The sequence below is a fragment of the Gobius niger genome, assembly GCF_951799975.1.
Source record: "Gobius niger genome assembly, chromosome: 12".
In the NCBI taxonomy this organism is placed as follows: Eukaryota; Metazoa; Chordata; class Actinopteri; order Gobiiformes; family Gobiidae; genus Gobius; species Gobius niger.
In genome coordinates this window covers 19,578,525-19,702,238 of record NC_136863.1, presented here as the reverse complement: position 1 = coordinate 19,702,238, position 123,714 = coordinate 19,578,525, and the positions used below count along the sequence as shown (strand labels likewise).

General features: G+C 41.6%; 11 protein-coding genes across 13 annotated transcripts; 6 read left to right on the top strand and 5 right to left on the bottom strand.

Annotated features, from left to right (window-relative positions):
* Positions 1-1,579: 1,579 nt before the first annotated feature.
* pdf (peptide deformylase, mitochondrial) lies at positions 1,580-3,384 on the bottom strand. Of its 2 annotated transcripts, none has more exons than XM_079567854.1 (3): positions 3,347-3,384; positions 2,125-2,734; positions 1,580-1,881 (listed from the first exon to the last, which is right to left on the bottom strand). In XM_079567854.1, exons 2-3 carry the CDS (start codon positions 2,690-2,692, stop codon positions 1,724-1,726), a joined length of 726 nt encoding a protein of 241 aa, XP_079423980.1. In that variant the 5' UTR covers positions 2,693-2,734; positions 3,347-3,384; the 3' UTR covers positions 1,580-1,723. The 2 variants fall into 2 exon arrangements, with proteins under 2 accessions (XP_079423980.1, XP_079423981.1); XM_079567855.1 differs by lacking the exon at positions 3,347-3,384 and adding an exon at positions 3,101-3,291.
* Positions 3,385-13,272: 9,888 nt separating this feature from the next.
* On the top strand, positions 13,273-19,072 carry tat (tyrosine aminotransferase; the record flags this gene model as incomplete). 2 transcript variants are annotated; one of them, XM_079567754.1, is made up of 11 exons in its annotated part: positions 13,273-13,555; positions 14,484-14,588; positions 14,659-14,726; positions 14,963-15,121; positions 15,202-15,340; positions 15,443-15,495; positions 17,673-17,825; positions 17,922-18,050; positions 18,211-18,294; positions 18,378-18,476; positions 18,550-19,072. In XM_079567754.1, the coding sequence occupies 11 exons, from the start codon at positions 13,273-13,275 to the stop codon at positions 18,688-18,690; spliced, it is 1,413 nt and encodes a 470-aa protein (XP_079423880.1). In that variant the 3' UTR covers positions 18,691-19,072. The 2 variants fall into 2 exon arrangements, with proteins under 2 accessions (XP_079423880.1, XP_079423881.1); XM_079567755.1 differs by having other exon boundaries at positions 13,278-13,555; positions 14,487-14,588.
* A 4,606-nt stretch (positions 19,073-23,678) lies between these two features.
* Positions 23,679-28,954, top strand: LOC306971452 (aldo-keto reductase family 1 member B7). Its single transcript, XM_079567731.1, has 10 exons — positions 23,679-23,982; positions 25,395-25,571; positions 25,642-25,758; positions 25,827-25,907; positions 26,498-26,614; positions 26,738-26,850; positions 27,157-27,244; positions 27,316-27,399; positions 27,679-27,761; positions 28,822-28,954. Exons 1-10 carry the CDS (start codon positions 23,902-23,904, stop codon positions 28,853-28,855), a joined length of 975 nt encoding a protein of 324 aa, XP_079423857.1. The 5' UTR covers positions 23,679-23,901; the 3' UTR covers positions 28,856-28,954.
* Positions 28,955-29,048: 94 nt separating this feature from the next.
* On the bottom strand, positions 29,049-32,855 carry klhl36 (kelch-like family member 36). The gene is made up of 9 exons (XM_079568161.1): positions 32,699-32,855; positions 32,298-32,382; positions 32,012-32,206; positions 31,813-31,935; positions 31,523-31,744; positions 31,093-31,398; positions 30,782-31,009; positions 29,949-30,106; positions 29,049-29,855 (listed from the first exon to the last, which is right to left on the bottom strand). Exons 2-9 carry the CDS (start codon positions 32,355-32,357, stop codon positions 29,294-29,296), a joined length of 1,854 nt encoding a protein of 617 aa, XP_079424287.1. The 5' UTR covers positions 32,358-32,382; positions 32,699-32,855; the 3' UTR covers positions 29,049-29,293.
* Positions 32,856-38,043: 5,188 nt separating this feature from the next.
* Positions 38,044-44,152, top strand: cotl1 (coactosin-like F-actin binding protein 1). The gene is made up of 4 exons (XM_079567377.1): positions 38,044-38,404; positions 39,027-39,109; positions 41,890-42,047; positions 42,432-44,152. The coding sequence occupies exons 1-4, from the start codon at positions 38,328-38,330 to the stop codon at positions 42,540-42,542; spliced, it is 429 nt and encodes a 142-aa protein (XP_079423503.1). The 5' UTR covers positions 38,044-38,327; the 3' UTR covers positions 42,543-44,152.
* Positions 44,153-50,796: 6,644 nt separating this feature from the next.
* meak7 (MTOR associated protein, eak-7 homolog) lies at positions 50,797-57,709 on the top strand. The gene is made up of 9 exons (XM_079568537.1): positions 50,797-50,841; positions 52,012-52,180; positions 52,297-52,560; positions 52,776-52,920; positions 52,992-53,200; positions 55,759-55,945; positions 56,143-56,261; positions 56,563-56,742; positions 57,423-57,709. Exons 2-9 carry the CDS (start codon positions 52,016-52,018, stop codon positions 57,546-57,548), a joined length of 1,395 nt encoding a protein of 464 aa, XP_079424663.1. The 5' UTR covers positions 50,797-50,841; positions 52,012-52,015; the 3' UTR covers positions 57,549-57,709.
* Positions 57,710-61,386: 3,677 nt separating this feature from the next.
* On the top strand, positions 61,387-74,457 carry plcg2 (phospholipase C, gamma 2). Its single transcript, XM_079568536.1, has 32 exons — positions 61,387-61,593; positions 61,658-61,807; positions 61,880-61,973; positions 62,090-62,137; positions 62,235-62,319; positions 62,436-62,516; positions 62,600-62,643; positions 62,814-62,886; positions 63,868-63,969; positions 64,049-64,167; positions 64,388-64,473; positions 64,672-64,789; positions 65,062-65,230; positions 65,313-65,408; positions 66,024-66,110; positions 66,392-66,561; positions 66,757-66,957; positions 67,033-67,155; positions 69,137-69,317; positions 69,390-69,458; positions 69,538-69,647; positions 69,800-69,896; positions 69,979-70,051; positions 70,128-70,300; positions 70,535-70,637; positions 70,835-71,038; positions 71,113-71,252; positions 72,310-72,418; positions 72,682-72,849; positions 72,954-73,042; positions 73,247-73,407; positions 74,108-74,457. The coding sequence occupies exons 1-32, from the start codon at positions 61,410-61,412 to the stop codon at positions 74,148-74,150; spliced, it is 3,750 nt and encodes a 1,249-aa protein (XP_079424662.1). The 5' UTR covers positions 61,387-61,409; the 3' UTR covers positions 74,151-74,457.
* A 1,693-nt stretch (positions 74,458-76,150) lies between these two features.
* Positions 76,151-103,678, bottom strand: cmip (c-Maf inducing protein). The gene is made up of 21 exons (XM_079568224.1): positions 102,848-103,678; positions 93,334-93,459; positions 92,129-92,179; positions 91,804-91,965; positions 91,600-91,641; positions 91,093-91,155; positions 90,774-90,854; positions 89,957-90,060; positions 89,774-89,878; positions 88,508-88,948; positions 85,090-85,155; positions 82,712-82,738; positions 82,585-82,633; positions 82,353-82,460; positions 81,968-82,084; positions 81,463-81,603; positions 80,486-80,533; positions 80,249-80,395; positions 79,989-80,094; positions 78,953-79,023; positions 76,151-78,116 (listed from the first exon to the last, which is right to left on the bottom strand). The coding sequence occupies exons 1-21, from the start codon at positions 103,172-103,174 to the stop codon at positions 78,063-78,065; spliced, it is 2,436 nt and encodes an 811-aa protein (XP_079424350.1). The 5' UTR covers positions 103,175-103,678; the 3' UTR covers positions 76,151-78,062.
* Positions 103,679-109,188: 5,510 nt separating this feature from the next.
* Positions 109,189-117,361, bottom strand: gan (gigaxonin). Its single transcript, XM_079568222.1, has 13 exons — positions 117,214-117,361; positions 116,527-116,723; positions 116,294-116,408; positions 115,780-116,130; positions 115,622-115,690; positions 114,531-114,682; positions 114,324-114,445; positions 114,137-114,249; positions 113,599-113,748; positions 113,341-113,477; positions 111,740-111,874; positions 111,396-111,505; positions 109,189-111,312 (listed from the first exon to the last, which is right to left on the bottom strand). Exons 2-13 carry the CDS (start codon positions 116,694-116,696, stop codon positions 111,134-111,136), a joined length of 1,803 nt encoding a protein of 600 aa, XP_079424348.1. The 5' UTR covers positions 116,697-116,723; positions 117,214-117,361; the 3' UTR covers positions 109,189-111,133.
* acd (ACD shelterin complex subunit and telomerase recruitment factor) lies at positions 117,197-120,042 on the top strand. Its single transcript, XM_079568223.1, has 3 exons — positions 117,197-117,310; positions 117,892-119,067; positions 119,380-120,042. Exons 2-3 carry the CDS (start codon positions 117,976-117,978, stop codon positions 119,950-119,952), a joined length of 1,665 nt encoding a protein of 554 aa, XP_079424349.1. The 5' UTR covers positions 117,197-117,310; positions 117,892-117,975; the 3' UTR covers positions 119,953-120,042.
* A 685-nt stretch (positions 120,043-120,727) lies between these two features.
* Positions 120,728-122,200, bottom strand: foxl1 (forkhead box L1). Its single transcript, XM_079567539.1, has one exon. It carries the CDS (start codon positions 121,728-121,730, stop codon positions 121,011-121,013), a length of 720 nt encoding a protein of 239 aa, XP_079423665.1. The 5' UTR covers positions 121,731-122,200; the 3' UTR covers positions 120,728-121,010.
* Between the last annotated feature and the right edge of the window lie 1,514 nt (positions 122,201-123,714).

Here is a 123,714-nt window from a genome sequence, read left to right as displayed (position 1 = left end):
TGTTGTATTTAAATGCTGTTCTCAACACTGCCATCATAGTAAAGCAACACTGTTTGCTATTGTAAACCTTTTTGGCAGTGTTTTACACTTCTAATCTATGTGCACCATGATAGCATTTTGGAAAAGGGACATTGTTTGTGATTTCAGTTAAGCTGTTTTATGCAATCCAACAGTTCTAATATATGTAAAACATATATGCACACCTTTAGTGAAATGTCCTTGAATTGATGTGAATAGAAGCACAAGTTGCACTTAATTGTCGATTTATAATGAGTACTGTTGCCTTGAATTTGTTATACTGTTATAGAATTGTTTGCCAAATTTTGCATTCACATTTTTATTAAAATATTTCTCACATATGCTGTGTTATAGTCCTTCCATAAGAAACATAATTATGACAATACCCCCCCTTTATTTTATTTAAAGGGGGGGTATTGTGCAAAATCGACTTTTTCAATCTTTGCATCATGTTATGTCATTCCCTCATTAAAAACATGCCTTTTTGAGTAATCTGTAAAAACTCTGATGGCGGCCATTTTAGGGATAGGTTTGCCTGAGTCCTCCTAGGAACGCCCCCACCTCCTGGAGACGCCTCCGAGCTTTCGTCACCAGCCGAGTAACCAACCACTGCTCCTCAGCAGAGCCCCCTGCCCACTGATGCCACAGACGTGTGGAGGGGGCGTGTCGGAAAGGGTCAGAGGTTCTTAAAGAGACAGAGGCCTATTTCAAGACATTCGCTACAGCCATTTTGAGAGAGCAATTTTATACAAGGCAGTTATTCTAATTTACTGCATTTACAGACCAACAGAAGGTTTCGTCATCATTGTAGTGTGTTATAGACTGGTGCTATGTGATTGAAAAAAGCATAATACCCCCTCTTTAAGTCCATGTCAGACTAGGAGATGAATGCTATTCCAAACCCTTTCTTTTTTACGTTCTCTACATACATACCGATAGTTCTTTGTGTCTATGAATAAATACTCTGAGAATTCTAATGTTATAGTAAATAATTAATCTAGTATGTCTGCTGTGGTATTGATGCCTTAACCTCTTAACCAAGTGCATTTTCTCCTGTTCAGCTTTACCCAAATCTAAAGGTTTACAGCCTATATGCCAGTAAGGCCTACAAAACTATCTAAACAGATCTTTTTCCGTGCGCTGTTGCCGCTTTTTTTTTTTTTTTTTGCATGTTTGTCACATTTCTGTCATTTCTATTGCTTTTTTGATGCTCTTTAGAGGCGGTTTTGTTACATTTTCATCACACATTTTTGTCATTGTTTTGTCACTTTTTCATCACTCTTGTTGCTTTTTTGTGGCTCTTTCAATAAGCTTTTAGATTTGGGTAACGTCAAACTGGAGAAAATGTGCTCGGTTCAGGCGGAAGTTAAGAAGTTAAATCTTTCAAGTAATTTGACACTACATTTTGGGCCTTACATCAGTTTTCTTTATGTGAGGAAAAAGGAATCTTACAAAGAAAGCTCATGATAAGGCATCGATATTGTGCTATTTTGGACATTCATTAATTTGCTTCATATTCGGTGGTGGCGAGATACAACTGTAGCCGCACCCTGGGGTAGACTGAAGGAAGCAAGGCTGCCAATCTGCACCATTGGTTCCTTTGACTACTACAAACCAACCACTCATACACCAGACACAAGGGTGAGGAGGGTGACACGTCTTTCCCACGACATGACAGCATCTTGTACCATTACTGTTGTTTATTTCACTCATTGTATGATGGCCAGTTAATGTTAATAAATGATTTGCTGTCCATGCGGTCTATGTACAGAACACCGTCTAAGTGATCCATTTCATGTTGAATAATACGAGCTGCCCAGCCGCTGGTCTGCCAAGATACCTCTTCTCCTTTCTCATTGAGACCTGTGGAATGACAAAATTCATCATTATCTACAGCTTTGCAATGACACACAACCACAGGGAAATATCACGATACATAAAACGTAGAGCCTGCATGTTACCTTAGCTGTAACATTTTAGAATTACCAAAAGTTTGACAAAGATAAACTGTAACCTAAGAATTGTTGCTTGTCCTCCACATCCATACAAACTATAGGCTCCGTATAAGGTTAAATGTCACATGAGTGCAATCTATTGTGCTCATACCTGACACTTCTATTGAGATGTAGCGTGGCACAGCAGCTGAAAACCCCGAGAGGCTTTCACATGCCTCCTGAAAAACCGCCGTCCTCCCGTCCAGCACCCTCATCTGTGGGTTAACAAACACCCTGAGGGGCACCATGATCAGACCACGGGCCTCTCTTAATGCAAGCGGAGTTTCTTCCAGCATCTTCTGCGGGTACTCCAGTGCCAGTATACGAAGGGGCACCCCAATTTGTGGTGCACTCAGTCCCACACACTCCAGTCTCCGCATCACTTTCACCATAGTGTCAATGACCTTTTGGATCTCAGGGCCCTTCACAGCAGCGGGGTCCACAGCTGATGCGTGGCTGCGCAACACTGGATCCCCCACTTGGCACACGTGGCTGTAGGGAGGGCAGGGAGGGGGCCGGATCTTTCGTTTCACGTACTGCAGGTAGGAGCGCACCTTGACATTGCTACAGTATGAGCGGCATCCCACAAAGTTGAATGACTTTAAAGCTCCACTTGAGTTGTAGTGAGGTCCGAGGCACACTCTGGACAGCTGCAGTAGAGTTTTGCAGGATTTATTCATGGTGGTTCTTCAGAGAGGATGTTATGAGAGAGGGATGCTGACCTGAAAACAGCACATAGAAGATATTACCATCAATTTAAGTTTTATTCATCAGTTACTTGCATGAATGTTAGTTAAAATGAAAGTACATGTCACTATATCCTATCCAAAACTACCGAGAAAAAACATGATTTTGCTGTTTGCCTCCAGTTAATCCCTACAAAGCATTTGATTATTGATATAATTGTTCACAGTACACAGCACGACTACAGTTTCAGCCCCTGTAGTCTGGTCTAGTCTAAAGGGAAAATCCTCAAGCTATGACCTTCCTGTGATGGGAGTTTTTGCGTACAGTTCAGCAGCCCCTTGTTGAATATCCCTTGTTTGCTGATCTACGGTACATATTAAACTAAACTAAGTATTTGATACCTTATTAAACACCGCCAGCGGAATGATCTGGTTTCACAAATCTAACGTTACTCGTGCCCTCAACCAACATGGCAGCTACAGAGCTAAGTCAATGCAACTAACTCACACACTGAAAGACCACTCTCAGGGAACGGGAACGATTAACTCAATTAACTGATTTTAAATCGCAATATCAAGTTTCTCTCTCATTCACAGTTGCCTCTGCTTGATTGTTTATGTAGAACCATTAAAGTAGAATACACTGACCAGGGTTTTGACCATCACACGAACCTTTTCCGGGTTAAGCAACAATCCTTTCAAAATAAAAGCACCCTGTCTCCAATCGCTATATTGTTATGAGGCTCATCTGCTGTAATAAGTCTTATTTTGAAACCTCACCGCAAACTTTGCTTTAGAAATGATACAAACGGTTGACTTGCTGCTCTCTTCAATGAAACTGATGAACATTTCATGAATTCGCAGTTATATTCGTAACAGTAACCTTTTTGTGCTGTTAGAAAGAACGCCAGCAACACCGATTTTTATGTGGACTAGTATGGTTTGGCGTGGCCCCACTTTACTTTATCTGGGAAGACTGCATGACGATTAGTAAGTTGAAAAAAAAAAGTATGTTTCATTATATATCCTCAATTTGCAATTAAGATCATTTACGGGCACTGTTTTACTCGTGCTTAACTTTTGTTTACTTTTGTTATGTTTTCAAGGATCGCATGTCCCGGTGTCCGCGACTTGTCTGAGCATGTCCTTTAGCCGGGCGGGCGGGGCCATCCGGGCGCGCGTGAGCAAAAGGATGCTGCTGCTGCTGCCTGGCGGTCTATGAGAGGAACATGCAATGACTTCTGAATGATGGAGCAACACTGTGCGTCTTCACGGAGGCTATGGATCATAGAGTACGCCTGGGCACATGGCATTTTGGAGGTCTTTAAAGGTAAAGCTCAACTTGTACTTTTAATTATTATGAATGGTTTCTTGGTTTAGAAGAAGCAGAATAGAGTCATGCCTGAACATTTATATTTTACAACAAAGAAATAAATGAGGAAAACCTAGGCTTATTCATTGTTCCTTCATTTTATTCAGTCATCTAATTTTTTGTTTTATTTTTTCAGATGTGGAAGCATCCTTTTGGTCAGATAAAGACTGGGAGCCTTTGAGCCTGGATGAGTCGTGGCGTGTCCGTGTTGCGTCTGCACAAGTCTTCAGTATCGTCCGAAACAGACAAATCAGTCACTATGAAAGAGTGTTGGCCTTTTTGGAAAACACACACACACTGCTGCCCACTCTGGTGCCCGCCATTAAACATATGAAGATCACATTTGGCCTCAAAACTATGGTATGACTTACTTTTTACTCACATATTTACAAATCATAAAAAAACAAAAATCTATTCTAAGTTATTACCTCTGCAGGTGATTATGTGGATGCTAAGAGAAGGCGCTGGATCAGTCGACCTTGTTCAGAAAATCAATAAATACTTTCCCAGGAAACTACCTCAATATCAAGAGCATTGTGTAAGTCTTCACATTAAACATTTGTATAAATGCCTCCTTTAGAACTTCTCATGGTGTGTGATTTATTTACAGAGAAAACATGAAATATTTCTTATGAGACGCAATCAGCTTGACTTCCGGACTTTTGCACAGTCACTGATCATGGACAAAGAGAAGCTTGAAGACTATATCCTGGTAAGAGTTTGATTGGAAACATTGGCAGCACTCAAAACTGTAGCTGGTCTTTCTTCCTGATGCTTATTCTTTGTAACTCACCAGTAGGGAGCAGCATATAATCACTTTTGACCATTCCTCATATCTTTTCAGGAATACTATTATGAGCCATCTATATTTGAAATATTTGTGTACTTTTGTTAGAATCGTGTGGAAGAGCAGTATGGAAACCATTACGCACAAAAGACAGAGGAGAGACTACTCGAGTATCTACAAGAACTGGACAAAGTTTTGCCAGAGGGAACCTACATTGATAAGGTGTGTGAGCAATGTGAAAAACACTTGGAGATCCAGAGCTATTTAGCTATTCATGTTTATTTTGATGAATGAATCACATTTATTTTAGAAATACATTAAGCCATATTGCTTGTGAATGTCATCTTAGTGAATCCTTCCAAGCACACTATGTACTTAGTGCTAATTTCTATATTTTACTAAACCATGATGAAGTGCTCTTTCAGTTAGTACTGTGTATCAACTGTAGATGTATCTGATTAGCCTTACACTCAGTAGATGTAGTTTCACTGTACTGTTTATGTGCAAGGTTAGTAACAGTTTGTAAATTCTTTTCTAAACCCCATTCCAAAGTCATTCATGGCAACAATTATTTAGTGTGAAGTCCAATAAAATGTCCAAAGAGGCCTTTTTTTAAAACAGTAGTTTCTGCTTTGAGTAAATAAGTCTATTAGAGATGAAAAACATGACAAAAAGTGTTAATTTTCATTATTGTGTTGCTTTTTACAAAGGTTTTAATGAAAATGTGTAATATTTACTGTGTACGCACTAGATCATGAGGAAAAACGCTGCAGTGCAAGAAGCGGAGAGAGCACTGTTGGATTTAATCACTGATGACTCCAAAACCGTAGCATCCACTCTGAAAACACTGCTCCACTGTGGTAAGATACTTCAACAAGTTTCTAATTAATTGCCATTTATAGAGCAAAAATTACAACGAACACCAGGCATTGGGAGATTTCTAGGTAGGTTTTTGTAAACTAGTACATGAAACTCTCATTGATATAAACATGGGCTGCTTTAACTTTGATATGAGATAAGTGATAATGCCAGTTAAGCAAATGACTTAAATGTATTGAAATCTTGGAGAAACTGTGTTGCACCTTTTAAAGTTTAAATTACACTCAAAATCCAGGCATTTTCACCAATTGCATATATTTTAGACTTCTGCTCTAAAATGATGTGAACATATAACTTTCCAAATGGTCATAGATCATACATTAGTAAGTGTATTGTTTTTATTATAGAGCAAACATACTGTTTTTTTTCTTCAGATACTGCATTTTGTGACTTGCGCCTCAAATCAGAACTCGGAATGAGAACGTCAAACTACATAGCCCCTGAGTCTCAGGTTTGCTTCGGAGACTCTTCAGATCAAACTGCAGCAGAGAAATCCGCAGTGACAGTTGGACATGTTGAATCTCCAGTCACAGATACAATAATGACTGATTTAGATGGAGAAGGACAGGAGCAAACCGTGGCTACGCGCACTGTCAGGAGTAAAGAAACATCCTTTGTGGGCGGAGTAAAGACTAACACCATGGCAATAGAAGGAAGTTGTCTGAAAAGGGGTGCACATGTGGTCAAAGTCCCCGCTCATTTCTGCTCCAAGCACCAGCGCTGGGTCAGGAACATATTGTGTGAATGTCCCGGAGAGTCATCAGAGGAGCAGCCGCCTCAGGACAGTGACATCTCCCCTCCACTTTTCACCTCCTCATCCTCAGACCTGACCCCATCCAACCTCACCCCCCCTGCTGACTGCCACCAATCACCACCTGTTATTAGTCAGCTCCAGGAAGCTGAAGACGCAGAGTTTGTGGATAAGACAGTTTCTCAACCTCCATCACAGTCGGTACCAACCACCGTTCAGGCCTTTATACCAGGGGGCGCTGTTAGCGTGGTAATTGTCCCCGGCAAAGCAATAACTACGGTCACTGTTTGTCCTCTAAAAACTAGCGCCATATTAAGTGACCTGTCAATGGATAGCAACCGGGACTCCACAAGTTCCACAATTAGCATCACAGCAGAAAATCCAATCCATCAGACCGCTACTTCTCCCACACAATTTATTTCAAAGCTCTCCAGGAGGTTCAGACTGGGACAAAACTATTCCCAATCTCAAAAAACTGATAAGAAAGAAGATGGATACAAGAATGCGCATTGTTCAGGTTTTGAACTTATAGATACTGCCAGCCTTTCGACACATGCCACCTCAGGGATGGACATCTCAAGCAATGCATCAGGTTCTACTGACTACAGGACAGGCTCTCCGTGCAGCAGCTTCAAATGCAGCCGCCGCATGCAGCCTAGTGTGGTTTTGAAGCGAATGAGTACAGAAGAGTGCCTGAAGGCGACCAAAAGGAGGGCACTTCGCAGACAATGTGACGATATGGAGGGGCAGAGTGATCCTGAAGAGTCCTCATTTGATGTTAACTCTCTGTTTTCCAGCCTTTCGGCACATGCCACCTCAGGGATGGACATCTCAAGCAATGCATCAGGTTCTACTGACTACAAGACAGGCTCTCCGTGCAGCAGCTTCAAATGCAACCGCCGCATGCAGCCTAGTGTGGTTTTGAAGCAAATGAGTACAGAAGAGTGCCTAAAGGCGACCAAAAGGAGGGCACTTCGCAGACAATGTGATGATATGGAGGGGCAGAGTGATCCTGAAGAGTCCTCATTTGATGTTAACTCTCTGTTTTCCAGCAGTTCTTCAGAGGATGATTCAGAGACAGAATACAAGCCTTATAAAGGAGCTCTAAGAAGGTGGTTTTTAGCTTATTGAAGAATTGTAATAACTATGTAATTATACCAATGAGGCATAACAATACGATGTAGCTACCTGAACCGTTTGTAATTTCTTGTGCAATTTGAGCTAATGTGCCTCAGATAATGATCTCCTGATTAGACTTGAAAGACACTCCTCTTTTTTTTGTTTTTTTTTGTTTAAGTGTGCAGAAGTGCACAAATGTATTTGAGCAATTTTACATTCATCTTATCTTCCAAAATTCATACAGTGTGGATGCTCAAAATGGAGTCGGCTGAAGCAATAAGCTTATAAGTGCCGACCCCATGTTCAATTCAATGTACTTTTACATAACATTATCAATTATTAGGTCGTTCCTTGTGCATGTGATTGAAGGGCTGGTTAAGAGAAAGCTTGTCTCTTTGGTTTTGGCAAGGGGCATTTGGATTAGTTACTGAGATCAGAAAGAATGTAATTATTTAATATTACTTATTTTACATCAAATTGCAATTGGCCAATTAAACAGAAACTATTACATTTGTAATACATTTAAACTTACAGACAACAGCTTTAACAACAATTTATTAAGGTTCCTCGATTTGTACAGTTCTGGGGAGTTTGCCGTGCTACATTTGATTAGGAATTGGGGCTCACATGCACTGATTTACAAAAAGTGAGCCAACCCTTTTCTGGAGATCACTATGGTCCTAATGAAGACCCGTGCATTGGTGTATGAATGAGAGTGTGAATGGGTGAGTGGTTCCTTGATGTAAAGCGCTTTGGGAAAATAATGCTGATTTTTATACTGTTTGCCTTTTATACAAAATAAATGTCCTCCTCACACAATGGTTACTGTGATCTTTTACTTTGTTTCAAGCATTACTACACAGAGTAATATGTGTTCTCAGCAGCAACATACAAAGATTCTAGGAAGTGCATGAACCTGGTCAGTGAGCAGATACACGTAACCCATAGACACTGACAGAACCCGCCAATGAGCATTGCCGAACGATTGTCGCACGAATGTCAATTACAGGCAGCCAATCCCCCCTGAGGTTAAGAGGCCATTGTTTGCTGGCTCTACTGGACGCTGGACTCTGGCGCCCAAAGTCCAGCCTCCAGTAGAGGTAAAGTAAGGACACTGCTTCTTCCATAACTGTGAATGGGCCTCTCCATAGTTATGGTCGTGTCTAGAATACTGTCCTAAAAGCAACACCATAAGAAATGTTAAGAGGATGTTTAGGCCAGAAACCTGGAGAAATTAATTCAATCTGTGAGAGAATTGTCTTACTGAGCTAGCAATAAGTCAGAAAACTACTTATTGCTAGCTCTGCACCACCGTCGCAGACAGTAGAGCAGGGCATCTTGTGATCGGAGGATTGGCGCTTCGATTCCCATAGGTGCACACTCTTGTGTCCTTGGGCAAGACACTTCACCCACCTTGCCTCCAGTGTCTGTACACTGGTGTATGAATGAGAGTGTGAATGGGTGACTGGTTCCTTTGAGTGCCTAATATAAATGTGACCATTTACCATTTCTTCTGCTTTTTATCAGTAGTGGCCAGAGATCTCCAACCAGTTGCCCAATAAGAGCTAGGAGTCGCTCTCCAGCTCTTTTAAAGTAGCTCCAAAAAGCGTTTCTATATTTACACATGAATTACATGAGTCACATTTAGATATTTTCTTGTTCTGAACATAATGAGGGAACTCAAGTCATTGCTTTGCTTAAGTTGAAATAATAACATCTTACCACAAGTGTCCCACACGTTTCATTGCCGCATAAGTAGCTCTGCCATTTTTGTTTTGAAAAAGTAGCTCACAATAAGTAAACAAAGTTGGAGACACATGTTCTCGTCGATAAAACGTTTGATGCCAAGGCAGCAAATGTTGGTCTTTTAATGGTACGTTGAAGGCCAATAAAGGGATCCAATATTATGTAATGTACAAAGATTTAGTGGACTCTTGTAACTAGTAGCATTGCGACAGAAATGACCAATTGAGCAATATGTTTGAATAGCTACTTTTTAACTATTAGTGGTGAAAAACAAAAATAAATCAATACAAACTGCTGTTCATGTTGAACATTTCTTTTTTCATTTTTCTTTTTAAAGATGCATTATGAAACTTCTTATGTGGAAAAGAAATTTTAAATTGTGCATTTGACCTTTCAGTGCTTTATGAGTGGTAGCATGGCACCTTTACTTTCCCTCACAGAGGCCTCTATGATGCTCCAGGTTAGAGTTTCTGGTTGCTTTTCACTGCTAACGGACCTCCCTCTCACCAGAAAACCTACAAAACAATGAATCCTGGAGCATCATAGGGGCCACTATTCTATCGTGTTCTGCGAGTTTTTAGCCTGGACTTAAACACAGCCAGGGTTGAGGCCTGTCTCACATCCTCATGGAGACTGTTCCAGACCTTTGCTGCATGAACCTGAAATGTAGCCTCACCGTGTTTAGTTGTGACTCTGGGAACCACCAGGAGACCCCTCCCTGAGGATCTCAAGGCCCGTGATGGTTCATATGGCTTTAACATATCAGAGATGTACTTGTGCACGACCTTGAAGGGACTTGTACACTAGCAGAGCTATTTTAAAATCTATTATCTGAGTGACAGGGAGCCAGTGCAGTGACCGGAGCACTGGACTAATGTGGTCGTATTTCTTGGTTCTTGGACTGGGGCCGCAGCATTTTGAATAAACTGCAGCTGTTTAACAGCTTGTTTGGAAAGACCAGTGAACAGGCCATTACAATAGTCTATCCCACTGGAGACAAATGCATGAATTAATCTCTCCAAATCTGGTTTAGACACTATGTTTTTTATTTTAGAAATGTTTTTTAGGCAGTAATAGGCGCTAATGCACCTTCAAAGAAAGGGCACCTACTGTGTATAAAAAAAGACTAATGTGGGCAGGGCATATGGGAAGTATAGAGATTTTCATCCAAGAAAATATGTCTGTGTTTCCTTTACTGTCAATATAAAAACTTAACAAAGTACAAAATTGATGACATATTCCAGTTTAGTTTAGTTTTAGTTTATTTATTTATTTGAGCAGGGACAGTGTACAATATACATTAACCTCAAAGGGAGAGATGCATTGTACCAGGTTGTAGCACTTGTGCTAATTTCCACCTGTAGTCCCTGGGCAGACTGATGTCAACAGACAAAGTCATAAAACTCCAACTCCTCCAAATTCCAACTACTATAGGTTTTGTGAATACATTTTTTGCTTTCCACAGTGTGCACGTCATAGCCATTGGTCACAGTGGGGGGAGCTGGGGGAGCTTGGGGAACAGTAAATTGGTGCTGGGCTGTAAAACGCAGCAGTTTTAGGGGGGAAAAGACGGGCAGAGAGTTATGCAACAGGTAGTTTTGGCAACATGTGTTTTTTGACCCGTTTATTTAAACCCCATTTGTTTCGACTGTGTCCTTGTAGCAGATGAGCTGAATACTTCTGACTGAAAACAAACATACCGGTACACAGTGACACATAATACTTCCTACATATGACAACAGTGTTATCAGTATTTTTGTGACGTAGTTGGCATATTGATTTACCTGGAAGTAACCGGGTATGAGATGTCACGATAACATGTTGACTTCATGTTAATAGATTGTCATTAAAAAAGGGACAGAGTGAGTTGAATAAGGATGATTCAAATGTCTGGTAAGTGTAGTTTTAGTGACACCAGTGTTCCAGGGATCACCAATTCAGATTATCTTCTGTCCCCAAAAATACAAATATAAAATCCTGATGTTATTAGAGCTATCCTGCTTTAAGTCATCGGGTACCTTTGTAAAATGCACTAGTTTGTAATCTACTGTAAAAGTAAGGGGAAAAGCCTGTATATGAACCTGTATCTTTTTCTGATCAAGTGAGGATTTGACCCAGAGCACTGCTTCAAACTACCATTCTGTGGCCTTTGTTTTTATAAACAACTTGAGTTTGTTTTAATGGGGTGCATGACAGTGAACATGATGAGACGCCCATAGATGTAATTCATTTGTTACTTTTAGTTCTATTATGTTTTGTTGTCCTGATTGTCACAACAGAACAAGTAACTGTTCAAGAAAAGCTTTTGAACACATAGTCTATGTCGTCACTTACATACAAACGTGGGATGGCAAAAGAAGCAGGAGGGAGCAGCATGGTCTTCTTGGTATCCAGTCTGATTGATTAATTATTTATTACATTTAATAAACATCAGGTCATACATTTACGAAGGCCTTTTGCTGCTTTGCTTTCTTGTTTGGAAAAAGGCACAGAAGACTTTGCGTGTGGACAGTCTTGTGACCCTTGAACAGTTTAAATGCTGTTGTAATTACTTTTATTGAATGAATGTGTATGTTCTCTATAGGCTATGTTGAAATGAAATTGTAAAATTCTTTAAACAGGTCTCTCTTGCAAATGTGACATTGAGTCTCAAGAGACAACCTGTATGAATAAAGGAAAGTAATAATAATTGTTCTCGATCTGTTGTCGGCGGTCCTTTGTGGTAGTCTATCTCGCGTGTGTCTCCTCCTTTTGACCCAACAAGCGCTGCCTTGCGTCCTGTAGGTTTCTGTGGGTGCGGAGGTGGCGCGGGCCCCAGCAGCGGGGGCCTGGTTGGGTTTACGGGCCGAACGCTGATGTAAGAGGGGTGTAGTTGCTCAACCCTCAGCCTCCTCCAATAGGACACTGATGCGGCTCTACACCCATATGCGCTCACGGATAAAACCGGTGCGCATCACTCCGTCAACATTTTAGCTGAAACTAAACTAACGCACTGTCATCAGCCAGCTGGAAATATCTAACGCATCAGGTGAGGCGCATGAAACACACTTTGTATGTAGTTAAATATGTTGGTCAAGCCTAAATGGGCGGCCCACTTTTAATGTTCTTCTTTCGTTATATATAACCTTCAGTGCCTATTTTAGTCCAGTAACATTTTGTTACATATTGGCTATAATATGGGCTAATTCAGACGGGGGAAAAACTCCTACACCACTGATTCTTTTAGACCAAGGTTTGAAGACGTTGCAGATGGAAACAAGACAGGACTTGGTCTTTGGTATTCGAATTGGTAACGGTCTACGAACCAGCCAGAACTCTGCGCTCCTCTGAACACACCTCCCTGGTCACTCCCAAGTTTAAATACAAAAAGTTTGGAGGCCGGTCATTTGCAGTGCAAGGCCCAAAGCTGTGGAATGCACTTCCATTACAGCTTCGAAACATCACAGAGCTGAGTGTTTTTAAATCACAGTTGAAGACACATTTTTTCAGGAAAGCCTTCGGATAGCCACCGTCTCGACTGCTGTTTTTATGTGTTTTTGTATTTATTGTTGTCTACGATGATTCTTGTTTTTATCCTGGAAAGCGCTCTGGGCACCTTCTGGTTGTTGTTGGGCGCTATACAAATAAAATTTGATTGATTGATTGATTGAGGACTCCTGTTGCGTTCTGTTTCATTTAACGGATGTGCCGAAATTGTCCTAATTAAACTTGAGCACAATGTGTATGCCACAAGGTTTTATCCAAGATGCTTTAACCGAACAGTAGTGCATTCAAAGTCGGTCAAGGTTCGGTCACAATTGCAAGAAGTAAAATCCAGCGTCACTGTTTAGGCTCATGCATAATTAATTTGCTGTGGCATAGTTTACAGATCACTATTGGAAGCATAAAGTTGATTTCTTTTGTGCTTTAAGTTCTAAAAAATGGAGACCAAGTCTTACGTGGTGAAGATGAATAGGACCGAGGTGCTGGCCAAGAACATGGTGAATGGAAACAGCCTGAAGGACAAAACGGTGAGCAGGATCGGCGTGCACCATGTGCAGGTGAACGGCACACTGTATCCCGCAAAAACCAAGAGCCGCAGACAGCGCTGGGAGGTGAAGCCTTCCCATATGGCCCAGAACACCCTGAACCCCATCAGGGCCATCGTGGACGGCATGAAGCTTACCCCCAACCCCGATAAACCCATGATCGCCCTCTCCATTGGTAAGAGCAACAATGTGTGTAGCCTATATGCCTGTATGTTCAAAGCCCCAATTATAGGTGCAATGCAGGCTATGGGCATCGGAACCCGCAGGCTGTGTGACCTCAGTGATCTGAACAAATGCTTAATAGCTCCTCTCCTAATTATTATTCATTCTTTATTTAGGCAGGTTGATCTCTTGAGACTCAATGCTTGCAAGCGAGACCTCCACGTCTATGGCTTGCAATCTTGCCTTTACTTTATTTTGCAAAAAATAAAGCCTCATGTATTATTCATGAACCCTCAAAGGTTTTAATTTGATGATGATTGATGCTTTTAATGTCTTTTGAAATTATGAATAAACTAAAAAAAAAAGTACTAAAACAAATTAGAGAAAACTTAAAGGAAGCTGATCTTTAAATATTAAATACTGATATTTAAAATATTTGTTTTTCAATATAATAGGTTTTTTGTATATTCCAAGGTAAAATTAGTCTACACTTAGTTTTACTAGTTTGTGCAGTAATTTGTATTTTTTAAATCATAGTTTTAGTTACAAGACAATCGAAGTACAGAACCATTAGCATACAGTTCATTAAAATCTAAGTTGCCTTAGGATCTAAGTATCCTATACCAAATTTACTCTGATCTAATAATGTAAACGTAAGGCAGTACTGAACAAATTTGGCACTAGAAAAAAATGCGTGACAAGTTAAGGCAAGTTGACTTTGTTGACATTGTAGGAATTGAATTGTAACCAAAGGTTGTTACACCTTTTACATAAAAATGTATGGATTAGAAATTAACTTCATGTGTATTTGTTAAAATATAATAAGTGTTTTCTAAAATCGTGAGAAATTCATAACGAAAAACATTACATATTCTTTGATAGGAGTTTGAACTTTGAGAAAGGCTGAATTATAACTAATACTTCTTTTGTTTGTGTCTCAGGAGATCCTACAGTATTTGGAAACCTGCCGACCGACGAGACTGTGCTACAGGCCATGAAAGACGCCATTGACTCTCACAAGTTTAATGGCTATGCTCCATCAGTCGGTGAGCAACAAACCACCAATGACATACAAATACAATCAGTACTGGGTCTAAATACGTGATAACTCTGTAGGTTACCTGCAGAGTCGACAGGCTGTGGCTAACTTCTACAGTTGTCCCGAGGCACCCCTGGGCCCAGAGGTGAGCACTTAACATTAAAGACGCCACAAAAGACCTGCAGAACACATGATCTGGTCTAATGTGAAATTAAGTATATTAAACCAATGAAAACAACTGTACTTTCTAGTACTTTGTATTTAACCCATTACCCAGAACATTATATACAGTAGCTGGAAGACTAGATTTACCCACACTCTCTTCAGTCATGTGTAACCTGGTGTCAGTGGTCAAAGCCAAAGTTTGCTGTCCCATTGCAGGATGTGATCCTGACCAGCGGCTGCAGTCAGGCCATTGACCTGGCCATCAGTGTGCTGTGTAACCCCGGGGACAACATCCTGGTGCCCTGTCCCGGCTTCTCTCTCTACAAGACTCTGGCAGTTTCCATGGGCATCCAGGTCAAACTCTACAACCTATTGGTGCGTCCCAGGGCAGCACAATAACAGCTTTATTTATTTAATCACTCAATCACACATGTTAAACTGGTTTGTTATTCTAGCCAGAGAAGTCATGGGAGGTCGACCTGCAACATTTAGAAAGTTTGATCGATGAGAAGACCTCCTGCATCATTGTTACCAACCCGTCAAACCCCTGCGGCTCTGTCTTCACTAAAGAGCACCTCCAGAAGATCCTTAAAGGTTTGCAACAATTCAAACAAACAACAACTTTAAGTCTACTGTCATGATAAATATACAGGATCAGCAATTAATGATATTTTACTTGTGTACTCTTGATTTCAGTGGCCTCCAGACACTGTGTTCCCATCCTGGCAGACGAGATCTACTGTGATATGGTGAGTGCTCATGGTGACAGTCACTGGCAGAAGAGGTTGAGTTGACTCTCTTCTATTTGCTCTGTGCGGAACGGGCATGCACATTGTCACATTGAGGGCACCAATTTGCTCCACAGCCAGCAGTAGGGGAATGGGTCATCAGCAGCCAAGGAAGACCAAAAGTAAAAAGTAGACACAAATATTAATAGGTGATTAAGGCCTGCATTTAAATAGTCACATTTATTAAGCGCTTTTCTACATCTGTTGGGCACCCAAAGCACTTTATATCAAGGGACCATTCACCAGTATTCGTACACACATTCATGTGTGTACGCAGCAGACACCAATAGTGCATGTTTTGGTTGATGATGAAAAATGGAGCACGTGGAGAAAACCCATCCCGACATGGGAAGGGCATGCAATCTCCATGCATAAAAGACCAAACTGCTGCCATGACATAGTATCTATTGGTGTGTAGATCTACTGACACACTAGTGCTAAGAACAAATAAAAAGATCTCCAAAAGGTTCTTTCACCCAAGAGTCAGTTGAGGTAACACAATCGATTCTAACCTTGACTATGTTGAAAGACGCTCGCTACAGCCACATGTCTGCGCTGTTTGCCAGCTCAAATATTGTGCTGATAAGAAAAGCTCACGTCATTTACTTGATAAAAGGATCATTCATGCATCCTGACCCTTATTATTATGGATACAATTAGTCATTATTATAATAATCGACTTCATGACTTTCTGTAAGTGCGATGGTATTCATTACCTAAAAACCTATATGTTCAAGACAAGGCATGTTTATTTATACCACACATTTTGTACACAAGGCAACTCAATGCCATTCCAAATCATTGACGCCAATAATTCAACCAAAAATGACCACCCATGACAGAGACATTTGTGTACTGTAACTGTAAATATTTTCTTACTTTGCAGGTTTATGTGCGTGATATTCATTTAGACAATTGCAATACAGGTCTGAAAGTTTTAAATAGGGTTGCTGGGTTCATTTGTAATAAGCCCCACCAACTCAAAACTGTTCTCTTTGAAAACAAGCCTCTCACAATGACTCTGCACTTTCTGGATACACATGTTTGCCATTAATGCAGATGTGTTTCTGGCGCAGCACAAATGTCTAGAATGCACCCCCATTCTGTGGTGGGTGTGGAGCCAGACGGACACTGGGGGAAGTGGGGCCCATTTAATGGGTTCGTGCTCAGTTAGGGGCCACTGAGTTTGCAGTTCAGTGGAGAACTCCTCTCAGGACACTACCCTGGCAATAAATAGTATTTTATTTTACTGCCCTTCTGCCAGGATTATAGCACATTACATAAATGCTCTCTGGCCACAATAAGACCCTACTTTAAGCCAACCCGCACTTCACGTAGCCACATCCCAAAAATGCTTTATAACCGTGGCGCAGCACATATGTGCGGCTGTTACATCATTCAAACCCACTGGCCAATAGAAGACGGGGCAGATCCCCAATTACTCTGTTTCCAATAAGAAACAGCTTCATGTAGGAGGGGTCCAATGGGTGCTGTTCTGTCCTGACACCACACTGTTTAAGAATTTCATTGTGCCTCTCTGAGTTATGTACTTTTCTAACTTGTGATGATATGCCGAGTACACTACTGTAGCACATCTGGCTTTAACCATAGAGATAGACGGTAGCCATTCCGCCCGATTCATGGTAATGGTCCCGTGTTTTTGTGTGAAAACAACATGGGACCAATAACACATTTGTTCTTGCACCATGAGCTGCAAGAACAACATTAATTGTAGCCACGGAAACAGTTGTAACTGATGACAGTTCCATAGCTACAAGGCAAAAGTGACTTCATTTGGTTCTTGCATCTGTTATGGACTATGAATATCCCTTTAGTCATTAGTGAACACAGGCTTGCCTTTTTGATTTCCATGCTTTTGTCTTAACCATGCACAACATTATCCTATTTTTTTCCCTTTCACTATTCTAAATAAAGGACTACAGTAGCTTCAGTTAGCCCGCAGTGAACGCCACCCTCACTTAGCTTAACCTGACAATAATGTACAGCATGTTGAACGAAGATGCTTAGAAACGAGTACTCTTTCAAAACGAGCCATCAGATTGACCTTGAACTGCGAAGTGCCCATACATATTGACACTTACTTAAATGTATTCAATGTTGCTGTTGTCTGTTCCTAGGTTTTCCCAGGGTGCAGCTCACCCTCTGTGGCCTCTCTCAGCAGTGATGTTCCCATCTTGGCTTGCGGGGGCTTGGCTAAACGCTGGCTTGTTCCTGGCTGGAGGCTTGGCTGGATTATGATCCATGACCGCAATGATATATTTGGCTCCGAGGTGAACAGACCTTACTCATGACTCATTACAATCGATTAATATGGTCACTAATACCATCCTGTTAAACATGTGTTTAAATCTGTGTGCTGTGAGCAGATCAGACAGGGGCTAGTGAAGTTGAGTCAGAGGATCCTTGGGGCCTGTACTATTGTCCAGGGGGCATTAGAGAGCATCCTCAACAACACACCTCAGAGCTTTTACAGCAGAACCATCAGCTTCCTCAAGGTAGGGCTACATCCTTCTGCAGCATCCTAAGCACACGTTTTTGTCAATCCTCTGTCTATGTAGATGTCCAAATATCTCATCCCTATCTATTTCAAGCAATCTAAGTCATGCAATGACAATATTTCTATACTACATAAACAATGCTTTTGTTTTGTCTCAGTCCAACTCAGAGATCTGCTTCAACAAACTGTCCACTGTCCCAGGCCTGAACCCTATCATGCCTTCTGGAGCCATGTACCTCATGGTGAGTGCAGTCTTGCCCAGCGCCATCATGATTGTTCCTTATGTGCACTCCATTAAGATTACACGTGTGCATGTGCCTTCCAGGTGGGCATCGACATGGAGCACTTCCCCGATTTCAAAAACGATGTGGATTTCACTGAGCGGCTGGTTACAGAGCAGTCAGTTTTTTGTCTTCCTGCATCTGTAAGTGTCTCTCTTTTCATCAAACTTGTTGCATTCAAAGTTTACAGAATGATGTTGAATGTGTGTCCACCAGGCCTTTGAGTATCCAAACTACTTCCGTATTGTGGTGACGGTGCCCGAGAAGCAGATGGTGGAGGCCTGTGATCGGATTCGAGAGTTTTGTCTTACCCACTATAGGCCCCGCAGTCGGGACAGCAACGACCTGGACCAGTAACCGACTGGAAAAACTGTATCTGCTTCTATTAGATGGTTGTTTTCTGTGTTAACCAAATGAAAGATCTATTTATATTTTCTACAGAATACCATAATAACCTGTATTTATGTAATTTTATGTTGAATTTTCATGCATTTTGTGTAGGATTTATGGCATGGAATGCATGATTGTAGCAGCTGTTTCATAGTCTAGTCTGAAACTGTGTATGGCGTCATCTCAATGTATGTATGTACTCATATTTTGCATGCATGTTTAGCTTTAGCTAGATTACGCAGAGTGCATAAACATATCCTGTGTATTTATGTCATATATTTGTGCATTACTTCTATGTCACATTGGATTACGCTGAAGGTGTAAATAGATGTATGTATTTATACTTATTTTGTGGAAAAAGCTTCCAAATAAAAAAATAACATTACTGGTTAAATTATTTTACAGTTTTTGCCATTGAAAAAAAAAAATGTTGTTGCACATATTTTCATGTAATTAGACGCAATGTTTAAAGTTCATAGTGTACCAAGCAAATCAAAGTGTGTGTTATTGATGTCAAAGTCACAACCACTTATTACTACAGTTTTGTTGCTGCAATATGTGATGTTTACGCAACTACTGACGCAAATATGGCATATGATACTTTCCTGTACAGATTTACAGAGCTGTATAATATCAACTGTCCAATGAAGAAGATCCATAACCAAGAAAACAAATCAGCAAAAAAACCATGGATAACAAAAGGCATTGAAAAAGCATGCAAAAAGAAAAATACATTATATGCAAAGTTTGTAAAAAACAGGACTATTGAGTCGGAAGAAAAATACAAAAAATATAAAAATAAATTGGTAAGTATTATCAGAAATAGTAAAAAGCAATATTTTTACACTCTCTTAGAACAACAAAAGCAAAATATGCAAGGAACTTGGAAAATACTAAACAAAATTATAAAAAAAACAAATAACAAACGAGAGTGTCCAAGTTACTTCAAAAACGACAATGAAGTCCTTATTACAAATCCTAAGGAGGTGGCGAACGAATTCAATGACTACTTTGTTAACGTTGGCCCCAATCTGGCAAAAGATATTGCTGATTCAAAAAGTAAAAACATAAAGAGTTGTGAACGTATCAGTTGGAACACCTCTTCTATGTATGTGTCTGACATCACCAAAAATGAAATACTGGGAATTGTGAATGACTTTAAAAATAAAAGGTCAACCGATTGGACGGATATCGATATGAAACTAGTAAAAAATATAATCCACTTAATATTAGAACCTCTAACTTATATCTTTAATTTGTCCTTTAAATCGGGTGTCTTCCCAGATCAGATGAAAATTGCAAAAATCATCCCCATTTATAAGAGTGGTGACAGTCACCTACATTCAAATTATAGACCAATTTCACTATTATCCCAATTTTCTAAAATACTGGAAAAACTCTTTCTGAAGAGGCTTGATAGCTTCATAGAAAAAAGTGTGATATTAAGTGATGATCAATATGGATTTAGGAGCGGACGATCAACTTCAATGGCAGTTATTAAATTAGTTGATTATATAGCATCCGCATTAGACAAAAAGCATTTTACTCTGGGTGTTTTTGTCGACCTCAAGAAAGCCTTCGATACCATAGATCATAAACTGTTAATGAACAAACTAGAGCAGTTTGGTTTTAGGGGACGTGCTCACTCATGGTTAGAAAGTTATCTTGACAATAGATACCAGTATGTACATTTTAATGACCACCAATCAGAAATGCGTAAAGTAACCTGTGGGGTGCCCCAGGGTTCCCTGATTGGTCCAAAGTTGTTTATTTTATACATCAATGACATCTGTAAGGTATCCGATTTGTTAAAATGTGTTTTATTCGCAGATGACACAACACTGTATGTATCTGGGGACAATCTTCACCAACTAATTACTGATGTGACCAGAGAACTATCTAGAATCAAGCAATGGTTTGATCAAAATAAGCTATCTTTTAATCTAAGTAAAACCAAATATATTATATTCAGTAATCGACAAATTAAAACTAGCATGAGCCTAAAGATTGATGATGTGGTACTAGAAAGGGTGAATGAAAACAAGTTTCTTGGTATATTATTAGATCATAAATTATCCTGGAAACCACACATCGCTCATGTTCAATCCAAACTGTCCAAAACAATAGCTATATTACATAAAGCCAAATATTTTCTAAATACACCCTCTCTGTATATTCTGTATTGCTCTCTTATTGTTCCATACATCACCTATTGTGTTGAAATATGGGGGCATGCCTACGCTACAAACACAAAACCTATTTTTATTTTACAAAAAAAAGCCATAAGGATAGTCAATCATTCTCCGTATAATGAACCAACAAACGAAATATTCTGCAAATTTAAAGCAATTAAATTCTGTGATCTAGTCAGCCTGAACACCGCCGTCTTTATGTACAAAGTCCATAGGAAAATACTGCCAGAAAATATACTTTGTCTGTTTGCAAACAGGGACCAGAAATACAACCTGAGAGGAGAAAACATGTTTAAAAAACAAATGGTCCAAACAAACTTTAAAATGAACACTATTTCGGTCAAAGGGGTCGACTTGTGGAACAATCTCAACAATGATCTTAAAAGGAGCAATTCCATTCATTATTTCAAAAAACAGTTTAAAACCTTAATTTTTGAGAAATATACAAAAAATGCCTAAGAAAATGTGGTTAAGTTAAGCTCATGCATTACTGTTGTGCATAAATTGGAACAGAGAAACAAACAAGCTTTTGTATTTACAATTTACCATATTATTATTTTAGTAAAGAAGAAAAAATGTGTACTGTATATGTGTGAATGTATATATATATAATATATTGTATACATTTGTTTTTTTGTAACGTCTTTGATGGGTAGATGTTGTTTTGTTGTTTTGTAAACAGGGTAGGAAAAATAAGCCACGGCTTCAGCCTACACCTTTTCGGTTACCCGCCTTGTCTGTGACGAATTTGCAGTACATACTGTACTTTTTGTTTTACGTTTTTGTAACCGAATAAACATTCATTCATTCATTCTAAAAGCATCCACAATGACAGGGTTCCAAAACCTTTTGGTCAGCAACCCCCAAAATCAAAAGACCAACCACTCGGGACCACTATAAAATATAATTAGTATTCAGAATAAATTCAAGTGCACAACGTTTAAAATCTGCTTTATCAATGAAAGTATGGTTTGATATTTGGCTTGATTTCACAAAACATATACAGCTTTCAATAAAAAATAATTGTCTTAAAAACATCTCGCAATCCCAACCTTAGTGTTTCTCGACCCCCCTTTGAGAACCCCTGGACTATGACAATTAGGACAAAATGTAAATAAATTCCTCTTTTGAAAAGTGCATAATATTGCATTGTAGTTAATGTTTGTAACATTGTAAATCTCAGTGTCCTTAAATCCCATGCAATATGCAATAACATACAGCAAAACAATAATCAAACCACAACCATATGGTGCAGTACATTGAGAACATACAGCCTTTTTCCACTTGGGCCTGGAGTTAGTCATCTCACACTTACCAGGCAACAGGACATTGTGTACTCCACCTACAGTATAGTCACGTTATAGAACTGTCTAATATCGCTGTCACTATGTAAAATATGTACAGACTCTTTTTGCTTGTATCTTGTAGTTGCATTAGCCTCTCTGCAGACTTTATAAATCCACAATGACAGACACCACGCTGCTCACAGCCTGGTCCTGTGAGGGGCTTTATTTACATCAGGCACCACAGACCTGTGAGCATCTGTAAGAGCAAATGCTTCTTCCCTGCCACAGACCAGTGGCACATTTATTTATAAGATGCAGATGCCTCATGTCACGCAGAATATTGTGCAATATATAAATTGTTCTTGTTGTAATACATTGTGCCCCAAATCTTATTTAACATTTAACATCTAACATTTAAACAAGAATTCTAATGTGCTTGTTCGGTCCCAATGCCAATATACAGTTTATAGTCACATTATTTTCTACTCTATTCTACAAACTAGCTAGATATATGTCCATCATTGGTGAATTCAAGGGTAAATAAGGCCTTTTATCACCCAGGTTCAATACATGGCCTTATTTATCCTTGCATTTGGGTTCAAAACCCTCCTCCATCCCCTTTCCCCAACAGAACAATAAGCCTCTCACATTCAATCTCACGTTCTTACCACCAGGCCTGGTGATTGCTATTCCCCCAAACATTACTGATTTCTATAACTCGAACTCATGGCGTGAACCAGGCTTTGTTTGGTTTATTTACAAAACAATTTATAGAACACATGTTAATTATTACTTTCTGACAAGACAATAAACACCCTATATATTTAGCAGATGGAAGGACTACAGGTGTTCATCTTCAGTATCCTGCTGCTGGAGAGAATATTAGCCCTGTACAGGCCTGTCCCGCCTGCTTTGTTTTGTGTCCATTTATTTCTTTATCTATCTATGTACTGTTTTTCTTAAATGAAGTGTGTCATATAAACTGTCTTGTAGCTCAGTGCAATTTACTAAGTATAATTATGTTTGTAATTATGGTTTTCATTTGATCACATTAGCCATATTATCTTTGCAGAGGTACTACAAGGCTACATAGACTGATCACATCTTTATTACACGCGTGAGTAATTAAATCACAGACGTTTTGTTTGACAAGAAGTCTGACGAAAGGCAGCTTCCATATGCTTGGAACACTTCAGAGCAGGAAGAGTATGTACAGAACATCTTGCATAACAATGTACCAATGTATTATTATGTGGATCTGATTGCTTTTTCTTTTCTTTTTCAACAGAATAAAATATAATAACAATTCTACCTGTTAATAAATGTAAAGCACAATAAAAGACTTATCACTGCACTATCGCAAGATTTTAGAGCCAAGCCCATGCTTATCTCACATATAACTCAATATCCCCACCTAATGTTGAAGTCTGCATGTCACAACTGAACCGTGGCAGAGTATATAGTGACAGTGTTTGTAGCCCTCATGCGAGCAGCGCCCTTTGCTTCACCTCTCACTCTCCGTGTACACATAAATACTTCTAGGAGCATTGTCTAATCATTAACTCCTGGCCCAGTATAGCAGACCAAACGCAGGGCTGCGACACCACACATAAGAGGCAGATACGAGTTAGAGGAAGGACATTACACAGCAGTTTGAAGAGAGCAGAGGAAGTGAAAGCTCAGACTAACAGTAAGTGGGAATGGACGACCCACAGGTGGAGACGACCATACTGCTCAATGATGGCTCAAAAATGCCACTTCTAGGCCTGGGCACGTGGAAGGTAGTGTAACACACAACTTCTCATTGATCAGTTTTGTTAATTTATATTTCATGCACATTTCATGTTTAGTTCTTGTGACATATGTTTTGGTAAAGAAAGATTTAAAAAAGAGAGTCTATCAAAGTCAAGACCCTTTATAATAATTTTAAAAAATGTATGTCAGGTTGCAATCAAATAGTAATACATACTCCATTATGTTTCACAAAGGTTAAAGAGCGTATTACAGGTTTCTGTGTTTTTCTAATTATTACTTAACTTCATGAGACAATGCTGTTCGTAAGTGATAACCAGTTTTACACCAACGAAGTGACAATTTAATGAAGATGTGGAAAACAAAGTTGTAATTTGTATGTTCAAATAGTGACGTTGGATGAGGAAGAAATCTACACTGCGTGCACATTTATTTCATGAGTGAGTTTTTTGACCATATTGTTATTTTTTCGTCACATTATCAAACTGTGTAAAACTAAAAGGCCGTTGGATGAAGTCCAAGTGTCCCAGGTGATGGTGGTGTTTGTAATGGGAAGACTGAGAGTCGCAAATAGAAATTGAAAGCAAGAGATGTCTTTCTCTTTTAAATTATGTTACAATATTCTCTTTGTATGTACCCTGTAATGTATATAATGGGGTTACTGATCTGGATCACGTGATCGAGATTTGATGCCCACTTATTTAACACAATCAGTGAGCCTTGGACATTGCATTTTTCCTCTCAGGCCAAATAAATATATCGATTGCAACAGGAGTGGGCCACATAACCATCAAACATTTTGTTGCCAATAGCCAACAGGGTTATAAGAGGTGTTTTTCTAGATGCTTTTTTTCTCATTATGTGTGGCTTAAAAAACAAGTCCCTTTGCCATAAAACGACTTTAGGAGCGTGATTTCAATCCCCCATGTATTCCTATGGTCAAAAAACGGCTTTTGTAGCAGTTTATGAAAGACTGAAGATTGATGAAGGGTTGAATGGTTGATAATATTATTTGAAGTATTGAGAAAGTGCAAATTATATCTGTCCACAAATGCTGTGGCCTGCAATAGAACTGCCATTGCTTGTGTGGAAAAGGTTGGTGCAGGATGTGAGAGCTTGTGTGTGTGTTTAGTGATATAATCCTTCTTTTCTCAAGGATTAGTTTTTTGTAATTGATTAGTGTAATAATCAAAGTCAAAGTCATCAGTGAATGTCAATCAATTGTTCAGCTCTACTATGAATGCTCATTTTCAAGACCCCTGTTGCACCCCTGCAGATCCCGGCCTGGGTTTGTTAGAGCAACTTTTGCATCCCCTCAATATACAGTTTCCATATCAAAGTTATTTTTCTAAAGAAAGCCTTGTCTTGAGGGAAGAAGGTATCCAGAAGGACCAATATATATGACTGACCTGAAGATAATGATGATGATGATGTCTTGCAGTCAAGCCACCTTTCAAAGACCTCAATACAGGGAGCAGTGGAGGCGGCCATTGCTGCAGGATACCGCCACATTGATACAGCCTACAGCTATGAGAACGAGGTGGACATCGGCAAAGCCCTGAAAGCCAAAATACAACAGGGGATCATTCGACGCCAGGACATGTTCATCGTCAGTAAGGTGAGACCCCTTCTGTGCCATTCAAAAAGTGTCTCTAAAAGTTCCTGTATCACCTTTCCAACACTTTCAGTTGTGGTGCACACATTTCGCTCAAGAGGACATCCCTTTATGTCTCAACAAGTCTCTGTCGGACCTGCAGCTCGACTATCTGGATCTTTACCTGGTGCATTCCCCTGTTGGCCTAAAGGTCAGTCAGTTCACTCCTGTTTACTTGTCTCCTGTAAGTTCACTCCTCTTTCCTGTTCACTTTAACAGAAAGTGGAAGATCAACTTTTTCCACGCAACGAGAAAGGACACCTATTAACAACCGATACAGATTATGTGGATGTGTGGAGAGTAAGTACAATGCAAAACATCACACAGCAGCCGATGCAATTTTGTATCAGATTTAGACGGTAGGAGAGTACCACTATTTTTCTTTGAACAATTTTAGGCCTCTAGGTTTTAATAGATAGGACAGCTCAGGGTGAAAGGGGTGAAGAGCATTAACACAGAGACAACTGGGTGCATTTAGCAGTGCTTCTAACATTGCCACATCACACTTACCACCTAATGCTAGCTCTGTCTCACACTAAAATGTTAGTTATTGATGTTGAAACAGTGTAGAATTATTAAACTTGAAGTAAAAAGTAACATCTCTGATCTGTGTGCCAACTCAGCAAGAAGCTTGATTGCCAACAAAAACTGGTCTGAGGGCCACACTTTTGGCACCCTTGGTCAAAGTTGATAAATGAGCAGGAACAGGAATGAACTTACAATACTACACAGTGGCCTTAGGTGACAAGTGTGCCGTCGTTTTCCTTATTAACAAAATAAACTATGATCATACACTTTGAAAATGTTTGTGGTTATGAATACAGAAAATAAAATCTTATTACATGTATGTCACATGTTTCCAATAAACAATACCTCATATACTGTTGCAGGGGATGGAGGCACTACAGGCCTCTGGAAAGGTGAAGAGCATTGGAGTGTCCAACTTCAGCATCCTGCAGCTGGAGAGACTGTTGGCCCTGTGTAGAGTCTCACCGGCTGTCAACCAGGTACTGTCAAATTACTGTAGTGCACCATTGTGGCCACTGGTATTGGAAATGCAATTGTTTTTGAGTCAATACCACGTCAAGCTGAATTTCATGTTGATTGCACTCACATTTGTGACGCTGCAGGTGGAGCTCCATCCCTACCTAGTGCAGACTGAACTGATCGACTTTTGTAAATCCAAGAACATAGCTCTGACCGCCTACAGCCCGTTTGGATCACCAGGAAGACCTCCACAAATGTAGGCTGGAATACACACAACACATCGCACACGAGAAAATAGGCATTGTCCATGCACATTTTTACAAAAACAATTTAAAAAAACCTTCAGTCAATACCATTTTTTCTTAACCCACTAAGCCATTCATATGATCTTAACAATTTAATGAGCAAACCAGGCTCATGTTAATAATCTGCTGTAAAGCACTTCATGTCTAAATGCAAATGGACAGTCAGACACATTTCATACCTTATAAAACAGTAGACATGTTTTTACTCAATAACATGTTTCAACCCAATTAAATTTGACTTTTGCGTCTTCCATCAGGATGAAGGGGGAAAATGACCCAGTTAACCTTCTCGCTGACCCTACTGTAGCCGACATAGCCAAGAAACACAGACGAAGCCCTGCACAGGTAAGGAGAACGCGCTACCGAGTTTTTAATATTTCTGTAGCTGGTTGAACTTATGTCTGTGATGTTGACAGGTTTTACTGAGGTACCACATCCAGCAAGGCATTCCAGTCATCCCAAAGAGCGAGAAGGCTCATCGTATCATGGAGAACACAAAAGTAAGCTTTACTTACACAAAAAGTGAAGTTGATTTAATATTAAGTATTATTGTTTAGCATTAAGTATTTATTGCCCAGTGTTTCCTACTTACATTTCACTACAGTCTCAATCTACATATATTTATCATATATTAAAATAATTCAAATAGCACGAATAATCAATAAACTAAACATAGAGGCTAAAATAGCACAATAAGAGGATATCATTTTCTATGAGAACAGCCTTTAAATAAAAAGAAAAACGTAAGTGATTCCTTTATGTCACTTTATTCTATGCAGGTCTTTGACTTTGAGCTGACAAAAGACGATATGACAGCTCTTAGGGGGCTTGACCGTGGATGGAAAGCCTGTGAGCTTGACGAGTAAGAAATCTCTGTTCTGCATAACACTTTACTAATGCATTTTTAATAAGCACTAGGGGTGTAACGGTACGCTAAAATTGTATTCGGTTCGGTTCACGGTTTTGGAGGGCTCGGTTCGGTTAATTTTCGGTACAAATAAATAAGAACTAACAAAAATTTTCTTTTGAAAAGCTGCCAATACACAATAGAATTCTTGCATAAAATAAATAAAAGTGACCCATTTGGGTGATATTTTAAATAAATTGCACTCTTATAATGAGAGTTACTGTAAACTCATGAGAACCATGTGGATTCAACTCAACAAAAAGGCCACAGTGAACGGCTTTTTACTCTCGTCTACTCGCCAAACTACTGTCCTGATACTCTAGACTCACCAGACACAGTAAGAAGAGGGTTTAAATGAGAGTGAGGCCCAGAGTCTGCGCAGAGAAAACATGAGAGCTGCGCCCGGGACACAGGTGACATGATGCAGCCGCGGAGGAGCCGCGCATGAGGCGAAGCGAGCACCGGGAGACAGACGGCCGAGCGGGACATGAGCGGAGAAGCACTCGCGCTTTGGAAGAGACAAGGGGAAGGCGGTCGGTCTCTCCTGCTCATTCACTTCACCAGACTACTCCGTTTTGGTGTTATATGTGGCGAAGTAGGCGGAGAGTGAGTGCGCGCTGGAAGAGCCTGTCCCCGTAACAACAACGCGTATAGGAAGAACCGGCTCTGAGCGCTGGTGTAACTTTTTGGCTGAAGTGCGGACGTGACGGGATATTGTAGCGAGGCTCAAGACTTTTAATCAAATACTTAAAGCCAGCGCCTGTAGTTTCTCTCGGCTACTCATGCAGCTTCAATGTACGTCACTCAATAGCGTCCGTGCGGAAACTCGCGTAGGAACTTTGTTCCGCGGCACTTAATATGACGCTAATAATAAATTTACATTATTTAATGAAAATAATACACCGAAACGGTACGCAAGTGGACCGAACCGAACAGGCCGAACCGAACGGTTCAATACATCCCCGTGAACCGTTACACCCCTAATAAGCACTGTTTGTTTTCTTTTTTAAAACAGGATTAAATCTCACCCCTACTACCCTTTTGTGTGAGGCTTTAAGAGGAGCCAGCAGTCAAACTGTTAGTCTATACAACAATACTGAATTGAGCATCAGAATAAAATGATGAAATTTTTGCATGATTAAAAAAAATTAAACAGCTTTGTACAAAAATCAATGAAACATCTAATGTGGTGTAAAATAATTGCAGTGCAGACAAGAGCCAAGTGTCTGATTAAACATGCATTAATTGATTGTTGTCCTGTTGTCCTTTCTTATTTTATTTGGTTTACTGGCTTGTAGTATGTAGAGTTCTTTTTTAAACATGTTGAGTACTTGACACATTACACAGCACAGAATAAGATTCATCTCATAAAAGTGCCACTGTATAAGCAGTTAATGTAAAGGCAGCAGGCTTCATTATAGTTTTCTTTTTCAAGTTGATCAACGTCAGTGGTTTATTTTGTTTTCTATTTCCAGTCCTCACTGCCGTCACCTCGGCCGTGAGGTCTGCAGTTTTTGCTTCCTGTCCTGTGTGTCAAGAGCACATGAGGGCCTCACAGAGCACACACAGGCCGAGGCCCCAGCAATACATTTGGGCAGGTCGGGTCCTTGGGACCAAGCCTCTCTGTCTGGATCGTAGACCTGAGTAGCTCTGGAGAAGGCCATGCCCTCCCAGCTGTAGCCTCCTAGAACATAAATCTTTCCAGTCCACACAGCCAGTCCTGCCTCACTGTTGGGCAACAGCAGTGGAGCCACACTGGTCCACTGTTCTTCATGGGGATCATACGCCTCAACCTGTAAGATGTCAAACCGCTCTGTTGTATCAGCATGGTCATCGCTGCCCCCGATGGCATAAATTAGATGGCGCAGGGAGGCCATGCAGTGCCAGCCTCGGGCCTGGGACATGGAGGGCCGTTCCACCCACACAGCACTGTCCCTGGATGGTTCATAACTCAGGACATCTTTGCGGTACGGCCCAATCTGATAATCATGTCCACCTGAGATGTAAACCACACCTCTATGCACTGTCCCAGCATGTCCATAGGTGTACCTAGAGAGCACACTTGTTTAACAACCACACTTATAAAATACACTTTATAGTGTTTGTACTTTTACTAAATAAAATAAGAAACTTAGTGTGTACCTCGTTAGTCCGGCAACATAGGACCAGCAGTCTTCAGCAGGACAGTACACTTCTACAGTAGATAATGCTCCAGCGTCATTTCTGCCTCCCACAGCAATCAGACAGTCTCCCACCGTCCCCAGGAAGAAATCCACTCTCCTCTGGTTCATGGATGCTCCCTGAATGTGCCACAACACTGTTAAATTCTTTGCAGATATATTGTTTGATAAACTTAATACAGGGGTTGGCAAAAATACAGGGGTTAGCAAGCAAAAAATTACCATCTGGCTCTCCACACACAATTCAGGCATAGCCTGGGTGAGACTCAGAGTTTGGTGTGTCACCTGCATCTCTCTGCACTGCTCTCTCTAAAGGCCCTTTCACACCAACATGATCATCGGCATTTGGGAGTGGTCGGGTAGGTTTTGGGCGACGTCGGGGCGGGTGTGTTTGGTGTGGACAGCACCGTCAAATCGACATCTCTCATCGCTGCACTAGGAGTGCTGGGATTGGCCTAGTGTTACTGGCTGGTCAGCGAATCAGCTGGATATTAGGAGAGCTTTTTGACGGCGTAATTAAACACTCCAAATTTGGCACCCCCGCACTAATTTGGCCATATATGCCGTGCACTGTTTGATCAACTAGCTGGAAAAATATGCAAACTTCTTTGTAACATAAAAAGGGACTCGCTGAGAATACAATTCAATCGCCAGACACTACACCCACACACTTCTAATTTACTCAAGTGAACAATCGGAAGCTAGCAAAGCATTTAGCAGCTGAGATTTTACTCAACTACCTCTGACTTGTACGGTTTGATAATCAGGAATGCAGCTTTAATCTTAAGTAATTACCTTAGTCCACTGATTATGGCGTGGATCATATCTGTACAGAAGGTTACAAGCAGCATCTCCACCATTATCCCTCGATGAACTGCCACCAGCGGCAAAGATGAAGCCTCCCAACACAGCCAAGCAGTGGTGGCTGCGCTGGGCTGGAAGTTCAGTCTCCACCTCCCAGATGCCTGCTGGGGAATCCAGGCGGCACACATTGGCACTCAGCTCCTCACCACGCTCAGACACCTGAAGATAATATACATTGGAAGTCTAACCACAAAACAGGCTAAGATACAGTCATTTTAGTTCAATAGATCTTTGATTTGAACCTCTCCTCCTATTAGAAGCAAGCTTTCCACTCCATCTCTCAGTGAGGTAAGTCCAGTTTGGAGAAGTGGCTGGGCACTGGGTGTTGCATGGTAGGCCAAGGCTTCCTCCACCAAAGCCTCACAGTCAGCCTCGTCCGGTAGCAGAGCTCGGATGGCTGGCAGCACCCGCTCCACCAGGTCTCCCACAGGCATTAGAGCCAGGCGGATGTGGGATAATAGCTGTCGAGCATGGGCTGTGCGCTCAAGACTGTGGCTGAGCCATTGAAGAGCAGCCTGAAGCAGCGCCTGTTCACTCTCATTCTCCACCTAAGAAAAGATAACAGGCTTTCAAAATGGAAGACAGCTTATGAAAACAATTCATGATTTCATTAAAAATTATACGAAGTTGTTACATGACAACTCCAGTGCTATACTGTGATAAATTACTAACCTGGCTGCTGGAAAGATATTTGGTCAGTTTGTGTAACGGAATATCCCGAATGAAATCAGGGGTAAAAGATAAAGTGGCAAAGCGTGAGAGAATAAACTGGTCAATGAAGGTGTCTAGCCTCTCCAGGCTATAGAGCGAAGCCAATTCCTGGAGGTACAGGTAGTTGTCCTCAGTCACCTCTTGTTCCAAATACTGGCAACAGAAATCCACCACCCGCCACACCTACAAAAATATGCTGCAATCAAATACTGTAACACTATTTCAAGGATCAAAAGAAAACAATTTCTAACTTGCAAAAGATGGGCTGCTTCAAGGATATAGTCAATGTTTCCTCCATCCAATGGCAGCTCTCCACTGTACAGGAAGTCCACTACAGCTCTGAGACCGTTATACGACAATCCAACCAACTCCACCTGAAGGTAGGAACACACAGTTTAGGCATGAGGTTCATGTTAAATGTGGGCCCAAAGAAAGCATTATTCTACATACCTCTGCCTGGTGTTCCTCCTTCATGCCCAAAGTGAACATGGCATTAAAGTATGGACTGGACAGGGCCAAGATTGCCCTGTGAGCCGGGACTGGCTGGTCATCTGCCACCAGCACCACATCACAGAACTGACGCTGCTGCCTTTGCTCATTCAGACCCTGGAGGACCTCCACAGACTGGTGAGACCAGTGGAAAACCTGCAAATATGGCAAAAGAACAAAGTCATGGGGGTGGGGGAAACAAGCGCATTGTTGCCCAAGTGGAAAAGTAAACATGTAGACAACTGGCCTTGGAGGATTCACTGATGCGGTGGGGACGACACACATGGCTCACTTTCCCATTGTCCATTTTGTCTTTCTCATACTGACATTTTCTAAAAACAAAACATAATCATATTGTTAATACAAGAGACAATAAACGTGTGATCACACAACATGTGCAAGGATGTACTGACGATCACGGTATTATATCACATCGATACTACAATATGGTGTAATAATGGTAGGCTGCAATAATTCTAACATTATTACGCCTTAAGGTTCACTGTTATAACACAAATATCCTCAACATCGTCATCGTAGAGAAAACAGTTGTGATTACTCTGAAGGATCCTCTGTTAGCACATTAGCAAAACACACAACTGCACGCTATGTTTTCCACGTTTGTAGCAGCAATCGAAGTACTATTACCTTACGATGTTGCCAACATGTTGTAATTTCTGTAAGCGTTCTTTTCAGCACATGCACAACCAATGCATGAACTGTTTATCTCAATAATCCTACATTTGTACGAGTAGCTGAAACACATTGACACGGAAGTGGAGACAGAGCGACAGCGCGCGCGACCCGCAGTCCCCGTGCAGCACCCGTGCACTTTTCAACTAAAACAAAACAGTATAGCTACTATCACTAAACAAGAATGAATTTTCTTGAATTTTCTTCTTTTTTCTGTAGCAGTGGTTATTACGTGTTAATAACCAATAACCAACTAGCCACTTATATGACTTAAGGTGACTGCAATTGCCTTCAAAAAATTCAAAGAAATGTTCATTGTTAAATATTTCAATATGGTTATTTGCTTGTGGATGAATTAGGGCTGGGACTTTATCCGATTAATTAAGTAGCCTAGGTTTAGTGTGATTAAAAATATTAATCGAAATTAATCGCACTCAACTCTTAGTTTCTTTTTTTTCCTGCAGACATTCCTTAGGCACAAACAACAAGTAAAGCCAAAAACAATTCGACTGTCAAAGTTGTTTATTCACACAGTTAAGTGCCGACATATTTAAAAAGATCATTCTCCAAAAAGTGTTTGAAATGTTCACACATCTCCACTTCAGATGAGTGCAAATGCAGGAAAATACAAAGAAGCATCTATATACCTCTAAAAGATGCTTAAATGCGATTAATTGACTGTGCATAACTTCAAATCATAGCAACGCCGCCCAAGAAGTGTTTCGATCCAGCACACCAAAATAAAAGCATCTTTAAGACTTATTCATTAGTTCAGCAGTTCATTCGTTGTCTTTTCTTTCTGCCTAACTATTAACAGACAAAGCACTTAAAATGTGTAAAATTAAATCATTTTCTTGCAATGTTGCAAGTGCTGGACAATGAGACAAGCTGTGTGCTTTTATTTTGAAATGCTGGATTGAAACAGGAAGTCACTTCTTGAGCGGCGTTGTTATGATTTGAAGTTGTGCACAGAGTCAATTGCCATCCATCCATCCATCCATCCATCCATCCATCCATTTTCTTCCGCTTTATCCGGGACCGGGTCGCGGGGGCAGCAGTCTCAGCAGAGATGCCCAAACTTCCCGATCCACACACACTTCCTCCAGCTGTTCTGGGGGGACCCCGAGGCGACACCAGGCCAGCTCGGAGACATAGTCCCACCACCGTGTCCTGGGTCTTCCATGAGGCCTTGTCCCACTAGGACATGCCTGGAACACCTCCCGCGGGAGGAGACCAGGAGGCATCCGAAACAGATGCCCGAGCCACCTCAGCTGGCTCCTTTCGACGTGGAGGAGCAGCGACTCTACTCCGAGCTCCTCCCGGGTAACTGAGCTCCTCACCCGATCTCGGAGGGTGCGCCCAGCCACCCTGCGAAGGAAACTCATTTCGGCCGCTTGTATTCGCGATCTTGTCCTTTCGGTCATGACCCAAATCTCATGACCATAGGTGAGGGTGGGAACGTAGATCGATCGGTAAATCGAGAGCTTTGCCCTCCGACTCAGCTCCCTCTTCACCACGACAGACCGATACAGCGACCGCATCACTGCTGACGCCGCACCGATCCGTCTGTCGATCTCACGCTCCATCCGTCCCTCACTCGTGAACAAGAACTCCTCCACTTGAGGTAAGGACTCCCCACCGACCTGGAGAGGGGAAACCACCTTTTTCCGGTGGAGAACCATGGCCTCGGATTTGGAGGTGCTGATCCTCATCCCGGCCGCTACACACTCGGCTGCAAACCGCCCCAGTGCGTGCTGAAGGTCCTGGTTTGTTGAAGCCAACAGAACAACATCATCTGCAAACAGCAGAGATGAGACTCTGAGGCTCCCAAACCGGACACCCTCCGGCCCCTGGCTGCGCCGAGAAATTCTGTCCATAAAAGTAATGAACAGAACCGGTGACAAAGGGCAGCCCTGGCGGAGACCAACACGCACCGGGAACAGGTCTGACTTACTGCCGGCAATGCGAACCAAGCTCCTGCTGCGGTCATACAGGGAACGGACAGCCCTTAGCAGAGGGCCCCGGACCCCATACTCCCGGAGCACCCCCCACAGGGCACCACGAGGGACGCGGTCGAACACTTTCTCCAAGTCCACAAAACACATGTGGACTGGTTGGGCGAACTCCCACGAACCCTCGAGCACCCGACGGAGGGTATAGAGCTGGTCCAGTGTGCCACGACCAGGACGAAAACCGCATTGTTCCTCCTGAATCCGAGGTTCAACTATCGGCCGGATCCTCCTCTCCAGCACCCTGGAGTAGACCTTACCGGGGAGGCTAAGGAGGGTGATTCCTCTGTAATTGGAACACACCCTCCGATCCCCCTTCTTAAAGAGAGGGACCACCACCCCGGTCTGCCAATCCAGGGGCACTGTCCCCGACCGCCACGCGATGTTGCAGAGACGTGTCAGCCAAGACAGTCCTACAACATCCAGAGACTTAAGGTACTCAGGGCGAATCTCATCCACCCCCGGAGCCTTGCCACCGAGGAGCTTTCTCACCACCTCGGTGACTTCAGCCCCGGTGATGGGCGAGCCCACCTCCAAGTCCCCAGCCTCTGCTTCCTCATCGGAAGACGTGACGGCGGGATTGAGGAGGTCCTCGAAGTACTCCTTCCACCGTCCGACGACATCCCCAGTCGAGGTCAGCAGCCCCCCACCCGCACTGTACACAGTGTTGGTGAAGCACTGCTTCCCCCTCCTGAGGCGCCGGATGGTTTGTCAGAATTTCTTCGAGGCCGACCGATAGTTTTCCTCCATGGCCTCCCCGAACTCCTCCCAGACACGAGTTTTTGCCTCTGCGACCGCACGAGCTGCAGCACGCTTGGCCTGCCGGTACCTCTCAGCTGCCTCAGGAGTCCCACAAGACAACAAGGCCAGGTAGGACTCCTTCTTCAGCTTGACGGCATCCCTTACTTCCGGGCGCCACCACCGGGTTCGGGGATTGCCGCCGCGACAGGCACCAGAGACCTTACGGCCACAACTACGAGCAGCCGCATCAACAATGGAGGAGGAGAACAGAGTCCACTCGGACTCCATGTCCCCCGCCTCCCCCGGAATCTGGGTGAAGCTCTTCCGGAGGTGGGAGTTGAAGACCCCACTGACAGAGGGATCCGCCAGTCGTTCCCAGCAGACCCTCACAACACGCTTGGGCCTGCCAGGTCTGACCGGCTTCCTCCCCTGCCAGCGGATCCAGCTCACCACCAGGTGGTGATCGGTTGACAGCTCCGCCCCTCTCTTCACCCGAGTGTCCGAGACACGCGGCCGGAGGTCAGATGACACGACTACAAAGTCGATCATCGACCTCCTGCCTAGGGTGTCCTGGTGCCACGTGCACTTATGGACACCCTTGTGCTCGAACATGGTGTTCGTTATGGACAAACCGTGACTAGCACAGAAGTCCAATAACAGAACACCACTCGGGTTCAGATCGGGGAGGCCGTTCCTCCCAATCACTCCCTCCCAGGTCTCACTGTCGTTACCCACGTGGGCGTTGAAGTCCCCCAGTAGAACAATGGAGTCCCCAGTCGGAGCACTATCTAGTACCCCTCCCAGGGACTCCAAGAAGGCCGGGTACTCTGCACCGATGTTGGGCCCGTAGGCCGAGACAACGGTGAGAGACCTGTCCCCGACCCGAAAGCGTAGGGACGCGACCCTCTCGTCCACCGGGGTGAACTCCAACACGTGACGGCTGAGCTGGGGGGATATGAGCAAACCCACCCCAGCCCGCCGCCTCTCCCCGCGGGCAACTCCAGAAAAATGGAGAGTCCAGCCTCTCTCCAGGAGTTGGGATCCGGAACCCAAGCTGTGCGTGGAGGTGAGCCCGACTATATCTAGTCGGTATCTCTCAACCTCCCGCACAAGCTCAGGCTCCTTCCCCCCCAGCGAGGTGACGTTCCATGTCCCGAACGCCAGAAGCTGTGCATGTGGACCAGGTCGTCGAGGCACCCGGCCTCGACTGCCACCCAGTCCTCTTAACACCCGACCCCTACGGATCCCTCTGCGGGTGGTGAGTCCACAGGAGGGGGGGCCCACGTCGTCCCTTCGGGCTGTGCCCGGCCGGGCCCCGTGGGCAGAGGCCCGGCCACCAGACGCTCGCGTTCGGGCCCCAACCCCAGGTCTGGCTCCAGGGTGGGGCCCCGGCTGCGCCATGCCGGGCGACGTCTCGGTCCTTGATTGGTGTACGTCCATAGAAGTCTTGTGAGCTGCTCTTCGTCTGACCCGTCACCTCGGACCTGTTTGCCATGGGAGACCCTACCAGGGGCATAAAGCCCCGGACAACATAGCTCCTCGGATCATTCGGGTACTCAAACAACCCCACCACGTTAAGGTGGCAGCTCATGGGGGTTGGAGTCAATTGCGATTAATTAATTCCAAAGGCCATAATTAACTCGATTAAAACATTTTCCGAGTCCCACCACTAGCATTTTGTGCTTGTTCGTGTGAATCGGTGTTAATTTTGACAACATATTTTAAATTAGTTTTAGTCTTAGTCTTTGACGAAAATAATTCAATTTTAGTCTAGTTTTAGTCGACTAAAATTAAGACAAATTTAGTCGACTTTGCGTTTATAATATTCATTATAATCCTCTGCTTCATGGAGCTTCTCCCACATGAACAAAGCTCAGAGCTGTTCCTTTGGCAGTGATGATATGAGGCTCTTTCAGACGGTCAATAGAAGTTTGGATGATGTTAGTCTCTCGATCCTTTTCATTTTTATTTAGTCTCATTTTAATCGACTAAAATATTTGGACAATTTAGTCATAGTTTTAGTCTCATGAAAAACTTTTAATTCAGTTTTAGTCCAACTACAGTCTGCAAAAATATCACTTTGACTAATATTTTAGTCGACAACACTGGCTTGAATGGGTGCACAGTGGATCATTCTCCAGTAGATGGAGCCACTGAACTTTTCAATATTTCCAAGCATCTAGCTGCCTCATCCATGAGCCCCCACACTGTTGCTCTTATATTTACAATTATTTGTTCAATTGCTTTGGCGTGGCATTATTGTCACATGTTTTAATCTTTGTTTTACCAACAGCAGCAAGAATATCGGGCTATCGAAATCCATAAGACATACCAGGTTATTTACTAAAAAAGGGTCATTACATGTCTTCTCGCACACTATGAAGGGGTTTATGTGTGCGGTGGCATCACGTCTATTTGCCCACCTTGCATATATTCCGTTTGTTTGTGTGTTGGTTGGTTTGCCTGCAGCATCTGCTTACTTTAATTTGAAAGCTGCTTCCGGTGCAGGCCCGCATTGGTCTCCCCAGCGTGTACATCGTGTATTACGGTCTAACTTTACAGTGTTTCAGTTGAGCAGCGATAGTGGGAGGTACAGCAGTGTGTCTGTGGGATTTGCGCTGCCAACCTGCCTGCCTCTCATCACCACATCACCACCGCCCACCGCAGCGCAAGTTAGGAAATCAGTCCCACTCTCTGCGCCCTGAGCCCAAACGGAGACGCAGAGCCCCGCCGCACCTTTCATATCCAGCACCCCGGCTGTATGTGGAGCTGTCCAAGTTAGCTGCTGCTTTTTGTACTGCGCTACACTCCCTGCTACTGTCCATCCGGAAAAAATGGCAACCCAGATTGACAAAGAAGCTTGCAGAATCGCTTACAATGAAGTCCGGGACGACAGTACAGAGACAAATTGGTAAGTAACCCATTATAAAAGAATACTGCATTTCATCTCTTACAACGCCCGTCTCCTTGCGCATTTATGCCTGGGCTCCACGTTTACAGCATAGGCTTCTAAGAAGCACTTGCGGTCTTATTCTCGATAGTCCAACATGATTTTGCGGAGAAGTTAATTTAGGGGGGTGTTGCCGCCCTGCTCTTTGTAGGGAATCACTGAGAGAGAGAAAGCGCACCCCTCTATTTGATTCAAAAGCAATTATTACCACATGCATCTTGCCAAATTGGAGAATAGTGTGATTGCAAGACCATAATAACCTTTTATTGCATTTAGACTAGCATTCTTTGTGCGCAGCGTGCGTGTTCCAGCCTAGAGGGATGGGTGTATGCAATGGAGGGCGACCTTACTCCAAGTGCAGCCTCTAACGCTCTGATATGAAGTGAAGCCTCGGAGCTGCTTGCTCCAGGCCCAGCGGGGCATTAGTAATTTCCTTTGTCCCGTATTCATACACAGTAGCGCTGGAAAGGCATTGGCAGAATCCGCCAACAGCTGGACCACTTTGCCTGGGCTTGGCCTTTTGTTCTATCTTGATATTTCTTTGTGAACCACAATCACTGTAAATGCATGTGTTGTGTTCCAGGGTCGTGTTTAAATATGAAGGCCCTATGATCGTGCCTGGAGGACAAGGAGTGGATTACCAGGACTTCAAGAATATGTGCTCAGGTACGTTACTACAACCTTGAAGTAAAACTTCAACTCCAGCTGTTGTTTCTTATTACATGCAGTGTGTGTGCATGTGTTTGTGCTGCTAGTATTGTGTGTGAACTGGTTAAACAGCCGGTATGCTGCGAAGCTTGACTTGTCAGGACCTTAATCTTTTAAGACTCTCTCACTCCCTCACTCATGGCCCTCCTGTTTGTTGTAGTGCAATACCGACTGCAACCAAAGCAGTGCATTGCATTACTCATGTATGACTTCTTAGCCCCGTCTTTACAAAAAGCTTGAATATTAATTCTAGTCACATTTAATAATGACAGACAGGTATGATCATATTATATGAGATGTTCTTCAAATCTTGAATTTTTCTCTCACAGCAGAGCTGCTGCTGACTGGGTTTGTTGGTGTTGTCCAAAGCTCATTTGTATTGCAGAGAAAGGCCTCCTGATATAATAACTCCCTGTGAGTGCTGTTGTACAGTTGTGGGCGTTTGGTCCCGTGGGGCTGGACCCTACTCAGATGTTGGGTGTGGTGCTCTGATGCAGCCTGCGTCCTCAGGGCACCACTCATATGCTTCTCCTGAGCTCACATTCCTCTGTTGAAATAAGCCATTTATCACAGTGTTACAACATCCACTGCAGCCCTCACTGTTGGTTCCTGTTTGAAGATGACACACTTAAGACATGAGCTCCTTTTTCCTTATTTAGCTGTCAGTTTGCAAACTATGGTGAAGTGGGTGGAGCTGCAAGACAGGCAAGCTGTGCCAGGGCAACTCCTTTTTCCGGCAGTATTATCATAGTCAAATCAACTAAATTCTACAATTTAAATTCCAAGCTTTTTTGAACACTCTGGACATACCTGAATTATACCTAAAGTGTAACTCAAAAATGACCACAGGATGTATCTTAATTTGAGTTATATACACGTTCTCTAGTTTAGAGCGCCAGAACATACTGACTGAGTGTGCATTATAGTTTATAGGGGGAGCAAGTAGAGATCCTCTACATCAAAGTACATTGATGATTGACTGATTTACTAAAATTTACAATCTAGCCTTTTGCACCCCTATAGAACTGATTCCGCATGTCTGCACAGAGAGAGAGAGTGCCTTGAAGCAAGTTAGCAACAGTTTAGTATTGTATGCTGCGTCATCTCTGCTGTCCTTGCCGAGTCAGCATGGCTTTAAGGAAGGCAAACCAAAAGAATGCACCACACAAGGAAGTGTGCCTTTGAGCGTTATCACAATATCCATGGTCCTTTATGTACTCACTTACTCAACCAGCCTTAAAGTTTAATTGTTGCAAATAATGTGTTTTTTACAGTTTTATTGCCACATGTTGTATAGTTATTTATAAAGTGACATCAGTGAATCTCGTCAAACTGAATTTAAAACTTTTTTTTCTCCTTGTTTCTGATTCTACCCAGTGTGTGCAAGAGTTTGTAAATCTGTTTTGCATGATTAAGCTGTTAAGTCTTGAAAAGCCTTTTTTCTTTCGAGTAGATGGGTTTTACTTTGTGCTAGTCTCACACTTAAAGTTCATTAGGTGTGGCCAACGTAGAATTTATACATTGGCTAAGTTAAGAGTTGTTCACATACAGCTTCTCCTCAAAGTGTTGGCTGAGTTGAGTAAAAATGTTCTTTCAAAGAATACGGAAATGTAAGAAGAGGAAGTGCTTCTATTTATTTTTGACATGTACTCTAAAATGTGCAAGGGTTTTGAATGCATTATTGTATCCACCTTCCTCAAAGCACTTGGGCTTTCACTATTGTTTGTAATTATTCTGAATTCGTGTTCTCTCACCACCACTCTCATCTCTGTTTTCCCTTTGTTTTCTTGATCCTATTTTTGTTGATATTATACTTAGTTCATTAAAGGAACTATTTCCAGATTAGTAGAGGCGTCTTAACAGGAAAACAATATCCAATCAAACACATTTTTAAGTATAAGTACACCTTAACTTTAAAGACATAAATAATGTAGCATAATAACTTTCGAAATAGACAGGTATGAATCCTTCCTGAACCGTAACTGACTGATGATGCTGTGTTACACAGTAGCACAGGGGTAAATCCAGTACTGTTAATTAGTGTTGTCACCCTGATCACAGAGCAAAGCGGCTGACAGGGCTGTCTTTATCAGCTTCTCAACAGATAAAACACTTTGTAGAAATAGAGGGCACTGACCTTTTAACCAGCTCCAAGACAAATCTGAGCTGTCAAATCTCTGAAATGTATTGATGGCATTGCATTGTTTGGTCATTGAATCAAATGTTAGAAGTTGTTTCACTTCTAACTGTCATTGTGCTGCACGCTTCATCCACCTGGGCTGCGTGAATGTGGTCTGTGAGCGAATTAATGGCGGTGGTCGGAGGCCAAAAGCACAGACTGCCTCTGTGGCTAGTAGCTTGCCACCACCGAGCATGGAGTGAATGAATAATGTGTAGCGGCGCGCTTTGAGAAATTTGTCAACTCAAGAGTGTAAAGTGTAATACAAGTGTAAGAAAAATATATCGGAATTTCAGGGCATAACCATTGTAATTGAATTCCCTCAACCTCTACACCAGAAACTTCTTTTCTTTAAAGATCTGTCCCTCAAATCATTCAACACAATGTAGTGTCCAAATGTTTTTTTTTGTTAACTCCAGCCTTTTGTAAAACTCCAGTAGTTCATTGGTATGGAAAGCACCAGGAAACCCCACTTGGTTTTGATGACACAATCCCAAGTGTTGTTTGTAGTATTAGCTCATACAACTAGTCACATCCGTACCCTCTTACGTCTCCACAGATGATGCACGCCTTTTCGCTTTCGTCAGACTTACAACGGGAGACGCCATGAGCAAACGAACCAAGTTCACGCTCATCACCTGGATCGGGGAAAACATTTCTGGACTGCAGCGGGCCAAGGTCAGCACGGACAAGACTTTGGTCAAAGACGTGGTGCAGGTGAGAAATGTTTTGTTTTGAACACACACCATCGTAGCCGAAGAGGGGAGGGCGGGGAGAGAGCAATGGCTGCTTTGGGGCACAGTTGTAGGTCATAATAGAAGGTTATTAATTCATTACCTAGGCCTTAATAGGGTTTATCCTCCATTTGTAGTGGTATTATGCAGTCATCTCAAACACTTATTCAACTATTTAGCAACAACACATCACACAAACTATGATTTCTGTGCATAAAATGGTTAAATAATGAATTTATTTGCATTTCACCTTACAAAATCTGCTCTTCCAAATTATAGTTTAGCACACAAGCCACCAGGTTGCTGTTGTTAAAGTGTTGAGACTGTTAATTCTTTGTGTAGTGAAATTTGTCATTGTGTTTTACAGAACTACGCCAAGGAGTTCCTGATTAGTGACCCTAAAGAGCTGGAGGAGGACTACATCCGTGAGGAGTTGAAGAAGGCAGGAGGTGCTAACTACGACGCTCAGGCCGAGTAGACGCTGCACCGTCAGATTGGTCTGGGGTCCAGGGACAGTGGGGGGGGAGTGTCAGTGCTGCTACCTCTGGGCGAGAGGGTCGGGCAGGGGGACAGCACGCCCCACCAATATTAGGCACTTTACTGGGAAGTAAAGAAAGATGAATGTTACCTGTTTTGTTACAAGAATACAGATGCTCCAAAACGACTTGTTATAGCCACATTTTACAGTTTAGGATCATTTGCAAAGTAGATGCACTGACCCTGAGGAATGATTAGATAAGCAACAGAAATGATAGGCCACGCAGAACTTCCCTGAAAATCAAGATTTTTAACGCCAAACTTTAGTGGCCCATTGTTAATAACCTGCAGTTTTCACTCTGAAGTACAACTACAGATTATACTGTGTAAAGATTGAGAAAGTCCAAAAGGCCAAAGCTGCTTATTCTCTCAGTCTCTACACTGGTTTGTGAGCCACTGATTGTCGCTCACATGAACAGGCAGAACATTAAGTTAAATAGCCTTTTTAACCAACGTGTCGATCTGAAAACATGAGCGTCTTTGGTTGTTGTGGACAGCGTTACACCAGCTTGAAGTTTACATACAGGGCATAAAACATTTTAATGTGAATTATTTAGTAATATAAATCACTGGTGTATCTTCTTCAAATTTGCACCAGCGAAAAGTACATCAAGGACAGAAGACAGCTTGCCCTTTGGCTAATTCTGGCCTATTACATAGTGGTACTGTTGGTCAATGCACTGTCCTTTTTAATACGTAAATAAAACTAAAACAGCAAATAATTAAACCTCGTTTGGTTTGCAGTTTGTCCCTGCCCTCGGCCCCCTCTTTGCCAGTTCTGGTATGCACATGGGTACATCATCTCAAATACTGTACATCCTCATCTCAGCTTCAATGGGAAAACTTGAAGTTCCACCAAGGCTTTGCACTGTTAGCTTCAATGATCTTCTGAGGGTGTGGAACATGTTTGTTGTCAAGTTTTTGAACAACACTTTTGAGAGGTGAATAAAGCTCTAAATTGTAGCATGTGTTTGACAACGCAACATGTACTTGGTCAAAGACACTGTGCCTCCAGGATTTTCAGACCTCTATCACTCCTGAGAGTTGTCTTGAATCATGATATGGCTGTGTGAAATTGTACCTGTAACCCTCGTCAGTTCACTTCTCTGACTAATGCAGGTCTTATGGTCCTGGAGTTTCATCTCAGTCTTAAAGGTATCCATGCATACTGTAATCTACTGTGTTTGCTGCCTTAGTCTCCCGTGGAGAGGGGCATGATGGGAGTTTGTGGACACTACACTGTGATTGGCTGCTCCTCTTCCACACAAAAGGGGCAGTTTTCTGGTTGTAGTATCTCTTTGCATTTGATCCAGACCCTGTCCCTCTACATGTACCTAAAAATGAACTTGGAGGATTTTTGTGTGTGTTTTTTTTTTATCTGTAAAATGTTTTGTTTTCGTTCAAAGCATTTCCTATCCATTGCATTTGGAAACACGCAGTTTATCTTTGATATTTGTGAAAGAGATTTGGAATTATTATGAATGACCTAAAGGACTGAAATGGGCACAAAATCAGTCATTTCAAATAAAATGTATGTCGTTTTTTTCCAAACATGAGTTCTGTCTTTTTGAAAGTTTAAAGTTTGAAAGTTGATGTGAACTTTACCTGGAGTGCAGTAATGGCTGGGAAACTATTGTTTATTCATTAGTTACAGAAATTCTAAGAAAAGAAAAGAAAAGCGAGGCCTATTCCGCGCTGTTTTTTCTATTGTTCCATCTGCATCCTTATGTATGTTCAGCAGGATACGTTTGCCAGCCCTTGTTCTCCACCCCAGTCAGGGCAGTGTGAGTGACTGGCATTCCTTGGGCCTCCTCAGCTCTGCAGTATTCAGCCTCCTCCAGGTCATGTGCTCGATGCAGTGACCAAGACAAAGCTACTGCGACAAATAAAACCAGAATTGTCTTTCCCCCAACCCAGTGTCCTCTTGCGTTTTCATAATGATGTCCATGAAAGAAAGGCATAAAAAGATGTTACTTAAACCAAAGGTTTGTCGATACATGGTGACTTTCTTGAAAAACCTGCTTCCTACCCCATCCAAAAGTACTTTCAATCAGGAAGTAGACTTGTATTGTCGTGGCTCACGAACTTGGTCATGTCTTTCTTTCACATTTCATTCAAATGTAAACATTGGACGATTGGCTGTGCTGGCAAAAGACGATGATTGGTTGAGAGTACATTTAAATGGTGCGACGTGTGAATGGGGGTGAGTCAGGGGCCCGTGTGCATTGGCACAGTGCTGCCATTGTAAGCGACAACAACAAGTGGAGGCCGGTCCATTCTCAGCCCAATGAGCTTCTGTTTATGCGGTCCAGTCACTGTGGTCACACTCAGACAGACTGCCAGTAGACTGTCTGCCAGATGGACCATATTCTCTTTTACTTCATTTTGTTTTTGTAGTGAAGTTGTATTGAAGTTCAATCACATCAAGAGAATGCAAGGAAAATATGTAGTGCTCATTTTCAGTAAGATTTGGATAAATAGTATGTATTTACATAGTTATATATTGCATCAACTAGATTTACACTATTCAATGCTTGATAAAAAACACACGTATCATTAGTATAACAAAAAAATCCCATAGCCTGAAATAAAAGTCAGAGGGAACGCATGTTGGCTGATTAGTGGGTGAGAGACTCTGTGTGAATGATTGTATGGGTGGCATTCGCAATAGCCAGTTGCTGTTGGCACAAAGTGGCTGACACTTCCCTCAGTCTGCCACAAGGCAAGATACTAAACAACAGATATTAATGAATTATAAACCTTCTTCTTCAGGACACATTTTGTCATCATGCTGTGTGGCAAAGGGAATGTTTACAGAGTTGTTGCTGACTAACTTCAGTAGAAATACGACAGGAGCTACTTCAGGAAGTAAAATAAGCGCTCACTTCCCCATTGAAGGAATGTGTCAGAGTTCAACTCTGAGATTAAGAATGTTTGAAGAAAGTCATTCTTCCCCCATATTCTCCTTCTGTCTGGTCATGCATTTAATATTAAGTCACATCTTTAATAAACAGGGCTATACAGTGAATGTGATAATGTGCATTTTTCACTCATATGTCTATATTACTCATAAGTCTATATTACTCTTATCTTGCAAATCTGCTTTCTTCATTTTAAGTGACTATGTCATCTCACTCACACAATAAATACAAAGGACAATTCATAATCAGAAGAACTATTCATTTCAAAAGGAAAATTAGTTACTGCCACTAAAGGCAGAAGCAGCAACATGGATTAAAATTGTTAGATAATACAAATCTATTAAGATGTGTTTACAGTGAGGTAGTATGTGCAAAGTGCAATTCAAAGCACATAGTTCAGTAGTTTACAAGATGGAATTAATAGGTGACTGTACAAAAGTATATTTTAGCACAGTGATTCTCAAATGGTGGGTGAGCACACATGTCTTTTTCCCAGGGAACATTTCTACCATTTTTATCGACTGAAATAGCGCGTGACTCTGTTAAAATGACAGGTGCCAAGTTCCTTTGACCATGATTTTAGTCTAATATGATTATTTAATCCTTAAATCCACAATAATCTGTAGGACAATACAGTATTTTTCAATAGATTCCACAAGCAAAGAGTTTTGTGGGTTGGAATAGATATTCTTATTTGGGTCATGGCTTGTCATCTTGGGGTAATGGTGGGTCCCAAGGCCATGTTTTAGTATATACACTCACATTGATATTCTGGTAGTTTATGGCTGGTCATTCTGAAACAAGTCCGGCTGTTCAAAAGGAATCCCTCATTTGCAACAACAGGATAGGCATGTTGCGTGTGCATCAGCCTCTTGTGGTCTCTATACCCCCTGTTCCACTGACACTTTAATTAAACTATAACTCTATGGATCAGTGACAACACTAAAATTACACCTCTTTTATTTCCTCCATCAGCCCATTGCACCATTTCTGCAGTGAAGGAGATGACACTCAAAGGTCAGGGGCTGCGCACACATGTTTGTTGTGAGAGCTTTTATTACATGTCCAAATCTGTAATACAGATGTCATACAATATATGTTAATTGGCTTTTGAGTTACGGTTAAATAGCTTTTTCAATTTCAAGAGGATATAAAAGTCAAATATTAACGATGTACAAAGATTCCAACAAAAAAGTAAGACACACATTCTTAAGTTAATAACTTTATTTAATAACTAACACTTATTAAATATTAACAACTGCACACATATAAGAAGAGATGACTATGAAAGAACCGGTACAGTAGACGTTAACAATTCTGAACTTTTACTTGTTTCCTGTAGTTTAGTGGTTATCAAGTTCAGCAACAGTGTGGTTTACTATTTTTTACAAAGATTTGTTTACAAATAACAAAAGCAAATTGTTTTCTATGTGAATAAATGGCTTCATGTATCAATATTTACCAAATAAACAATACAATTCCATAAAATATCATGCTGATATAGATGGTGTCTACCCTTCACAATTTGACTATGGGGAAAATCATTATAATAATTTAATAACTAAGACTTAGATTAAATATTAACAACTGCACACATATAAGAAGAGATGACTATGAAAGTACCTGTATAGTAGACGTTAACAATTCTGAACTTGTACTTCTATCTGTGTACACATCTTTGTACAAATAATTGTGCGCCAGTACAGTGATTAATGTAACATTTGTAGAGTAAGTCGCCTCATGTCTCAGAATATAAGAGGGGAGTCGTCTTCCCTGCAGCCACAAATACACAAAAGAAATGCTTATTTCATTCATCGTCTTTGATTTCACTGTCTCTCCAACAAGCCTCAGATGTAGATCATACTAAAAATCTATTTTGTATCAGATGGTCAAATTACAGAGGGAAACAAGCTGTATCATTCATAAGTTTAAATACCTGGGGGAGCTAAACCAATTTCATTAAATCATTTTGAAGTACAAGGTACACAAAATCTATTCTATACGTCAACATGAAGCTTTTACAGCTTAAAAATGTACTCAAGAGTACACACACACTTACAGTAATATTAGCCTACTCAAGTTGAAAAAGTAGTGCATGATGAAACTACTCTAAGAAGTAGTTACTTAAAAAACAATATAAAGTAAGAGAACCTCCCGCCTCTGCTAATGCGTGAGAGATTTGAAAGAGAATACATGAAATTGCGCATGGAAGTAGTAATCTATAATGGGCAGCCTTAAGGTCAAACATAAGGCCAAGTGTTTTCCTGTAAACCAAGCACAAACAGCACACCTGACTTCAAATTCAAATCTCCAAGGAAACACATGCAAAATGTGCAATGTTCCTCATTTTAATCTTCTGCTGATGCTTCACCAGTCGCACGTGTTCACTACAAATAGCTTCTCAAATAAAGAAGCTTTTTTCTTTTTTTTCTTTTAAATACTTCAGATGATAAAACTAAAAACGTGTGTGATTGAAAGTTTGCGTGACGCTCCTTCCAGAAAAGAAGATATTCAAATAGGACTTCCTGTGGTGACATTTTGCACACTGCGTGCCCATATATGGCTGAGATTTAGTGGAGGGAAACGAGAAGTCACGGCACTACTTCTCCTGTTTAAACCTGTTAAAGGTGAGTGACGTACGCCGAGGTCTTTTTTATTGGACCACGCACTTGTGGAGTAAAGGCTCTCACAGCAATGAAGATGTGCCTCAACCTGCTTGAGAAACATATACAGACCAAGATGTACTAATACTTCTTTATGCGTAAGCTCTGATGATCGCATAGTTGACGCAGTAGTGCTACAAACACAGACAAATATCACATTGAGAAAACCACAGTGGAAACCTATAACAAAACCAGTTGACTGTCAGGGAATGAGGCATAAAGGGAGGGAAAAAGAAAAGAAAGAAAGAAAAAAAAATCTGCTCTCAAATCACAGTAACATTGTATAATTCTGTCATTTAACATTAGTAAAACAAAACAAAAGACCATGGAGATGACGTCACACTAAACACGAAGGCTGTAAAACCTATTGTATTCAAAAGACTGGGAAATTTGTTTTGCAATCTAAAATCAGTCCAGTCTTTACAGGATTCAACTGCCTCATTAAATTCAGCAGCATTAAAGTCACATTTCAGACGTAATTTATAATGGTCGGTTTTCCCATCAGCAATAAAAGCATTTTTTTTTTAGAATAATAAACCAATCTGAACTACGCTATACGTTACAAATTGACTCTATGGCAGGTGGTCATTTCCCCCGTAATGCGCCACAGACATTGCTTTAACCACATTGCATAGATGGTACATTTACATGAACGTCATCTTCACACTCTGCAACTCGCAGTCTCCACAAGTGTCTAGTGGCACAACACACCCATCTCAGTCAACTCACCTAATCTATGCCCTTAAAAGGCGCTTTTCGACAGCCTGCTGTCTTTACATAGAGAAACTGGTCCTTTACTTTGCTCCAGTGCGCCCTCTGGTGGAGGGAAAGAATATCTCCATCACATTTATGTGTTTGTTTATTTTTTGTTTATTTATTTTTTATGTAGCCTATTTATTTATTTATTCATGAGTGCACTTTGAACTTGTTTATTTGCACAATTGTACTTTACAATAAAATAAAATAAACACTGGTGCTGGTCTCGGTCATAAAGCTCATTGTGTTCACTCACTTTTGTATATTAACAAACATGTGTCTTTTTCTTATTACCTTTAAGCATCATTTACCATAAGATATTTTACAATTTTTTTTTTTTTAAATTTAGCATCAGTGCAAAGTCATACACTTCACTACAATATGCTCATGTTCAAGCAAAATCATCTTACACATAGAGGAAACATGTTCATGTTCAAGTAAACAATCCATAATACAAAACAACAAAAACACAGGGGTCTGTTAATTCACAATAAGATTGTATTTTTCAAGAAAAGTGATGGATTTAATTTTCTTATTTACATTCATTTTCTCAAGCGAAGCCAAATAAGTTTTCAAATCAGATTCTTTCAAATGGAACCAGGAGGGCATTTTTCCCCACACCATTTCATTTTGTGGATATTGTTCCGGCTAAATCCCATTAAGACCGATGAGGCCAGCAAATCCAGGAGAAGTAGCCTATGTGACAGCTGACTGTGCACTTCGATACAAATCCGAAGAGTCAAATGTACAAAATAGCAGCTGCTTTATTAAGTTAAAATTCATGTCAAGTTCCAATAATTCATCATAAAAATCCAGTTCATTATTATTATAAAACCACACACAGTGAAGCGGTCAACAAACTGTGTGCTCTTCTGGATTGCCAACACCTGTGGGACTGAGGTGTGGCTCCCCATTTATAGAGCACCACCACAGCACCTCCTAGTGGTGACACATGGCTCCAACAGATATAATATTTTGCTAGTATTATAATAAATGTATTATAAATGTTTCATCTGAAGCAAAGGTGGTATTATCAAAGGTCAGTAAAATATGAATTTGTGTCAATGTAATTCTCTTACCAATTATTCTTGTGAGGTAGTTTTGTCCATCAGACCAAAAAGTGCAAACAAAAGGGCATTCCACAAATAAATGTTCAAGACTTTCACCATCACCTTGACAAAAGAAGCAACTGTCACTGACATCTTTTAAAAAACGACAAATATAATCTTTTACTGGGTAGTATCTATGTATAATTTTAAAGGGACACTGCATAACATTTTGGACTACACTGTTGCCATTAGTGTAAAACATGCTCCTATTGACCAGCTCAACACAGAAAAATACTATTACTGCAGGGAATAATCAAAGAATGGATGAGGACCTATTTGAATCTGACGTATTTGAATCTCAAATTCTACTGACTTTAGTCATATCTCCATGGAGACGAGCCGGAGACGTACCCACTCCCGATAAAGTTACAGTCATGTCTGAGGAGAGCTGAACCGCTCACAGCAAAAACACATGTTTGTACATTTATAAGGTCTTTTTCCAATGATGAAAGGATCTAGCATAAAATAAATGCTATTGTTTCAATTATATTTATAAGTAAAATTCTACGTGGTGTGCCTTTAAATAAGCCCTCTTTGACCTTGTTCTTGAGAATGTACTTGAAAGGTAACAGATATCCTTCAAATGCCGCTAGAATAGATAATATTAAATCCACGGATAAAACCCGCCCATTAGATTTGTTAACCAATCAGGAAAAGACTCTCGAGTGTTGTTATTGGCTGTCGCAGTCTCTTCCGGTGAAACCCGGATGTTTACATCGTAAGGTGTATATAATTCTATGGGTGAAAGATGAATGGAAAACGATAACATTGTGCCACACTGTGCTGACAAGGTTTGACCATTTCATTGATGCTATTGAGAACTCAGTGCATCATATGCAGTTTTTGCCACCTTTATACATTTTCTAGATTCCAGTGGAAGATATTGCTAACAGGCTAGTAATAACCAGTGAAATCCCATACCGTGTGGGCTTTGCTTATGTCTTGAACCAGGTAGAGCAGATTGGGTTGGGTCATGGGGAGGGTTGGGTCTCGCAGTGTTGAAGTGCGTTTTAGTGAGAGAGACCAGGCTAAACGGAGAGGCCATGGTCACAGAGGGTGATGGCACTTGCTGTTTTATGGATGCTAGATGGCAGCAGCCTGAAAGAGCCTGAAACATACCAACTTTCGTAAACTTTTGGTTGTCAACTGCGTGTGTGTGTGTCGGGCTTTCACACTGAAGAACTTGACTTTCATTTATCATCATTTCCCGGATGAATAGTAATAAAATCTAAAGACTAGGTAGGTATCTCAATCATGGACCATTTTGGCTTGAGGTGAAACAATCTAAAATGGCTGTGGGGAACACTGGGTCCAATGTTGTGTTGAGGGTTTTGTCACACATAAAACATTGATGTCCTTTCATCCTTGACACCTGATAAACCTTTTTTTTTTCTTTCTTAAAGACGATCTTGAAAAATAACTTTACTCAAATCAGAGATCGAAGACCTCTTAACTAAGACCTAAACTAAGCTCATTTTCTCCAGTTTGGCTTTACCCAAATCTAAAAACGAATCTAAACATTGTTAATATAGCAACAAAAACGAGGATGAAAACTCAACAAAAGAGCGACAAAAACGTAACAAAAAAAAAATCACAAAAATGAAAACACAATAAAAATGTGGAAAAAACGTGCCAGCAACGCGCCAAAAATAAGATCAGTTCTTAGCTTTTTCAAATGAGGCTGGCCTGGCCTACAGGCTGTCTACCCTTCAGAATTTGACTTGGGTCAAATCATTGCAATAATTACAATTGGTATATTCTGTCTCTATTGAATATTAAAGCCTTGTGATTTAGAGGTATCTACTCATTGTTCTGGAGAATGTGCATAGTTCTTGGCAAAATGTTGAAATGTTGGTAGTAAAGAAAAGAAATGTCTTATGTGACCCAACCCACCTCTCTCTCCACTAGTCTGTATTATTACTTCCTCAGATTAATAATTTGCCAACTCATGTTCTCCACAGAACAATGGGGAACACAGGAAGTGAGCTGATGAACCAGCGGCTGGACCGCTTTCGCCCCGAGGAGCGACCTGTCATCCAGGGGCTATTTGACCGACTCCTGGGCAGTGGCCCCTCAGGAGCCCCAGACAGAGCACAGACTGGGAACAGCCTAAGCCTGGGGATTCTGCAGGTATGGATGTCAATATAAGCATAAAAGAGGAGTTTAGTAAACGATTTTGTTTAAATGACTGTGATCAGTATGATTGAGTTACATGTGGTTTGAGTGATTGTCTTTGCCTGTTCCAGTCAGCTGTGGGGAGCGTGATCCCAGCCCCCATGGTTCAAAGAATCTACAGGTGTCTCTGTAGTGTAGACCCAGGGCAGGTCTCTGGTGGAGCTTCAGGCAAGTCCAGCTCAGTTTCTGCAGCGGGGGTGAGTCGGGACCAGATGGTGATTTTTCTGGCAGACACTCTGAGAGGCACAGCTGAAGAGCGTGCCCCCCTGGTCCTGGCAATGTCCCAAAACCAAGGCCCACCTGCAGCTTCTGTGTCATGTGATCAAGTTATCCAGGTAAGATCCGTCCCATATGTTTTGACCAACAGGACAGCACAGAGGAACAGTGTTCTGCGTACATGCACAGCAGCAGCTTTTGCCCACTAGGCTTTAAAGTAGCAAATTAATATTTAGGCAAAATATAAATGCTATACGTTTTAAAGTATGTTTGTATAGCTATTATTAAACGTGCGACCAAAGTCTTAGAATTCTTATTTCCTTTTTGTCAACAGTTCCTCCAGGATCTGATTGAAGCTGTAGTCCAGATCCTGGTCCACAGAGGCCGCCTACAGGGCTGGAATTCTGAGAGAATGGGAGATACACCTGCTGGTGTAAAACTACTATCAGAGCAAATGTGTTCTGAACTTAAGCCCTCAGGTAATATTGGGGTTGTTTACATATTTCTGTGCCAATTCCTGTGTTACTCATTTCCTTGTTGTCCTTCACAGATGAGGGCTGTGACCGGTCCTGTCTAGAGGACTGGATCTTTAGGGTGCCCAGTGTGTCTTTGTATCTGGAGATGGTTGTATCTGAGGGTTTTAATGTGTCTCTGGGAGGCCGATCTGCCCCCACACTGCTGCCCCCATGCACAGACACCAGTTGGAAGGAACAGCGCTGTCTGCTGGACCTACCCACCGTTATGTTCTTGGCTCCACAGGTATCAGAATTTAGTACAGAATTTAGTTTACACAAGTACAAACAATTGTAATTAATTTACAATCAACATTTTTTTCTCATTATTGCATACAATTGCCCACTGACAAAGGTCCTTTACAATAGTCAACAATTACAAATATTTCTTCAAATTTGATAAAAGTAAAGAACTTCCGTCACTATTCTGAATCTATGACAGCATTGTTAATAATAATTATAATAAGACACTCAAAAACGCTTCACAGAAATACAGTAATAAAATCGCACATTGTTGATGTTGCTGTTAAAATGCACTTCTAATAACGGCAGTATTGTCAAAACCGGCTGTCATTTGCATTTTGAGGGGAGGATGTGATGTTGGTGACGTTAATTTCATAAATTGATAAAATGGTATAAATATATGGGAAGCAAAGTCAACCTTTTACAATGTAATGGTTTTCTTGACATTTTTATGTGGAGATCATTGATAGTATATAGTATACTATGGTTGAGATATCTTGTATCCGGTCAGTTGGGCGCTAGGGGGAGCTCCGGTTCCATCTTTTGTCATTAAACCGCTGGCTTGTGAGAACAGCTGTGTTTTTTAACTTTACGTTTTGTCCCCTTTCAGGTAAATACAGTGAAAACCAGATATTTACATATACTGTATAAAAAGACATATATGCATTTTTTCCCCCTCAGTGTCTGACATGAAACGCGAATTGCCTTTTACTTTTTTAGGTCAATTAGAATGAAAAAAAATAAAATAAATCTATTTGATAAATGCCAGAAGAACAAGCAATTTTTTGGTTACTTTCTACAAAGTCAGAAGTTTACATATACTAAGATCACTATACCTTTAAACAATTTGGGAAAAAATATTTATTGAACAATAATTATTTATTGAACAATAATAATTTCTTGTACAATAATTCGATATAGTAATTATCATGACAGCCCTACTGCAGACTATTGTGAGAAGCTTGTGGAAGGATATCCAAAACGTTTGACCCAAAATATACAGTTTAAAGGCAATGCTACCAAATATTACAGAAATGTATGTAAAGTTTTGGCTTTGTAAAAAGTAATATAAAACCGTGTAGAAAATTCAATCTCTCATTCTTCTGGCATTTAACAAAAACCACTGGCTTGAGAGGTTGAGAACCGCGGTGTTTTTTAACTTTAAGTTTTGTCCCCTGTCAGGGACCGGTGGTTGTTACATCGGCAGCTGATGAATATAACTAAAAAACTTGTAATCTAACTTAGATCAAGTAATCAGTAACTAAGTTACTATTTAAAGAAGTAATCAGAAATCAGTAATCAGCAACACTGCTCCACACCCACCACCGTTCTGCGGATAATATTGGTCTGTAGGAGGAAAAAGCTTGGGGAGGGACCCCTGTTGTACATTACGTCGCCATTGGCCATGGGTCTGTCCATCCCATGTACAGCTCCCAGTCAACCCACTTACTGCGTTCACAGTGCATCAGCCCCAAGGTCTAGTCTATAGCCTGCATTTAGAAACACATGCTTGGGCACTACAGTATATCCTAAATAGGAAGATGCTGTTATTGATAAATAGCGTCATGGCAACTCTCTGTACTGCAGCGTTTTTGGTCATTTTTCTGTGAATTGCATTTGTAGTTTCTGTGTCCCACATTGTTTTACTAGATACTTTTGTATCTCTGTTGTGCTTTTGTGTGGCTCAGTGGATTTTTTACAGCAGAGAGTCCGTACTAGCATGAAGGACCCAGCTTTTCTTTTTAAAGTAAAGAAACAGCTAACTTATGAGCTAAAGACATTTGAGACCTACCAATTTCTTCTTCTCAAACACTGAAGAGGCACCAAGAGTCCCCCACACCTCCAGCACAGTGGAGGCATCTAAAGAGGCGCTACAGGAAACAAAAACAGGCCCAACGAGGAGGTATCCGGGCAAGACACATAGCAAAGCTACACAAGCCTTCTATCACTACGATTGTTCTGACTAATGTTCGTTCACTGGAGTTGAGACGGATTATATCCTTCTGATACGCTCTTCCCAGAAGATGGTGAAAGACTGTTGTGGAGCGGAGCGAGCTGCGCAGGAAGAAGAGGAAGGAGGAGGTGCAGGAGCTGACCAGTGCGGTACTTCTTTCACCTACCACCAAAAACATGCTGGTCAGGTTGACTCAGAATGGCGGCGCGCTCAGTCGCAGCACCTCAGGACTAATCCAACACCTGAACGCAATTTCATTGTGCAATTGTACAAAGACAAATGAAGCACTTACTGTCATAATGGGACTATCTCCAATCTACCATCACTCATCTGTGTAAAGACATTTTAATAAGCATTTTTAATGACGCCTCCACAGGGCTGCAGGTGTCTTTAGCTCATGAGCTAGCTGTTTGATTACTTTTTAAAAGCTGCTTTCTTCAGGACCATTATGGCCTCTTTGCAGTAAAAAAAATTAATCAAACCCCAAAAAACACCGCAAGGACACAAGTATCCAATAAAACAATGTGGAGCACAGAAACCACAAATGCAGTTCGCAGAAAAAGACAAAAAAAGCTAACTAAAATAATAATTTCTTGACATTTTTACAGCTACCAGATCGATACAGCGCCCCCTGGAGGCTAGTATTTTCCACAAAGCTGCACGGTGAAAGCTTTACCAGGATGGTTGCTGGCATGTTAAAGCGTGGGTCCACACTTTTACTGATCAAAGACACAAAGGGACATGTATTTGGAGGTTTTGCAGCCCAGGACTGGGAAATCAAGCCTCAATTTCAAGGTAAGAAACAAAAGTGGATACATTCATGAGTTCCTTCACAAAAATAGTGTTAATTTGTGTGAAGCCTTCCTCACCACCACAAAGCCCTAAATATGAATTTTGTAAGTGATGTAGTGTCCCATGTTTGAATATCCTTTCTGCTTGATAGGTTTTTTTTTTATGGTATAATGTTATTTGTGTAATTTTATGTGTTGCAGGTGACTCCAGATGCTTCCTGTTCACAGTCAGCCCTCGTCTCAGAGTCTATAATACTACAGGATATAACCAGCATTTTATGTACCTCAACCAGAACCAGCAGACCATGCCCAACGGCCTGGTAAGTTCTCACAATGTCACAATTGGGGAACTGAAGATTGTGTTGGTGGTGGTTCATTTATTTATTTTGTTTAGTGCCACTACTGCAACAATAGAGCTGTCGTGATTATGCTAATACTACTTTTCCTGTGCCGCAAAGCATAACACACAATATACAAAATTTAAAAAGCCTTTGGAAATGTACATGTTCTTCTTAAATGCCTTGAACTTCTCTGAAAAGTAACTCTACTCCTAGTGTTAAGATGTGCTTTGTTGTATAGTTGTCATTTTTTCTTACTGTTTTATCATTGCGTCTGGACCAGGGTATGGGAGGCCAGCATAACTACTTCGGCCTGTGGCTGGACTGTGATTTTGGGCGCGGTCACAGCCGTGCAAAGCCAAAGTGCACAACATACGGCAGCCCTCAGCTCTCCGCAGAGGAGGACTTCACTCTGGATACAGTGGAGGTGTGGGCCGTGGGCAAACTCCCGGAGCCTGAGGAGGTCCGTTGTCTCTCTTCAGTCAATATTGAGCTAAAATATGTTTAAGTGATTCTGTCTGTTTGCAATATCATGTACATTTCAAAAAATCTTTACCGGTTGTGAGGCATATAGAATAAGTATAAGAATAAGTGTCTGTATTTTCCAGACTATAAGTCGCACTTTTTTTTCATAGTTTGGCTGGGGGTGTGACGTATGCTCCGCTGCGACTTTTATATCAAAATATATAATTCCACAACAGCAGAAAGAAAGTGTGGAGTGAGCGAGAAACTTGTGAGGGACTGATGAAAAGCGGAGGTTACTCTTACACCAATGAAGAAAACAAAAAAGCTAATCCCAGGCTAAAAGCTGGATGGCCACAGCTAGAGAAACGAGTTCGGAAATGGGTGCATAAACAACGTGCTGCCGGGAGAGGCTTGTCAACAGAGCAGTTACGCCTCCAGGCCCAGGTAGTCGCCATGGCTGGTGCAACTTGTACTCCAGAGCGACTTACAATCCGGAAAATACGGTTAAAAATAGACTTTTTGCCTTGCTTTCAGTCAGAATTGTGCAATTTAAATAAGAGTTCTGTGGTATTTCTGGAAGAGCAAAAATAACCTTTCGGCATCAGACTCCAACATGATAATATAGAGGTGTATGAATACTGAACCTACACACTGTAAATGAACGTGTTTTGTTGACAGGATGAAGAGGGACCAAGCAAGAAGAGCATCCTCAATATCGATCCTGAAGTCCAAGCCATAATGGAGATGACGGGAAAGACTCTGCACAGCCAGGGACTCAGGGAGCCAGAGGAGGAGGAAGATTGATGAATTAAATTTATTCCAACAATTATCTGCACTGGAGGGAGAAACAACAATTCACAACAATTCTCTCCTGAACTCTTAGGACCGCAAAGACTGAAGCCTCCATTGTATAAAACATGTATAATGGGTGTCCTTGATCATGCAGTGTCTGAAATGTTATATATGCGAATAGTTGCATCTAAATAGCTGATCAGCTGATTTTATTTATTGAATGATGCACTTATCTTGTTATAATGTTACTCAATGGTTCTCAACTCCGTCTCTAGGGTCATTTCAAATAACGCCATATAAAAGACAAATCACATATTTCAAAGTCATTATGGCTCCAGACATTTTATGATGAATTTAAAAAGCTGTGAAGTCATTTATTTACAAATCCCAATTATTGTTTTAATGTTTATTGTATGAGTGTGCAACAGATTAATTAATGCATTAATACAAATATTCAATGTTTATTGTGTCGGCGTTAATTTGAAAAGAAAGTGTGTGCTCATTTGTTTACTTTATGTTTGTGGTGGAGATGAAAAGAAAAACCTGACATGAACTCAGGAAAGATTCTCAAAAGCTGCTTTGTCTGAACCGCTCTATCTCCTTTTTATGCAAACGCAGATGGATGCAGTCCCACATGCAAAACAGCTGGGGTATCCAAAAAAGTCCCCAATTATACACGACCTTTGGTATTGCAGCAAATTAACAGCAAATTATAGAAGTTGTGTATAACAATTCCAGCATGAGCATTTCTATTGTAAGGCCCACTGGTACCAGGGAACAACTGGTGCATACAGCTGCTGATTTCAGGGCTAAATCTACAGTTTGAAAAAAGTGTTATTGGAGCCAATGTCATTCAGACACCAGCATATTTTAGCTGTCCTGAAGGATAACTATATTGGACGTTTTCCAGTTTGAACTAAATACATGGACGTTTTCCAGTTTGAACTAAATACATGAGATAATATTCATTAAGGTCACTGTGAGCAGGCAACTTCCTTCTCTGTCTCACTTGCCCTGTGCACTTTGCATAGATACAGTCCTGCTTCCGGACTTTTTTCTTTTCAACTTGTGGTCTATAATGCAACTGAACTTTACTTCCTTGTGCGCAAAGATAGAGGAACTGACCGTTTGGGGCCTGGGCCCGCTGCAAATCCTCTGCTTTGACAGACTTCAATTTTCTTCTCAAGCAATGCAGTGACGGCAACAACTTAAGACGCAGAGGAAAGTCTAGCCGTAAGGAGTAAAGGTAAGATTTGCACATTAGAAATGGTGCGTAAAGTAGCCGATGCGATGGAGAAATCGACTCTACCGCTATTTGCTCTACTGCCGCTCTGTCGCAGCGGCGAGCAGCACATGCACTGACAGCTCTACAGGCAACTGCTGTGCACTTGCTGAGCATCCAGGAACTGAACTGTAGCCTATTTGTGAAACTTTGTACTGTCGTTTCTGTGATCAGAACTGTGTAATGTCTGAAAGCTCATAGCCTGACAATAAGTAGCCTAAGTCATTCTGTTTCATATCAATAAGCCTCACGTTTTCACTGATACTAAAGATTGCCTCAAAGTAAAAAAGAAAAACTAATAAATTATATATAATTTGTTTTTCATCACAAATGAATGCATGTCGTTATAGGCTACTTTCTGTGTTGCTTCTTAATTTAAAGAATTTAACTTTTTGCCTTGGCCATTGTAATTTGGAACAGAATTGTCTACTGACAAAACATCTGAGGTCTGTGATGTAGGCTATTGTTGAGACTATTGAGATTATTACTGGTTTGAACAGCATTGCTCATATGTTACACATTCTTTCGCCAGTGTTGATAATAAATAATCTAATAATTATGCTTCTCATAATGAACATAACCTAGTGTATCCACCTGTAGTTGGTCTTTTGACAAGAGTTTTGAGGTAACAATTCAAGAGGGACAGGTCTTTTCTATGGGCTCGAGTGTTGATAGAAAAGCAAGGAGAAGTTAATCATTTATCTTACAGAAACTCTTGGTTGTTGTGAGTCCACCACACTTTGCATTTTATGACACAAACACTTCCTCATGGTGTGTCCATACTGGATTGAATTCTTACTTTGTGGACATCATGGAGCGTAGCATTTGCAAGTAAAATATTGCATGTTTTCTTGTGCCACCTGCATACATTGGGATTTCTAACAGCTTCATAAGGAGTTATATTTGTAGGCCTAACGCAATGATGAAGAAATTGATGCACACATGAATGAACCAAAAAGTAAAGTCAATATTTAGAAATGCCCTGTGACCTATAATGAAAGATATGTTTATAGTGTGTATGGATCAAGACTGGGTTGGTCTCAATCAAAAAGGTGCTTCAAGACCCCCCAAAATTTCTGGAATTACTGTTAATGTGTAAAGTGTTTTTGTTCTTAGGCCTGATTGAAGATTCAGTGTATATGGCTTAAGGAAAGAATATCAACAATGCCTTGATCGGGGACTATAAAATGTATACAATTATCTATTGCAGATACATAATAGCCTAGTTCTCTTTTTGATGTTGGGAAACCCCTTTGCTTCTGCGTTAATCACTTTTTACAGTAAGGGACATCCCACCGAGGAGCAGCTCAAAAACACACCACACACTCAGGATCTTAAGGGGTTGACATGTTACCTCTGCGGCTTCCCAAAATAGTGAGCTTATAGCCGAACTGTATGAGTGCAGTTTACCTGTGGTGTAATTAAGATGCATAATGTTATTATTTAATTATGAACATGATCTCATTTTCTAATTGATGATGGTTGCATCCCAACCTCAGGGTCCCCCATGCATGCCCAGGAAAGAGGTCCAAGCCAGATTGATAGATCTACTGTAGAATGTGATGTGTGAAGTGATGTAATGTAATGCAGCCCATATGAATTGATTATTGTTGTGTGAAATTTCTATAAACAACTTCCTTAAAATGCATTAAGTTTGTCTAGTTGGAAAAGGGTATTGAAAATGTGTCCAGTATCCATTACAACAATTACTCAAAGGATATAATAACAGAAAGTGCTGTCATAAACATTTTAATTTTGCATGTCAATTGGGAACAATACCCTAAAAAAGTTTGATATTAATATTGTATTTTATTTATTTATTTATTTGAATTAGGACAGTGCACATTAATCAACACGTCAGCAAGCCTCAATGTAAATGTACCAGAATTAGCACAATAGCTTAATCACATCCATTGTCCTAAGGCAGGTGAAGAAACTCTAATGGACAGAAGAGAAATACAGACATAGTACATGGAACAGAAAAAAGTTACAGTTACAGAGGTCAGTTACAAGGACAGTCACAGGTGAGATAAACATGCCCAAGAAGTTACACTGATAAATAATCTACCCGTGAGCGCACGATTGTTTTTTAGGACCTTTTTTTAAAGGTGTGGTAATCGTCACAGTTCCTAACATGAGCAGGCTGTGAATTCCAGGAACGAGTGCCTCTGATAGATCACCATTTGACTGAAGTTAGTCCCGCATCGTTGCGCATTGCAGTCTCCTCTGGTCATAGCTCTGGTATTTACTCAAGTGTTGCTTATTTAAAAAAAAAAAAAAATCCATTAATGGTGGGGGGGAAGACTGTTTTAAAAGTCTAAAAATGCTGCAGGCATCCAAAAACTTCTGATGAAAATCTAAAATATTATACTTACTTATAATGTTACAGTAATGATAATGTAAAGGCTTTCCATCCAGAGTTTGTAATGTTTTCTTAAAGAGAGACTTGATTAGATTCATATTGGTCTCTGATGTTTGGGACCATGTGGTATAACAGTAAGTTATATGGCTGAAAATCATTGCATCCATATAAGCCGTATACGGTCTAAGTCTTGCCTGTCCCAGCAGCAGTAGCAGAGGCAGAAGCAGACATGGCGCGCTGGGGGCAGCAGGGGGAGATGACGGAATTTAAGAAGAGCCAGGTGAAGCGGGACCTGGAGATGGGCGTGGTGATGACTGTGTTCAGGCAGAAGGCAGAGCGGCTCACCGTGCAGGTCATCATGGAAACCCACCAAGTGGCATGGACCCGCACAGCCGACAGGAACGAGGGCGTCTGTGAGTTTAATGACAAAACTTTATATAACAAAAGAACAAAATTACAGATTGTTCTGTCTTTCAGTGGATCTCTGTGAGATCAGAGAAATCCGCCCAGGCAGGAACTCCAAAGACTTTGAGCGCTTCAAAGACGGCAAAGACAAGCACGATGAAAACACCTGCTTCACCATTTTCTACGGCTCACAGTTTGTCCTCAACACGCTCAGCCTCGGCGGTGAGAGGGAACACTTTAGGCATCACATTTCGATATTAAGGACATATTTAACGCTGTAGTTTGTGTTTTCAGCTGATTCTGTGGACGACGCTCAGAAGTGGCTCGTAGGGTTGGACCTGTTGTTGCAGGAAACAATGAGGGCACCCACTCCCGTTCTTATTGAAAGGTACATGCCGTCACCCAAACCTGATGGCCATATGTTCCACTATGAATAACTTTATAGTTTCACTATTTCTTTTACACCACGCTCCCCATATTGAATGCTGTTGCGCTTTCTTCTAGCTGGCTGAGGAAGCAAATGTACTCCATTAACCAAACTAAAACCAATAGGTAAAACCAAACCTTGAAATTGCTGATATGCCAAATCACTAATGCCTGAAAAACGAATGTTAAATATGTACTTAAAATGCCCTATTTTCTTCTCCAGCATGAGCTTGAAGGAGCTAAAGGCCTTGCTTCCTCTACTCAACTATAAGGCTCCTAGTTCCCGCGCTCTCAAAGACAAATTCCAGGTACTGCATTTCAATGTAACTACTGTATAGACTGCTATGAAAAGAATAGCACTAGGTCATTGTTGAGTTGGTCATTTTCTAACAAAAAGGTCAAATCAATTCTTCCTGTTTTGTAGGAAGTTGGAGCAAAGAGAGACCGTCTGGATTTTGAGAAGTTTCATAAATTGTATAATCTCATAATGTTTGAACAGAATGAAGTAAGTCCAGTCAAAGTGCATTTGTAGTTGCTGTATACAATAGGCAAAGCAATTAAAAGTTCATTACAATTTTTGTGTTTTAGATCCTAGAGGAATTCAAAACGGAATCTTGTGAATTCATTTTGGGGTGAGTATTTCTTTTTCCTTTTTATCATTCTTCTGTCCTCTGTGATGCAACCAGAACATGCAGTGAGCGATTTTAAAGTTGGTCTCGAGTGAATCTTTTGAGTTGGTGCTTGCACTGGTTGGCTCTGATTGGGCCATGTTGTCTGACGGTTCGTTTGATCTCCCACACAGGAACACAGATAAACCTGATGCCTCCGCTGTGCTGCTTCACGACTTTCAGCGGTTTCTCATCTTCAAACAAAAAGTGAGACAGTGGCACAAACCTCCCAAAGTGTTACCGTAGAACTTGTGTGACTTTAATCACATGGTAAAGTAGCTCCTTGTTCAAATGCCCACCTTTATGATACCACTAAATGCAATTGCCATGTAAGGATTAAACAACGAGGAGCCGTGCATTATATGGCTTCAACGCACACGCCAGTTAGCCAATCAGCATTCAGTATTCATGGTATAATGTATAGGTGAGTGAAATGTAAGGGATAATGCACGACGAGGTGTCTATTATCCGAAATAACTGGACGACGCGGTTAACAGCTTCCATGGAGTCCAGTTATTTCTGAGAGTGGACACCCCGGAGTGCATTATCCCACTTATACCATGGTCCCGCGAATGGAAACTGTTCACTGGGGCCTGTTTGCGTTTTTTTTTTAAAGTCCTGGGCAGGAGTTATTTCACTTTTTAATCAGTTTTACCTGAAGCTACTATGGAAACAGCTGCAGTGGTAAAAGTACTGAAGTGGTCCTGTTTAGATGCTTTTCTACCTGACCACTCTTTACGTCAAGGATCCATTCACCCATTTGCACAAGTGTCTTGCCCCATGACACAATGGCAGTATACATAGACAACTGTTATGATCTGGGGTTGCTCCAGTTGGTCAGGGTTAGGTTCAGTAACACTATGTGCCCAAAGGATGAGACCAGCTGACTACCTGAACATCCTGAATGACCAGGTTATTCCAACACTGGATTTCTTCTTCCCTGATGGCTAGGGCTGGGTACTTTTTTAAAGTGTAGGTGCTACTGGTATGGAAAAAATAATAGCATTAAAAGGAGATAACAAAAATATTTATCCTATGGGGCAGCACTAAAGGGAGTTACTTGGTTGCCACAGTGAATGCCGGCTGTTATCAAGGCTTAAGGTGGTCCAACCAAATATTAGACAGAGTATGTGGTATTTTTTGGTCTAGCAATGTAGATGGCTACCTGATATATTGTCTGTGTTTTAGGAAACTTGGGCCCAGGATCTGAACCAAGTCAGAGAACTGATGACCACATTCATTGATGACACCATGAGGAAAACCAATGACCCTGAGTTCACAGTCAGCGAGGTGCTCATTTATGGGCTTTGCTATCATTTCACAAAGGAGGAACCAAGGAACTGACACCAATGTTGTGTTGTTTTGGCAGTTCTTGAGTTTCCTGTTTTCGAACGAGAACTCCATATGGGATGAGAAGTACTCTGAGATTCGCCACTTGGACATGAACAACCCCCTGTCCCATTACTGGATCAGCTCCTCACACAACACGTCAGTACGGCACAAATTAAAGACAAGGAATTAGTTTAGGGCTCCAAATGCAACATTTGGAAAATATCTATTGAAATAATAAGCTAACCATGAAAAACACTATATTTCAGTTGTTTATCTACAGTATGTTTCTAATTACTTGCCCCACTGCGCTGTTATTACTGACTGTAAAGCTCTATAACAATTCAGTGCTTAGTATTTTGTATTTCTTGGTCCACAGTTACCTGACGGGTGATCAACTGCGAAGTGAGTCATCAACAGAAGCCTATGTCCGATGTTTGAGATGGGGCTGCCGCTGTGTAGAATGTGAGTAATGATAATGTACACAGACCTACATACTTTTACACAAATTCTCATCGATATTTATTCAGTGTTTTTTTCCAGAGTGAACACATACAGAACAAAGCAACATAGTAGTTCATTTTTAGCTTCATACACTTGTGCAGAACAACTCTCTGTCTCATGTCTGATACCCGAAAAAGAACTGTCTTTGTTGTTGATTAGTGGACTGCTGGGAGGGGCCTGGGGAGCCCATCATCTACCACGGCTGGACCAGAACCACCAAGATCAAGTTTGAGGATGTGGTTAAAGCCATCAACGAGCACGCGTTTGTCACGACGGAGTAAGGACGCTGCTCACTCTCACTTTTACAGTACTCATAGGACTTTCATACCTCGCTGAATGAGCAGAGAGAACTGGGGATAATACATACAATTTACGAAGAGCCAGGTGTGGAGCTAGAGGGGGTTGGTACTGGGATTAGACTGTGTAATTTCTGGCTTTGACACTGCCAAGAGAGTCTATAATTTCACCGCTTTGAGATCAATAAAGGTCCATCTTACCTTATATTTTTCTATTTGACATGTGTTGCTGCTTCTCCTTCCTGTGTCCCAGTTTCCCCCTGATCCTGTCCATAGAGGAGCACTGTCCCATAGAGCAGCAGCGGCAGATGGCCCGTATCTTTAGAGACGTGTTCGGGGACAAGCTGCTGACTGAACCTGTAGAGCAAAACGCTGAGCAGCTCCCGTCTCCAACTCAACTCAAGGGCAAGATCATACTCAAGGTACCACTTATCTCGCTATGAAATAATCAGTGCAGAGAGCGTTTGGCCGTGGCCCCACTAACTGTCCCTTTGAAATGTCAAGCACAAGAAACTTAACGTGGAAGGAGGAGGTATGTTTAAGGACGTTCGGAAAGGGGAGAAGTGCGGAGACCTGGAAATCTGGGACCCGGTAGACCAGGTACTATATTGTATTTTTTTTTTCTTTTATGTTTATTTGAGCTGTTGCATTACAGCAATGAAAGCTCCAAAGGAATCATCTGTAATTGTGTATGTAGTATGTGTTTTTTCCCCCCCCTTAGCTGAATATGATATACCCAGGACTTGCCTTATGTAGGGCTACCACAAAATGTCAGGAAGAACAATACTCGTTTCTCTGTTTTTCAAGCCATTTATAGCAGTTGTTTCTTGTGCTGTAGCGAAGAATTAAACATAATATTTATCATCTTATTATGCATCGAAATAGACAGTTCATTAATGTGTGATACACCCCGTATGTATTTGTGGCATTTAGAGCAGCCTAAGTTCACATTAGTGTGTTGTTATCTAACTTCCTGTTCACACTCGAGCTCTTTACTGTAATTTACTGCCCAAGCAGCCGACAGAAAAAATATCTCTCTGGGGACTGTGCAGAGCAGAAGTCCTTTTTTTTTTTTTTTTACGATCACAGATAATACAGTGTTCCATAAGCTAATAAACTTCTTTTTTGTTGTTTATTCTGTGACAGGTTTGCTAGGGAGTTGCATGTATGTCTTTTAGAGTTTTATTTTGTTCATCATGATAATTTCTTTTGCAGAGGTGGAACAAGCACTACTGTGTGATCTCTGATGATAAGCTTTATTATGCTGAAGAGTATGAGGAGGAGGACGAAGACTCCAGAGTGGTGAGCATTAATAACAACCCTAGTACAGTAAAGGACGCTGTATCGGCTCAGACAATATCTGTAACTTACAAAAGCAGTCAGTCAATCAATCAATTTAGATTTAAATTAAATCACCTCTAACTGATGTGAATACAATCTAAAACAGCAGTGCCACAGTCGAGATCCACTGTATTACGTGTATCTGCCTTGAGGTCTGTAAAGTTTAAATGTGCTAAAATGTACTTGTACACATTTTAATCTATTTTGTAATATTCTAACACTGGCTGTGTGTGTCTGTGTAGTCCCAGGACTTGCACACTTTCGAGCCCTGGTTCCACGGCGGTTTGAGGGATCGCAGGGGGATGGCGGAGCGCCTCATCCAGGATCACTGCGCTGAAACAGGAGCCCAAGAGGGAACTTTCTTAGTGAGAGAGAGCAACACCTTCCGCGCTGACTACACCCTCTCCTTCTGGTGATAATTACTTTTATTAAGATTAATGAAATAAACTGCACGTTTTCCACAAGCATGAATACTAAAAAGTACGGCATATCTACACAAAGCATTTTCTCTTTCTTCTTATTTATGTCTGGCATCTGAAATAATTGCAAAGGCTTACAATCAGGTCATTAAAAGTAATGTTCGTTGTGCTTATGTCCTGTATGGCAGGCGTGGTGGTAGGGTCCAGCACTGCCGTATCCGCTCTGGGACCGAGGATGGCTTCATGTACTTCTACCTGACCCCCAACCTGCACTTCCCTAGTGTCTACGCCCTGATCCAGCACTACAGAGACAACCCTCTGCGCTGCCAGGACTTCGAGCTCCGCCTCACTGACGCTGTGCCGCAACCCAACCCACATGAACAGCAAAAGTAATTTTGGCTTTAGTTTTTTTTTTTTTTTTTTTTGTATGAGCAGGGTGATATAATGTGATGCTGTCTGTGCAGATGGTTCTACAGTAACCTGAGCAGAGGAGAGGCAGAGGATTACCTGATGAGGATTCCCAGAGACGGCGCTTTTCTTATTCGACAACGGGAGGGTGATCCTGACTCCTATGCCATCACATTCAGGTACTCACTCAAAGTCAAGCTCATGGGCAACCCCAAAGTTGTAAAAATGTAACAAAAGTCGTTATAGTTATGTCTTCATTTGCCAGCAATAAAGAGAAATGAAGAAAGAATGAAAGATGCTGAAATTGGCTAAATTTGTACTTCTTTACAACGGAAACATTGTACAATTATACGTATATTCTAAATATACATACAGTGGGAGAAAAAAGTGAGTGAACCGTTTGGAATTTCTTACATTTCTGCCTAATTGGTCATAAAAAGTGGTCTGATCTTTATTCAAATCACAAGAATGAGTTAACAGTGTCTGCTTAAACTAATAACACCCAAACTTTGACATTTTATCATATTTCTATCGCCAGGCAAAATATCACAAGTTATATTTAGTCTGGGGATCACCAATTCACGATCGTCCATAGCTGTTTATTGGGCGCTACGAATGTCTATCATGCATCTGCACGAAGGCACAGCCAATCGTGTCATCGAATCAGATGACGTAATAAGTACCTGCTGTAAACTTTCGAGCTAAACTATTTAGAACACAGTCTAAAGCTTGATCAAAAGATGGAGTCGCTGCTGTCATGTTGAATCTGTAAATTATCTTTAAAAAAAAGAAAAAATCCGTAAACAAACTACAAGCTTCCGTATATCGAATAGCGCGTCATCATCTTACCGTCCCTCATCGTTCTGTGATCGGTCCCCAAATCCATGCGAAAATTTCGGCCATGGTCCCCAGGCTGTTGTGCACACAGCAGCATGGGTATACCCAGGCTAATTTCTATTGGCTATAACATGTAAATATTCACCGGAGAGTGTGGAATATGTGTGGAATCTCACTGAACTGCAGCAGTTTTGTATAGCGCAATGGTCCAAGATTCATCCTGATTGTTGTGCACGTCTAATCTGCAACTATAGGAAACATCTGGATGAAGTTATCACTGCCAAAGCAGGGTCAACCAGCTAATGAATCTAAGGGTACTAGTGATGGGTAGATGATACCTCAAAGTGTGTGTCACACACTTTTACTAATTGCATCACACTGTATCACGCAGTGTCGGTAGGCTTATAGGCGCCATCTGGTGGTGAAAGAGCATTGCAGCAATGAGCCTGAAAAAAGCGAACTCAACACTGTCGGAGCTGCTCATTGATTCTCATTCAGAAATGTGAACCAAATGTGAACCGATTATAGACGCTCTCCTTACAGAGCTACACGAACGGTATTGCAATTGCAACATGTACTAGCCTATACTGTATCTATGCTTTTGCGTTGCACTTCAATATGGACGTGAAAGAGAATTAAACAGATGGCTCTTGTGCTTTACTCGTTATATCTGTTGAACCATTTTGTTATCAGGGCAAAATTGTCTCGTGCCCAAAGTTTTGGGCGGCCCCCGGAGCAGGCGCTCGAGCCCGAGAGCACCCACGGGATCGGCATGTGGTTGCCCACATAAATCCCAAAAGACAAAATGAGCCAATTGTTGCTCTTGTTCAACGGGCGCGCCCTGCTACTCACTGCTGCTCGTTGCGTACGACACAAAATGACACAGTGACTGTGTCGGTTACGTGACTTTTCTCAAAGTGATTCAGTCGGTGACACAGCTCGGCTGAGGCATTGCTCTCAGCGCTGCTTTCAGCACATGATACGTGTGTCGGAGCCTCAGCTCCTTTAGCCCTTCACTAGGGTGTACTCACTTATACCACGCTGTCTGTGAATGTTAACATGTTATTGACAATAAAAGTATGATAAAATGTAGATGTTTGGGTGTTATTAGTTAAAGCAGACACTGTTTACTCATTCTTCTGATTTCAGACCACATTTTATGACCAATTTAGGCAGAAATGTAAGAAATTCCAAACGCTGTACTCACTTTTTCCTCCCACTGTATGTTGGACATACTGTAATGAAAAAGATGAAGACTGACTTTCTTGACAATTTTTGAAGCATGTGTAACACAATTGACTTTTTTTTCTTCTTTTTTTGCAGGGGTGATGGAAAAGTCAAGCACTGTCGAATCCAAAGGGAAGGCAGCATTTATCTGCTGGGAACCACCACAGAGTTTGAGAGCCTGGTGGAGCTAGTCAACTACTTTAGGAAGAAGCCATTGTACCGCAAGATTAAACTACGTTACCCAGTCACCCCTGAGCTGGTGGCCCGCTTTAGCACGGTGAGCCACTGCAGTATATGAAAATTAATGCTAATGTTCGAGTTTAAGCTCATGTTTGAATATGGTTCACAGGAGAAAGACTGTGCCTCTCTGTATGATGTCAAAACCTATGTCGAACCAAATGAGATTGAGCCGTCAATGGTGAGTGTTCACAATGTGATAATGCACTACTTGTTTGTTATCTTTTTGAACATAGGCTCTATATTTCTTTTTGCATTAGCCTCAGAGCACAGTTAGGGCTCTGTACAGTTACCAGGCCAAGAAGCCAGATGAGCTCAGTTTCAATAAAGGGGCACTCATACACAACGTCATCAAGGAGAACGATGGGTGGTGAGTCAAAACAAACACAAACTCCAGTTTTCTTTTCCACTTCTTTTAATCTCTAAAAAACTATGAAAACCTACCTTGCCTATTGCATCTCATCTGGGCTATGACTATGGCTTTCAAATAAGTACTTTTTATAACCCACAACTTTTGTCCAGGTGGATAGGTGACTACAGTGGAAAGCTACAGCTCTACTTTCCCTCCAACTATGTAGAGGAGGTGTCCAACAACACCAAAGCTGAGACCAAAACACTTGTAAACGAGACTTTGCTGAAATGCATAAAACACTTACCTCTTTTTCTGAGAAGACTTCAAATGTATATTTATTTGTATTTAGGACAACGAGGATAATCCACTAGGCGGCTTGTGCAAAGGGGTTGTTGACATATCCCAGTGTAATATTCAAAATTGTAAGTCTGTCTGTTTATCATTATTTTTTTCTGCTCTTCTTTGTGCATTTTTTCTAAGCATTGTAACTGTGTGCAGTGAAAAGTGGCAAAAACGGCAAAGCTCACGTGCTGACACTGCAGGACAAGAGTCAAGACAACCTGCAGTTCGATCTTTCAGCTGACTCGGTGGAGGAGCTGTTCGAGTGGTATCAAGTGGCCTGGGACATCACACAGAGAGAGATGAGCAAGCTGTTCACCAGGCAGCAAGAGGTTCGCTTCTACAAATGCAGCTATCTCTGACCAGTAACTGCACAGCCATTTCCAAGTAGCACCCCAAATACTTCCTCCCTTTCGCCAAAGTGTATAGTATAAAGAGAATATCAAGTTCCATGATGTAATCCTTTAATTGAGTGAATTAACGTCTTTGTTACTAACTCTTCAATTTTTTACATGTATGTGTTTGTTATGAACATTAGGACTGTGACGTTTTTTGTCCAATCACAGATAAGGCAGCAGGAGGTTGTTGAAAGGAAGGCAGAAGTTGCCATGGAGATGTCAGACCTGGTGGTGTACTGTCAGCCGCGCAGCAAAGAGAAGGACAGATTTGGTACAGACACAAACGCACAACACATTCATAAATCTGCAGTGAGAGGAACATAAAGTGTGTGAACTGACTAAATATTTCTCATGTGCTTAAGTTAGGAGCGGATGATGTGGCAAATGACAAATGTTTTAGCTTTACATTATCTGCTTATGAAAATGACCAGCATCCTGATTACTCTCCTACAACTTTATTCTCCACAGACTCGTACAGTTACAAAGAGGTGCGCTCGTTTGTCGAGAACAAAACTCCGGGAAAGAGTCGGACCAAGCAGATTCTACAGTACAACCGCAAAGCCCTTAGCCGCATCTACCCGAAAAGCCAGCGGGTGGAGTCCTCCAACTTTGATCCCTACCCTCTGTGGGCTGTTGGCAGTCACATGGTGGCTCTCAACTACCAGACTTCAGGTAGCGTAATGCCAGTAGTTTTGCTGTATTGCTGTTTAGGCATTGTGTCTGTTTTAACATATGTTCCTCTGCAGATAAATACACTCAGATGAACAGAGCTCTCTTCAGTGTGAATGGACGGACTGGTTATGTGCTGCAGCCGGAGATCATGCGCTGTGACAGCTACGACCCCCATCAGGAGAAGTGCAATGTCAAGTACTACATTACAGTCAGGGTAAGTACTTTGTTCATGTGCATTGGAAGAAAAAGAATCTGCAAATATTCCGGTAACACTTTATAATAACTACTTAACAATGAATAAGTGAAGCATGTGAAGAAATATTCATTATTAGGCATTAAGTGTAGTAGTTATTAAGTAGTTATTAAGCTCTTACCTCCCCGCCTTAACCAAGTGCATTTTCTCTCACTTCTGGACCGGAGATTACATCCTATAGGCTTTTGTTGCTTTGTCACTCTTTAGTCGTGTTTTTGTTAATTTATTGTTGTGTTTTTGTCACATTTTGGAAGTGTCTTCTTTTGTTGTTCTCAACGCTTTTTTCATCACTTTTTTGTTGTGTTTTCGTTACTTTTTTATCTTATTTTTGTCACTTTTTCTTGTCAAAATAAACAGTAAACAGTAGTGTGTTTTTGTCGCTTTTTCATCGTGTTATTGTTGCTTTTCCAGCATATTTTTGTCACTCTTTTGCCACTTTTTTTACTTTTAGATTAGGGTAATGCCAAACCGGAGAAAATGTGCTCAGTTCATGTGGGGGCTACAGCAGTGCTAAGTAACTTGTTTACCTTAATAAATCCTTTTCGTAGTCCCTCTGGGGGTAATACAAGTGTTGGGATGATTGGGGATCTTTCGTCTCTCCTGGTGGCCAGAAAACCACCAGAAAACCACCAGAAAACCACCAGAAAACCACAATTGCAACTTTGCTCTCTCTAGGTTGGAGGCCCCAATACACACTAATAGATTCACAAAGAAGAAGCTAACTGGCTAACGGACAAAGCTAGTATTTACAGCCAAGTTTGAGTGAAAAAAAATCTCCCTTGTGTAATGGGATGTACATATCCCTCTCTCCCTTTGTCTTCTCTATCAGTGGAGTATTAATCAGACAATTACTGAGTAAAAAAACGCAACATGCTTGGATACCTGCAGTGGCGCTTATGGCCTCTAGGGACATGAGTTACTTAGTACTGCTTTAAGAGGTTAATTCATGATTTATTACGCTAAATAAGGTGTAGTTATTAATAAGTGCTACAAGTGCTCCTTATGTTTTCCTTTGCAGGTTATTGCTGCGAGACACCTACCAAAGCCCGGGCGCAGCATTGCCAGTCCTTTTGTGGAGATCGAGCTGTGTGGACACAATGAGGACAGATTCAAGACTGCAGTGTACCGTGAGGAAAACTACTCATCACAATAAATTATACCAAACAGCAGCAAGTTTCTTACCCCATGCAGTGCACTGAATGCCAAATCTAGAAATACATGCGATGCAACAGTGTTTTTGAGGCGACACCGCAGACTCAACCCCGCGGTTTGTGAAGCCATAAAACATTAACTGGTTGCATTTTATTGTACGGTAGATTCAGGGCAAATAAAACAAAAGGAGAGCACTTATTTATCATTCAGCCTCATACAAAATGCCTGTGTGCATTAGGTGACAATGGGTTGAACCCGGTGTGGAAAGCCTCTGGAGAGTCTGCAGTGTTTTCTGTGTACGAGCCAGAACTCACCTTCCTACGCTTTGTGGTCAATGAGGAGGATATGTTCTCAGACCCCAACTTCCTCGCCCAGGCCACCTTCCCTGTCAAAGGCATTCGCTCAGGTGAGGAGTTATAATTCTTTCAGGCGATACAACATGGGTAAAATGTGTCCTTATACCTTTAGTTCAGTGGTTTTGTAATTCTCATAGAATATTGACTTCTGCAGGTTACCGCTCTGTCCCTCTGAAGAATGGCTTTAGTGAAAATGTGGAGTTGGCCTCTCTTTTGGTCCACATTCAGATTGAGCAGGCTGCAGTAAGTGCACACACAGGCAACACACTATGCATAATATGAATCTACTTTACATTGTTTAATACTGTATACAGGTGAAAATGTTTTAAATGTATAAAATATCCATGTGAACTGTGTACATCATGAACATGCTTTTTCTCAGTACTTACTTTCGCTGACTTCGCTACTTTCTGAGTTGTAACTTGTTGATGGCACTGTTTTGGTCAGAACACCCAGGAGGAGCTGTACCAGTCCTCCAGTCAGCTGAGGAAGAAACAGGCCGAGTTCAGTGAACCGTTTCTGTACGACACACACTCCAACCTGCACTCAGCTCCCGCCGCCACGCTCACCCACCAGCTCAGCCGGGAGCCCAGCGACAGGCGACAAAGGCAAGATGCCCCCTGCTCTCGTTTCAACTAAAACTATGATTACATTTCCCATATAGTTCCGTGTATCATTGTTGTGTGCAGACTGTTTTAGTCACTACTCAGGCTCCTTTGCAGTTTTGGTCTTGCACAATTAGAGATAGTTTTATTCATGTCCTTACTTCTTCGTGATGGACCTTGTTTAGAAACCATGTCAGCGGCACGGTAGCACAGCGGTTAGTGCTTGTGCTTCACAGCTAGAAGGTCCGGGTTGGATTCCCACCAGGGACGGGGCCTTTCTGTGTGGAGTCTGCATGTTCTCCCCATATCTGCGTAGGCGGCGTCTTGCAAAATGGATATTGCATCACCTAATATTGTGATCATTTGGCGATATATTGTGCAGCCCTATTTTAGGCCTGACTAAGCTTTAGTTTAGCATTTTATATTTTCTTAAAGGATTATACGGAGTTAAAAAATGTTCACCACAACTGCCTCTAAAATCCTGCACTGTCACTCAAAAAGGTGTTAATTCGTGTCCGAAGTACCGGCATGCACGAGCTTTATATAGAACCTGCAGTTACGCTTAAGACCTGAGGTGGCAGTAGTGAGTATAAAAATTACTAACATATATCTAGTCCATTTAAATTGTACTTTTTTGGGAAGGTTTTGAGACCCACACTGCACTAGAAACGTCTATTCACTCATACAACTGTCTGTGCTTTAGGTCCAAGGAAAAGAAAATAAACAACAGCAAGTTTTATTCCTGAGAGCATCCACCAAAGTGAAAAAGATACTCTTCCAACAAGCTGCTCCCAAAACCAGAGATGTAACGTCAAGGCACCCAACTATTAAAACAATGTGTGAAAACTGATGAAACTGTATGCTTGTAGTAAATTGTACTGTACATATTTTATTATATACTTTGAACATAAATAAAGCTGAAAAATAAATGTGTGTTTAATCCTTTTGGATGTTGTTAACACAGGTCAATGCATGTATGTGGGAAGGAGAAGTTAGGAAGGAAGATATTGTTCTTCTTGTGCAGTCTCAAACCACGGCTGAAGAGTGTTGGTACGCCCCGGAAAGCTGTCATTGTTTTTTTGTGTGTAAACAGAGTATGTTTTATCTATCCTGCCAAACTTGTAGAAAAATAAATGCGGCATGTCACACAAAAGTGAAACGTATTCACAGACAATTTATTTCAGATTGAAATTATTTCACAAGAAGTTGTTATTTTTGTGTTGAAGATCTTTTGTATTTTTTTTTATAACAACAGCCACAGAGCAGCAGCAATAATAATAACAATATTGTTGATAACCCAGCAGGAGAAGCAGATCAACGCAGAGACTGAAAAAGGAGAGAGAGGGAAAAAAAAAAAAAACCTTTATGGGCGCTCTCTTGCCAGCTGCCAAAAAGAGACTAGGGATTATGGGTAAATCACTTATCAGTCATTTCAGTTCATTCAGAACCGTTAAGACTTTGGGACAGTTGGGAGAGAATACAAACTTTTTACGGCTTTTGAAGAAGTAAAAAAATATGAGGAAAAGTGTAAACTGAAGCAAAGCACAGTGAGCTCCACAGGTTTACAAATGGGAAATCCTGCAAATATTTTATACAAAACCCTCTCCCGAGACGCTCAAGAGTTTTAGACAAGTGGCACCTTTCATCAGTGTGTGGCAGGAATCGGGGTAACTCCCATATCTCATGATAAAATCTGAACAAAGTCAGTACAAAATGATTGGCTTAAAAACATCTTTGAGGGCCAGCTTCACAACAACAAATCAAGAGTGCAGACAGCATACAGTCATTACGTGTGAACCTCGGGAGATAGTGATAAGACCCTTTATCAGATTTACAAAATAGAATTACAACAGAAAATACATGATGCAGTAACATGCAAAGGAAAACAAAATAAACACAGAAAACAAACATTTAAAATGACAAATGATAATATGTTGAGAGATTACAGTGCCCTTTGCATGAAAAAGTACAACAGCGTACGTATCAGGAAAAAAATCTAGATGCTATATGAATCAAGGTATTAAAATCAGTGAAGATTAGCCATATATTTAGGAGGTGTTATTTTGACTATCATAGAATAGTCTTGGTGCTCTCATCTGATAATTAATGCTCTCGCCTCAAAGCAAGAAGGTCCATGTGGGGGCCCTTTCGGTGTGGAGTTTCTGCTTGTGTCGAGACAGATTTCCTTTAGGTACTCCTGAAGAAAACCCACATCAACCTAAAATATGCACATCCTTCAGACAGGGCCTATAGCTCAAGATCAGGAGATGGGTCCCATGGAGCAGCACTGCAGCTGCCCACAGCTCCTGGCAGGTTGCCTCTTCTGGATTGAAGGATGGAACAAATACAGACGCCCAAATTCCCAACAGGGAGAATAAAGTACACCTTAGTAATATTTAAAATAAAATTAATATATGGCAGTGCTACAAAGCACCACCATCAAACTTGCCAATTGAAGAATAAAAAGGAATGTAGTCCAGCCACAGGCTAGTGGTTCCCAAAGAGGGGGTCAGGACCCCCTGGGGGGTCACATGATAATTGAGACAATATTCATTCTGACAATTTTATGTTATTTAGCTTGAAAACTGCATATTTTAATGAAATCAAGCCAAATATAAAAATACAGTATCCAAACTAACATAATTAAACTAGATTTTAAATGTTTTGCACCTTAAATTATTATACTATTATTATTACATTTTACAGGATGGGGTCCCGAGTTGTTTGTGGGGTCACGCCCTGAAAAGTTTGGGAACCCTTGAGTTGGTGCATGCTTTATGCCAGTACAAGGCCTGCATTATTAGGAGGGGCGAGTCAGGAATGGCATCTGGGAGAAAAGGTATGCTGTCTTATTGATCATGCAGATGATTAAATATGACTACTCATTTCCAAATTCATGTGAAATAAAATGGAGACGTTACTCAAACTTGAACTTTGTTCAAATATTATCTATATTTTCTCTGTGACCTCATACGCTATTATAGGAACAATACCACACAATGTTAGAGAAAGGCATCAGCAGCCTGCAGATAAAGACAGGCTGCGAGAGAGAGAGAGAGAGAGAGAGGGGAGGGGATGACTATATACACTGTATATACATCACACAGGATATGAAAGAGCACAGAGCCACAGCTGGCAGCAGCCAAACACAAACATCATGGCACCAATAAATAGAATGTCATCACGGACGGCATTGTGCTCTGCTGCTTCTGCCTTCAACCAAAAAACAATAAATACAAAGGTGATAGATGCAGTCAGAGCTTATAGTCCATTCAAAAACCCAGTCAGTCAGTCAGGGCAGTTTAAACACGTATCGACTGATATGGGAATGTCGGCAAATGCATTAGTCCTTTTTAACCTGTGGTAAAGTATATGTACAAAATCCATCAGTCGAAGGCCGGTCATTGACTTTGGGGTCTATGGGATTGAGAGGTGTCTCACTGCCGCATTGTCAATGTGGGTCTTTCAAAGTTCCACTATTCATATTACAACCAATTGGCCCCAAAAAAACAACAATAAAATGTGAACAAAGATGTTTTGGCAAGTGTCATTTTCAGTCTTTTTTCCTCAATGAGCTGTTTGTCTGTTTTTCTGCCAAATATAACAGAGGATATGAAAATATACAAATTCTCGGCTGGTGATGGGTCAGTACACACATCCAGTCACGGTATGAAGCAAACATATCCTTCCTGCTTTTTTTTAATTTTTTTTATAAATTGACAAAACAAGAACAAAATAACTGGGCATGCATTTCCCAAGTCCGAGTGGAGAACGCTTTGTATAAATTAAAACAGGGGCGGTCCCAGACAACCCCGCTACTGCTACACAACCTATTAAATAGTAATGGTAAATGGTCTCAATTTATATAGAGCTTTTCCACCTACATTAGGCACTCAAAGCGCTTTTCCATCAAGGAACCACACCCATTCACACTCTCATTCATACACCAGTGTACATAGACACAGGGTCGGTGAAGTGTCTTGCCCAGGGACACAACAACAGTGTGCATCTGTGGGAGCTGGGATTCGAACCACAGACCTTCAGGTTTACCATCTGAGCCACTGTCGCCCACTGTAGATGGGATTACACTATGTACACACACAAAAATACGAACAAACAAGCTGTGCCGCCATCTTTGCCATTTTTTTTTCCCAATCCCAAAGACCTCAGTGCATCCAACAGAGTTCTTTTTTGAATATTGAAGCACAGAAAGTTTTCGAAAAAATATAAAGTTCATTCAAGTTGAAAGAACCGCTTTTTGTGTAGATCTTGTGTGTGAGTAGGCACAGTCTTAGTCTCAGTCATAGTTTTCCCAAATGAAAGACAAAAAATATCGAGATTTGAATCTGGAAAGTGAAAACCAAAGAGCTACTGAAGAACTGGAATTTGCTGTATCCAGACTTCACCGTACAAAGGCAAAAAAGTTGTCATCCTAAAATTTGGATGACTTTCATGGGACAGACGGGTACAGGTGTCGGGACATCCATCGAACAGATATGTCAAAAGATGAAGCTGATGAACAGCGAGGGCTCCAGCTGATTCCAGGACATTGAGGAAAGCCGGTTCCACGCGGTTATCAAAATATGTAGATATGTTGGTGTGCACGTTTTTGTTTGTGTGTAGATTTGATAAAGTGAGTTGGTTTTGAGCAAAGGACATCACCAGGCCTCTGTGTACCGGACATCAACATCTTTCAGGTTGGGCAGTTTAGCCTGCAATGCATAAAAGTAACGTATTAGTTAGAACATGTTGTATATTCAATGAATCTCCTGACACATTTGCTTCTGTGTAAATGTGTCTCTAAAACCTATACTCTGTTTACAATCAAGACAGTTGTAAAATCTGCTATTGTGGTAAATTATGTATAGGCTAATTTGATGTGTATTTGTGTATATTACTGTTTTGTCAACAGTATATAATCCCACTAGACTAGACAATCAAAAGTATGGTTCCAGTGGACCAATATTAACACTGAATGATTAGCGGAGAACTGTGGGTTGGTTGAGTTGGTCTTTTAAACTAAAGAGTTTAATCCGGCCCGTGGCTCTTTTTTCTTTCTGTAATTACTTTGCCTGAACAGCTGTAGAGCGAGAGAGAGAGCCTTGTGTTCTTTGAGAAGCAATAAGGTCTGGGTGGTTCAGACCTTATTGAGTCCCCACGTGTTCTTGTTTAGTTCTGTATTGGCCAGGTTTACATGTGGTTCAGTCCTGCTTCAGACCAGGCATTAAATCCTGGTTTTCATGGTAGCAATGGTGGTAATTGTATTGGTGTATGTTTTGTTATGAAAAGCCAAAAGTAAATGTAGATAAAGTATTGCTACTTTGTAGACTTTTTTAGAACGTTCATTTTGATCGGGTCGGGATTCGACGGCTAAGCAAATGCATGCATTAGTAGGACCAGGCTCAGCTAACGGCATTTCTACGATTTCTATAGTCCTACTGGCAAGTTCAAAAACCCAATATGGCCCCATACCCGGCTATGTACCTGACCTAAACCCATTTCCACAACACGTTACCACCTGCTAGGTCCAAAAATGCAAGGTACTTGCCTTGAGGTCTTCATATGTGTCGGCTGTAAGTTTGGTGCTGTTCATGTTCAGACTGCACAGACTCTTCATCGCTGAGACACAAATGCATAATGCTGTAGTTATTTGGGATAAACTGCAATATGGAAAAGTAAAGTAGTTCTCAACTGGTGGATCGGGATCCATGACTTTAAGTGGGTCGCATATCTATAAATGTTTTAACACATTGAGTGCCGCACTGTAGAGTGCCAACAATCCAGACCATTTTTCATGATATTTGTAGTACCACAGCATATTCCATGTTATAGCTATGGAAACATGCTCGTTTGAAAGACGAGAATCTAAGCTCTCTGTAGGTGAAAACAGTTTAATTCAGTGCCTCGGTTCCTGAGAAATGCAAAGCTAAACAGAGGCTAGTTTGATTAAAATCATTGCTCTCTCCTTTCTGATTAATTCTTCTCTCGAACTCTCTCCTCCTCTGTCCTCTCTCGACGGACACTAACGTTATGGACAGAGGCAAATGCCTAAATATATTTGTTTCAAGTCAATTTTCAACAACAACATTGTTGACACGTATTGAAACACTGCGTGTTGCCGCAGATTGATCGCCTTTTATCGCATGTGCATTTAAACAGTCGTCAGTCGTCTCAGTCGTCCTTGGACCGATTTTGACCATTTAAAAACTCAGAGAAACGTTGAAATCCCAACTGTTTCGATTAGTACATGAGAAGCTCTGCTTCGTCACGAAAAGAAAAAAACTTCTGTTCATCACAGAGCTACCAAAATCACACAAGGTGTATTAGAGTGTCTAGTTTCGTACTAAAACAAAACAAAACAAAACACAAAAACGAGTTTTTCTGTTTTTGGCACTCAATGTGTTAAAGTGTCGGTCTTATGATTGATCCTTGAATCAATAGAACTGCTGTATTTGATATAACAAGGTCAAACAGAAAATGTTTACAAAATAAGTTGAAATTAACATTTGTATTTGAGATGGGGCTTGTCTTGATGTTGCCCTAGTTGAGAACCACAAAAAACTTGAATAATAAGTGATCCTTACAGCTGAGTGACAGTAGACCAGCATCAGTGACTGGGGTTTCACACAGGTTCAACACTTGGAGACAGGCCAAGTGCTCCGACAACAACCGCAGCCCTGCATCTCCAAACTGGAATGAAAAAACATATATATACGGAATTATACAATTATGATTATTATGATCATTATCAAATGAGTCTTCATCATCAGTACGTTTTGAATTTAGATTCCACAAAACACATTGTCACTATTAAAGGCAGTTAAAAGCTGTGACTGTTTCGTACCTGAGTGGACCACAGGTTGAGTTGTTTGAGTGAGGGCAGCTTGATGAGCTGCTCGGCACAGGCACTGGTGACATTGGTGAAGGCCAGACTCAAGTTCTCCAAGTTCCCAAAGGACCCTGAGCTCAACAGGCGAGCCAAGTCGGCATCCTGATACATAACGCAAGTTTAAAAGAGTTGAACGGTGGGATCAATAGTATGTATTTATGCATGTATGTATGTGTGGTAATATGTCTTTACCGTGGACTTGGAGGGCAGAGTCAGGCGGGTGGGGCCTCCTTTTCTTTGCTGTGAAAACAGGAAAAAACAGAGTGTGAGTAGAAGACCTTGCAATACCCTTTACAGACAGTAAGGGGTGCAAGTGAGGCGTATGCTGCATTAATATGGTACGATAAAGATGGAGAATTTCTCCTTCTCCCTGTATAGCCTGGCCTGATAGCCACTCCTATTTTCTGTTCTAAAGCAGATGTGTCTGGGTCTCTGCCCGCAGCCAATTCCATATCCAAAACGTTTTGTTATGGATCCAAATAAATCACAGCTGCAAATAATTTGTAATACAACACTCAAATGCAAAAGGCTCTCAAATCTTGCATCATTCAGAACAAACTTTATAACTTCAATTGTTATTAAAATAGTTTAGATGTTCACCTGTTATTATGGCTGAAGATGGCGCCATTTATAAGTCCTCTGCATGATTTTTTGTAGTTGATTTTCTATTATGGATTAATTAATCCACCATTCGCGCTCATCAGAACTCAGAGGGAATCTCCAGTCCCGTACTATGCGTCGTTGAAAAATAATAATAAAAGCGTGTATCTGGCTCGCCAGGGAGTATGATGTAATACAACACTACTAGTAGCAATAAAAGACAAATTAAAGCAATGTTCAAATGTTATACAATGTTAGAAATATATTTTTGGGAACTTTTCTTGCAAGTCTTCAGCTAAAGATCAGGCACAAATACAGTACCAATTTAAACTTTACACACAAGCCTTCTGATTTCTAATCCAATGTTGTTTTTTCTTTCTCGTCTGGACACAAAGTGAACAAAATGACCAAAGGATGCATCTGAAGAGTTCACCACTAGGTACTAGGTACTAGGTGCTTCACGAACTTTACTTCACCTTACGTCTACAAGAAGCACTTCTAAGAAGCAAGTAACAAAATAAAGATACTGTAATACTGTACAGTATACATTGAAAGAATGGGTCACTCACCAGCTCTTTGAGCTCCCTCTGTCGGTCACAGAGCTGCTCGTACATGCGCAGCCCCACCTGAGTGCTCTCCAGAGTGGAGATGATCTGCAGCTGTGTGTCCTTGTTCTCTATGATGTTGTACTCCAGCATCAGGCACAGGATCTGCATCATATGTTTCAAAAATTAACACAAGTTTTTCACTGGAAAAGGAACACATTTAACACACGACTTGTTCTATGTGGGTTTGGTGCAAAGTAGGGCTGAAAGATATATTGTTATTGGATCAATATTGAGATATGAACATTTAAGATATTAATATAAAAAAAGCAAGATATAAACCATGTAGATTTTCATCAATAAAACTGCACTCTTTTGCATCATGTTTTTAATTTTCTGAAAAATGCTTAGTTCTATTGTATCGCATCGATATTGAGATATCTGAGAACTTTTTTTGTCTCTTTTAAAGATGTTCTATATTGTTTATTGAGTTTGACGGTCAGTGATTAAGAACCGGTCCCAGGCCTACCTCCACCATGGTCTGGTTCCCTCTGAGAGCGAGCAGCATACAGGGGCCCAGCTTGTTCTCTGCCAGAGACAGAAGGAACTTCTTGGTCTTGTAGCAAGAGCCCATGAGGATATGGACCTGAGAGAGGGGACATATTGTACACTTTCAGTAAAGCTGGGGCTGGGAAGTTTGCATTGTTCCGACTAGAGCTGGAGTGGTCCAAATTCCATGTGTTCATACAGTTCATACACATACATTATAAACATTACAATTTTTTATATATTTTAAGTCCTTAAACAGGTGCTTTTTTTTATTATCATATTTTTTTTTAAATAATCAGATGAGCCAGCAGCTGTATGCTGGAGGCATGACATTGCCTGCCCCTCCATAAACCTTAAGTACATACCATACTGGCAAACAGCTCTCCATCATCATCACAGGCCACGCCCCCTGGACTGTAGAGCTGGAACCAGCCATCTTTACCTGAGCGGACACTCAGCAGGCACGAGTGAACCTACAGACACACATTCTCAGTCTATTTCACTGATAACAGAAGCACATTTTTTAATTTGTAAATGTGTCCGAAAGTACAACAAAGATAACAAGTATAACAAATCTATTAGTGTAGTGACACTGACCTCTTGTCGAGGGTCTTCTGCAAACCTTTGGATCACATACTTCAGCTCCCTGTTCAAACACACATTAGTTTTGATACCGTAGAAGTAAACACTGAAAAGTAATAAACAATGATTATAGGGGTCTTACTTTGTGAATTTGCCGTGTGCAAGAGCCCTGGAGAAAAAAAACACAAAAATTATTTTACATTGTATTACAAATTTCAGAAACACTCCATAACAAATATATGTACCGGTACGTATTTTTATTTCATTGGATTGTAATTTTTTTTTTTTTGACTGACCCTAATATTTTTTGTAATATTCTTATTACTTAACATGACATGCAGAATTGTCACATCATTTGAGCCAAGTTGTTTATGAATTACGTGTTTCATGAAGCATGTCAGGGACTCGCTTTGTCCCAGAGTTGACTGACGACACAGGAAAAGCAGAATTAGCCTCAACAGTTTCAGAGGGACAGCTCATTATGACGAATGAAAAGTCGAGTCGTTAAATTTAATTTGTTCGATTTGTTTGTTACAGAAGAAACTTTAATGATCCCTGAGCGGACAATGCCATTCTGTTACTTAAAAACAACACCTGCCAGAGCTTCAAAGTAATCATTTGGCTATAGCACAAGCAATCTATTATTGATTAATAAAGGACAAAGTGTTTCCACTAGCTTGCATTACGGATAAACCCAGAGTAACTTAAAACCAACTTTACCAGAAAGAAAAAGCTTAATGAACAGTGTTTGTCATTGTTCTCGAAGCTCATTTTGTGTAATGCTAAATGATCAACCTTCCTGTGGCCCTTTCGGAGAATCTAACCCATAATATATTTGTTTAAAAAATATATGAATTGCTTGTGTTTCCTTAACCTGAAATATTGCATTCTTTAGATAATTCTGCTCATTATGCATCAGCATTGTAATATGTGCGTGTGTTCGCGGTTGTGTGGAATGACTCATTGAGCTTCTGGGGAGTATTATTGTGTTTCATAATGCCCGAAGGCAGTGGCCCGGCAACAGTGGCACAGGTGAGCACCAGGTGAGCACTGGGGATGAAGAGGACAACAAGCAACCAGTCACCGCTAACGAAGCCTGACGCGCACCAGACAGGTAATTAGAAACAGAGCTGCCGTCTGCTTGTAGCCAATTACAATGGTTTCTCTGGAGAGACTGAGCTGCCCCTACAGAGCTCCTCCCGTGGGACGAGGTGCAGTTCCTTGTTTACGTCAGCAGGGCGCTCCACCGGGCTCACACCTCCCCAGATAAAACTGAGAAACTGGGGAGCGGGCGGGCACATGCTAAACTTTAAAGATTGCAATTACAGCCAATAATATGTCACTTTCACGTTGATTTTCCTCATCAGTATTTGATAGTGATTGGATTCAAAAACTTGACATATATATTACTTTTTATGTCTGAAATTCCTTTCTATTGGCCAACTCATGTTTTTGAATATTGTCACTGCTTTTGGACGCCTTTATAAGAAGTAATTGGACATTAGTTCATATGTTTTGAAAGAGGAGACAATGAACTTTAAGACAGTTTTTGTTTCATGTGGATTCTTCCAGTAATGTTTGAGATATTAACCAAAAACGAAGACAAAAAATATCTGCAATTAGCCAGTTACCACAGTTACCGTTGTTACCGTCATAGGATTTTTAGTTGCCCTCCACCTCAACAGACTCTGTGCATAACTTCAAATCATAACAATGCTGCCCAAGAAGTGACTTCCTGTTTCGATCTAGCCTGCCAAAATAAAAGCACACAACTCATCTCATTGATTAGTTCAGCAGGTACTTGCAACATTACAATATAATAATCAAATCCACACATTTTAAGTGTTTTGTCTGTTAATAGTTAGGCAGAAAGAAAGTTGAACAAATTAAATGCTGAACTAATGAATAAGATGGTGCTTTTATTTTGGTGAGCTAGATCGAAACAGGAAGTCACTTCTTGGGCGGCGTTACAATTTTAATCTATGGGCTCTTTGGAATGTTGTGATGTCAAGTGATAACTGAGGATCATTAATCAGTGAATTAGTCGCATCACAGTAGGCTACACAATTTAACGTGATAATGCAAGCGCAGGCACAAGTATTGTATTTAAATCGCTGCAACTCATTAAATTTGTCAAATGAATGGACGATTGTACTGTAAGAAAACGAATAACAATAAACCAGTGTGTTTCTGGTGCTCATCCAGAACTCACACGACAGGGCCTCAAACATACAAAAACAAGTGGTAAATCACTCCACTGAAGGAGAAGTGAGGTGCTTGATATTTCCTTTTCCAAATAATATAGATCAAACAGACTAGATGGTTCAGGTAGAAACAAGTAGACATAACTGTATTCCTGCAGCTGAACCTAGTCTAAAATAAGGATAACCAGATCAATGCAGATATATAGTATTATAACTAAATTAATTCAGGGCTAAATCAGGACACGAAGATGCTGACGTTACCAGTTAGAAAGCACTGGATCAAGGCACTGTATCAATATTTGCGGACTTGTCTTACTCTTTAGGAAAGGGGATGGGCTGCAGTAGACTTGCCAGAGCAGGTCTCCAGTCATCGTAGTCCGATCTGAAAGACACATACAGAACGTACGTCAAGAACAAGAAGATTGTAAAAGAGGGTGTGTCCTGGACAAAGAACGCACGATTGCAGGTGAAACTAAAGCAGACTGAGGTCAGCAGAGGCACTAGCACAAGAATCGCATTACTGTGAATTAAGTAACAACGGCTTTTACAAACTCTACACATGTCCTGGGGCTTTTTTAGGCCAGGGCGATGGTTGACTAGACTGCCACAGAACTGCTGCTCCAGTTTCACATCCTTTCATTTAGGTCTTTTAACCTATTTAGCCTTATCCACACACTTCTCCTGGTGCAATGACGTCGTCTATCGTCAGAGCAAGACTAAAATCAAGATACATGAGCTACAAAACGGCATGACACATAACAGTGGCATTTATTCAAATATTTTATGCAAATGGCATAACTCAGTGAACTAATATCCATGTATAGACAGTGAGGAAAACATGCGTCCAGTCTGAAAGGACAGAGCAGCCACACAAGTTAAAGGGCCTATATCATGCAAAATTGACTTTTTGGAGCTTTTAGCCATGTTGTTATGCTATTTCCTTATCAAAAATACCCCCAGAGTGTTTTTTGGCTTCATTCACGCAGTTCTCAGCAATCCACTTGAATCCTGCTCTCTGAGCAGCTGCTCCGTCCTCTGCTGGAAACGACTGAGTTGTGACAGGAAGAGCACAACGTCTGTAATGTAATGCCTTACGGCCTGATTTAAATTTATAAAACAGCTTAAAAAAATAAAAAAAAAGGAAGCACTTCCAGGTCAGGGCAGAAAACAAACGCAAAACAAACGCACCTCCTTGAGCGTCTGAACAGATGTCATGTTTGCACTGAAGGATGTGAAGATGGAGCTCTTTCTAAACTATTCTGGACACGCCTGTTCATTTTTCTTACCTAACGATAATGTCGCGGAGAAAAGCGCGTTTGGCTGCGAGAGATGTAGGACTTTATTCAACCTTCCTAAAGAAGAGGCCACTCGCCAGAAGTTGGAATTTCTTTCCGGGATTCAGCAACGATCAGCCAAAAATTGCTGTGACTGTCTCTTGATGGATGTTTGGTGAATCTTCTCAAAGTGGATTAACTTTTATAACCAACGCGAGTCCCCAATGTGATGGAGAGGCCGGGACAGAGCGGTGGTGAGTCAAAACACGTGTTAGCCATGTATGAAGCTGTGTTGCAGATGTCAACTCCTTATAACTGCATCGAGAAGTAACTTCACTTATTGCAGTGATATTTATATTTATTTTACTGCTAATATTGCATGGGCAGATCAACTCGGAGAGAGGGGGCGGAGCTAACTGAATCGAAGCGTCTCGTCTTCCGGGTTTGCAAAATACCCCCGGAAAATACTTCACAAAAATTAGTAGAAGAAGATCTTTATTTATATACTCACAAAGCGCTTTACATGAGACAATTGTACATTCACTCCATACTCGGTGGTGGTAAACTACGTTTGTAGCTTCAGTTTCCCCTGGGGGAGACTGACAGAGGCCCTTCGGCGACTACACACGTCTGCGCCAACGGACCCTCTGACCACCACCATACATTCACTCACACACATCATTCATCCTGGCCTATTGTGCATGTTTTTAGTGGTAGGGGAAACCGGAGTACCCAGAGGAAACCTATACAGACACGGGGAGAACATGCAAACTCCACACAGAAAGGCCCGTCCAGGTGGGAATCGAACCCGGACCTTCTAGCTGTGAAGCGAGAGCACTAACCGCTGCGCTACCATGCCGCCACGGTACTCCATAGTGGTAGAGGTACAATATATCATATAAATGCCTACACTTTACTTTGGGATGGCTAAAATAGCATGATACAGATCCTTTAAACGCTCATTTGATAGCTTAAATATACTTTATTATTTTGTTTGAGCCAGGACAAAGTAACTCTCAAATGGACTAAAAGGACACATTTACATACTGATCAGGTTTGAACGTCAAGACACAAGCATTATGAGCAAAATCTGCCATCTTTGTTGCAAGCTGCTATTATCGTCCATATGTTTACCTTTTAAAGCAGTGAATCTTAAAGGAATAGGCCACCGTTTTTACATACTAAAATATGTTCTTACCTCACTTTAGACGTGTTAATATATCCCCGTCTGGTCTTTGTCCGTGCGCTCTGTCACGCAAACGGAGCACATACGCAGCCTCTCCCACATGTCATATAGCTCCGAAAAAGCTCACGATAGAAGCTACCAAGCTCTTCCACGTGTTCCCTATTTAAATAAAGTTACGTGAAGTGTTTTCATGCGAAGTATATTTACACAGAAATGTAACATGTCGATTTTATAAGCAAATAAAAAGGGGGACTATATTGTGAGGCGTAATGATACGAGGAGCACAGCGTCCGCGTAGTAACTCCTAAAGACTTCCCCCGCTCACTTCCGTCAATAAACTTTAGGAGTTACTGCGCGGACGTTTTACTCCTCGTATCATTACGCCTCACAATATAGTCCCCCTTTTTATTTGCTTATAAAATCGACATGCTACATTTCTGTGTAAATATACTTCGCAGATAAACACTTCACGTAACTTTATTTAAATAGGGAACACGTGGAAGAGCTTGGTAGCTTCTATCGTGAGCTTTTTCGGAGCTATGTGACATGTGGGAGAGGCTGCGTATGTGCTCCGTTTGCGTGACAGAGCGCACGGACAAAGACCAGACGGGGATATATTAACACGTCTAAAGTGAGGTAAGAACATATTTTAGTATGTAAAAACGGTGGCCTATTCCTTTAAGGTCCATCTGAACTCCTCAAATATGTAGCTCCTATGTCCTGATCCTCGCTCAACACTTATGATATGATAAGGTCAACTGTTAGATCACTATGCAGCTACGAACCAAATTTCAGAGCAGTTTGCCCAATCTGACCGTCCTTACCCGGCAGCGGAAACAACAGGAAGTGGCATCACCACCACAGCTGGTTCATAAAAAACTACATCACCCATATAGTATTAGGACTACAAAAAACACTCCAACTACAACCACTGACTTTAACGACTCAAACATGAACCACAATAACGATTATGAAGCCACACAGAAAACAGACGATGACAAAAAGCAGTTTCAGATTTAACTTCCACAGCTACAGCTTCATCACAGAAATAAAAATGCTTTGGTCACATATTCCACCTAATCTTGTCCTTTGGTTCATCCTCTGAGAAAGATGCCGCATTAACACACAGTGAGGTCTGCTCAGCCCAATTCGGACGCTTCTTATCATGGCGGACCCTGACGCACATCCGGTTTGGCTTTAGACCTCTTACCAATTTACTGTTTTCGGATGCAACCTTTAATCCGGCAAGAGTGCAAGTCTGAGCGTGAACTTACAGCATTTTGAGGATGAGAGCGAAGCATCCCAGAACGCGGTCAGCCTGGGCGGGCAGTTGGATGGACATGGTGTTGACGGCCGGGCTGACCAGTAGGCAGTCGATCAGGTTGGGCTCACTGTCGCCCCCCGATGGCCCCGTCTTCCTCTTGGCGTTGGTGTTGTTGTTGTTTCGCTCCAGCTCCACCAGGATCTCGCTGGAGTTGACCACAGAGGGAGGAGGGGAGAGGGGTAGCGTGGTGGCAGGTGGAGGTGTCGGGGAGATGGGTATGGCTGGGACGGGGCTGGGCGTGCCGTTCTGACCCGTCTGTGGAGGGCTGCCCGACATAGGGGGCGGTGTGGGGGGCTCGGCCCGCAGCAGGCGCAGGGGCATTGGGGGCTTCCTCTCGTTTTGCTGCTGACACCCATTACGGATCTCCTTCAGGCTGGGAGAGTTGTCCCGACTGTCCAACCAACACAAGGGCACAAAGGGAAACATACTTAGTTGTTGCTGTCTATTAAAACATCATCAGATGCAGCCATGGTTTGCTCTGATAAAAAATTACATTGTGACATATTCATGCATCACAGTCATAGTCATAGTGGCATTTTTCCCTGGGTTCTTGTTTTTGGCAGGTCACCAAACCTAAACATTCTTTTTTTCCTGGAGAAAATGACACACTTGAAATGTTTTTACATGGAAAATCTATTTTGTTTGCCCATTGCTTCAGCACAAACGTCTTAAAATAGCACAACAGGGACACAATGATGCGTTCAGGGGCCAGAGATGAGGCCACCGCAGCAACCACCGTCAGTGTCGAGAAGTTTTGGAAAATTCACAGAACATGTGTTTCTCTAGAGTGCAACAAGACCAAGAAGTGAGTCTAATGAGTTCTGCTCTAATGCCACATACTGTCGTTAATCGATAGTAACATAACAGATCATAGGGCATTAATGACAACACCTTTTTTTTTTTTTTTTTCCTCTGTACAAGTTCAACAAGTTCACAGACTCCTATTGGGGCAGTCCATTTGGGAATACTTTGAACGAGAGATAAAAATAGTGCAAAACAATACAGATTTACCGCAAGTAGGTAATAACTTTTTAACCTAAGCATGAATTAATCTAAATATCTTAGCTCTTTCAGCGTACCGGATTACTTCAAAAAGTGCACATGCAAAGCTGATGATCAGTATCTGAGTGGTGACTCCAGAGATTACCGGCTCACCACATGACCCGCATTTCAAACCTGACTCACATTAAATGCTACATGCTTTTATTCCACTGACCTGTTGATGAACTCCTCGTAACAGGAGTAGATCGCAGCCAGACACACGGCCACCAGATTGGGCAGGACTCGAGGGTGAGGACACTGCCCCGTAGGCCCGTGCATACTGAAACATAAGCGGAATACAGTTTACAAACCTGCCCAAGATCCAACCGCACACTTCAGTAACACAGCAGTCTGTCACCTGTGGACGAACTTTTTCACCACCTCCATCCCAGCGTTGAGCTCGTTCAGTGCTAGAATATACTCCTGAGTGAAGAGGCGGAGACGGGGACACTTCCCAAAATCCTGTTCAGACAAGAGGTTAAAGTCAGAGCATAGTAGGGGTTTTGATTCAGCTATGCTTATGCTACTTATGACAAGAACTAAATCCTTATTGTAAGACACCTCCCCCCCACAGTTTTAAAGGTCCTATACCATGCAAAATCAACATTTTGGAGCTTTTAACCCTGTTGTAATGCTATTTCCTTATCAAAACCCCCCCAGAGTGCCCGACCAGTTTGCGCTGCCATATAGATTTTAGTGGCACTGCCCCTGCAGAGTAAACAAATGCACCCTCAAACAAAGTCATTTTTGCGCCGGAGGTGTGAAGATGTGGCTCCTCTGGACACCGCCTGTTCTCATTTTTCTTACCTAACAATCAGAAAAATGCGGCAAAAATGCACGCTTGGCTACGAGGGGTGTGGGAATTTATCAGCGAGATTCCCACAAGAAAACTACCCGATGGAGAGGCCAGAGCAGTAAGTAAATCAAAACTTCAACTATTGCTGCGATATTTATATTCCTACAACTGGTAGTGTTGCATGAGCGGAGAGAGGGGCGGAGTTAACTAAATCCAAGCGTCTTGTCTTCCGGGTTGGTAAAATACCCCCAGAAGAATTACAATATATCATACAAATGTCAATAGTTTAGTTTCGAAAGGGTAAAATAGCATGATATAGTCCCTTTAAAATCATGCAGCAAACATCAAAATGAAACAAATATTTGTACATTAATCTCACCATGTTATGCTTGAGGATTCTCTGGACCACAGGAGTGAACACTTCTATCACCACCATTGAACGCGGCCGCTCTCGACAGTGCTGCAACACGTTAGACACAACAGCTTTTAGATACATTGTTGCATTTTGCAGCATTTGAGAAACTCCGCTTCAGCATATTTGGCATATTTGGTGCCATCAGAGGACAAGTTGTTTTGTACTCTCAAAAATCAGGGCTGAATTACTATGATATGTTTTCCATACATTATTTTGGAGTTCTAGCCCATGAGTGAAAAAAGAATAACGCATAATTTAATTTAACAGTGAAATGTGGACTGACCTTGCAGAAGAACTCACAGAGGTCGGGAGGTGGGTGGTTGTTCTCCAGGAGAGGTGCAATGGCCTAGGGTAACAAGACGAGACAACTTCATAGGGCGACAGTGGCTCAGGCAGTACAGTAGGCGGTGAGCTATGATCAGGGGTTTGGTGGTTCAAATCACTGTTTTGAGGCATGACAGCTGTGTGATTTGGGATATGACTAATACTTTGATAGGCAGTGACTAAATACGCTCTCATGTTTAGGTTTCCGCTGTCTTTATTGGATAGGACAGTATAGTGTGCCAGGGGGTGAAAAGCGGGTAAGTTGTCAGAGCTGGGACTACATTCTGAAAGAGTCCCTCATGTACATGTGCTGCAGCCTAATCCACTAAGCTCTCATCTGGCTCTGACATTATGATAAGTTGTACTTTATTATCAACTTTAGATACTACTTTATGTGAACATACCACATGATATCACACAGTTGTTATGCACCACTGTGCATGGGCAGATTGAATGATTTACTTACAACAATGATATTTTCATGGTCCTGAGTGCTGAGATTAGAGTTCTGTGGATAAAGGAAAAATAATAGGCTGATTAGTGTTGACCTCCAACACAACTATGAGCAGGGTACACTGTGAACAATGGGGATATTTTTAAAAAAAAGTGGATAATCGTTCTACTATGCAATCATTTTAGTCTGTTGTTTATATGAGGGGCAGTGACTTACCTCGGCCAGCAGGGTGGAGATGATGTGCAGTGGCGCTTGGTGAATGGACTCGTCCTGGAGAGGAGAGGTAAGAGCCATGTCCACCAGCGCCCGGATCTCCTTCAGAACCACATCCCAGCGGCTCGGGTTGGTCAAAACCTTGCGATACTTGTAAATCTTTTTCTGCATCAAACGCAAAGTAAATTAGTAACTAAAACACAAAAAAACACACCCCGTTTGAGCTGAGATTTAAATTACAGATTTGCTTCCTCCTCACATATTTAAAAACCAATAAGTAATGAAACAAGATTATGCTTATTCCTTGAAATCGGTGACATAAGCTTACCTTCCACTGTAGCGAGTGAAACCACTGGTCCCTTAAGTAGCTGTTTGCAGCCTGTGGGAACAAATAACAGCCAAACCCGGTTAGTTCCAGGATGGGGGGAGTAAAAAACATTAAATACTGGGTGGAATTGTGATATGACACTATAACGATCTTCCAGTGTTGGACTGTGTGTTTTTGTTGTGGTGTTTTCTTTTATAATGCAGCTCTTTGCTCGAACACAGTCAAAACAGTGTCGTTTACTTTGTCCCCGTACACGCGTCCTATTGGTCAGCCTCCATCCTCCACAGATTCATCACAATAGTGCAATCGACTAAATGTTCTTAAAGTGTCATAAAATAATCTCGACCTACGCTGTAAGAAAATAATGATACAATTAAGCCTAGTATGTACGCAAGTAAAAATTCTATTTGCTATGGACAATAATGTGTGAGTTAACGTCCAAAATGTGCTGTATATGCTCTGTGTGAGGCAACCTCATCAAACCTCACTTTACGGAAGCATTGTCTCTGACGTCAAACAATCACAAATACTTTTCTGCCTGTTTCTCTGGTGCACATAATTTAAAGCAGCACGCAGACACGCAGTTAGGAAGTGGTCTGGCCTAAACCTCAGCTTCTCCTGTGATCACACAATGTTACGGTAAAACAAGCTTCAGCTCTGCATTTTTATGGGACAATGCGGCAGCCAATTTCAATACCAGGAACATCAGTGACATACGGATATTGAGACGAAAAGCATGCAGCGAAAATGTGAAGGATTGCGCAACATAAAGCATAAAATGTTTTCCAGTGCATTTCTGGGAATGGATGATTTTTATTTTGTTTACGATCGACGGAGAATTGGGAATAGTTAGGGATAACAACACTTTGAAGAGTTTTGGAGCACAGACATATAAAATAAAATAAAAAATAGGCTAAAGCTGAACTAATGCCAAACACAGAGCGCACAGGGATGTGGTGAGGGCCCATGTGTACAAGAGAAACAGGGCAGTTCCAGCGCACTCAGGAGGGACACCGTGTCCCGCTCGGGCTCGTCCTGTCCTCATGACGTGGACACACTTTTCTAACACACTTTTTAACTCCCGTGCTCAGATGATAATGAATCTCAACGAAACCATGTAATCGTTTTTTTTTTTTTTTTTAGCTTTTTCTTGAAAAGATGAGTTGCTGGATTGTGTGAGTCACTACAGTTTGACGTGTGCTCACCTGTAGTAGCACTGTGCCTCCGGGGAAGCTGAGCTGGACACAGTATTTAGGAGCGTTGTCCCAGGCCAGCAGCTGCAGGTCCTCTATGGAGCTGTAGGACAGGGACGTCTCCATGTAACCGGTGGGCTGAGGGCACAAATTAGAGCATGAATTCACGATATGCATTTTAAATAACCTATCATTCAAAAAGACAGGGAAATAGTGACAGACTGTTACGGTTAATATCTAAAATTTGATTTTAGGGTCAATCTTATCCCTGTGTTAACCATTTGACTGCAATTAACATAGCAGTATGATGGATTACTAATAATTGTTGTGTTATGAATATTATTACACAACAAACGTGTTACACAACGTACAGAAGTTGCTGTTGACAAAGCAAAAATCCCTAAAACACAAGTTTATCACAAGTCACAATGAGCAGCTTAGTGTCAGGTTGGTTACTGTCTGCAAGTCAAATGTCATTGTGAACACTGACAGTGTTAAATAAAAATAACCCTGGGAACATAAGGTGGATAGATAGATGTCATATGATGTAGGTTTGGTAAAGAATGCAACAGTTTCATAATGTAGTCTACAGAGACACCGAAATGCATTACAGTGCAGATATTTTAGTGATGTAAGAGCATTGATGTCTGGGATATCTTCACTATTTATCTCGCTTATTCTTGGTTGTTTTGTAACCCACAATCAACATGCAAGATAAGCCTTCATTGATCTCACAATGGAGGAATTCACTTGTTACATCCAGCTCTCAAGAAAAAACACTCAAATAGACAGGAAATGTGCGACCAATTAGATAGTAAATAGAGGTGTCTTATATACAATGACAACAACAACATTTAGAGGGCGAAAAGTATAAACAATAACTAATAAAATAAGCAGATTATAAAATAATGTCAGCATTGGCAGTGCAAGGTTTACAGTCATAGTGCAAGTGGTTGATAAAGCGCCGCAGATAAAATGACTGGTACATGTGCATATGAGTGCAGCCTGTGTTTAGGGTCTATATAAACTCTATAACAAAGAAACAATATACATTTCCACCACAAACAGCCTTCAAATCATTGTGACAGGTGAACAGACAGTTGATGCAGAAATGTTAGTTCATCAGCATAACAAACTGGATTACTGTTAAAGGCTGAAATTACAGTATATGCACTTCATTTATCTACTAGTTTCAGCATGTAACAATATTTTAAAAATGATGAAGAATATGATTGTTATTGCAGGAGGATCTTAACTGTCACATCCTGGGTTCACACGAGGTTATCAGAAGACAAATATAGAGTCATTGCACTGTTGCTCACACTATTGTTGACTAAATGCAACACTGGCAGTATTAAGACAACAGCTGAGACATTCCCCATTGGGCTAGTACTGCAGCCACTTCACATGTAAAGCTTAAGCCAAATGTCAACAAGCAGTGACAAATACAAAGAAATAAGAAGTTAGCAGCCGTGCTGTAAAAAGGATGATTCAGAATGAGAGAGAGGTGTTGCAACTACGCCTTCTCCAGCAAAACCACATTAACACAATGTACAACAATTGCTTCAATTTACAAGACTTTCTATGGGCACTTGTGTCACGTTTGTCTAAGACAAAAATTCAAAGACAAAGGATGGCACAGTGAGTGTGTCCAGGTTTGACTTCTGGACCAATCGGGGCATTTCTGCATCGAGTTTGCACGTGAACATGTACAGGACCCCCTGAAAAACGAACTCCGAATCTCACTAGGACATAAAAAAAACACTCAAATGAAGAAGAAATGTTTACATTTTATATTATATTAGTCCTTCCCCATGCTTTCATTTCATTTATTCATTCAATACGGACATAGCAATTGGACAAACCAGATGCAGTGTTTAAAGTGTAGCACATGTGCTAATTTTCAACACCTGTCCATAGGGGGCTTTAGGTTACAACAAATAAAACACATTATTTAACAAGACAAGGCATATTTTACACATGGGAACAACCCGATTTGAGCCACTGTTTGAGCTCTCTGGTAAAGACGTTATTAGTCTGCAGTTTCTGTCCAGATTTTCTGAACTTTGAGAGCACACAATCCCCACTAACTTTAAAAAGAAAGCCTTTAAAAAGTCAGTTTCATTATACTACAATAGTAGTGCTACTACTATTGTAGCCGTCCTGGGACTGACGCATTCATACAAGTCATGGTGGGTGTTTTCAAAAGTCACTGGCAGTATCTTGGGTCAGATCGCCAACCTCCGGTTATAAGATGACCACTCTACCCACAAAGCCACTATTGCTCCTATTGCGGCATTAAACACAATGGATCTGATTGAGAAATTTGGGTAAATTAAAAAACTAAATATGACATTTTTTTGGAGGCAATATCTATGGTTTGACATGTATACATTATGTATGTATTATACCGATGATATAGTTTTGGAACTTTCACTTGTTGCACTGTAACAAAACTTTACAAAAGAGTAATAACAATGACAATTGAATTTGTTTATCACTAATAACAATTTACAAAAACAAACTGAAATAATTAACAATTCAACATGACAATGTATTACTGGATTATTGGTACTGTATCATAACTACACTTCAAGATATTTGTTGTGTGTAAAGCTAGAGGAGGCGTGTGTTTGGACTGGAGCGAGGCCGAGCATGATGGAGACAAACATACGGCCCGGGCTGGTGTGATGAGCAGCGCCGTTGTCATGGAAACCCCTCCTCCAGCGCGTCTCCGTGTGTTTGCTGCAGCAGGAGGCTGAAGGAGCTTGTCTCGGTCTCCTCATCGCTGCGTCGCCATAGAAACAGGGCAGCCGAGATGTACGTGATGTTTTGTTGTGAGTGCGCCGCTTTTTGTTTCCAGGGAGCAAACGAAAACCAAAGGGCGAAAGGAAAAAATGGTAGAATCACACAGCTATGCACAATCTGACTATTAGTGCCCACGGGTGATGTATAACAAATTAATATTACACGTGTGGGTACGAGCACATATAATAAATAAGAATACATGCAGCTGTGAAGTCCAACTGTCATCAACTGCCATTATGTCACCGTCGTTATTTCTTAAGCAAAGGCACATGGGCGGATGGTGGTGCAGGGGTTAGCGCTTGTGTTTCACAGCTAGAAGGTCTCAGGTTCGATCCCTGGACGAGGCCTTTCTGTGTGGAGTTTGCATGTTCTCCCTGTGCCTGCGTAGGTTTCCTTCCAGTCCACCCCTACCACTAAAAACATGTATAACAGGCTAGGATGAATGAGAGTGCGCTTGATGTTGCGAGTGGAGGGTGATGGATGGAAACTAGCCCATGGCTACAATCCGGTGCGGCATATTCACCAACATGCACTGTCCCGACTAGGGGTGGGCCATATCGTATCGCATATCATTATCGCAATATAATTTTTTATATTGTTGTCATTTTTTATAGCGTTGTGGACACAATATAATTTACGTTGCGCTCAGCTGCATCAGAGCAGCATAAACACTGAGTGTAGAACATGGGGACAGGTGCTTTAAAGTAAAATGAAATTAAGGATGTAACTGTTTGAGATCATAATTGGCAGGAAATTAGTATGCCATTAAAAAAATATATATCACTGAATTAATCTTCAAAATAGGCATATGGCTGGGATTTTGAAGACCGATCAAATACACCAAAACCCCAAAAATATGTACCGTTCAATGCTACTAGAACAAAATAAAATCATATGGCATCATATTTTTTGGATTTTTTTGTAGCCCATGCGTATACAATCACTAGTTATGTCAAAGGAATATTTAAACCTAGTACTGTATGAATTAACAGCCTGCTTAAAAACTAAGAAGGCTCCTTTTTCATGACTATCCAACAATGCATCTGCAAAGTGGATAAATAATGGCGACAGTAACAAGTGTGTACAAGTTTGATGTCATGCATTGGTATTAAGTGATGTAAGTATATAAGATCTAACTGGTGATAAATAGTGGCCCTAAAAATCCCTTTGCAAATAACAATATTACAATTCAACCAATGTAAGAAAGGAAAGGAAGGACATTTGTTTAATGCCTTTCACAAACATGGGGCAATTTACATTCATTCCATGTTCGGGGGTGGTAAGCTACCTTAGAAGCCACAGCTGCCCTATCGGATGGACTGACTCACTCACACTTACATACACACCATTAGCCTGATGTACACGGCTCCATATTTTGATCAAGCTTTAGTTCTCGATCTGTACACTGTCTGTGCATCTGTACACGGGTTCTAAATAGTTTAGCTCGAAAGTTTACAGTGGGTACATCATACGTCATCTGATACGATTGGCTATGGCAACGTGCAGACGCATGATAGACATTCGTAACGCCCAATAAACGGCTATGGACGATCGTAAACCACACCTCTCCTTCGAGAAAATAAATTGGTGGTCCCCAGACTAAATACAACTTGTGTTATTTTGTCTGGCGATAGCCAGGCTAGGAGAACATGCAAACTCCACACAGAAAGTGGATCGAATTTGTAAAGCACGAGCACTAACCGCTGCGCCAGAGGCCACCCAATGCAAGTCTTGAACAAAGTAAACTATAAGAATAATAATGGTCTACAACAGTAACATGCAGCTGTAGATCAGAATTCGTTGCTCAAGCAAGATTATGTGATTCTGGTCTGATTTGACCCCTATAAATAAGTACCCTGGCAGGTTTAGAAAACCATAAGCAACCTGCAGTGTCCTTTCAGTCCACCCATTATTTTGGTATGAGTCTCCCTAAGGAAAACCGTTTGGCCCCAGTGGCCCATAGTCTTGAACCCGTACTGGGGATAATGAGCAAAGCAGAGTCCTTTCAAGTGACTCTTTTGAGGACTGTGCAGATCCGAGCGGCTTGTCCTCAAAGCCGTCTTACATAGACGTAAATGTAGGTTTGAGCATGTTTGACTGACATGAACGGGACCTCAGCTACAACACTCACAGGAATGCCTAAACAGAACTGGAAAGTGCTCCCAAAATACAATTTCCATTTTTATATTTTCAGATGTTTTTTAAAGGATAATTGTCCCGTAGGATGTATTGGATTGGACTCACAGTGAGGAGCGGGGAGAGACCTGCAGCAAATTGTGCGAGTCGGAACCCACGACACACGGACTGGAGCAGTATTCACTGTTCTTTCAAAAGCAAACTTAAGACACATTTATTTGTTCAAGCTTTTAATTAGCTACTTTTGGGCTGCTATGATTTCTGTGTTGTTTTGACCCCTTTTTATATTGTATGTAACTTCTGCTTTTACTGTGTTGTGAAGCACTTCGTGGCCTTTGCCAGTGAAAGGTGCTATATAAATAAAGATTACTTACTTACTTACTTACTTTAGTGTACGCGACAGCAGCTTAGCCACTACCAGCTAGGCCATTAGCATTAATTAAGCATTAACATTAAGCATTAAGCATTAACTAAGCATCAATTGTATGTCGGTATAGAGCCATCAAAGTAGGGGTGAGGCTGGATCAATAGTGTTGCCTCATTTATTGTTCTCGCATTATCCATATTGCAATAAGACTCAATATATATCACAAAAACACTCATGTCTTCCATCTGAGTTTTTTTTTTTGCAAACACAGACAAAAACAAAAACCTGTCCACCTGTTCATGTTTTGTTGTCAAATAGAACTGTTACATTTATATCAGAAAAAAATGATGCTGTATTCTCGGAAATTCATCACCAGTGTTTGGTAATAAATCAGTCAAATGGGCTTCACTTTTGTACAGCAATTGTTTGACAAATGGAGAACTAAATGCTGACAAGCCATGGGAACTTCCTTTGAACACATCCTATTTAACATCCCCTATTGATTTCAAGTTTTTGCTATTCATGGACACTCGCATGAATCAGTCCATATGAACAATGGTGTTGTTGCAATACGTTAAAGCGCAGGCCAGGGCCTAATTCACAGTGTGAACTAGTATCTCAGAACTGCTGCTCAAAGATTCCCATTCAGGGAACCAGTATGCAAAGACAATACACATACTGGACTCAGGACAGACAGCTGCAAAATGGTCATTCGAGAATCCAGCTCAACATGCATCACGAATGCCACATTTGAATATTACAACTTTATGTTTCTAATTGCACATCCATATGTGATTCAAACACAATTCAGTAAGCAATTACTGATTTATAAAGAGGTTTTCGATTTCTTCTTACATAAACCTTATGTACAGTACAGGTGAATGAACATTAGGGGTGGAAGCAGAGTCATGTGTGTTTTTGCTGTTGACCGACCAAAGTTCATCTGTTCTCCACAAAAATAATCGATACAGACCAGCACCCAGACCTCCAACAGCCAGGCAAAATGGTGCCAACATGGCTAACCTCTGACAATTTATTTCAATTAAAACGTTAGACAATTGTTAGACAACCCCATTGGGGTGGACAAGAAGGCAAAAATCCAATCCACTTTATTCATTTAAACAACACCAACGTGTCCAATGTGCACATGTCACAATTTTTACTGTTTTCATTTGCTCACAATTAGTCATACTTTTTTAAATAAACCATCTCCTTCAAAAAGCTTGTACGTCACCGTTAAATCTGCCCATCACTCACTCAGAGCATGAAAGAGGCTGATCATAGAGGGAAGGATGGGTAGGGAAAAGATGGCATATGTTTAGCACAGAACTACATTCAATAGAAAAGGCTTTAGTCTTCACAGAGGCACAATTACATTTTAAATTGTCATAGTGCCCAGCCTTACTGTAGCATCAACTCTCTAATTCGACAGGCCCCATCCAAATATGACATCTTAAGATATGTAAACATTAATATGTACAGTACAAAGTCAACTGTAAAACCGTAAAGTGTGCCAGCAAACAGGAACTACAGGCTCATATTCAGCCATCAGGTATTTTTATGACGGTCACTGTGCTCACAACACACCCCCAACGCATGACATACTCTGAACTTGAGCAATAGAATAACGTAGCAGCACTTACAAAGTTGAATTTTCAATGTTACACAATAATAGAGACTAATTTGTATGAACAAAGTGAGTTCCAAAATTAGGAGAGACAGAACATGTGCATAGATACATCATACTTTGAGCGTTGGCAAAGTAGTAGTTTGAGTTGTGGTAGTGGTCACTGAAATGTTAGGTAGACCGTAGCACAATAATTCAATCTACCTGGCTGCCTGGCAATAAGACACGAAAAGTCTTAACAAAACACAGCAGTAGTTGATACTAGTTAGTAGGACATTACCGGAAAACATAATTTTAGACTCTCTCTCTCTCTCTATGCAGTTGTGGCTTGCAAGTTTTTTATTCAGCATTTTACTGTACAACATTAACGTTGCAGTGAACTTTAAGACAATCGGGCGTTTGTCTGTGTTGTTCCTCCACTGTCAATGTGTCATCATACAACTAGACATAGTGAATGTGTAGTGAGTGAGTGGCTGGTGGTGGTCGGAGGGGCTGATGGCACAAATTGGCAGCCTCACTTCCGTCAGTCTACCCGTGGGGGAGCTGTGGCGACATATGTCGCTTACCATCACCAAGTATGGTGTGAATGAATAATGAACAAAACTGTAAGCGACTGAGCGTCTGGAAAAGCGCAACATTATCATTAACTTTTGGTATAGGGATGGGACATGGGAGCAGTACAATGAGTACTTATACAGTGTCATTTGCAGTGCGTTATGATCTGTGCTGAATCAAATAGAGAGATCTTAAAGACTTTATTTACCGGTAATCGTGTGCCAAATGTCAATAGTGAATACCCACCACCATAAAGCCAGTCCTGGGACAGGTGCTGGAGTGATGTCACTCTTCAATGTCCTCTCACAGAATAATAGTGTTCTTTTACTTGTGTCTATTGTGTGTGACATAGGCCTTTCTCACACCCACAACTTATTGTTAAGTGCTGGATTGAGATACAAGATACTTGATCCCTTCACAAAAGTATAATAGGGTTTTTAAAGTTGGGTTTAATCCACACCACCCGTCTCTTCAAGACAATGTTTATAAATTCTATTTGAATCAAATCAAATGCAGTGTTCAAATGGCTCCTTGTCCCAGAGGAAAATACAAAACACTAGTTCAGGGGGTCAGCAACCTTTTCAGAGCCGAAGGCTACTTTAGGAAATAGTTACAAATCCACATATTACACATCTCACACATGCATTAACGTACACGGGCATCAGTTCGGGACGGGTCCTTGTTTATTCAAATTCAAAGTCAATTCAAAGAACCTGACTAACAGCAATATTTTTCTTAGATGGTACTGTGTGACAAAAACTTAAGAACCAATACATTGCAACTAGGACCAGGACCATCCGATATCGGGCCGATATTTGGACTTCCTGTTTTTTTGCACTGGAAAGAGCTCAGTCAGAGCTTTAAAATGAGTCCCACCACAACTTCGGAGGCATCAGGGGAACTGAGAAACACCGCGTCACACGTGGTGTGTCATAAAATACACTTATTTTATAAACAGATAAAGAATTAACCTTTTTTGTTTTGGAATCTGCTGATTTTTGTTTTTCAAAAAAGCTCCCTCTGAAGTCCTGAATAAATCAGCCCTATGCCCCTCATACAGCGCCCCCTGCTGTCACAGTTCAACACTGACACGTTTAGAAGTATCAAGACTTATCGGTAAACCGTCAATTAGATATATTTCTATGATTGAAACCGTAACTATAATGTTACACTGTAGACTATTTGAGAGATAAAACAAAAATTACTTCAAATTAAATTATTTAAAATATCAGCCTATTGGCTATCAGCCATGCCAACCCCCTTCAAATCGGTATCAGACACCAAAAATCCCTATCGATCGGGCCCTAATTGCAACATATTTTTAACGATGGTCTGAACAAAACAAAAAAACAAGAAGGGCAACAATAAAAATCAACCAAAAATGTATGTGATATACAGTACACACACGTGCGAGACAGGGTCAGGTAAAAATAGCCAAGATCATTATACACAATATGAAAAATAAAATGCTCATCACTGTAAAAATGATATTCAACAATATTCATCATACTTCGTTTTTTTTTTTTATATTGAAATAAGACTTAAATTGTGTCTGAATCTTTTGAGACTTGTGTGATCTGATCTTGTAAGCTTTAGAGCATAATGTGTCAAATCTTTTTTTTCATAAAGCATAAGGCTTGTGCAATATCAAAGATGTGAATGCTATAACAAAGAGGAGTGAGCCACATCCCCCACCAGTCTTCTCTCTCCACAGAAGGCGTATCTCTACTTCATATTAAAGAACTTGGATGACTGCACAAAATTATCACCAGCAAATGAGTAGGTTTGATGAACATGCTGTATAATTGTATTACAAATAGCCTATCACACGTTGTTCTTTGTGTAGGAGATGACCTAGCCATTTTGTCCAATCAGATAAAGTGATGTCAAAGCAGACTGTTATCATATCAACACAGTGATATGACTAACTGTTAAAGCTCTTTAACTATACGCATTGACACTTACTGCACGTAAGTCAACATCATAACACGGTGTGAGTGAAGACAGTGGATGTAGCGAGGCCCTGCACTCACCGTGGCCGAGCTGAGGCTGCTGTCCGTCAGGGTGAGATGGTGCGGCTCCCAGCGGCGCAGGAACTTGGAGGTGAGGATCTTGCTGAGGAAGGTGCGCGGATGTTTGAGCACGCACACCTGGATGTCGCCCTCGTGGAGCAGCTTGTAGCGCATCCCCCCTCCTCCGCAGTGGTGCAGGCTCCTCTTGCACGGCCCCGCAGCCACTTTACTGTTGTTATTGCCCTCGGTCGTGTCCCCCAGCAGCGGCTTGTTCTCCTCGCACTGGTAAAACTGGTTATTGTGCAGCTCGCCCCCTCCGCCACCGCCGCCTCCGTTGCTCAGATCCATAGCGCCACTTACGACCCAGCAGTTTATTTCCAAATGTCGCCGAGCCAAGACAGGCCTACATGTAGCCTATACAAACACTGGGGTTGAAGGGACCTACCTTCGGCCCTGCGCGCTGTCTGTAACCGCTGTGGCGACTGGAGCGCACGGTATCCACAAAAAAACGCGTCAATAATCCTCCATTTTCCCCCACGACCGTGTCCCCCGCCTCCTCAGAGCAGCTATTTAATATGTTAGGGCCATGGCCTTATCCAATGCGTACACCCTTCAGCCAAATAGTGTAATCCGCGACAAAAGGAAGGGAGACACGATGGGAAAAGACGTGAAATGTCCCACAGTGGAGTGTCCCTGTTCAACGCGGCTCTGTTCGTATTCAATCCAAGCCCATCGGCGGCGTTTCCCTTTTCTTGCCCTGATCCTGCGCTGTGTACAGCAGCCAGCTCTGTACGGCTGCGGCGCGCCGGTTGGTCCCCGCTCGTTCATGTGATACCGGACTGACGTCAATGGGGAGGCGAGCGGATGAGCCGTGTGTCTGCGTTCCGCTGTCTGTGCGCCCGCCCCATGGCCCTCCTCCCCGCGCTCCCTCACCCATCCTCACCCCCAGAGCAGGAAACATGGAGGAGCGCCTTCCGTGGAAATGATGCAGCTGTGCACATCCCGCAAAGACAGCCTCAAAATCACCGGGAGAAAATCTCTAGGTTTTGATGGTGGGGAAAAACACACAGGCAAGATTTTATTTTAATATTTAGTTTTATAGTTTTAGATTATTTTTTTTATCCCGGCATGCTCAATGTGTCAGTCCCAAGCTCAGAGAAGAATTCTGACAAAAACAAATGTTGGTGAAATCAGCGCACACAGCCGTTCCCAACTTTTCAGGCCACGCCCCCCAAAAATCACTCAACCAAAAACTCAAATTTGGACCCCCTTCTGTAAAATGTAATTAGCATTTATAATAATTTAAGGTGCAAAATGTTTTTTTTAAATCCGGTTTGATGATGTCAACCCCTGGAACTGACACATGATTGTGGTGGGGTTGTTTGAGTGCTCGAATCGGGGCTATGTTGTTTGGGGCATTATGCCCGCCATGGCAAACAGGCACTAGGTGACAGGCCAGATTAAAAGCTGGACCCCTATGGATAGTAAAAAATGAAGGACCGTAAGGCGCCCGGCATGGCGCAGTCGGGGCCCTCCCCAGGAGCCAGGCCTGGGGCTGGAGCTCGTCCTCGTACACTTCTGGCTGATGGGACATGTCACTTCGCTGTGGGGGAAGGAGCTTGAGCTTGTGCGGGAGGTCGAGAGGTACCGGGCTACATACAGTCGGGCTCGCCTCTACGCACAGCTTGGGCTCCGGAACCCAACTCCTGGAGAGAGGCCAGACGCTCCACTTCTCTGGCTCACGGAGAGGCAGTGGGCTGGTTTAAGCTACACCCCACTTGTTGGAGTTCACCCTGGTGAACAATGGGGTTGTGTCCCTTTTCTTTCAGGATGATTGGGAGGAATGGCCTTTTTTGTTTTGTTATTGGACTTCTGTGCTAGCTACCGTTTGTCCGTAACAAACACCATGTTTGAGCACAAGGGTGTCCATAAGTGCACGTGGAACCAGGACACCCTAGACCAGAGGTCGATCATCAACCTTTGTAGTGGTATCATCAGACCTCTGGCCGTGTGTCTCAGACACTCGGGGCAGAGCTGTCAACTGACCACCACCTGGTGGTGAGTTGGATCCGCTGGCAGGGGAGGAAGTTGGTCAGCAGATCCCTCTGTCAGCAGGCCCTTTAACTCCCACCTCCGGATGTGCTTCTCCTAGATCCCAAGGGAGGTTGGAGACATGGAGTCCAAGCGGCCGCTCGTAGCTGTGGCTGTAAGGTCTCTGGTGCCTGTTACGGCAGCAATCCCCAAACCCAGTGGTGGCGGCCACAAGTAGGAGGGATGCCGTCAAGCTGAATGAGGTCTACCTGGCCTTGTTGGCTCCGGAGGCAGTTGACAGGTACCAGCAGGCCAAGCGTGCCGCAGCTCGTGCAGTTGCAGAGGCAAAAACTCGGGTCTGGGAGGAGTTCGGAGAGGCCATGGAGGAGGACTATGCTATCGGTCGGCCTCAAATAAATTTTGGAAGACCATCCGGCGCCTCAGGAGGGGGGAGCAGTGCTTCACCAACACTGTACAGTGTGGGTGGGAGCTGCTGACCTCGACTGGGGATGTTGACGGGCAGTGGAAAGAGCACTTCAAGGATCTCCTCAATCCCACGTCACGTCTTCCGATGAGGAAGCAGAGACTGAGGACTCGTCCATGAGATGAGATACATCCTGACTACTTTAAGTCTCTGAATGTTGTGGGACTGTCTTGGCTGACACGTCTCTGCAACATCACTTGGCGGTCGGGGACAGTGCTACTGGATTGGTAGACAGGGATGGTGGTCCCTCTGTTTAAGAAGGGGGGCAGGAGGATGTGTCCCAAGATTCCCAGCAGACTCATGGCAATAGTTGCTCAAAGAGCCCAGAGCAGTGACATCACATGACTTTCCAAATATCACAATTTCAGTTTATAAGTCATTTAGCTTTGGACAATTTTGAGCCATCCACTTCTTGTAAACATACAAACAAAACTTGAACATTGTCTGCCTGACTTCAAAGGCAGATACATTTGCAGGTCGTCTGAAAAGCAGTGAAAATAAATGTTATATTTTCTAAAAATTTACACAAGAGGCAACATATACACTGAGAACAATAAGGGGCCCAAAATGGAGCCCTGCAGCACCCCAGAGCTGAGTGGGGCAGCTCCAGAAGCGTAAGGACCAAGGTGGATGGCAAAAGATACATTTTCAAAGTAACATCCTCTTTGATGCCAATGTGATTTTTGAGGCATGAAAGCAAAATTTCATGGTTTACAATGTCAAATGCTGCCGTTAAGTCTAAAAGCACCAAAACAGTGGAGCAGCCTGAATAAACAGTTAAAAGAAGATCATCAAAAAAAAGTGCAGTCTTGGTGCTGTGGGGTCATTTAAAACCAGATTGATTTTTTTCTAAAATACTATTTTTTGATAAGAAAGGTAATTTAGAAATGGGTCTGTAGTTTGTTAGGACTTTGGACTGAGTCCAGGTTTTGCTTCTTAAACAGAGGCTGAACAACAGCATGCTTTAAGGCACTTGGAACACAATCTGATGTCAGCGAGGAATTTACGATCATCCCGACCATGCCCAAAGCATCTTTGAGCAATTTAGGAGGAAGGCAATCAAGTGGACAATTAGAGGTTCTAAATTTATGCGCAACATCGGACAGTTCGCTGAAGGACACAGGTTCAAAATGCTCAAAAGCCACAGAACACACAGAATTAACAGGGATCAACCACTTTGAAAGTAGAGGTTGTGTCCCGAATAGCAGACATCTTACCAACAAAAAATTGTACAACATTTTCACACAAAGAGGGAGCTAAGTCGGAGGGGTCAAAGCTCTCGATTTACCGGTCGATCTATGTTCCTACATTGGTCATGAGATCTGGATAATGACCGAAAGGACAATATGGCAGATATCGCAGCTGAAATGAGTTTCCTTCGCAGGGTGGCTGGGCGCACCATTATTTTGATATTTTGCTTAATTTCACTAAAATAAACAAGCCCCCCCCCCCCAAACGTTGTTGCTTTTACCTACATTTTTCAATTTCTAGAATGTTTTCAAGAATGTTTTCAGATGAACAAACATGGAAAAACATGGAAAAGCGGTTGAGATTCTTGTCCAAAGCTATTTTGAGTCTTCATATGGGATGATTCAAGTTAGAAATTACCTGAATATGTCACTGTATAGCTGTATCTCTCTTGGGCCCACTGCCATAGCACCTTTTTCCATGACATGGTCTGCAGCCATGCACCAAGAGAGTCACTTCTGAGGCAAGACACAGCCTGCAGATTTTCTTAGAACACTCATCTAGTCAGCAGGAAAAGGCACAAATGGGGGAAGCGCTGTTATGCAGTAACTTCACACATACGTATGAGCAAATGCAAGGAGGTAATTTGGAGAAAAATGCTGCAATAGCACCTATATAATTAGAATTAGAATGTACATATGATGGTCATTTCTGGTGTTTTTAATATGAATATTTCCAGGGGAAAAAAACTCTGAAAAGGATTAATGTTTAACTTTTTCCCAGTATGCTGCTCTATATAACAAATGTTTTGAAGTAGACCGTTTTAACATAACTAGAGTTCAGACAACTGAGAGCCAACACAGACTATTCCTCTTAAGTTGCTTCTCGTTTTGTTTAAAAATTGAATCGGTAAAGTGTGAACTTGATATGTGTGGTTAAAGTCTATGGTCAAAACAGCAGGCCGGGTATGCTCTCTGCTGTGATGGGCACAGTGTGAGGCTCTGTAAACATGTGCTGGACTCAGTGAGCAGCCACACTCACCTAACTGTGCTAACGTAGCATGATGAGTGTAGTTCCTTCAGAATAACTCTGCTCACATGTCCAGTCTACAGACCACAGCTGACCACTGTCACATGACTCCGGCATAGGAAGGCCGCACTCAAGCTAGTACAAACTGCAATCACAAAAAACCTTAGCATTAGTCAATTTAAAAGGTATATACAATTTTTATTTTTTCATTATATTTAAAAGAAGAGAATATGTTCGGTTCAGGACGTCAGAAGTTTATAATATAGCATTATCAGTCAGCCAATTAAAAAAATGTATTTAAGTAATTCAGGGGCAGGGTTTCACTTCTCACAAGTTCACCCTACTCCCCTTTGAACATGTGCCAAATTTGTTTTATACTTTTGTATGTACCTGTGATTTTAAAAGTTGCTGCACATGATTCAAAATAAACAAAATGGAAAAACCTCTTAACCTCTGCTTTAACCAAACACATTTTTCTTCAGCTTTACCCAAATCTAAAGCTTCCTGACCTGAAAGCTCAGTCTATAAGCCAGGGTAACACCTCATTTGGACTATCAAACTCATCTCAGCTCCTTGTTGCATTTTCATCACATTTTTTGTGGCGTTTTTGTCACATTCTCATTGCTTTTTTGTAGCGTTTTGGCTGCATTTCATTTTTTGTGTGATAAAGCTACAAAAATGTGATGAAAGCACGACAAATGAAGCGTTACACCGGACTATAGGCTGTCAGCTCCAGTCATGAAGGTTTTAGATTTGGGAAAAGCTGGGGAAAATGTGCTCAGTTAAGGCGGGGGTTAAGCGGTTAAGAACATAATTTCTAATAGCTTCTGACCCAAACGTTTACAAATACCATGCCAACACATCAGCAGCAGATGTGAGCAGTCAGACAAGTTTATTGAATACAACATATTTAGTTCAACAGACTATGTCCAATTTGTGGAGGGTCTACCCCCACTCACTGAGCTCTCAGCGGTCACAGGACACAGATTAGCTCCATTCTGCAACTGTCACGAGAGCAGGTCACCGACTGTATCCCCGCTGCCTGGACCTATTTAACAGGCCTAGTGCATGTTTAGACAAGATGTCTGGAAAACACTGGGAGTCATCTGTGTCTCATACATAAGAAGCTTCACACTATTGTGTAAAACTATGGGAAAAGATTAACTCAAATTAATCGGAATTTTGTGTCTAATGATGAGGCAATATTGTTTATCCTAAATACACTTTCGTTTTTGTTTTTCCATCCTTTTCCGATTCTTTCATGATTTATCCAACTCTAAGTTACAGTAGAGATTGTTTTCAAATGGCTGGAAAACAGTCAAGACCTGATGCTCATGTACCTCTATTCAGTCATGCTGATTGGAGTTTATAGTTATAGACCAGTAATTAGTGTGTCTATATAGCCAAGAATAAACCTAATCCTGATGTTTAACACTGTTTGGTGTGGAAAGTTGTGGCTATAGAAGTGATGTATAACATAGGTAACAGTTAACTTTATTCAGTGTAGTCTAGGGTTAAGTCTAAACCAGCCTCTCAGAAGCCAATCCAAACACTACCGATTTAAAATGAATCAGACAATATATCCCAATAGGTGCTTTATTGCTCATGACGTGAGTTGATGACACATGAATGACGTTTACAAGAGTTGCTCATGTTGGAGTTACTAAAGCAGTGAACCATTTCACTCCAGTCTTTCACAACTCAGCAGTGGAAACAATGCACACACAGGGAAACCGATAGTAAAATATATGATTACATTAACAGAATGTTCAGATGAGAAGCTTGGTCTGTCAAGCCACACAAACCTTTTGGATAAAAACCGTCACAGAGCACGTCATTACACCTAATTGTAATAGAGCATCAACAAACCAATATTTCTGCTTGAATATCTAGAGAAATCCAACTATAATGTTCCCAAAACCCTTGTCCAGCATCACCTTGTTTCATAAATGGATCATCTTTATGGTCACCTTAAGTTTTGTACACAAATGAAACATGAACAATGAGTCATTAGTGAAGCCTTTCAGAGTCTTGTTAATTAAACCCATACTGAGAGGTACAATCATTATTATGGATGCAAGGAGAAAAGTGTAGTGAACTAAACAAACAGGATCAGGATCTGCCATTACTTGCACTTACATGTGATTAATAATTTGAGCTGTCAGCAAAGCTTGAGAGTGGCTTGCCCCTAGCAGTAACACTAGTATCTGACATCGATGATGAAACAACTCAGTGCTGCTTTCGGAGAATGATAGGGTGTGAACCTGACGACGGACAGCAGCAGCTGCGCAGTGGAACAAATGGGGGTCAATGGCTGCCAAAAGTGTTCTGACTGGAAAGCAGGGTCATAGGTTACAGGCAGCCAAACATCCCTCAGAAGTGACACACATGGGGGTCTATTTCTGAACTCCCAGACAGCTCAGTAAATGATAAAAGCCATTATCAAGTGCTTGCTGGTGTCCACTGATCACACAGCGCGTGGGAAAGTAAGGTGCACAGGAGATGCTACATTAATAAGGCTGTACATTCTTCGGCTTGTTGTGAATTTAAAGAGATTGTAATCTCTTCTGTGCAAATTATGCAAGTGTCAAATAAAAATAAAAAGCCGTGACACAAAAAGGCAGCATAGCTCACCAGTCATTGTGTGTAGCCATTGAGTTTTAGGAGGCAGTGGTTTGCAGTCTTACAAACACACAGTTAGCAATGATGAGTTGTTTTGTATTTAGGCAAGTGATTTTGCAAGGCAATTTTATTGTTGCATGAATACTGACAAGAGGCACACTGACCATATCAAATATCCCTGATCCATTTGCAAAAGGATCAGGGATATTTGATATGGATCGTGATCCACGGTACGTTTTGCATATCACACCCAGTACACAGGCTAACTGCTTTGTGCAAAAAATCGAGTGACAGCAAACTGTGCCATTATAAACATTACTCTGCTTTGCCTGTGCTGTGCCATCACCACGTAATCCATTGCTAAGCTGCATAATGTGGTCATGGCACAGCCAGAGGCTAATGAGGATAGTCAGTTATTTCTTAGTACTAGAATGGCTAGAACAAATATTACAAAAACAGCTATTGACAATAATAGTGCTATATCATGCTATAATAGACCGAAACATGGTATTGGCATGGTGGGTTTAAAATTCCATTGCAACAGAAGTCGAACAGTGCCTGCACTGTGCTCATGATTTGGCATTGGTGATAGCATACATAGCACTGTCCGAAGATGCTTCTCTTTCAGCCAGCTTGTAATGACAGGAGCTGTTAGCCAAGGGGTTGTGTCATCACATTAAAAATACTGTTAAAATAAATGGTCTTAAAACCCTATGTCTTGTCAATGAGATCCATTTGAAAACTGACAGCAGTAATTCTGTTTCAAGTATGAAGAGTAAACAGTAAAAAAAAAGAAATAAAAAAAGATCACCAGATGAAAAAAATGCTGAAAAATTCTGAGTGCTCAAACCCCACCACCATAAATGACAGAGCATATTCAAATACACATTAAAATTTGTTAAACTAGGTTTAAAATGTTCTTTGGCCAAACCCAAACCTGCCCAGTTCCTCAGTCAGCGGCCCACTCTGATGCGGAACATGCCCTGATTCAGCTGCAGCCGGAACAGTTTACAGTTTGCAAAGCGCAGAGCGGTGCATGTGGTTTTGGACAGGTCAGTGGGCAACATGGGTTTGGTCCGGTGCCAGGTCCCAGTGCTGCGTCGAAACTCACGGATGTAGTCAAAACTATTACCTGTACACAAATGCGTAAGTTTAGTTAATAGTTAATGCAAAGGTTTAAAACTGGGCTTCTGGAATGTGAATTCTAGAGCTCACCAGTGTCCAGATCTCCAACCACGTAGATGTTGGGCCCGACAGGAACAGCTCCGTACACGAATGAAGAGCTGGTTTGGATGCACAGGCTCTGGTCATCCAGCAACATCCATCTGAAACACAAGGTCAACACCCGGTTAAGGAAACGACTTACACGTGGAGAATTGTTAATTTGCTGTGGTCATGTGGCGTTTCAAAATGTTTTCATATGTCTGAAAATGTTATCATGAGCAACACCAACAAGAAATCGGTCAGGTTAAAATAGAAATAAATGACAGAAGAGGAGCACAGTTAAATAGAAGCACTGGATACAATGAGTTAAGATTTTTGCAACTGTAAAGCAGCACCTCCTCAGCTCGTCATGGTAAAATTCGGATTTGCAGGTCATCATCTGTCGCTGCTCTGCGTTCTCGTTCTCTTTACTCCTGACGCCTCCAAACACGTACAGCTCCTGTCCAATGCCACACGCCACCGACCCAAACCTGGCAACAGAGAGGAAAAAAAAACACTTAAGTTTAGAGAACAAAACAAGTTTCAGTTAAGTGACAGAACATGAGATAGAAAGCAAATTTTATGATGTGACTGGACTCATTTGAATCATGTAAATGCAACATATTTTTGTACGACACATTTCCGTGTACTATTCTGCAACAATTCTATGCTTGATTCTTCTATTTCTTACTTGTTTTTGTTATGTATTTATTTATTTTGTTTTGTTCTCTGTTGTTATACTGTATTTCTCCATGCTCCTCACCGAGGATGTTTTGTTTCTCTTCTCCTCTGCCCTTGTAACATATATAATTTCAACAATAAAAAAAGGAACACTAAAAACTCCAACTTTATCTGAATCAATAAAACCGGGTTTACACTGAATTTGAATAATATAGGTCACCATTTTTCCAGACAAAATTTATATATTTTTATACCTAAAGTTATCCTTCATTGTGTATGGAAAAACAGTTTGATATTCAATCTCTGACAAGCATGTCTAAAGAAACTCCAGAGTAAATGTAACATGTGCGATCAGATGTTTAAAAAGAGCCTTGCAGTCGGCTTTACTTTGGTTGACTGATGCATTTAAATCAATACAATTTCATTTAAATGCATCAATCAACCAAAATAAACAAACCATTCACTCATTCACTCACTATAATGGGATAAAGAGGCTAAAGTCCCGATGGATCTGGAAGTAGAGTGATCACTTAGCAATCCCAATGTCGACACGTTTTATTCAGGTTTATCATAAAAAGTGTAGTTCCTTTTATAGGGGGAGAGACACTTTGAGATGGTTGATGGAAACAAAGCTTGTAGAAGAGAAACAAACTAAAATAAAAGTGAATGAATCATCAAAGAAGTAATTGCAGTACGTCCGTCATTGAGGAAGTAAACAGCGTGAGTTGCCGCAGTAACTGACTCAGGGTTGTGGTTAACTCCCACTTTGTGAAACTGAAAACTCTTGAGTTGACCTCTTCTCAGACCCTACAGACCCTCAATTTGGACTAAACCTGCTTTGGGAACAGAACCATGGCAGTTCTAATTTTAACCATAGCCTCTTTACAATTAGTTCCTGGGATAAGATTCAGCAACAACAGGATTTTAAATAGAGAAAATGCAGAAATGGCAATGTCAAAGAAAACAATAAATAATGTGCAGAGATTGTGCTGCTATAAGAACTGCATAAGCTTACCAACTACTATATAAAGCTATTATCTAGAAAGCTTCTTTTACAGTGCAGTCCAAAATGGTAAATCTGGAAAAGGGTTATTTTGAAATGATTCTCTTCCCGTCTCCCTCCAGGCTGGGCTCACTGTCACTAAAGAAGACGTCCGTGCGACTAAAGTATGCGTGTGAGGAGACAGAAACTAGACTAGTTCCTGTGGTGAAATCTATCACGCTTAAAAGAGGCCTGAAGCAACAATGTGAAGTCCACAAAGCAAACTGAAAATACCTTCTCTCCTTCAGGGGACACAGGCCCGTCCACTGCTGGGTCTTTGGGTCAAAGCACTCCACAGAATCAAACAGTTTGCCATAGGAGCCCCCTCCCATGGCGTAGATCTTCTTATTCATTGCAGCATAACAGCCGATCTGAAGGACCACGTACACAAACGATCAGTACAACAAAAACCTCAATCTCAAAAGTCTTAGTTCTTCTTAATGTTGTCTTAAGACCACTTTATGGACCCCTAAAAGACGGAGCAGACGGTACCTTCCGGACCATAGTCATGTCGGTCTGTGTTCTCCACGTGTTGAAGTGAGGGTCAAACACTTCCACAGAGACCAGCTCCACCACCTCATTCTCTCCTCCCAGAACATAAACGAGGCCGTCCAGCTCCACAATCCCAAAGTTCTGCCGGGCCTGACACATGAGCCAAGATTACTGACATTTCACAGCAACTTTGACTTAAATTTGTAAAATGACTCTGGGACTTCTTCTTTTTATTACTTTTTGTAGGTTTACTCAAACAAACCTAATCTGCAGAGTATTGTTTTGCTTTAGTCCTAATCAGTTTGATAAAAAAAATCTAGCCCCTGTGAAAAATAGGACAGGGGCTAGTCATGCCATTAGCGTTTAAGTAGCAGTAGTGACATCTAGTGGTAAGACATGACACGGACAAGCACCCGTCTTTCTAACACAGAATCTTCAATACATAAAATAAAAAAATTAGATCATGAAAATCTGACACAGGACAACAGTTACATCACCTAGACCCACAAAGAATCACTATAGAAATATATGGCAATACCTGCAGCATTGACGGTATGGGAGTCCAGCTGTTGGTATCAGGGTCATATTTCTCTGCACTGTCCAGTATGATGTTGTGTTCGTCTGTCCCACCCATCACAAAAAGAAAGCCCTCTGAAAACACCCCAAATTATTAGTTTCAAATGACTGATAAATGTGTCAATAGTGACATAACCCTGGGTACTGACCCGTAGTCACCATCCCGTGTCCCAGTCGGGGCGAGCTCATAGGCTGTAGCTCTATCCAGGACTGTCTGTTAGTATCGTAGAGAGGGCACATGCAGCGGGCCACAGCAGTCGGCTTCCTGGTTCTAAACAGGGCATTTACAGGGCAGTATAGTTATTGATGACAAACGTAAGCTGAAGTGTGTTAGGTTGCATGGAAAAGTTACTTACTTCCGATCTTCTCCTCCCGCAACAACGATGCACTCAGAATAGCCCCGAGGTTTAAATGATGCCAGCAATGCCTCGCCTTGCAGCTGCCCAGCCCCCATTACAGACTGACAGTGGTCTCGAACCACCTCCCTCATCAGAGGCTCACCCAGGGCCTGGAGACAGACCAGACCACCAAACACATTGGGCCTCATTCATGAACTTCTTATAATCCGTACTATGGAGGCATTGTCAGAAAACGGCACCAGATTCATTCTTAAGAAGGGAAAATCACTTGTATCTGTGTTCTGATGTTGGTGTACGCCAACTAGGAAGCGCCTGCGTGTTAGGACTAATTAGCAAATGTCACCGCCTATCTTTCACCATAAGTGCCGTGTGCAACAGGTAGTGTTCAAATCCAAACTAATAACAAAGAAACCCCCCAAAGAAAAAAAGAAGTAATTCAGCCCGCACTCAAAAGCATCCACCCAAATCTTTGGGCACGCAAATTTGCCCTCATTACAAAATGATGTAAAAGATAACATGTACATCACAATGTATTTTCCTTCTTTTCTCACAAGCGAGCGCGGGTCAGCCCCTTATACTCGGGGCAGCGGTGTGACGTTCTGCCCGCGTAGCTCAACGCACTGCACTGACTTATCAAATAACGTCAATGCAGTACGCATTTAGTGTTAGTCATAAGGGGCGGCATTTATACATTTTTGCAGTAATACATTTGTACCTTACTTGCCATTAATAAAACAACAAATAATATTACTTCTGAATAAACAGGGTATATGTAATTTATTACAATTATATTGACATGTTTCCTAGAATACATTAATACGACATTTAATATGTACAATATATAACTTTTGGGTTCCATCAGGAGCGTGATCGTGAACTGAACTACAGATTTCTTTGTGCGCAAGAGTTCTCCTGACTTTGCTGAACATTTTCAGCAAAGTTTTTGTGAATGCCAAAAATGTTCCTAATTAGGCGCTAAGAACAAATTTGTGCATAAGAAAGTGTCGTGACTGAGGCGCATTGAGTCTATGAGTTCAAGTTGAGTCATTTCACTATATTTGGCACCACAATATAGTAGTTTGCCATACCTGTTCTCTGAGGTAGCTTAGGTCGAGGCCCTGCAGCCACACAGATGACATCACCTCCCTCATGAACACCTGCATTTCACATAATAGTTTATGAAGCGATTTTCTGAACATTTGTCGTTAGTAGTGCATTAATGCAATGACCAAAAGGCCCGACTCACCCTGCGATCCTCAGGGTCATGAGCAAACCACCGCACCGCCGCCTCCAGCACATACTTCTCATTGCCCACATTCAATTTCTCCATAGAGAAGATCTCACAGAGCCGGTCATGAGGCAGCTCCCTGAACTCCTCTGTGATAGCCACGTCTCTAAAGTGTGTCTGCAAAAACTCTGTGGCGGCGTAATGGACATGGTGGAGGCAGTAATGAAGGGAGAACAGACGGATACCAATGCAATTCTCAGCAGCAATGCAGCTCTCCAAGAACTGGCAGCACAACAACTTCAGGTCAGTCATGAGCAGCAGGTCTGAAGCCTGCACCATGTCCTGGACCATCTCCTCACTCAGGGTGATCTGGAAACAAGCAAATACAGCCTTAAGCTTGTGATCTTCCAAGCAGCGGACAAAACAATTAAGAATGTTTTGTAACCTAATAATTAAGACGATATATATATATAATACATTTTAACTTTGCATATGTCACTCTAAACCAAATCCACTGAAACTTCGCTCTTACTTCACCACTGAAAATGTAGTCCAGGATCTGTTTCATGGTTTCCATAGAGATGCCCTGCAGTTCAATTCTGTACATAGACCCATCTTCCTTTGGAGGATTGTAGTTCAACTTGGTCCTAGCAAGAAGAGCAAAACACAAGTAGGACAAGGATGGCAGAGAGACCATGCCACGCCCATTTTGCACCCACACTACAAATACTGTATAAACCAACCACACAGATTGTAGTCTCTGACCTTATGTAGGGGCTAGCCGCTGCCAGAATATTCTTTTGAATGGGAAGCTCCTCTCCATCCACCACAAGGAGGGCATCGTGGAAACTATGTTCTTGCCAGAAGGAACGCAGTGCCCTAAGAAGTTTCTGGGAATGCTGTGGATCTGACACTTTTGAACCCATGTCGGGCATGTCTGGAACTGTGCCTGGGGTAAAAATCTGCATGGGAAAAATTTCACACTTAGGATTTCACAGACAGGATTGTAGTATTAATGAAAAACAAATGGCAGCTAAATACAAAAACATAAAGCATATACACAATGTATGAGTAAAGACATGGGTACTTTCAAAGTTTCAATGCGCATTTATGAATTTGGAGCAGAACCACAACAACAACAACACATTAAGGATTTCATAGAAGAGTGGGGCGTTTAAAGACCAGCATATTCAGTACTGGTTACAGCCAAGTTTACAACTACAGTCATTCCAACTTAGCCAGCCAAACTACTTGAAACAACCACTGATGTTTTGATGCAACGCACGCAAAGGAGTTACTAGTAAGTAGGCAGTAGCTAGCCTTTGCTAAACATGTATTCATTTATAGCAAAGGCTGGCTACTGCCAACACTGAGCAGCAATGCATGGCACCGAATGTCAGCGTTCCCATTTCTTTTAAGCTTTGGATCTGGTATTCTTATAATCAGCCTTACCGTGAAGAAATTGACCTGTTTTGGTCACACGCAGTGCGGCGCTAGCATGACATGAATCTCTCCAGGCAAGAATGTTGGAAGAGGGCGTGAAGAACAGGTATTGTGTTGCATTTATGGTTTACAGAAATGTGGGATGTAAACTTAGGAGGAAAAAATGAGACAAGAACCTCAAAATAATATTTTGGGGGGTATGTACTATTATGAAAGAAAGTAAATAACACAGTCTTCGAAGTCTGTGTCAATAGGAAATAACGCGGTGGAAGATAATAATAACATTTTCACAAGCGAAATGTTAAACCGGAAATTAGCATTTCACAGCTGCACCAAAATAGTTATCTTCAAAATAAAATTATATTTACAACATGAATGGAATCTTTAAGTTAAAGCATTTATTATTAAGCATTTTAACCGTCTTGTGTGAGGCTTTCATTACTTTGTGCTCCGAGGCACTAGTTTTTCGTATTTCCTTTAGTTTTGCAGGTGTGCAAACACAATGTTAGCTTTTATTATGAAACCAAAATCAGATTCCCGTTTCAAATTTTGCTTCTGCTCTTCTGCGATTATGGACATGGTCATAGATATAAATTACGGAATTAAATGAACTTTGAAGCCTGCGTAAAAAAAAAATTGTCACAACAAAAACAACAAAACTTTAATCTGTTTTTTTTGCGTTTTAAGTGGAACTGGGCGGAAGTACTTCTGATTTTGACGGATTAAAACAGGGAACGGACCATTTGAAAAACCAAACATCGAGCGGATGAAATGCCAGTCCGGAGAGGATTAACACCGTGGATTGAGAAATTGATCGAGAGCTATGACGGAGATGAAGGTATCCGCACTGCAGGGCTCCAGGCACACGTGGTTGGGGTTGGTCGCATGTCGCAGTCACAAGCTCTGGACTCGGACGGTCCCACCGGGCTGCTCTATCTTTCTGATGAGCATGTCCAGATTAAAGCTGTCCTCACCACTACAGCCTGGGAGGGACTGCAGGACGACGAGGACCTGGAGTGCTTCAGTAGTCTAGTGGACCACAGCGTGTGCATTACGGACTACAGGTTGCTCTTCCACTGCTCCTCGGAGCAGAGCCGGAGTTGTTTTTATCTATCAGTGGGCAAGCTGGGGACGAGGGCAGTAGTGGGGATCAAAAATATCACGCCTTGCTGCACAAGTCTGCCCTCTGTCCGGAACAAGATCTGTCAGACATGGCGCGTTATGTTGGGTCAGCAGGATACCCAGAAGAGTCAGAGTGGGTTCAACCTCACAGAACTGCTGGGGGAATGGCAGCAGGACTGTTTGCAGACTGAACTGGAGCACGTTCAAAAACTCCTTACCCAACATCTCTCCACCTCCACAATGAACCCCTCTGCCACCCTGCCTGATACTTGCACTGTCACCAGATGGGGCATGGACATGGTCCGTTATAAGGGGAGCAAGAGCTTTGCTGTACCAGTACAATCTCTACTGATCCCAGACACTCTGAGGCCTTTAAATGCACAACCTCAGACCGGCTCAGAGAATGTGGGGCCTTCAGAGATGGAGATATCAGAAACATCCCCTGAGTCCACAGACCCGCTCGTGTCTTTATCAGAAGGCACCACCAAACCACAGAGTGCCAGTGAGGACACGGTCAGTGTTCTGGGGGATGGACCTGTTGTACCGAGTAGTTCTGGCACAAGTCCTGTGTCTAACCCATGGGACATGTGTCCTCCTCCCAGCAACACTTCATCCACTAAGTCCAGCCCACAAGCATCGCCAGTACTAAACAGCCCTATCTTCACTGAATCATCAGCAAACCTCTGCCCAGTGGACACCAGCACACAGATAAACGCTCTCTCAAAAGAGACTCAGAGAGAGGTGAGTTGAAATCTCCAAATAATGTAACATCTCACAGTATCATGCAGAAATATATTTTTTAAAATCAAGATTTTGAAGTAAACAGATGTTTTATTAACAGTCCATGTTTGTTGCAAGAAAAAATTACATTTAACACCATTCAAAGATTACATTGTACATTTTATTTCTATAAACAACAAGCAAATGTGAAAATTTGAAATGAAAAAAAAAAAAGAACATTTACAAGTCTGTTTTTTTTTCTCAATGTCTAGTAGTGATTGACGTGATGACTATTTCTTTATTTTGTCCCCTTCCTCTATCCTGTCTATCTAGCCCCTAACAGAGCCCAGCTTGTTCCCACCTTACCAGAGACCTCCCGCCTTAGCACCACCCTCCTCTTCAATCTCCTCAAGAGAATCTACAAATGCACTGTCCTGCATGTCTGAAGCTGCGGACCCCAACTCCTCGACCTTTACACAGAAAACAGAAAACAAGCAGCTCGGCCAAATGTGTAGAGGATCTTTGAGGAAGAGAGGTGCTTCTCCCCCTGAAGATGTGATGGAGACTTTGGAGAAGGATGCGGAGGAACGGGTCGGCAGTAGCCCTCCCTCGTGGATGTTTGACTCCCTCATTGGCTCCACATCTGAGCAGAGCATCTCTCAGTCCCAAGTTCCTCCTGGTGGGCAGCTCTCAGTGGTTCGCCCCTGTGTCCACGGTGACGGAAAACCATTCGCCTACAGCTACCAGGTCAACGGTCAGGAACTGCAGCACTTCAGCCGTTTCACTGTGAGGCAGGATCTGCTGCAGTGGGCAGTCCAGTATCTGCTGAGGCCTGAGCACAGCAACCAGAGCAGTGCGGGCGCCACTGCTCCTCAGGCTGAAGACGGTCACATCATCACTTCTTAGTGCATCTGTAGTTTTCAGATTTGTTATATTGATGATTTTATTGCTTTTAATACACAGCCCTTTCTGTTCATTTACAGTGGTAAACTTATCAAGTAAAGTAAAGCAAAAAATGATATATTACTCAGTTGCCTCAATTACTCATATTTTAGTATGAAGTATCAGGGTGTACAATGTATCATCACATTCACAATAGTCCCTCTTCCTGATTAGAGCACAATATAATATTACATTACAACAGCATCAGCAGAGTTTATTTTCAGACGGAGGGATTTGGATGTTTCAATGTAGAACGGTTCATGCCTTACGATGCTTTGGTGACTAAAAATGTTCATGTTTTGCTTAGTTTTCAGATCAGTATGATGAAGATTTTAACTTAATGGAAGAACGTTTTATTGTCTTGTACATGCATGTTAAAATATTTCTATGACATTTACTTTTTTTTTAAAGTTTGTATTAAAATACTGATGGTTCAAAGCAATCTTTACAATGCATTGCAGCTCGACAGATCTTTTTTAATCAGTTCATTTGTGTTCAGACAGTACATATTTTCCTTTATAACAGTGTTCACCCGCGGAAGGACAGGAGTTTATAATATTTTTTTCTTTAGCCGCAAGGGGTCCTCAAAGACGATGCTCGCTCTGAAGCATAGACTGCATCTCAAGTGTGAAGTTGAAAAGGATATTATTTGTGTGTCATTCCAAATAAAGCGACATTATCTCCAGAGAAAGTTAACCTTCAAATCCAATAAAGAGAATTATAGAAGCTCATCAATAAAAATGCACAACTAGGCTATACTTTACAATTTATACCAAACAACATTTTATTTAGTAATATTTTAAGAGATAAACTGTCGCTTTGTCTTCATTGTACATAGTTTATTTTGTCCACTTTATAAAGTTCTTTGTAACATTGGCATCATATTATAAATGATCCAATTCAATTAGAACTTCCCCGAATAGCAGATTCATCTTCATGTGCGCACAGTCTCATTCCTACGGTCCAGCAAAGTGAGCAAACAGGCTAAAAGTCTCCAAGGCACGGCCTGTAACACATCCACGTCAGTGTAGCTGAGCGGACGTGGGAAAGGTCAGGGGCAGGTAGGAGAGAGGGAATCCCACCTGGTACAGGGACTGTCTCGACCCCACGACCACCGCCGAGCTGAGCGTGCACGTGTCCGCTGCTCCCTGGACACGGGTCCGTGCGTTCACATCTCTCTTGAGGATACTTTCGATGCTGAAGCACTTGGACTTGTCCGTACTCGGGACGTCCCGCTGCGTTGTCTGTGTGCTGTCTGTGTGCGACGCTTCGTGAGATCGTGCTCCTTGAGCTGCGGGACCTTTGAGTCTCAGCGCAGGTTTGTGCGCACCGCTTTTGGCTTTCCTTTTGCGGCGGCGGTAGTTGCCATGCTCAAACATGTCTGTACACGACTCGTCTAGGGTCCAGTAGCTTCCCTTACCAGGACGGCCCTTCTCCCGCGGGACTTTGATGAAGCAGTCGTTGAGGCTCAGGTTGTGGCGGATGGAGTTCTGCCAGCCCTGCTTGTTGTCGTGGTAGAAGGGGAAGCGCTCCATGATGAACTGGTAGATGCTGCTGAGCGTGGCGCGCTGCTGGGGCGCGCTCTTGATGGCCATGGCAATCAGTGCGATGTAGCTGTAAGGGGGTTTCTGAGGAGGTTCCCGGGGTGAGGTCATGAGGCCCAGTGCGTCTCCTGTACTGTACAGGCACAGCAGCGGGGGCCCGGGAAGCGCCAGCGCAGAGGGCCCGCGGAACAGTGCCATGGCTTTCCTCGCTCTGAGTGCGCACGGGATCTTAATAATTGTTGTAAGCTTGTGTTGTTGACTTAACGCGGGGAAATAAATGGTCCATCATAAACAGCTGTGTTCCCAGCCCACCCACATTCATTACACTTTCATTCCCCTTCGTGGCCAATGAGAGCTGCTGTTTACAGAATTAGCTCTTGATAAGTCGCCCACCCAGCGAGAATCAAGCTGTGTTTATTTGGAAACATTTCCGGGCACCCAATACATAAACGCACTGATGTGCTGTTTGAAATCTTACGTCCAGCCCTGACGCTCTCTCACAGAGCACACACCCAAACGCACACATTCAAAACAAGCAAACACGCTGCAGTCGTCTCGGGGGCTGGCGTGGCCTCCCTCAAATCAAAACAAAGCGTAGAAAAAGGAAAAGGAAACAAACGGGTTCTTTTGACTGGTGGTGTCATAACTGCATATAAAAAGACACAACGTAGTCTATGGCATGTGAAGATTTTAGTCTGTCTAGGCTAATAAAAGATTGTAGATAAAAATACTGCCCATAGCAGTCACACCAGGCCCTTCAGATCTCCTTGGGACATTAGAACAGAGGCAAAAAACATATAGCCCCCCCTGCCCCCAAACATACAGCAATGATGATATAATTGGGACTTCTTTTCCCAATTATATCATCATTTATTTGTCATGTTCAAAAGACTAATACCAGTGAAAAAATAAGCAAAGGGCCATAGCTTTAACTTAAGTTTTCGGCTGTACTTTATTTCACACAAATATTGGTGAAATGGAATTGATCCATTGCGCTGAGTATGAAACTATCATTTATTAAAGATTCAGACATTTATTCCCAGAGAAATCATCGGCTGCAGGACTAATAACAGGTGGTCAGGGAGTTGATCAAAGCCAAAGACCTCATTCCGTTGAAAAGTACCTTGTTAAAATGTGACGTTGAAATGAATGCTTTATTTTGTGTTTTAAAAACCGGGTTTGCCGAAACGGACTTCAAATGTCAGTCTTATACGCTCTCACTGTATTTCCTTACAAGGACAACGCGCAGACAGTATTATTTGTAGACGTGGGCTTGATGCTTTATGTTATGTATTTTCCTGTTTATAGGTCAGAGGAGGATTATAACAACTTTACAAGTGCACACAGCTGGGCCCTGCTTACATTTGGACTTTGGGCCTTTTTGTGGATAAACTGTCCTCTGTTTCTCTTTCTCAGACAGTGATTCATTGGGAAATAAAAGTATGCCAACACACAAGAGAGATCTAAACAGTAAAGTACATCAAAGGTCACTGTAAGATTCCTAAAGTATTACATTTGCAAAAACTACTTTGGAAAAACAAACAAACAAACAAACAAACAAACACTTAAACAAGACAAAAAATGTGTTTATATAGTATCACAAAAATGAATTACGTGATTCAAATATCTTAGTCTGATTCTTTTTGGTTAAACATGTGCTGCACTGTGTTTATAATGTACTACATCTTCAAGAACACGATTCTCCCGTCAGTTTCTAATGATATAAAAGTAGAAGCTACATGCTACGGTATGTATGAAGATAAAGCTTGAGTTTTGCTTTATATTTGAGCAGTATAAAACCTCTCTCATTCTAGAATATATGAGAGACATCAGGGGAGCACCTGGTTGGTTTGGATTTCAAACTCATCTTTTTGACATATGGGCACAGTACTTGTTTAGGAAATACAATTTTCTAATACAGCTTACAGCTCTCTTTCCCCTGACTTCCCGTTCTATTATGATGCTTAAAACAAACCCCCCTAAACTTTTAAAGTCTTGTTTTTTGGTGCAGCTAGGTGTGTTTTCCTACAGCCCACTTATGAGTACTTGGAGTGTGTATTTTGCACATTGTTTAGCTGAAGGAGAACACGTGAATGGTAACATGGTAAATGGTCCATATTTACATAGGGCTTTTCCCCCAACAGGCACTCAATATAAATGGGCTGATGATGATTACTAATGA

What these genes read in the sequence shown, in the direction of transcription:
- pdf (XM_079567854.1), bottom strand. Translation starts at nt 2,692, where the DNA reads ATGAATAAATCCTGCAAAACTCTACTGCAGCTGTCCAGAGTGTGCCTC. An exon ending in CATCTCAATAGAAGTGTCAG is followed by an intron (nt 1,882 to 2,124) that starts GTATGAGCACAA and finishes GTCATTCCACAG; the next exon opens with GTCTCAATGAGAAAGGAGAA.
- LOC306971452 (XM_079567731.1), top strand. Translation starts at nt 23,902, where the DNA reads ATGGACGACCCACAGGTGGAGACGACCATACTGCTCAATGATGGCTCA. An exon ending in ATTCCCCTGTTGGCCTAAAG is followed by an intron (nt 25,759 to 25,826) that starts GTCAGTCAGTTC and finishes TCACTTTAACAG; the next exon opens with AAAGTGGAAGATCAACTTTT. An exon ending in ATTATGTGGATGTGTGGAGA is followed by an intron (nt 25,908 to 26,497) that starts GTAAGTACAATG and finishes ATACTGTTGCAG; the next exon opens with GGGATGGAGGCACTACAGGC.
- klhl36 (XM_079568161.1), bottom strand. Translation starts at nt 32,357, where the DNA reads ATGGACAATGGGAAAGTGAGCCATGTGTGTCGTCCCCACCGCATCAGT. An exon ending in AAGCAGCCCATCTTTTGCAA is followed by an intron (nt 31,745 to 31,812) that starts GTTAGAAATTGT and finishes ATATTTTTGTAG; the next exon opens with GTGTGGCGGGTGGTGGATTT. An exon ending in AATATCTTTCCAGCAGCCAG is followed by an intron (nt 31,399 to 31,522) that starts GTTAGTAATTTA and finishes ATCTTTTCTTAG; the next exon opens with GTGGAGAATGAGAGTGAACA.
- cotl1 (XM_079567377.1), top strand. Translation starts at nt 38,328, where the DNA reads ATGGCAACCCAGATTGACAAAGAAGCTTGCAGAATCGCTTACAATGAA. An exon ending in CTTCAAGAATATGTGCTCAG is followed by an intron (nt 39,110 to 41,889) that starts GTACGTTACTAC and finishes ACGTCTCCACAG; the next exon opens with ATGATGCACGCCTTTTCGCT. An exon ending in TGGTCAAAGACGTGGTGCAG is followed by an intron (nt 42,048 to 42,431) that starts GTGAGAAATGTT and finishes TGTGTTTTACAG; the next exon opens with AACTACGCCAAGGAGTTCCT.
- meak7 (XM_079568537.1), top strand. Translation starts at nt 52,016, where the DNA reads ATGGGGAACACAGGAAGTGAGCTGATGAACCAGCGGCTGGACCGCTTT. An exon ending in TTATGTTCTTGGCTCCACAG is followed by an intron (nt 53,201 to 55,758) that starts GTATCAGAATTT and finishes ACATTTTTACAG; the next exon opens with CTACCAGATCGATACAGCGC. An exon ending in AACTCCCGGAGCCTGAGGAG is followed by an intron (nt 56,743 to 57,422) that starts GTCCGTTGTCTC and finishes TTTTGTTGACAG; the next exon opens with GATGAAGAGGGACCAAGCAA.
- plcg2 (XM_079568536.1), top strand. Translation starts at nt 61,410, where the DNA reads ATGGCGCGCTGGGGGCAGCAGGGGGAGATGACGGAATTTAAGAAGAGC. An exon ending in CAACACGCTCAGCCTCGGCG is followed by an intron (nt 61,808 to 61,879) that starts GTGAGAGGGAAC and finishes TTGTGTTTTCAG; the next exon opens with CTGATTCTGTGGACGACGCT. An exon ending in AACCAAACTAAAACCAATAG is followed by an intron (nt 62,138 to 62,234) that starts GTAAAACCAAAC and finishes TTTCTTCTCCAG; the next exon opens with CATGAGCTTGAAGGAGCTAA.
- cmip (XM_079568224.1), bottom strand. Translation starts at nt 103,174, where the DNA reads ATGGATCTGAGCAACGGAGGCGGCGGTGGCGGAGGGGGCGAGCTGCAC. An exon ending in ACCATGAAAATATCATTGTT is followed by an intron (nt 91,156 to 91,599) that starts GTAAGTAAATCA and finishes TTGTTACCCTAG; the next exon opens with GCCATTGCACCTCTCCTGGA. An exon ending in AGAGGGAGCTCAAAGAGCTG is followed by an intron (nt 80,534 to 81,462) that starts GTGAGTGACCCA and finishes CTGTTTTCACAG; the next exon opens with CAAAGAAAAGGAGGCCCCAC.
- gan (XM_079568222.1), bottom strand. Translation starts at nt 116,696, where the DNA reads ATGCCCGACATGGGTTCAAAAGTGTCAGATCCACAGCATTCCCAGAAA. An exon ending in ATGACCCTGAGGATCGCAGG is followed by an intron (nt 115,691 to 115,779) that starts GTGAGTCGGGCC and finishes TGTGAAATGCAG; the next exon opens with GTGTTCATGAGGGAGGTGAT. An exon ending in TGTCCCCTGAAGGAGAGAAG is followed by an intron (nt 111,875 to 113,340) that starts GTATTTTCAGTT and finishes CTCTGTTGCCAG; the next exon opens with GTTTGGGTCGGTGGCGTGTG.
- acd (XM_079568223.1), top strand. Translation starts at nt 117,976, where the DNA reads ATGCCAGTCCGGAGAGGATTAACACCGTGGATTGAGAAATTGATCGAG. An exon ending in CAAAAGAGACTCAGAGAGAG is followed by an intron (nt 119,068 to 119,379) that starts GTGAGTTGAAAT and finishes CTGTCTATCTAG; the next exon opens with CCCCTAACAGAGCCCAGCTT.
- foxl1 (XM_079567539.1), bottom strand. Translation starts at nt 121,730, where the DNA reads ATGGCACTGTTCCGCGGGCCCTCTGCGCTGGCGCTTCCCGGGCCCCCG.